This window comes from Mustela erminea, chromosome 13 (assembly GCF_009829155.1).
Source record: "Mustela erminea isolate mMusErm1 chromosome 13, mMusErm1.Pri, whole genome shotgun sequence".
Lineage (NCBI taxonomy): Eukaryota > Metazoa > Chordata > Mammalia > Carnivora > Mustelidae > Mustela > Mustela erminea.
Window position 1 is genome coordinate 87,653,493 of NC_045626.1, and position 136,946 is coordinate 87,790,438.

The following is a 136,946-nucleotide window of genomic DNA, read 5'->3' on the forward strand; positions in this document are numbered from 1 at the left end:
GGGCTCTGTAGCTACCTGGGGCCACTGGCTGTTGTTTCGGGCCATGGCATGCTGAAAGCAGGAGACGGGTGATTAGAATTCGTGGAAATGAGATCATTTCGTGCAAATGGAATCGTGCGGGAGGGCTCGTTCATCTGACTTCTTTTGTGGAGTGTAATTATTCCGAGAGCCATCCATGTTGCTGTTTGTGTGTGTATACATGTAATTTTTACCAGATGGAGGGAAGTGCCAAAAAGGAAATCAAGCAGAAGGCAAGACTGACGAGGGGTCTGAGCCATGTTTACATCTGAGGGAACAGTGTCCTGGACAGAAGGAGCAGCCGTGCAGAAGCCTGCGGTGGGAGCCTTCTGGGTTCGGGGAGCAGGGCAGAGGCCTGCAGAGCGGTGGGGGGGGGGGGGGGGGGCAGGAGTGGAGGGGGAGAGGGAGAAAATGCAATTGCGGGGGATGTCTCAGGACCTTGCGGCGTGTTATAAGGACACAGGCTCCACTCTGCAGGGATGACCGCCTCACTGGGCTCCAGCGCCCACCGCCCCTGCCGGGTCCATCCTCAGCCCCCGGGCTGCTGGTTTTCCTAAGCCCGTGGAGTCATCAGCATTGTTGCGTGCAACAGTTTGCTCATGATTCTTGCTGTATTCCACTGTGGGGATAAAGCAGCATTTGTTTTTTCCATGCACCTGTTGACGGACCATTGGTCTGTTTCCAGTTGGGGGCCGTTACCAAGAAAGCCACTGTGGATGTTGACAGACACCAACAGATACGCTTTCATTTCTCTTGGGTAAATACGCAGGAGTGGGATCACTGGGTCACATGGTGGGTGGGTGACTCACATCTCCAGAAACTCCCAAACTGTTTTCCAAAGTGATTGCACCATTTTGCATTCTTTCCAGCTGAATATGAAAGGCCCGGGACCTCATAACCTCGCCAACACTTGATAATACCCGTCTTTTCCAATGTAGTCATTCTAGTTGGTGGGCCATGGTATCTGGTCGTGATCTTGGACCATGAGAGCTTTAAGGTCCAGAGTATTCACTCGTGCCTTTAACAAATATTTGCTGAGCTCCTGCAAAGCACCAGCCTCGATTCCAGGCACAGCTCTGAGCAGGAACACGCAGTCTCACAGAGAGTGACGTGTTTAGTTTCCTGTACGAGCCTGACGTTTATCAACAGTGAACTCCAGAGGCTTTGAAGGCACGGCTGCTAGAAGGGCGGTGAAGGAGGGAAGCATCATCTGTCCTTGGAAGGAGGAAATCAGGGCAGGCTCCTCTGAGGAAGTGGCATTTGAGCTGGGCCCTGCCGATGAGTAAGTACTACCTACTCGAGGGGAGAGGAGGTAGGGAAAAGAAGTCCACATAAAATGCAAAAGAGTTGGGATGTTTTTGGCTGCAGGTAACATCTACAAGAAAATTTAACGATCTCCTATGGTAAGAAGTCTGGAGAGTGTCAATTTCCAGATGATTTTAGCTCCACAAACTTAGAAGCTTACTGAATTTCTGCTCCACTGTGTTTTGCCTCACAGTCACAAAACGGTTGCTGTGGCTCCAGCCAACACTCCCTCACACACCATGAACCATGCAGAAAGGAAGATGAGGCAGTGAGGAACTTTATTCTCATGTGCTTCCCTCTTGTTAAAGGTGGGAAATCGGCTCCCAGCAGATTCCCCCTAACATCTCACTGGCTAGAGCTGTATCTCTTGTGCACCTTGGGTAAACCAGAAATAGGATTTCCTTAGACCTACCTGATGAATGCCCCTGGACAAGGCAGCTCACCACCCAAACAAAAAATTCAGGCTCTTCTGGAAAGGAAAGGGAGGAAATGGTTGCTGGCAAGGTGACCCCCCTGGGGCCTGCCTGGCTCACAGATGCCTGTTCAATAGAATTGGCTGTCATCTTAGGAATGTCTAGGTGGCTGACCTGACAGGTGACAGGGGCAAAAGCTGAGGAGCAGTCTAGGAGGCCTCATCTCGAACACCAAAACTTAGTTCTCCAGTGTCTCTCTCCCCACAAGAGGGCCCAGTGGAGGCCACGGCTGGGAGCAAGGGGCATGTTATGGGAGCCCCACCCCTGAGGTTTTCTGAGTGGGGGATCCTGGGCCCCCTGTCCCCACACCCCTGAGACCGCTAGACCAGAGCTGGGGAGCACTGGCCCCAGCCCAGTCACCCCTCTACCTTTCAAAACCCTTTGTTTTCCACTTCCCTATGGGAAACATCTCAGCAATCCCAGAGGCAGCTCAGAAGAGGGAGGTCAGCCTAGAACAGGAGCCATCCGATGCTGGCTTCCCCCTCACCAAGGCAGGGGCTGGGACTCGGGTGAGTGGACGAAGCATGTATGAGTGGGTCCGGGTCTGGCGGCAGGGACGTGTGTGCCGAGCGCTTGCCCCCCCCTCACCGGGCTGGGATCTGCAGAGGAGTCCAGTGCCCCGAGTTCCCCAGAGGACAGATGACACGAGCTCGCCCACCTCGGGGTCTCCGTCCTCCAGGGGTGATAGACAAGAAACAAAGAAACACAGACAGCAAATTTCGAATTTCGAGAACGCCCCGGGCGGGGATGAAAGCAAAGCTGATGGTGCCTGAGAGGTGGGCGGGTTGGTGCGGCTGGGGAGCTGACTGCACAGCCTCTCTCTGAGCTGGAATCCCGGTAGGGAGGAGGCAACGGGGCAAAGAGCCTGGGGAAGTAGTTCCAGGTAGAACGTGTTTGAGTGCAAAAACCCTGAAGTGGGAGCCTACCACAGGAAGAACAAAAGGATGGTCTGCATCCGCGGCTGCCTGTGGGTCTGTTGGGAGGGCCTGCTGTACTCTGCTCTGTCTGAGTCTGGATGTTAAGTCTAGTCCAGGAGGGCACCGTGAGCTTTGTTAAAGAAATTTTACTTTTTCCTGGAAGTCCTGGAGGCAGATGGAACAGCCGAGAGGCTATCTAAATGTCTAAATAACAAAATGAATTTGAGATTTACCTATACTGTCGTAGGTGGCAGTAGCTCATTCTTACTTAATGCTGAATAGTATTTCATTGTATGGATATATTTCCGTGTATTTATCCAGTCACCTATTGAATTTGCCCTGGCATCTTTCCTCACCATCCTGCCTACAGGCGGATGCAATGACTGCAGCTACAGCAGCCATACTGTAACCAAGAGACAAAGTTAGAAGCCACAGTAAGAAAGGTGGTGCAAAATCAGAGGGGTAGTCTGGGTCCCTGAAGACAGCAACCCTCAACTGTCTACCTGCTTCCAGACTTCTTAAGACTCCTTCATTTAATGAACTCTTAAATGGGTTTTCTGCTAATAGCAGCCAAATCCAATCCAAACTGATAGACCAAGTGAAGTCTGAACTTCTTTCCTCTCTCTCCTGCTACAGATTTCTCCAGGAGGAGAAAGGAGTGGTTTTGGAGGGCTGCACACTTTAGACAGGGAGACAAGATCATCACAATACACAGATAGATGGGGCTGAGTCTTTCTCCCATCTCCTACCGCAAACTTTTACATACTGTCACATAGGAGTGACCATACCTTCACATTTTTTTACATACAACGTAACCTATCAAGGGAGTGCCTGTCCCATTATATTCACACTCGGGGCAAATGGGGGTGAGGATTACACAAGGCTGACACACCAGAAGAGGGATGTTTGTTGATTGAATAACAATTTGCTTATTGAACAATTGAATAAACACCCTTGCACTCACTCTCCCTTCTTGGGGCCATTTTGGGATTCTGCTCCCACATGGGACAATGCTTTCATGGGGGGGCCTGGTACAGAAGCAAAACCCCAGGAAGACCAGTCTCAGGAGGGTACAGAGATCCCCAGAGTCGTCCACCGTCTGACTGGGAAAGCTCCACTGGCCAATTTCCAGCACAATTTGCTGACTCCTCAACCCTGCAAGAGGCGGCTGCCCTCCACTGGTCCGGCAGGGCTGAAGGGAAGCAGGGGCATGTCAGGGGAAGGCCGGACTCATGTGCAGAGCTTCGGCAGGGGTCTGGGAGGCAGCTGGCAGGCCCCCCACTTCTGGGGCCAGAGGACAAAGGGCCAGAGAAGGGCAAAGCCAGAAGTTAGAATTCCACTGGGCTGCATATAAGAGAAAATCCATTTACTGAGTGGGGTGGGGATCCTCAGGGATTCCTAGCGGCTGCAGTGTTTAAATGGAGTTCAGAGAGGTTCAGTGACTTGCCCAGGGTCGCACAGGAAGAGGCAGCACTGAGATTTGAATCCACTTGATTTGAGTTTTGTCACATGCAGCCAGTAAGTCCTGATGAATAATTAGGTCGTGGGCCCGTTCGCACCCACTCTGAGTCAACCCGGCGACAAATTGGTCCTCAAGAAGCCCCTTCCTTCTCAAAAATGGGCCAGAGTCCCAGCCCTCTCCTGACAGGAACCCTGGCAGAAGAAAACAGCTGGCAACGTGCCAGAGACAGATGCACCCAGACAGGTCAGGAGCCCTGGGACCACAAAAGGAAGGGGCACAGCGCTTTCTCACACACCAGCAACAGACCAGGGAGGTCAATGTCCTCTGAAGTCTGAGTCACCAGACGAAGATTCCACTGAATGCCCCAACAAAGCAAAACCACTGAGAAAAACTCGAGAGCACCCACCCCCACCCCCAAACCCCAGCCCTCCCCGCCGGGTTAGTTTGACAGTAACTGAGGAGTGGCTCAAAGCGGGCCTGCAGCTCAAGGACCATCCCGGCCCCAGGAAGTCACAAGGCCGGGGCCATCGGGCCCATTTTACAGGTGAGGAAACAGAGGACCAGAGAGGCGGCACCTACCTGAGGTCACACAGTTCATGAGACAGCAAACGGAATAAAACCCAATCTCCCCCAATCTCCCCATACCCTCCAGGGCACTGAGACTTCTCCCTCCTCTGCTGTAGCGCACCCTGGCTGTTCTTAGCTGCACTGCTTTCATCCCCCTTTTTGAGAATTTTTTTTAAAAGATTTTATTTATCTATTTGACAGAGAAAGATCACAAGCAGGCATAGAGGCAGGCAGAGAGAGAGGAGGAAGCAGGCTCCCCGCTGAGCAGAGAGCCCGATGCGGGACTCGATCCCAGGACCCTGAGATCATGACCTGAGCCGAAGGCAGCAGCTTAACCCACTGAGCCACCCAGGTGCCCGCATTCATCCCCCTTTTTAACGGAGCTCCTCTCGGGATTTCCTCCACCTGCCAAGGCTCCCAGTTAAGGAGATGCAGGTGGGGCTCCTCCCCCCCAAGGGGCGGAGTCTTTGGTCCAAGCCTGGCCAATCAGAGTCATTACTAGGACTTGCGTAAGAGTTACCAGGGAGAAAACATCCCATCTTTTTTTGCCAGACTCCTACCAAGGGAGATAGGAATTCAAACTGCCCAAATTTATTATCTTCTCCAGTTCCGAAGCTCGGAAGTCTGAAATGGGCCTCGACTGGGCTAAAATCAAAGTGTCAGGAGGGTTGTGTTGTTCTTGGTGGTTCTAGGGAAGAAGCAGTGCCTTGGCCTTCCTCGGCCCCTCTGGAGTCTGTCCACATTCCGTGGCTCATGTCCGCTGTGGCATCCCTCAGCCTTTACCTCTGTGCTCACATCCCTCTCTGACTTGGATTCTTCTGTGTCTCTCACTGATGGGGACCGCTGCGTTAAATTACCCTTATGATGACCCAGGATCCTTGTCCCATCTCACCTTAACTGAATTGCATCTGCAAAGTCCCTTTTGTCACAGATTCACAAGTTTGCTGGGACTGGAACATAGGCATCTTTGGGGCCATGAGTCAGCCTACTGCAGAGCTCAAAACCGTGGAAAGCAGGTATTGAGGTGGAGAGAATGTAAATCGTGGTAGATGTTTTGAGCCCCTGAGTCAAACCATACCTGAAGATGTATACTGAACTTTTCAGCGATATGATGATGATTACGTTCCCTCTTTTGCCTGTGGTACTTTGAGGTTTTGTTTTGTTTTATCACTTGCGAACAGAGGCCCTGATTCAAGTCTCCATATGTAAGAATGTCACAGTGAGTGATTACTGGCTTGCATGTCTCTGTCATGTGAGGCTGAAATCCTTTTTTTTTTTTTTTTAAGATTTATTAATTTATTTGTGGGGGAGAAGGGACAGAGGGAATCTCGAGCAGACTCCATGCTGAGCACAAAGCCCGACACTGGGCTCATTTCATAACCCTAAGATCACATCCTGAGCCAAAACCAAAAGTCAGTTGCTTAACCGACTGCACCCCAACCCCCAGGCATCCTGAGGCTGAACTCCTTTGAGGGCAGAGACAACACCGTATTTAACTTTGTATCATCAGACCCAGCACAGTGCTGGGCCCATTGGAGGTGCTGCACCAATGTTTGTTGATTGAATAACAGTTTGCTGATTGAACAACGGCATAAACACCCTCCCGCTCACCCTCCCTCCGCGGCCATCACTAGAGCAAGAGGGCAGAGAGGAATCTTAGCAGAATTTTCCAGGGGTGAATTGCAGGCCAGTCATTTCCTCTCTGGAGGTGGCAGCTTCCTCAGAGAGAGGCCCTGAGAGTGACCCAGACAGAAGGCCCAGAGAGGCCTGACCTTCGTGGGCAGCCAGCAGGGCCGCCATCCTGAGCCAGCACTTCCAAATTAATCCCAGGATGGCGGCTGCAGGCCTCCGCCAGCAAATCTATCTGAGTCATTTCTGGTCAGGAAGCACCTCGCTCTTCAATGAGAGTCACAGCAGGTCCCCGTGCACACCCGGAAAAGACAGACGCTTCATTTTCCACCTCTGCAAGGCTGGGCAGCCCCCTCGCCAGGAGGGTTTTCAGAGAGTGAGGAGAGGAACTGAAGAAAAATCTCTCGGGAACACCTGCACATCTCGGTCCCCAGAACCGAGCTGCTGTTTTAATCAACAGTGTCCCCGCCCTTGTTGTTCCCATCACACATCTGAAGGATGAGGCCCCACAGAGGGCTCCTTCCCTCTCTCTGCACCCCACCCCGACATATCTACCTGCTCCAGTCCCACCTCTCACATGAAAGGGTCTGGTTTACCCTCTGCGAACCCCAAAGGGCAGGGCTCAGCCTTTGCCACACCTGCACTGAGCCCTGCCCTCAGCCCTTCGTGCACAGAGGGGCAGCAATGATGCGGGTCTTTGCACATGCCATTCCTCCTACTTGGAACACTGTTCCCCACACTGTCTGTACCTCTGATTGGCTACGGTATCCTATTGATGTTCAAGGACAAGTAGAAAGGTCACTGTTTGTTGATGTGGTCCGGAGATTAATAAAAACATTAACAATATGCAGACAGCACTTACTATGTACCAGTCTCTGTTCTGTCCATAAAGACATGTCAGGGACTTACTCTTCCCCCAAAGTCCAAGACGTGAAACAGCTGGCACCTGGCTGCTTGCTTAGCTGTATGAGGCTGGTGCCTTGTGGTCCTCGGGGCGGACTTCCGGGATCCCTGGATTTTAACCAGGAGCCTGCTGTGCCCTGCCCCCAGCCCCTGGCAGCCCCCATGCTCCGTGAGGATGGGGGCCCCCCATTTACCTCTGACTGCAGCATCACTGAATGGACGCATAAACCCATAAACAAGTGACTAGGCAACCAGGCCACGTGACCTTGGACACCTCAACTTTCTGTGCCTCAGTTTCTCCTTTGTGGAATGGAGATAATAATGGCATCTACCTTGACAAGGGTGTGCCTGGGCCCCACCTCTTGAGAGGGGCTCTAATGAGGAATTCATGTAAGAGATGGGGGGGGTCTCTTCTCTCTCAAATAAAAAAAATTTAAAAGAAAGAGTGAGCGATGGGGCGGTCTCAACCTGCAAGCCAGTGACTGAGGTCACACTGCCCCAAAGAGGCCGATAGGGGTGATGATTTAACAAGCCCCACCCTGCGGGAGCCCATCCATCAGAAGGAACCTGATGGCAAAGACCTGGGACAGGCAGGGAAGCAGGTGCATGTGCCCTGGGCCTCCAACCAGCCCTCGGCAGCCCGGTGATGAGCCGGGGGACCGTACAGGTCCCAGGGTGAGTGAGTCCCTGGAACTGTGTGCAGATTTGAGGGGCAGCTGCCAAGCCCGGAAAAAACAGAACGGGGCACCCATGACTCCCCACCCAGGTCGGGCTTCCCACACCTAGGTAGGGGACACTCTGAGGCCTGCCAGGCCCCAATCCCTGCCAGGCTCTGGCTTTTCCAAGTCGGACAGTGGTTGTGGGAGTGGCAAGAGGATGGCTCGGGACTCCACAGGTCCAGCTGCTAGAATCTCCCCCAGCCTGGGCTCCCCAGAGCTCTGGGCTCAGAGAGAGCTCCATACCCACATGTCTCTCTGGTTCGGCTTGACAAGTGTGAGATCCCCAGGCGACTCCTGGCAGCAAGCCGATCCTAAGAAGCCAAATCTGGATCCCAGCAAATCATAGCCAGGACTTCTCAACAGGCCAAGGAGCTGTGGGCGTCCTCTGGCAGAGGAAGGCCTGCCTTTTGGGACAGGAATCCCATCTGCAAGCTGGTCCTGGCAGGCAGCTGGCTGTCACTTGCCTCCAAGGACGGGGAGCTCACTCCTCCAAGTGCAGGATTTGGGACAGTGGATCGAGTTTGCCTTTGCGGCAGCCACCCGCTCGCTCAGCTCTGCTCACACAGGGGAGAGCCGGCATCTCTGTGCTCGTCAGTTTCCCCACACCTCTGCACAGGCCCCGCAGTCACTGAAACCGGTCCCCAGATGCCAGGAACCCAGATCCTGGACCTCCCAGGGCTTTCCCTCTTTGTGGAGCTTATGTTCCAGAGCAAGGAGGCAGGAACCCCCAAATAATGAAAGAAATAAACCCAACAGCTGTAGATTGCACAAAGTGCCTGGGAAGCAGGTGCATGTGCCCTGGCCCTCCAACCAGCCCACGGCAGCCCGGTGATGAGCCGGGGGACCTCAAAATGCACAAAATGCACAAAATGCACAGATGCCTGAGCGCCATCCGTCATAAACCTCTCAAGGCTGAGAGAGGTCTGAAATGCCAGACAAAGGAGACAGGGCCACCTTGCAAATCTGAGGTTTCGCACCGAAATATTAGAATTTCTAAAAAAAAAAAAAAAAAAAAAATTAGCATTTCCAGGATACTTTCTAGGTTTGGGGAAACGAGGATTTGTCAAAAGGAAAGAAAAAAAGAGAGAGAAGGAAGCGGGGAAGGAAAGGCAGAAGGGACCATCCGTCTCCATAATTATGATCTAATCTAGGAGTCCCCGAACCACCAGCCTGAGCCATCTCCAGCCCATGGCCTGTTTCTGTGCAGCCTAAGTAATATTTCTTACATTTTTAAAAAAGATTTTTATTTATTTATTTGAGAGAGAGCATGAACAGGGGGAGGGGCAGAAGGGGAGAAGCAGGGCTCGATCCCAGGACTCCAGGACCGCGACCCGAGCTGAAGGCAGATGCTTAACCGACTGAGTCACCCAGGCACCCCCTTACATATATATATCTTTTTATTTCTTACGTGCGTAAAGGACTATAAAAAGCCAAACAAACAAAAAAGTAAGAAAATGCACAGCCCAAACCTTATGGCCCACGGAGCCCAAGGCATTTGCTATCTGGCCGACGACAGGAAACGTCGGCCTCCTCAGATTCTTCCCAGGTTTTGCTCATCGACAGCTTCCCTGGCCAGCTGGGAAATGCAGAATGAAGGGACAAACCAGACAGCCGAGAATTTTCCATTTCTGCCTCCGAGGCTGAGCACCATCCGTCATAAACCTCTCAAGGCCGAGGCCCAGAAGGTTAAGTGATTCCTGCTCTGGCTCAGTGAGACGAGGCCGGGACCCACGGGAGAATGGATGTCCTCACACACCAAAAAGAAAGGAGTGGTCATGCAGCCTGTCCCACTATCCATTTCTCATCAGCTTTTTAGAAAGCCAGGGAATTAATTTTCCTTGTTCACACATGCCAGAATTAGGAGGACTTCTGTTCTATGAAATAAGGGGCGGGCAAAGGCCTTCTTATGAGTCAGGGCTCTCGGTTTCAAGTAACAAAATCCCAATTCAAGTTGACGACAGCAACAGAGAATTTATTGGCTCATGTTACTGCAAAGTCCAGAATTGTGTGAGCTTCAGGCACAGCTGCATCCAGGGGCTCAAAATAGCCCCATCAGGACTCATTCCCTGTTTCTTCTGGGTTGGTTTTGATCTTGGGATGCCCTCCCCTCATGAGACAAGATGGCACCAGGGGCCCAGATCCCCTCCACTTGCCAAGCCCAGCAGAAAGATGTGCTGCCCTCCATGGTTCCCAAAATGAACCTCACTGAACCCTGCCTGGATCACGGACCTCCTCTCTAACCAATGATGTTGGCCAGGGGGTGAAATGATCTGATTGGCCAGATTCAGTCACGTGCTTCTCAGAGAGCCAAGGTGGGAGGGCTCAGCCCCACCTGAGGTGCAGGTGCTAAGGGGAAAGAAGAGAACCAACAAGGTCAGGGGGCCCCTAGCAGAAGGAGGAGCCAATGCTGAGGCCTCAAAGGCCACCACTGTCCCCACGGAAGCCAACTGATACTTCTTGGGCCCCATTGCTCAGTTTCACTACCGCCTATTTTACAGGCGAGTAAACTGAGATCCTGGAGGTAAAATTGGTCTCTCAAAGTTACAAGCTTAGTTTGTGATTCATCCTCTGACCCACACTGACCTTCCTGCATCTCTGGTCCTGTCCTCCAAGAGCCTAATGACCCTGCGGGTGTCCGGTGTGCCATAAAGGTCCAGCAGATCAAACCATTGTTCAATGTCTGCCCCCCGGTGGACCACAGGCTGCCTGAGCCCCTGTCTGTCTTGTTCATTGCAGCATCTGAAACACCGAGCACATAGTAGGTCCCCCACAGACACGTGGCAGACGAATGCACATAGCCTTAGCATTCGGCACACAGTAGGTGCTCCACGAATAGTTGATAAACACCCATATCCCTGTGGATGCTCCACAGACACCTGGCAAATGAATGAAAGCGTCTCTATGAGCACACACAGTAGGCACTCCACAAATAGTGGGTCGGCGAACATAACCTTAGTGTCCACGCATAGTAGGTGCTTAACAGATGGTTGGTGAAGACATGAATGACTCTCAGTGGAAGCCAGGCTGCCTGATTGATGGAAATATCGAGATCGTTTACAAGATTGGTGGAGACAGAGATGGGGGAGGGAGGGAGGAATGAATGAGCCTGGAGGGCTCGGGGGAGGGTCCTGGGTTCTTCTGGAAGACCCTGGACAGTGAGAGCTTTAGGGCTTACTAGGAGAGCAGCAATCAGCTTTGGAAAAGAGACGCTGAGTCTTTGTGAGCCAGGAGAGGGGGAGATGAGGCGGGCAGGAGGAAGCCAGGTCAGCCAGGGCCCAGCCAACCGGCTGTGCCAGGGACACGGCGCCCCGCCCCGCCCCAGCCCGCCTGCCCCTGACCTTGCCTCATGCCACAATAGAGCATCCATTGTAAGTGGGTAATTGGGTTCCGTGCATCCCCTCCCCCGGCTGCGGTGGAAGCAAAAGGAAGTACAGTCTGCTTTCTCTTTGTTACAGCTGCCCAGAGGAGCCGGCACTCCCTCCACTGCCCCCACCCTGGCCCTGCTGAGCGGCTGTGACAGTCCTTGGCCTGGATTAGAGCTGCCGGCCCTGGCTATCTAACCTGGGAGAAATGCCCGACCCAAACCTAAAAACAGTCTATAGGGCCTCATGGCCTTGGTCCATATCCTCCCTTATGTGAGCCAGAAACATGGCCCTAACCAGAGTGTCTCCACCCACACCAGGCTCCTCTGTAGCTGTGCAACCTTGGTCCAGTCAGTCAACCTCTCTGGGCCAGCTTGCTTACTTGTAAAACAGGGATGACAGTACTAGGGGAAAGGCTATAGGCAGGCTAGGATGTGTTCATCCCGGCGGGGCTCTGGGCCCATATGGGGAGCTGGAGACTCCCGGTCTCAGCGTACTTTGCAGAGTTGGGTGTCTCTGCCCCAGACTACTTTCAGGTAGGGGAGAAGGAGCAAATGCTCAGGGGGGCCTTCTGCATGAGCCCCAGGGCTGTCTCTGCTCTGTCCACTCACACCCAGAGCACCTACTGAAGGTCTGCTGTGTGCCCACCTTGTGCTGAGGGGGGAGGTGCAGGGAGCGGAGGGAGGAGACATGAAGGTTTGGACTTGGCCTGGGAGGGGCTGACAACCAACTGAGCTGTGTTGGAAGGCAAACGGGCTCTGGAAATGTGTCCCGAAGCCCCCACGTTCTGTAGGAGATGTGGGAATGCAGCAAGTGCGGGGGGCTTCCTGGAGGAGGCGAACTAGTATGAATCGTGCTTCTGCCGGGGATCTTGGGGAGATGCCTTCACCTCTCTGGGCCTTGCGACCTCAGCCTCAGCCACCCAGGCCTATAATGGAGAGGATTAGGGCCATTCATAGAGAAACCAAGACAGCGTGAACTTGGCTTTTGTTGGAGGAAATCCCAGTGAGACCTTGGCCGGGATGTTCCAAATGACCCTGCCCAAGCCCCTGAAGGTCCAGCGACGGACAGACCTGCACTGAGGCTTCAATCCCAAACCACTGGAAACTCAGGCAAGTCAAATAATGTCTGAGACTCAGTTTCCCCATCTGTAAAATGGGACACCAAGAACCAGTGTGACTGTGTGTGCTTCAGCTGGCCTAGACTGCTCTATAAACCGTAGCATCTACTCCTAATTTCTAGCGCCAAAGGGTGTGTGAAAAACTCACGGTCACCAACCAGGCACCAGAGGGCGGGGCTGACCTGTGGGGAACCGTTCAAGACCCTTACCCCCTTTCAACAAATAACGTTGGATGTAGCAGTAGGGTCCCCAGAATCAGGTTCGTCCTAATCTCATGACTCACTCCCACCACTGACAGGTGCTTGCTCTAACTTTATAGGTTTGTCCATTTCTTCATTACTTTTTTTTTTTTAAAGATTTTATTTATTTGGGGGAGGGCAAGCAGGAGGAGCGGCAGAGGGAGAGGGAGAAGCAGGTACCCCGCTGGGCTGGGAGCCCAATGTGGGACTCGCTCCCAGGACCCTGGGATCATGACCTGAGCCGAAGGCAGAGGCTTAACCAACCGAGCCACCCAGGTGCCCCAATTTCTTTATTTCTGTCTGTACTTTTAAATTTCTTGCTCCATTACATCACAGACAGTCCTGGTTCTCCTCCCCCTGTGTGGGCACAAAAGCAGGACTCGTGCAGGGACCCACGTGCCCCCCAGCTCTCCCCAGAGGTGAGCACCATCCCCCGATTTCGTGCACATCCGAATTGTCCTCACCCGCGGCCAGGCACACCGTCCGGCATGTGCGATCATCATTCCCTTGCTTTTCCACGTACACGTTATCTGCGTACATGCGTGTGGGCCTCGAGGGCTTCTCACACGCATGTGCTCAGAATCACTTGTGAAAACAGATTCCAGGCCTGCCCCCCGGGGTGTCTGATATGGAGCAAGATCTGGAGTCGGGCCTGAGAATCTGCATTTCTAACAAGTCCCGAGAGGACGCTGTGGCCCTGGGGCCACACTTTGAGACCCATTGCCCTCAACAACGCGGTACTGAGCTGTAGCTGTTCTCCAACTTCACGCCCAGAGGGTGGTGGTGTATGTAGCCCCTGCAGCTAGATGTCCTCATTCTACCCCCATGATTCGACCGGGGTGATCTCGCCTCCGGAAGGGGACACTGGGCAATGTCTGGAGTCACCTCTGATGGTCACAGTGGCTGGGGGTGGGGGTGACTTGCTACTGGCATCCAGTGGGTGGGCATCAGGGACGCAGCAGAGCCCTCTCAGGGTCTGGGACGGCTCCCGGTCACTGAGATGACCCTGCCCCCAATGTCAGCAGTCCCGGGAGAGATGGAAACAGAGGTCCACACAAGCATCTGCACACAGATGTTCACAGCAGCACCATTCACAATAGCCCAGCAATGGGAACAACCAAAATGCCCACCAACTGAGAGGCTTATACACAAAACGTGGCCCCTCCATCCAATGGACTATGATTCATCGGTGAAGAGTGATGCTCTCGCACCTGCTACAAACCCAGATGAACTTGGGAGGCCTCACACTGAGGGAAGGGGGCCAGACACAAAGATCGCATGCCGTGTGATTCCACGACTAGGAAGTGTCCAGAAAGGGCCAATCCACGGAGACGGAAGGTAGACTGGTGGCTGCTGGGGGCTGAACGCTGGGCCACAGGGTGTGGCCACTCAGTGGGTTGCGGTTTCCTTTCCAGGTGAGGAAAATGTTCGGAAATTGATTGTGGTGATGCTTGCACAAGTCTGCGAAGACGCTAAGATCTGCTGACTTGTGTGACCTATGATATGTGAATTATGCCTGCACACAGCTGCCGTTGACTAGGAATAAGGAGAAAACATAAGAGCAGCCAAGTCGGGAAACTCTGCTGCGCACTGCGTCATTAAGATGGCCAGGAGATGGTGTGCGTTGGTTTCCACGGCTGTGTAATATTCCACCCAGTGACCGTGCCACAGTGTTTCCATTTTCTTTCCCAGGAAGACTTTGGTTGGTTCCAGGTTTTGCTACAGTGAACAGCTGCTGGACTTGGGGTACTTGGGCATAGCACCTCAGAGAAAGATTGCTGAGTGGCAGGAGATAGGAAAATTCAACTTTATTAAAAAAAAAAAAAAAAAGCCAGCCTTACGTTGAGCTCTTCCTACTTGTGCCGGGCACGGGGCTAAAATATCCACCTGTTTTCTCATTGGACTGTACCTGCAATGGTGCTATTGGGTCCATTTCAGAGATGAGGACACTGAGGCTCAGAGAGGTGAATTACCCAGCCTGGCCCAGAAGGGGCAGAACAGACCGAGCTCTTCGCCACACATCCTACGGCTATCTCCCCTTCAAGCCTGACAGTTGGTTTCTCTTCTCCAAGCAGGTGCTTGGCGGGGAGGAGCCTGGTCCAGGAGCAGCTTTGAAGAATTCACAGCCTCTTCCAGCCCCGCCTATGGTGGAGGGCCGAGAGTGGGTGACAACTTGTTGAGAAAATAGCTTTTGTTTCTGAGACATATGTATGAAGAGCATAAGGGAGGCTTCCCAGGGGGTGGCATGCGGGATTTCGAGAAGTCCTGGTACACCTAGCTCACACACCACAGCCATCCACTCACGCCCCCAGAATCTGCTGCCACCCCAATTCCTCCTCCCTGCCCCACACTCAACCCCACACGATGCCTGCACCCCAAGCAAAGCACAGGTAAGGTCTGCACACTGTAGCCCGCATTCCAAATCACACTGTTATCAGGGACTTGCTGTGTGACTAGGGCTCGGGGACTTGACGTCTCTGAGCACATCTCCTCACTCAGTAAAATAGGGATATTGATCCCTGTTTGCAAGATACACAAATTTCTACCTCTTTCCAATCAACGTAGAGCAAATCCCAAGCTTTGGTCCTTCCAAGATGATAGGAAATTCAGTCTCCATCCGGACCAGGACTCCTCCGCGCTGGGTTGCATCCGAGACCAAACGTCTGAGAGGGCCGTCTGGTCACTGCACCCCACTGAGGACCCTAGAACGCTCGGATCAGGGCCCATGCAGCCCCACCTGGTGTGAAACTCTCCAGCATCTGCGTTGTGTGGGCTTGTCTACACAAGCAAGGAAGGGGTTTGTCCACACTGGGGCCTCTTTGCTTAGAGCACCCCCTTCCTGGCCCCTAATGCAGCTGCTAGATCCTGTTACCTCGCCGGGGCACCTCCAGGGATTGAGGTCAACAGGACTGCCCCTTCCCTGCGGACCCCAGCCTGTGAAAGCCTCGCTCCTTCTCTTGCTCCCCCTCCAGAGCCAAAGCAGCTTCTCCAAGAGCTCGGGATGCTTTCTGTCCCGCTGTGAACAAACTGCCACTGGACCATGGCTGCTAAACCAAGGACATGCCTCCCAGCCCCCCTTGCTCCGGTCGGAAGGCAAGCAGAAGCCATTCCCATGTGCGCAGTTTCCGTGTTAACTGCTTGCCAGGAAATGCCGGCTGCCCCCTTCCCACCCCCTCTCTGGGGGCTGGATGTGGATCTGGCTTTGTCTCCATCCAACCCACGCCATGAAGGACCATGTCCTAGGGGTGCTGGAATGAGACGGGAGGGCCAGCCCCACCCCCCTCCCGGGACCGCAGAACTGAACTCCCCGCTTCCCTGGGTCCACACCCCCTCAGCGCTCTTCCACTGAAGAGAAACAAGCTTTTCTCTTGTTTCATCCAATGTGTTTTGGGGCGGGGTTCTTTTACAGCAGCTGAGCCTCTACCCTAATACATGGGTTTTTCGTAAAAAGTATGTGATGGTTAATTTTAATGCATCGACCTGACTGGAATGTGGGCTGCCCAGACATTTAGCTAAACATTAACCCGGGGGTGTCCATGAGGGTGTTTTTGGATAAGAATAGCATTTGTTTTGTTTTCAAAGATTTTATTAATTTGCCAGAGAGAGAGCACAAGCAGGCAGAGAGGCAAGCAGAGGGAGAAGCAGGCTCCCGGCTGAGCAAGGAGCAAGATGTGGGACTCGATCCCAGAACTCTAGGATCGTGACCTGGGCCCAAGGCAGTTGCTTCACCAACTGAGCCACCCAGACGTCCCTGAGTGTAACATTTGAATTGGGAGACTGAGTAAAGCAGATTGCTTTCCCTAGGGTGAGTGGGTCTTGGCCAATCAGTTGAAGGTCTGAATAGACCAAAAGGGTGAATAAGGGAAAATCTGCTCTCTCTGCCTGTCTTCAGGTCAGGACCTTAGTCTTCCCCTGGCTTTGGACTCAGATTTGGACTGAGGCTTACACCATTGGCTCTCCTGGGTCCAGCTTGCAGATAGCAGACTGAAACGTCTCAGCTCCCATAACCACATGTGCCCAAAAGTAAGTCCCTTTTGAGAGAGAAAGAGAGAGAGAGAGAGAGAGATCCTGTTGGTCTGTGTCTCTAGAGAGTCCAAATTAACACAAAGCAGATAGGTGGGCTGTCTTCCAGAAGCTTCTACCCACTGCTTGGTGCCTGGGTGGCTCAGTCAGTTAAGCATCTGCCTTCAGCTCAGGTCATGATCTTGGGGTCCTGGGATTGAGCCTGGCATCCGGCTCCCTGCTCAGTGAGAAGTCTGCCTTTCCCTCTCCCTCTGCCTGCTCCCCTCTGCTCATTCTCGTGTTCTGTCTCCCTCAAATAAATACGTAAAATCTTTTCATTTTTTTTAAAGATTTTATGTACTTATTTGACCCAGAGAGAGAGCACATGTCGGGGGAGCAACAGGCAGAGAAAGAGGGAGAAGCAGGCTCCCCACAGAGCAGGGATCCAGACGAGGGGCTCGATCCCAGGACCCTGGGATCATGACTTGAGCCAAAGGCAGACGCTCAACCAAGCCACCCAGGCACCCCAAATAAAATCTTAAAAAATAAAAAAAATAATAAAAAGATGAAGGGCTAGATACCATCTTGAAATCAGAGGAAGGAAAGTTACAGGGGGAATAAACATGAATGAATACCTCAGTAAAGATTCCTGCCTGAAGTTAACAATACCATATCGTATATTTGAAAGTTGCTAAAAGAGTAAATCTTAAAAGTTCTCATCCTAAGGAAAAAACCAGTTGTAGCTTTGTGTGGTGCTGGATGTAGCTAAACTTATTTGTGATCATTTCGTAATATACACACATATCAGATCTTCAAGTTGTACGTTCAACACTACAACAATGTCATATGTCAGTTACATCTTAATAAAACTGGGGGAAATTCAAGAAAAAATTTTAAAAGAATCCTGCCACAGTAGTGCCGACCATGGTGGAGCGGGGGTTGTCTGGAGGGTTAAGGGGTTAATGCACGTGGGGCGGTTGGCCCAGGAGGCCTGGCACATGGTGAGTGCCCAGGAGTAAACAAGACACCTGGGGAAAGCAGCCCTGGGCACTGAGAAGCCTGCCTTTGACATTTTCCAGGGCATGTGATGTCGGTGCATCATTTAGCAATTGCGACAAGTAACTACTGAGCATTCATTGTGTATCAGGCACAGTTCTAGAACCTGGGGATACAGTGAGAGTTAAATATCAGGCCGGATTTGGGGGCCTGGAGAGCAGCCACCCTAGGTGTTCGTTAAATGGGAGCCTGACCTGCTTTAACATTGAGCAACAGAGAGGAAATGCTATTCACTGAGGTTTGCAGCAGAGGGAGTGACTTGAGGGAGGGTGACCAGTCTGGCCTGCAGATAAGGCACGGATTAGCAGCAGAAAATTAGCATCTCCGGGAGGGAGAAGACAAACCCCGGATTCTAGAATGGCCCAGCAAGACGGCCCTCTGATAAATAGGGATGCTTCGGGCTTTCATGCTCACGGTCACGCACCAGGATGGGTCTCTACGCCCAGCCCCAGCCCCAGCAGTCTGGCCCGGCCAGTGGGACATGAGTGGGGGTGATATAAACTGCTTGTGCGAAGGCACCGTAAGAACCCGTGGAAAATCTGCCCCACGCCTGGGGCGCTCCACTCTGCAGTCGGGATGCTCGGTCCGTCTGGCTGGCCGAGTGCGGACGCGCGGAGCAGAGCCCGCAGCCGACCCCCGGGGAAACATGGAACATGAGTGAAGGATGAATGTTGCCTGTTTCCAGCCAGGAGATTGGGGTGGGGGGCTCACAGGGGTTGGGGGGGTTGTTTGTTACTTGCAACGTAAGTAAGCTAGCGCTGACCGACACATGTCCGCTTCACGGGTGTGAAAACCAAGTCTGGAAGAGGCCACAGAGGGTGCCCAAAGCTAGGGTCGGTCCACCGCTGCGACCTTGCCGGAGACGAGGTGTCTCCAACCTGAGCCACCCCCCGCCAAACCCCTCTCTGCTCACCCCTTCAATTAAAGCCAATTTCAAGGTCTCCTGGTTTCTAAATGAACAGCCCTGATCGTGTTCGTTAAAGGCCCTGTCTGCTCAGGCTGCTCATTTTATCAGGAGCCGCCAACAAGATAAATGGCCCTGTAACTTATTGTCCCACCGCAGAGCCCCTCGCAGCAAGTGGCAGCACAGATGCCAGGAATAAATCACATCTGATCTTCCGAGAGGCGGGCAGGGCTCCTGGGAGGATGGCGGAGGTAGGGGGAGGCCTAGAGCAGCTGTGGACCCAGGGGGCTTCCCTGAGGACTGCAGAACTGCAGGGGTGGGGGGAGGTGTGGGCTGATGGGGGTGGGGGGTGAGGAGCAGTTCTCAATTAGGACCCAGATGTCCGGAGTGAGCATTGCTTTTTTTCCCGCTCTTCTTTTTTTTTTTTTTTTTTAAGATTTTATTTATTTATTTGAGAGAGAGAGAGAACATGAGCAAGGGGAGGGGCAGAGGAAGAAGCAGGCTGCCCACTAAGCAGGGAGCCCGAGGCGGGGCTCCATCCCAGGACCCCGGGATCGGGACCTGAGCCAAAGGCAGATGCTGGACCCACTGAACCACCGAGGTGCCCCAACTCTGCTCACTTCTGAAGATTCAATAGCACCCGCTTCTTCAGGTAAGCCCTCTCTCCTCTGCTGTCAGTCCCTACAGTTCACATCAGGACATCCTTCTCCCAGCAACAGGGGGTGGACATGTGATCCAGCCTGGCCAATCGCAGCCCCGTATCTCGTCACCGCTGTGAGTGGTTGGGGGCGCAGGGCACGGGGCGGGGGTGGAGGCGGCATACACACCAGGGGAAGGGACTCAAGTGGAGACTCTGAGAAAAGCCAAGTCCTGGGGCGCCTGGGTGGCTCAGTGAGTTAAAGCCTCTGCCTTCGGCTCAGGTCATGATCCCAGGGTCCTGGGATCCAGCCGCACATTGGGCTCTCTGCTCAGCAGGGAGCCTGCTTCCCCCGCCACCCCGCCTGCCCCTCTGTCAAATAAATAAATAAAATCTTTAAAAAAGGAAAGAAAGAAAAGCCAAGTCCTTTTTAAACAAAGCTTGCTTGCAGAAGGAATGTCTTTTTCATTGTATGATCTCAGGCTTCCAGTACAATCACAAGCTCACAGTAGTTGCTCAATAAAAACCAGCCAGGTTCTTGTCTGGGCTTGGACACCTTCACCCTATAATGTTGAGAAGCTCTGCTCATCTCTTTGGGCCTGTTTCCGTGTCTATGGACCGAGGTTAATAATAGCACTTACCAAGAGCTGGTTTTATCTGTTAGCTATTGCCACCAGTATGCTGCATAACAAATAATCCTTCAACTCAGTGGCTTTAAAACAACAATCATGGGGTGCCTGGGTGGCTCAGTGGGTTAAAACCTCTGCCTTCGGCTCAGGTCATGATCTCAGGGTGCTGGGATCGAGCCCCGCATCAGGCTCTCTGCTCTGCAGGGAGCCTGCCTCTCTCTCTCTCTCTATCTGCCTCTCTGCCTACTTGTGATCTCTGTCTGTCAAATAAATAAATAAAATCTTTTTAAAAACAACAACAATAATCACGTGGGGTGCCTGGCTGGCTTTAGGAGGGAGAGAGAGAGAGAGAGAGAGCGTGAGCACAAGCAGGGGAGCAGCATACAGAGGGAAAGAGAGAAGCAGTCTCCCCACTGAGTGGGGAGCCAGATGTGGGGCTCGATCCCAAGACCCCAGGATCACAACCTGAGCCGAAGGCAGGCACCCAACAAACTGAGCCACCCAGGCATCCCGGAGCAAGCCAGTCTGGATCATGGGTTTGTAAGTTTAAGCCCCACATTGAGTGTAGAGATGACTTTACAACAAAATCTTTTTAAAAAAAAACAAAAAGAAACCCATCACGCATTATCATTTACACCTCTGCCCGTGGGCAGACCCAGGCCGGGCGTGGCTTCTCCACCCATGCCTCCACCTCCTTGGATCCGTGAGTGCCAATCCAGGGTATGTGTGTCTCCCATGATGGCAAAGCTGCAGGACAGGACAAGGTCCCTTGAGGGCTAGGGATGGTACTGGAGCAAATCCACTTCCTCTTCATTCATTCGGACAAAACAAGTCAAAGCAAGTCGCTCAGCTGCACCCAAAGTCAAGGGGCAGGGAAACGCACCCAGCTCTGTGGGTGGGGAGAAGTGCCGAGTCACACGGCAAAGGGCATAGCTGTGCCCTCCGTGCGATGGGATGGTCTTTGCTAGCAAGGTGTGTCCTTGCTCTGCACCTGCCTTTACCCCCAGAAGGTCACCTCCCCTCTCCCTCAGCACAAGGTTCTTCATCAGCTCTGCTCCCTGTGGCTCCTCCAGCACCTAAAACAGGGCCCGGAGTGGGAGGCACCCAGCAAATACTTACCCTACCCGAAGTCAGAGACACTGCCCCCAAGCTCTCTACATTGTCACAAGGCCTAAACCAGGTCAGGGACATGAACAACGCATCAAGAATTACAATAGCCCTTTGAGAGTCATGACTGTGTCCCCTTCTTGGCCTCAAACCCCGCCCCCCGGGTGGCAGGGGTGATTGTCCCATCTCAATCCCCTGACAAACAGCAGAGCCAGGGGTCCAGTTATGGGTGGGGGTGTCACATCTGGAAACTGGCACATCTGGGGACTGACCTACTGATCTTGGCCAGTCTATGCTCAGTTGTCTGTCTGTCTGTCTCTCTCTCTCTCTTGCCCAGCCCTGTGGTCCTGGGGAGGGCTCACCTTGGCGGCTCAAACCCATCCCCCTGGATCAGGACGTTCAGAGTCAACTCTGCGCTGAGGTCACAGATCTCTCTGGGCTGAGAAGGAAGTGTCCTGAAGGGCCCCAAGACAGACGGACAGCCGGCTGCGGCTGCGTGCTTGGCCCAGCATCCCTGAGGCCACAGTGCTGCTCTGTGTGGTTTGCCTTGAACCCTCTCTCCTGTCTCTGAAAATAGCAAAGTCACAGAGCCCCATGCCCCCTCCCTGTCCGCCCTTCCCCCGCGGGGTGGGGGAGCCCCCCTCCCCACCACATCCATCTGGCCCTCAGCACCGGCACCCCCCGCCCCCGGGTGGACTGGGCTCCCCCCCTGCCTGGCAGCAGGAAACCTCTCCAGTCTGCCCCCGCGCTGCACACTTCAGCACAAAAAACCTTCCCCCTCTCCAGGCCCAGCCGAAAGAACCAAATGTTCCTCTATTATGCAAGCTCATTTCTCTCTTCCTGCCGGGCCCAAATTGCATCTGCGCAGGGGAAGAGGAGGCTTGGCCGGGGAGACCTCTGAATCAGGGCGTTGAACATCTGCGGAGGCAGAAAACCTCCCTCCTGCCCTGCCCACGGCGGCACGGCCCCACCGGCAGCAGCCCTGACCCCTCCTGACCCCCAGGCTGGCCCCCGATTTCCAGCCCAGCCCTCCCTGGGGCTTCCCTGGCACCGATCCGCCCTGGGTCTGTTCTGAGAGAGAATAAAGTCATCTCCCTCAGCCGCCTGTCAGCTACAACACATGCTACCCCTGGGAATGGCGTGGGGGAGCCGTGGGGGAGGAGTCCAAGGCATGACCAGCAGATGAGAACTTCGCCTAAAACAGCACGTGGGTGTTCTTGACTCAGTTCGTGTGCCAGGCACTGTCTGTGCTCATTTCGTCCTTCCTCGCTACGAAGCAACACCATTAGTATACCCATTTCACAGAGGACAAAACTGAGCATCCGAGCAAGTGACTCGTCTGGGAAAACCCAACGAGGAGGCAGCAGAGCTGGGCTCTAAGCAGGACCACTGGACCCCGGAGCTCGCCCCATGTACCCGATGCCCTATCAGATGTGCGGACCCCTGTTCTTGTCCCGAAGGCTTCCCGCTGCGAGGCTCCAACACAGCACCTCCGAACGGGGAGTCCCGCCGCCTTCGGGCTTCCTCGCAGAGGGGCTGAATGAGACACGACACAGGCGGAGGCGTCGCGGTCACAGAGACAGGATGGCGGCTGGGCGCGGGGCGGTGGGGGAGGGGCTGGGGTGCTGGTGTTTCGTGGGGACAGGGTGTCGCTTTGATAGATGAAAAGGGTTCTGGAGGTTTGACAACCTTGTGAATGCATCTAACACTGCTGGCCTACGCTACATAGGGGAGAGACGACACGTTTTGTGCCACCACGATAAACACACGCACACCAGCACCCCGCCGTCTGCGCGGCCATCAGAGGAATCAATGCAGGTGTGCGGCACTTTCTAGCCACCTGCTGTGTCTTGTAAGAACTTGACTCAAACCATGACAGATCGCCTTGAGGATCCCAATGCCATGAAATTCCACGTCCCACCCCGTCTCTGCGCCCTTAGCCCCGTGGCTTTTGGTTCCTCGCACTAAGGAGGGAAAGTTTATTTCCCTGGCCCTCGGGTCTGAACCGACCAGGAGACTCACCCCTGCCCATGGAAGTACGGGGCAGGGGTGCTGGTTTCCCGCGAGGCCACACCAGGCCTGCCACTGAGGAGAGACCAGGAAAGCAGTGCAGAGTCCCCCCACCTGTAACCCCAGCTGAGGTCACCCTCTCTCTGTCAGCCACCAGCTGGCCACCCCAGACGTGCACCTGTGCCCGGCTGAGACAGAAGACAGCCAGCCATGCCCCACCTCAATGGCTGGCCTGCAAACTCATGAGTCAAAGAAATGCTTCTCTTGTGAGGTCATGATATTTGGGGCAATTTGTTACGCAGCGTTATTCTGCCGATAAGTGACTCATACAAACTCACATAAAAGGCCTCACTCCGTTTATTCATGATTCACCTGTGGCAACAGACACGTATTATTCAACACCGAGTGTGCCTCCAGGAACAGAGCTGCCCTCATGCCACCCAGAGCCGAAAGGGGTACACGGACCGAGACCCAAGCAGTCATGTTGGTGTGATTCAGAGAAGGGCTAAAGTGTAGGGGCCACGGGGGGAAGCACATATCCAAGGCTTGGGAGTCAGGGAGGGCTTCCTGGAGGAGGAGTGGATGGAATGGAGGCCTCAAGAAATGGGAGGCAGCCAGGCTGAGGGCTGTGTGTAGGCAGGAGCATAGAAGGACGCCCCAGGTGGAAAGAAGGGATAGAGGCCTCTGCTGGGGTGGAAACAGAGCCAGCCCTTAGAGGAACTGCACGGACTTTGGGAAAGCTGTGTTGGAACCCTCGAGAGGGTGGGACTTTGACTGGAGGGCCCAGGGGGATTTCGGGATCAGCTGCAGGATCAGCTGTGCCCTTGAGAAAGATCACTCGGGGCAGCGGTGCTGAGGAGCCGTCAGCGTGGCAGGCGACCAGGCCGGCACAGCCGTGCAGGCCGCCTGCAGAGCTACAGGTCCCCGTGCCAAAGTTCAGGGCAGCGGGTCCCCGATCGCCAGCAGCGGCAGGGGGCCGAGTGTCTCAGCGGCCCCTTCTCGGGCCGGCTCCCGCTTGGGCAGCGATGCAGAAACCGGGGTTGCCCCAGGGTAGGCCTCTCCATCATGGTGCCCACTCCCCAGGGACCAGCGCAGGGGCAGGAAGGAGGACCTCTGCCAAACGTCCACCCTCTCCCCACCCAATCAGCAGGCCGCCTCCAGCTGCAGAAGACGCCCTGCCCAATCGGGAGCCAGGACCGCCCCCCCCCCACAACCCCCGACAGGCCACTGCCGGCACACACCGGAGCAGAGCGAATTTGCGGCTGAAGACAGCCAACCCCACCCAAACGTGGCCACCCGGCCAGGCCGCGGGCACCTCTGCCCCAATGCACCCCCTCCTCCGCCAACCTGGCAAGACCCTACATCCATCAGACGGGCTCATCGCTGGCATCCGTCACTCCGGAAAAGAGAAATAAAGACATTGCCATATCGTTGTCCCGGGATTAATGTCCCCGCTGTGAAAACAAACGTCGCGTCTTCCCGCCAACATTTATTTTTGATAAATGCTGTGACTTTGCCTTGACATTTCGGAAGCAGCGGGAGACCATTACCCGGTGACAATGTTCTATTCCACTGACATTATCTCTTAATTATAATATGCAAGTAATGTTGAAAAAAAATGGCCCATAAACAGCTCATTTGGAGTTGCTGCATTCTGCGCTGTCGGGAAATGCTGAACGATTTCATTCAGTGCTTGCAAATGAGGAGAGGAATGGATATCTTGGGGCCCCATGTGTGTCCTGCCTCTTCAATGACAAAGCTCACAGGGCGTTGGGAGATGGCAGGGAGAGGGTTTCAGGACAGCTGCTGGGCTCCCGGCTCCCTCCCCCAAACCAGGGGGCACCGAGGAGCAGCCCACTGACTCCAGTCCCCTGACACAGTGAGCTAGCAGCATGGAGGAGACAGGCAATGATTTTTTTTTTTTTTTCTTTCAGGAAATTAATTCCCTCCAGGGGCAAGGAGGTCGAGGAAGAGCGTCTGGAGGAAATCCCATTTTGCAACTCCTCTGGGTCCTTGGGAGTGGAAGAAACATTTGCCAAAGTTCAGAAGGAACAGGATTCTGGGAGGGGCTCCTCCGGAGCCGGGCAAACCCAGGCTTTGGGTGGGCGGAGAAAGAGACAGCGGACACCCCCTTTGCAAAGACAGAAAGGGCTTTTGGAGAGTCAAGGGAGCAACCAGAAGTTGGGCTCACACAATGAATATTTCTGGGGACACTTTGGGGCGGGGAGGAGGGCCCGGTGAAGTCCCACTTTGAAAAACCTCTTTGCTCCAAACACAGTGAAATGTCAGAGTCAAAACCGGTGGTTCTCAGGCAGGGGTGGTTCTACCCCAGGGGACATCGGGCGCTGTCTGGAACCGGTTCTTTGGGTTGTCGCCACCAACGGCTGGGCACTGCTGGCATCTAGTGGGCCGAGGCCAGGAATGCCGCGGAGTGTCTGACAACGGCCAGGATGGCCCGGAGGTCTGCCCGGCACTGAGGGAAGCCTTGATGGACAGCTGGAGGACACAAGGAGCCTGGGTGGGCGTGAGAAGATGCGAGAAGACCGTACAGGTGTCGGCTTTGTGAGGACCATCTGGGGCCTAGAGCTTAACCATCCGGGGTCAGCCTCGGAGCAAAGGGGGCCAAGCCGTCATTTCTACACAGGCGGGGGTGTGGGGTGGGTACGAAGACCAGCCCTGTCTACAGAGCAACGCTTCGGGTAGTTATTACGTTTCCCCTTTATTTCACAGAGGAGGAAGCCCAAGGCTGGGGGCAGGGGGCACCCGGTTGGGGGGCAGGGCACAGGCCGGCCCGGGCTCAGATCCCGGCCCTATCACAAGCCAGCTGGTCACCTCAGGGAGTGACTCAATCTCTCTGGGCCTGTGTTGCCTCCTCTGTAAAATGGGCTCATAAAACCACCCCACGACGGGACGGTGGGGACCAGCTGCAATGGCTCCCCCAAAGCAGGAAATGGAATCCAGGGCCTGGGGTTCGTGGTTCGAGAAGTTTTCATCAAGGAAACTATTGACAGAGATGTGGGCAGTGCTGGGCAGGGACACGGAGGCGCCCAGGGACCAGTAGCCGCGGGGAAGTGGGGGAAGTGGCCGGGGGAGAGAACACGATGCCGGGCCAGGGGTGCGGGGCCTGAGGAGGGGGCTGGGCAGGAGCTGGCCGCAGTTCAAGGGCAGGGCAGATGCCAGGCCTGCAGAGGCCGGACCAGCCACAGGCCGCAGGAGCAGGGAGGGCCCTGGGAGCCACATTCCTCCCATGCCCTCCCACTCCCGGCAACACCGTCCGTCGGGGAACCCCGCCAGAAGCCCGAGGAGGGGCAGGCGACAGGCTCACCCTCCGGGACTAGGGGCAAGATAGAGAAGGAGGGGCTGGGAGCCAGGGACAAATGGCCAAGGCCCAGCACAGAGAAAATGAAGCGCTTCTGACCTTGAGTGATAAAAAGCAGCGGGAGCCAGGAAGGCAGGCCTGGAGCCCCACGGCCCAGGTTCAAGTGCGCACGGAACCCCCACGGGCTGTGTGACCCAGGCCAGGTGGCTCACCCTCTCTGTGCCTCACTTTCTTATAGCGTCACTGAGAAGAAATGACTTTGCAGAGTGAGGTGCCTACGCTGGGCGGGGGTGGGACCTCGGGTCTACGCCACCAGCCGCGGGGGCCCCTCCCCGTGTTCATTTCCTAAGGCCGCCAGGACAAGTAACCATGCCTTCAGCGGCCTAAAGCAGCGTGTCTTTATTCGCCTGTGGTTCAGAAGGTCAGAGGTCACAATCCAGGTGTCACCAAGACTGCTCCTTCGGGAGGCTCTCGGGGACCATCGGTCCCTTGTCCTTCCTGGTTTCTCCAGGCTCCCGTGTCCCTCGGGTCCCGGCCCCTCCCCATCCCCACGTCCATCCCTCTGACCTCTGCTTCCATCCTCATGTCCATCCCTGACTCAGGACCCTCTGTGTCGCTGCGGACGCCTTCCCGTGTCCGGGCCAGCCCTCCGCCGACTTCTACAAGTCTGTTCCCAGAGGTCAGGCTCAGAGCAAGGTGTGGGCTCCAAGGCCCACGAGGCAGGATTTAGAAGCAAGCCTGGCCCCAGCAAAGACCCAGAATCCCCATCCTTTCTGAGCTGCGACTACCCAGGAACGGCGGCCAGGCACGCATGAGGGCCCTGTGTGGCTAGATCTTGTCATTTCTGAAAAGCAGATTTTATACAAAATCCCTTGAGTTTTAAGTATTGGCCAGTAATTTAGTTTTTGTTTCCCCCCCCCACTTTAAACACTGTGTGAGCCAAAGTCAACATGTCTATAGGCCACTAGCTTGCACCCTCTGGTATGGTCCAAGGCCATTCCTTTCTCCTGGGACATGACCTGGAGTTACCCCAGAATTCTCACTGCCCAGGGGTCATGGCCAGAGACAACAAGCCAAGGTAGATCCCTGCCAACTGGCCCCCAGGGGACGTGCACCTGAAGCTCGATGACCCTTTATCTCCCTCTGACCCCCCCCCCGCCCCCGCCTCCAGAGCTCTGTACCGCCTCAGCTCCCCAGGCTGCCCTGTACCATCCGGCCACCTGGCTACACAGGGCATATCTGCGAGCCTCAGTGGCCTTCTCTGTGGAGGGGGATAAGGACAGTGACTGCCATGGGTCGCTGTGAGCACGGAATGAGGAGATACAGGTCCAGTGCCCTGCAGGGCCAGACACACAAGAGGTGCTCAGCCAACAAAGATCGCCTTGGCTGGGGATCTCCTTGAGAAGGGAAGGGAGGCCAGGACTACGGTGGCCGCGTTCTCCTCTGTCCCCAAGAGTATCGTGAGAGATTAGCACGGAGGACACACACAGGATCTGGAGGAAGAGTGGCGTTTGAATCCCAGCTGCCCTCCAAGCTACCTTGCTGTGCAGCTTTTGAGAGCTCACTTGACCTCTCTGAGCCTCAACTTCCTCAGCTGTAAAATGTGGGGAATTCCTCCTTGGAGGAGGAATCTGGTGGGACTGAAGGACATAAGGTGAGCCCTAAGCACATACAAAGGCATTTGAAAAATGTTAGTGCCCTTCTAGAAATGCCTGATGTCCCCTTTCAGCACAGTTTCTGGGTTAGGAGCAAAGGTACCCAGCCATTCTGCCTGCTCCCCAGGCAAAGTCGATACTGGCCTCTGCCCAAGGCCGGGCTCTGTTACTGACGTCACTGTGGGCAGCCCGGGGTGACCTGGCTGGAAACGGTCACAATCCACCCGCTCCTCCTTGAAATGGAGGAGCTCCCCAATCCCAGCTTGCGCTGCCGATGGTATCTGCAGACTTGCTTTCACTCCCCCATGGGCCCAGAACAAAGTGAGTGGCCCCCTTTTCCCCGTGCACCCAGCCAAGGGAGGAGACGCCCCCATGCCAGCAGACTGGCAGCTCAGGGGATCAGGAATCTGGGTCGGTTTTGTTCGCTACTCTATCCCCGGTGCCTAGAATAGGGCCAAACATGGCTTGAATGAACCGAGAAGACTCCCCCCATTTATTGTGTCCTCATTACGTGCCAGACACCGCACTAACCCCCTTCGGGGCATTATTTCACTGAACCCTCCCTGCGTTTCTGGAAGCAGGTTGTACCAGTTGGGACGGTCCGGGTTATGCATGTTGTGGGAACAGACAACCCCACGGATCTTCGCGGCTTGAAACAGAGAAGGCTGATTTCTTGCTCATTCTGTAGAAGTCAGCTTGGGGCTATGCCCTGCACAGTCCTCATTCCGGGACCTACACTGATGGAGCAGAGGGAAAAGGAGCTCTGAAGGATCACACACCAGCAGTTAAATGCTGCAACCCACATAGCATGAAAAGTAACGTCCCACTCTTGTAGGAGTCACAGGACCCCATCCAGCCACAAGGGGGTCAGGAAAACATCATCCCCCCATGTGCCTGGAAGACGAAAATTAGAAATACGTGATGTACACACTACCCGTGGCTACTGCATTGGTATTTGTATTAGCCCCCTTTGTATAGATGAAGATGGTGAGGTTCAGAGAGGTTAAGTGACTTCCCTAAGGTCACACAGCTAGTAAATATCAGATCTGGGATTCACACCCAGTTCTGACTCTAGAAACCTGCGTGTTCACTGTTACTGCTGATAAACCCCAAAGTAAGATCTATTTTACCGGTTTTATATAAGATAAACACATCCCATGAATCTGGCTAATGAAAGACCCCCACATACACACCTCCAGGAAGGGGTTTCTGGCCACAAATATACATGCATAGATCATATAACTAACAAGCAAAGGCGCGTACTGCTCAAAAACTGACAAAGTGTTGTCCAGGATGCATTTCATTTGGCCCACATGGTATTTTATTTAATTGGTATTTTTTGCCAATAGTTAAAAATCAAGAAATTTTACATTTTTAAAAACCATCTTCTTTTAAAAATTTAAAAAAAAAATGAAAGACTTGGCAGCAATTGCCTGCATCCTAATAAGGCAGCCGTCAGCGTGACTCAAGGCAAAGCCAGGTTCTCAGATGACATAAAGGCAGCCCTGGGCAGGGGGATGGAAGGGAGTCACTCACCCAGAGCACAACACACAAGCACGGGTCGGACAGTACACTTCCACGATGTTGCGTATTTCCATCAGTCTTAGCCATAATGGTGTCAGTTGTGTACCTTTAAAAATGTCAACAAAGGGTTGCTTTGGGGCAGGCAAAGCATCTGCTAACCCCCCACACCCCTGGCTGTCCAACCAAGCTCTGTGCAGGACATACCTCCACCGTCTGGCTAGCATTCAAGCTACCCTACCAAACACCTGGCCATCCAGGCTTATTAACACAGCTGCTGGGTCTGTGGGCATTTGAACTCACCTGCACTGATCTACGTCCGTCATTGAAAGATGATGGTCTTAGAGCGAAAAGCCACACGAAGGACTCACCTGCTCGTGTTGACAGTGACACCTCCTGGTGACGGCCGGTATTACAGCTCAGCTCCACTAGACCTCGTCATTGCTTCGGGAAACTGCGTCTTCCGTGTTCGGGTTTGTTCCAAGACTACTTCGCAAACGTGTTTCAAAACCTTCTCAAACTCTTTCCAGCCTGAGCTGCATAAAATGTCCTCCTTGACTATCCTCATGAGGGCCTGGGAAATGAACGGGGCAGGAATTCTAATTCCAGTTGGCCGGGACACAGAGGGGTCAAAGTGACTTGCCTGAGGGACACAGTGAATCCAGGCTTGTCAGCAAAGGGCTCTAGCCTCCAGGCACCGCCGCCTTGCCTGATCTCCAGGGCTGATATCATGGGAGAAGCCATGTCCTTCCCTCGAACAGCTGTTGGGGCCACGGCCAGAGACCACAGATCCAGGCACACCATGAAACAGGATCCAGAGACGCTAGTGTCTCCTCAGGGAGGCTCCGTCCCCTAAAATGGAAGAAATCTTGCTGCCCCAGGATGAGCAGATGGGGTGGGTCATGGAAACAGACAGAAGATCCCAGAGACCAGAAGAATGTTCCACGGTTCTGGAAAACTGCCGCGGGCCCGGCCTCCGCTCTCGTGGCCTCCGCAGCTCATCATTCCAACCCATCTGCTGAAATGCTTTCCCTGGGGGAGAGGAAGTCCCATTCTGTCATGGAAGTCGAGGAGGTAAATGAGACCTCGTTTGCAGAAATGTGCCTCATGGCCAGTGTGGCTCACATCTGTGGCTTAATGCGGAATGCAAACGGCTCTGTCTTGAAGGCCCGCCTGTTTCCCCAGCCAAGCACTTCTGAATGTTGTCAACTGGGGTGTGACGAAGGCTTTGTGACAAATGTGCCATGAAATTTGGAGGCACTCATGACTCTGGACTTCAAGATCTTGCCATTTGGCCTTCACCCTTGGGAAGACACAGCCGGCCCGGGCCCCCCGGGGAGCTGGCTTCTGACCCACAGAGAAGGAGGTCAGAGAAGCAGGACGTCCCCCTTCCAAACCGAAGCAGTGGACCCTAGTCAGAAGTCCTGGGCGGCTTCCCACCCCCCGCCTGCCCCCATCTGCTGCCCTCTCTTTCAAGTTTCCTTGTGGGGTTTGGAGAGCCAAGTACTATTTTTAGAAATGTTTATTCTTACGCCTCTTCTTCATTCTCAACCTCTCTGTGATGAGCCTGAATGTTCCCCTGCTGGGAGCCTTTCCACAGTGGTCGGGCCCATCCCTGGCGGGCAGGGCCCCCTGCTAGATGGACTCGGGGTCGTGGCTGGGGGAAACGAGCCTGGCCATCCCCTTTCTCTTCTCCACCTTCACAGACTCTCCAGAACCAGGACCTGCCTGTCCCTTGGGTTGGAAAGGACATTCCTCCAAGCTGGTTTTCCCCGTGGGATTCTAGGAGGAATAAGAGAAAGCAGGAGTTCCTGGTCACCAGCACCAGTGATGAGTCCTGGTGAGCGGAACGGGACAAAAAGGGAGCGTCTAGGGCAGTGGCAGACGCGGCTGTCCACATTCAAATCTCGGCTGGGATTCTGACCCGCCGTAAGACCTTGGACATTTACTCCCCTGCTCTGTGGCCCTACTTTCTTCATCTGTAAAACCAGATGAGGACGACAAAGGCATTCATTTGGGTGGTGAGGGGACTGAAGCAAGCTCACATCGAGGGTTTAAAATACTCACCGCACACAGTAGGCTCTCAGTCAACGTTAGCAACAACCTGTTTTTCCGAGAGGAAGCCGTACACCAGGGCCCAGCTCTGCTCTGATATTTTCTATCTGATGGGCATCGAAAGTGTTCATCAGGACAGGGGCACCAAGGGCAGCCGGTCGGCCGGGGCCCTGCTTTCATGGGAATTCCACGGGCAGACACAGGAGCCCCTCTGGAGGCAAGTCCCACCCCCCAGACTGAAAGAATCACAATCCCTTCCCGTTGGCCAATCCTGGCTTCTGCGGACTTCGCTAGTTCCCATCTTCACGGCCCCCTTAACGTCACACAGATATACTGCAGGGCATCTTTCTGTGTGCAAACTGTCGGCTTGTTCAGCGCAAACGTACAAGGGAGCACAGATTGTGCAGTCCCCGTCCATCACATTTTCGGTTTTTACCTACAATTTAGCCAGTCTTGAAGTACAGTCGTGGCTCGGTCCCGCAGCGCCCCCTGGTGGCCGAGGCCTGCACTCGCGCTCTCCTCACCCCAGGTCACGCCCCTTTCCCCCCAGCTCTGCTACTCCCGGATCATTCCTTCCTTTATTCAACAAAGCCTCATTGGCACACACACCTGACCAGGTGCTGGGGACGCAGCGGGGACCCCACAGACCCAGTGCCCAGCCTCAGGAGCGTGGAGTCCAAGGAAGGAGGACCAGCGGGACCCGATGCTTACACACAGGGATCAAACTGGGAAGGACAGGTCCTCAGGGGGCCTGGATTGCAAGGATGCGCCCTCCCCGAAGGAGGTCACTTAGAAAGCCAGAAGGCAGGAGAGGCATACGACGTGCCTCAGTTTCCTTGCCTGCAAAAGCGGCCTGATTCTCCTGTCCCAGCCGTTGCAGGGGTGCTTTGAGGGTCCTGTGGCAAGGGGCAGGGAGCTGGAGAGGTTTTATAGCCTAGAGTGCCTCCTGCTGGATCCTTCTGCACCACACCTATCCCCACTGCTCTCTCCACACAGCAGAACAGCCCTCACGTCGCTCCCCAACTTAAAGCCCTCCAGTGGCTCCCATTATGCTGACAATCCAAACTACAGGGATCAAGTCCCTGCCTGACGCTCCATCTCATCTCCTTCCAATTCCCCACCCTCGTGGCTTATTACACTCCAGCCATAGCCCACTTGTTTCTGGTCTGCATCTTGCTACCTCAGGGCCTTTGCACATCTGGTCCCAACTCCTAAAGTGTTCTTTTCCTGGTTCCTTCAGATCCCTCAGGGATCAGCATCAATGGCACCCTCAGAGGACACTTCTAGAAACACTCCTAGTAGCCCTCTCTCATCATGTCATCTTGCTTTTATCACTTTCCTGACTTTCATCACTGTCTGGAGGTATCTGACTTTTTCCTTTAGTTGTTTGCTGTCTCCCCAACTAGAATGCAAGCCTGTGAGGGCAGGACCTCTCCTGCTTTACCCACCACCACATTTCCGAGGCAGAGAACATTGGTACCATAACAGATCCAAGTAGATCCCTTCTGACTGCTTTTGGGCACCCCTGGTTTCAATGTACTTCCATGCACAAAACCCTTGGAATTCTGCCTTTGGGCTGTGAGAGCCCCCTCTGTCCTCCTGGGATACCCCTTGACTTAGGACACCCCTTTATCTCAGCCTCTCCGACTGAGGGACCCAACCAAAGACAACTCCCAGTATATATATGAGTACCCGACACATCGTAAGCTCCCAGAAAAAATATGTTGAAGGAAGGAATGCATGCATGCATGGACACAGCCCTCTCAAGCTTGACCCCCCTTAAGATCCAGCAAGTGCCCAACAGGGTAGATACCTAATAAACGCTAGCTGGATGCTTAACAATTTTGTAATAGTCCCCGACCCCACAGAGAATGCTCACACGTCCATTTCGATCCCCAACCCCCATCCCGCCAGGGAGTTCTCGGACAGTCATGGAGCAGCAATCTTCACTCCCGTTTCACAGGTGGGAAGCCCAAGGCTCAGAGAGGTTACAGATTTCTCCAAAGGTGACCAGCACCTGGAGAAGAACAGGGGTCAGCACACAAGGCCAGAGCCCTTTCCGTTGCGTGCAAAGGGAAAGCAAACATCACATGACTTTGGTTTTTATTGCTGGGGTGTCCCTCTTGCCTATAATACCCTAGAAAGGGTCAAGGCCCCTTTGAAAATCTGAAAAGTATTAAGGAAACACTTCTTAGAAAAAAATGCCATTTCTACCAAATCCCTTTTCTTGAGGTTACACGTTTTCTGAAGCCAGGCTGTGACCCCAGGTAACATCCCTCCAATTTAAGGAACGCCCTCGGGGCTGATTCGCAGGACCCCACAGGCCTCCGAACAACCTGTGTGCACAGCTTGCCCTCCAGTGGCCCAGCCTGGAATTGCCCGGAAGTCAAGCCCGCCAGCAGGTGGAGGGGAGGGATATTCCTCGAAGCCCCCAAGAGGGCCTTGATCATCAAGGTGGGGAAAAGCCGCAGGGGCTTCATTAGCGGGGGAGGAACCTTGTGATGGTTCACACTTCAGAAGACCTCTCGGGCCACCCATGGAGAACGGACTGCCTGGGACACGCAGAGAGCCCGGAGAACTGTGGGCCAGGCTGCTGAGGCTCCGAGTGAGGGACCCCACAGCATCACCCAGACATCATCAAAACGGTGGGCTGGAACACAGCGTCCCCAGCCCCAAACCCCTCACGTGGGGCCACCAACTCTTGAGCTCTACACTGCATGGCAGGTAACAAATGATCCTCGTTTTTTTCAGATGACGAAACCTACCTTAGTGATTTTATGCACCATGCGTGGCGAGCTCTCAACCAATGTTGGAAGAGTGGCCGTCTGAGCCAACAAAGGAACAATGGGCTTATGGCAACTACAATTAGGACTTCTGGTATTCCAGAACATTCTGGTATTATTTAGGGTATAGATAGTGTCCTGGGAATTCCAAGATGAGGGAAATCTGGGTGAGCAGAAGTGATCAGGGAGGCTTCCTGGAGGAGAGGGCATGGCTGGAATTGAGCCTTTGATGGTAGCCAGGACTGAGCGAGACGGAGAGGGAAACCCTCCGTACAGGGGTAACACTTATTCCACAAGCAGAGTGGGAAGATGGGGGAGTGCAGGTCTTACGACAAGGAGCAGTGCGGAGCTCTCAGATGGGGCAGGTCTAGTGGTACCTGCATGAATAGCTTTAAACTTTAACAGTTACAGTTTTAATGGCTACTGGAAAACATGTAACTTGCCCCATTGGACCCACAACTTGAGATACAACTGCTTTTTTATTTTAGACAATTCTTTAAGGGGTGCCTGGGTGGCTCAGTGGGTTAAAGCCTCTGCCTTCAGCTCGGGTCATGATCTCAGGGTCCTGGGATCGAGCCCCGTGTCGGGCTGTCTGCTCAGCAGGGAGCCTGCTTCCCCCTCTTTCTCTGCCTACTTGTGATCTCTGTCTGTCAAATAAATAAATAAAAATCTTTAAAAATTAAAAAAAATACAATTCTTAAAAAAATGAGTCAAATTTTTAAAAACTATTAAGTTAACAGAATCATGTGGTAGGTGGGGGTTAGGACGTAAAGTGAGCGGATGGGGAAACGCCTCAGAAAATTCCTTAGACCGATGTCACATTGAAGTCTGACAAAGGTCTTTTGAAGCGTTGGCACGGCTTCCTTCCAGCACTGGGCCACTTTCTTTACTGAGCCGTGAATGAAGTCGTTGGATGCGTTTACAAACCAAGGTTGTACCAGAACACAAATCAACTTAAACCTTACGAAACTATTCAGAACCAAGACGTTCACAGTGCAGTGTTCCTTTGGGACAGACACGTACCCAGCAGAATGCTTTATGGATAATTGCCTTTTTTTTTTTTTTCCTTTTTTAGAAGCGTGTAGAACTCCATGCAAGAATTTTTAGAAGCATCTGTGTTGAGGCTCAGGCACAGGGAAATCTATAGTCCTCAATGGTTATCAACTCAAGTTGGGGCATGCTGGGTTCAGCTTCCGGGAGAGAACAAATGGGGGTTTTAAGGGAACTCGGAGGCGTGGACCCTGGAGCTTCTCACCAGCAGGTCTACCCAAGGGCAGGCCCAGGCAGCAGAGACCATTCTCCCAGCCCCGCTGTCCCGCCCCCACCAGAGGGACCGTCCCAAATACTGGTTTCCAGAACGAATCTCGAGATTGAGCAATCCTTTTGCAATCCTGTTGCGAATGGGTGCTTTTTCCACTTTGTTGCTTTCGATAACTGTGCAGAGAGGTCAAACAGACTTGTCAGCTGACCGGTCAGCAAAAAGACTTTGGTGACAGATGGCCCTCTGATTTTTCCCCATGACTCAAGGGTGTGAGAATTGAGCGACACAGCTATTGGGGTGTTCCTTCCTCTCCCTGTTGCTTATTTTTGTCAACAAGCTTTTTCTATCTTACATCTACAAAAATAAGAATGGAAATGATGGCAAATTTGGTCTCCTTCTAGTAAAAAGTTTCGTCATTCGAGGATACATGAATCAGTTGGGGAAGCCTCATTCACCTCGTTAGGAGATATATTTCCAGGCAAATAAAAACCACAGTGAGAGGCGCCTGGGTGGCTCAGTCCTAAGCATCTGATTTTCGCTCTGGTCATGACCTTGGGGTCCTGGGATCTGACTGGTGTTGGGGCTCTACGCTCAGTGGGGAGTCTGTGGGAGGATTTTTCTCTCTCCCTCTGCCTCTGCACCCCATAACTTGCAAGTGCTCGGTCTCCCTCTCACTAAAAGAAATAAATAAAATATATTTTTTTAAAATGAGATTCCACTACAAAGGACTACATTTTTTTGACTACCAAGGTGCTTATGTTGGTGGTGGTTGTTATGCACCACAGGGGAGGCACTCATACCTTGCTGGTGGGGCTGCCGAAGAGGACAGCTGCTAGCGACAGTGTCAGCCACGACCTCCAAAGGTTAAACCCAGAGTCACCATAGGGCTCACCAATCCCACTCCTGGGTATTGATCGTAATTGTCCCAAACTGGAAACACTTAAATATCTTGCAACTCCCGAATGCCTACAAACCCCAGTATACGCATACAACGGCCTTCTACTCTGCAAGAAAGAGAAAGTGTTTTTGTTTTGCTTTGTTTTCTTGAGAAACAAACTGTTGACACAGTCAAGGACATGTGTGAATCTCAGGACGGATGCCAAGTGAAAGAGGCGGTGTTAAAAGTCCATATCCTGTGTGATTCCGTTCTGAGGACATTGTCAAAAAGGCAGAACTATCCGGTTGCCAGGGGTTGGCCTCAGCAGAAGGTTTTCCTGCAAAGGAGAAGCAGGAGGAAATCTGGAAGGAACATAACATTGTTCCGTAACTTGGTTGCTGGTGGTTACCGGAATGTGTATGTTACAATTCCTAGAACCATACACTCAGCTATTCCACTCTGTGCATTTAAGAAAATTCAAAATATGTGTAAAAAGCGGGACGCATTCCAATAGAGTCTTTATATATATATATATATATATTTAAGATTTTTATTTATTTATTTGACAGAGATTACAAGTAAGCAGAGGAGACAGGCAGAGAGAGAGGAGGAGGCAGGCTCCCGACGAGCAGAGAGCCTGATGTGGGACTCGATCCCAGGACCCTGGGATCATGACCCGAGCCGAAAGCAGAGGCTTTAACCCACTGAGCCACCCAGGTGCCCCCCCAGTAGAGTCTTACTTGTCTGTGGTGTAGCTAGCAAATAGGAAACACTGATGTTGTCCGTCGGTGGTGTACCTATAGAAAATGGCAGTCCAGACCAACAAAACGTTACCCTTTGTGATCAAAGGAAGAAATTAAAACACTCATTCGAACTTCTACAGATGCTTATGCCGCAAAGAAGCACAACAGAGCGATTCATAATACTTAAAGGCATAAATTCTATAACATTTTGCTAAACTTCTAGGGGAGAAGGAAATAGGCATTCAAGACCGGACGTGTACTAACGGAGAGCTGGTTTGTGTGTTTTTTTCAGGGGTTGTATCATATTTAGGACCCAGTGGGCTGTTTAAAGAGTGATGACATGGTCTTATTTTGTTTTTTAGGATTTTATTTATTTGAGAGAGAGACAGGAGGGGCAGGGGAGGAGAGGGAGAAGCAGGGTCCCCGCTGAGCAGGGATTCCCAACGCGGGGCTCCATTCCAGGACCCGGGGGTCATGATCGGAGCTGAAGGCAGATGCTTCAAGGACTGAGCCACCCAGGCGCCCCCTGACGTGGTCCAGGACCACAGTGTGTGGGAAAGTGCATCCTGGGTGGCTACTTAAAGATCAGATGAAAGCTTCTCGATGTCCACGTTGGAGTGAACGGGTGGATGGTTCCACAAAAAGCCTCGGGGAGGTCAGGTGGCTCATGATCGCGGAGGAGGTGAAGGCCTTCGGATCCCAACCCCGGGTCTGCACCTGCCGCGCCAGCCGCCCACAGCGCAGAAGTCAGAAGACAAGGCTTCCAGCCCAAGGCTGGCGTCATCACGCTGCCTCTGACGTCATCACGTCGCCTCTGACTTCTCGCAGGGCGATCCCCACGCCTCCAGCGCCATCACAGGCCTCTCCGTGTTATAGCACGTGCACGTCACCACCGGGCACCGCCTACACCATCACGGCACTTCTGACGTCACCGGCCAGCCTGTGACGGGGACGCACGTCCTCCTGGACCCAGACAGGCGGGCAGCTTTTGCTACGTGAAGGACACTGCGCCCGGCCCGAAGGGGCCACTGTGGCCTGGGGCGGGGCTGCAGGTGACCTCTGCAAGCCCGATCCAGCATTAAAAATGTTTCAAATAGAAAAAAAAATTTTTTTAGTTGCATTTGCAACAGCACTGCTAAAAGATGAATATAGTAATGTGCGGTTCAAAAATGTCTTTTTGACCTAAAATTTTGGGTTTCTGCTGATCTTCCAAGAAATGCTATTGCTTTTGTGGGTCCCCAACAGTACTGTGGGCCAGAGGCTGGCTGTGGGATCTGCCCTGTGGCTACCTGACCCTGGTGGGGGCCACCTTGGAGTGGCAGAAGGCTGAAGGGGCACCCAAGGGACGGTGGGGGTCTGCCTCCACACCTGGGCCAGAGACAGCCTGCCAGGGCCCGTGTAGCGGCAACACATCCCAGCTCCCCAGGCGGTGCCCCACGGAGCGCAGATGCTGCCTAGGCAGGGAAGGACGGACCTTCAGAATGCTGTGTGTTTGCAGGAAGAGAAAACTGGACACAGCTTAGATGTGCATCAAGAGGGACCGTGTGAGCATCTGTACCAGGGAGACTGTGCTGTCATTTACAATAATGAGGAGCAGGGAAGGGTGTCCAAGACAGGAACAGCTGGAGGGTCTGCTTGGGTGGGGAAATAAACCAAGAATGACACATCGTCACGGGAAAGATCATGATGGCCAATTTACATAGCCCTTCCCATGTGCCAGCCGTGTTCTAGAAGCATTCCATGTCCTACGTCCCTGCATCCGCACAGTGCCACTCTCCAACAAAGCCAGCTACTTTCTCCACTCCCGAGACACAGAGCTGTCAAACGACTTGTCTGAAATGACGAGTGGTAAGATGCAGAGCGGAGACTCAAACCCAGGCCGTCTGGCTCCCACACTTTGTGTTACGCACTGCTCTTTTCTGCTTCTTCCGTAACAAGAAAAAGCAAAAGCCCAGAACAATACTGAGCATTTCCTACAGGCACCTCGATTTGTATATAGAGGCACAGAAAAAAAAGCGTAGCCAGGCTCCATGCCAAAGTGGCAGGCTACTTGGGACATGGATCACAGCAGCCTGAGAGCCTACTCTTTCTAAACGAGAACTGCATTCATGCAGTATTTATGTAAAATGTTAAATATAAACAAGATTGAAATTTTAAAACAATAGAAAGGCAAGTCAGCAGCCCAGCTGCTCCTGGCAGTTACCAGAAAGGAGCTACTGACTAAGAGCCCAGAACTTCCCAGGAAGCCCCCCGCTTCCCCACAAACACGCTGTCACAGACTCGAGCTTTAACTTTTAAAAAAGGTTTATTACTTCAATAGTGAATTACTTTTAAAAGATGATAAATTTCACTTCTGTTGCAGTAGAAAAGAGGCTGAGGCTTGCCCCAGAGCAGGAGTTGTGGGTGGATGGGTCTCCCACCCGACCAGACCGGACCCCCGGACTGATGGGGCCAGGCTTCCGCACCTCTGCCCCGGCACCTAAGAGCCGAGGGCCCTCGCGGGGGGCAGCTTGGGGCGGAGCATCCCACCACCCACAGTGGGGAGTGGCCGGCTCAGTATACAGGAAGGCGTCAGTTTAGGCTGGAGGAAGTGGGCCCCAGGCACCCAAGCCTGGTCCCCGTGCGGACTTCAGGAAAATCAACATCTGTTTGGGGAATGGGGAGACAGTGGGAGCAGCCTTGAGACGCATCTCGAGCTCACGTGTTTACTGAGGCCTGTGTGAAAGGGCCTCGCCCCCAGCCCAGACGGACGGATGAGGGCCAAAGCTCCGGGTCTGGGCAGGACTGGGCAGCCCCCTGCCCATACGGCTTTGGCATGAGAAGTCTGTGTTCCCGGACTGGGTTTGGGGACAGTAGCCGGCCCCTCAGAGTAAAAGGCCTGTCCCGTGTGGCTGAGCCACCAAGCGGGGACTGCAGTATTTCGTGACTGGTGGAGAGGGCGCTGGGGGGGAGGAGGCAGCAGGCGACGGGGCCCCCTGGATGAGCAGGTCAGGCTGGGCTCTCTCAAGGGAGGGGACCCAGTGCCCACGGTACTGCGGGTCACTTGGACGGAAGGTTCCAGACTGTCCTCGTTGACCAGCTCTCCGAGTCTCCTCAGCAGCAGCTCCATCCCTGAGTGTGCCTGCACACGTCTGTGCACGCGTGCGTGTACACGTGCTAGGGGGTGTGCAGTGTGTGGACACGCGTGTGGCAACTGGGGGGCTCAGACTTTAGGACTGGTGGGCTGTCCGCTAAGAGAGTCCTGAAGAAGCGGGGTACAGGGGCCGGGGAGCCGGTCTGGCTGAGCGGCCGTGCTGGGCTGGCTCGTGGCGTCTCCAGGACCCTGAGGAAGACAGGAACTGGGTCGCGGAGCCGGATCAGGGAGGCCCACCCGCATCCCCAGCGCCACCCTTGGCCCTGCACCCACATCCTCCGGCAAGGAGACAACCCCTTCCACGTCCCCCATCAGAAACACCCATTCATCAAGCTCGAGATCAGAAAAAGCTGGAGTGACGTACGGACCCCTGAAATGCAGTTACGAGGGCGTCCTCTCTCACTACACACCATCGTGCCCCGCCCTCACCCCATTTCCGAGGTGGGAAAAACCAAGGCCAAAAGGCATTTGACTAAGACAGTGAGCAGAGCAAAGCAAGGGTTCCCGGCCTTCTCTGCGATACTGTGAGCCGCAAAACTGGAAACCAGCTAAAGGTCCACCGACCGGAGAGTGCATTTTTTAAATAGCATCACAAGATGGCATTGAACCTGAACAGCTTTCACAAACCCAGACCTGCTGAGGCGAAAAGCCAGTGGCCGAGGGACCCATGAGAATTGCTTGAATCCTCTATTGTTCCCGGATATATTTATACAGACGTAGAGGGGAAAAGCCTACACACCAAATTCCTGGCAAGGACGGCCTCTGGGGGAAAAGGTGAACCAGAACAGAATGTTCACAATTCATGTTGTTGAGTCTGGGTGACAAGGAACGGCAGATGCTGTAATTTATCTTTTGCTTTTTTTTTTTTTTTTTAAGGTTTCTCAACCAAGTTGTTAAAGACGATGATGATAAGAACTGGGGGCGGGTGGGGAGGCAGAGACGGGTTCTTCATCACTCTGAGCCCTATGCCTTCCTTCCCCTGAAGAAGGGAGAGGCCTCCCAGCACCAGTTGGGGCTAGGATATCCCGAGCACCCTGGCCCCCTTGCAACCCCAAGGGCTTGCGGTCTCCAGGCGGTGAAGAGAATTAAAACCCCCACTCTGTGCGGAACAGAGGGAGGGGAAAGGGTTGGACTCTGGCCCCTCTCCCTCTGAGACATTTCTAAGGCTTCCAGGATTGAGCCCATTCAAGCCAGGGGCAGGAATGGGGGGGTACATCGAGGCCAGGCCAGAGTGAGAGCAGCCTACCCCACGACACACCACCACAGAGAGGCAGCGTGGGACACCTGTGGTGGTCACAAGCTCAGCAGCTTGACCCAAGCAGCCACAGCTTAAGAAAGCCTTGCTCAGAAGTAAAAAGGAAAATTAGTCCCAGACTGAAAAGACGCCCTGGTCTATCCCAAGGAAGACACATGTAACAAATCCCCAAGTTACCAGAACATGAACCAGATTCCTCCCCTTCCTCTTCCCTTCCACCTTAGTTTGCCTGAGGAATGAGGACTTGGAATCCGAGAGAAATTAATGAGAAAGTAGGAACGGTCCAGGAACATTTCCCTGAAGGGCTTCCGTGTACAGTTGCCCAAGAGGTTCACTGCACAAGTGAGCCTAGCCAAGGGGGCTGTGAATAAGCTGTCAGCCTCCATTTGCCAAACCCTCTGCCCTCAAGCAGGCCAGGTCTGCACAAAGTGGATGTCTTTCTTATCAACATAAAAATGCTCTTCTTGGCTAGTGCAGGCCCCATTTCCTGCTTTCCCCAAACAAGGCAGCCCTTCAAGACTGTTCCCAAGCTCAGGTGCAAGGCAAGATGTGGGGGGACCTAGGCTCAGCAGAGGGTAGAGACCACCATGCAGGGATTCTAGGTCACCAGGACCACTGGTCACTTCCCAGGTGCCTGCCTCCCACCCCAAACCAAATCCTATGGGACATGACAGGACACTATGTTCCCCAAGCACACGACTGGTGTGGAGGCTGAGCTGCCTTCCAGAAGGCAGGGCTGTAGAATCTCTAAGTCAAAAACTTCCCAAATAAATAAATAAATAAATAAATAAATAAATAAATAAATAGGACACCCCAGGTTTTGGTTCTGTCTTATGGGAGAAGGGGCTCGGCAGGACATGCTGGCCGTGTCCCTGGCAGCCCAGGGCTCAGACCTCACGGAACCACCAGCCCTATCTGTGCTAAAAGGGAAGAAAGCCCTCTCTACCTCTGAGGACCCCACCCCTGCCCCCCGAGAATGCCCAGCAAGTTTCCACAGAAGGGAATTGTGGCGAGAAGGGGGTAGGGGTCCCCGGAAGGCAAGCTGTACACAATAAGGCATCCTGGGGGATTCTGGGAAGACAAGGAAGGAATGGAAACGAGCATCCAGCTAGGACACCCTGTTCCCGGGCCCAGGGACTGTGTCCTCAAGGAGGGTATCCGGGGCACGTTCAGTCCTGACGTGCTCACGCCCCTCCCTCCTACTCCCCGATTGGCAGGAGGAGCCACCCCACCCCCAGCCTGGCTGGGGACACAGCTGTCCCTCCCTGCTCACGGGGCTGGCAGCTGCTGAGCCCACGACTTTGCATTTTCTCTTTTATTTCCACCTCCAGCCCTGGCAATCAGAGCCAAGTGGAGGCAGCCAACTAGCCCCAAAGAGCAAGGCTGTTGCCTCACCCGCGCTCTGTGGCTGTCAAGAAAGCTACTTAAACCCAAGCAGATTTGGCCCCAGAAGCTCGAGGGGGCAGACCGTTTTTGAGAAACCAAGGTAACAGCCATCTGTCACAGGTACGACTGTAGAGCGACTCACCCCTGCCCGACACCAAAGTCTAGGGCCCAGGGCTCCGCCGGCCACATCCCCGAGCTGCACTAAGACCTCAGACCTAATGGATCCCGGCCGGGAAGGCGGACTCCCGCAGGCACGAGCCTGCTTCTTCCGGAGGTAGATTGCCAGATAGTATCAGGGCATCCAGTTAAATCTGAATGTCAGGAAAACAACTGAGTTTCCAGTATACCCATGTCCCAGTAACTGCACGGAACACACCTACCCTAAAATTCATTCAGTTTACCTGACATGATCCTTCTGTTGTTGTTTTGTGGGGGGGGGGGGGCAGGGAGGATAAGCGGACCCTGCCTCTTTGCTCTATCTGGCAAGCCTACCCTCAGGCTGAAACCCAGTATGCAGCAGGCGCTCAGGTGATGCTCAAATTCTCTTTTTCTTGGTCATCCCAGATTCACTGATGTATTGATTTAATTCCGGTTTGCAGGGGGTTTTTGTTTTGTTTCAGAGACAGAGGGGGTGGGGGGAGAGGGAGAGAGAGAATCGCTCTCTCTCTCTCTCTCCAGGGAGAGCTGGCTCCACGCCCAGCACGGAGTCTGATGCGGGGCTCGATCACAGGGCCCTGAGATCACGACCTGAGCCAAAATTCAGCCTCGGAGGCTCAAGCGACTGAGCCTCCCAAGCGTCCCGATCCGAGATTTATTTAGACTCTTGTTTCTCAAACACGGGATCATCTACACCAGAACCCTCTTGGGGGTGTCCATTAAAATACATATTCGAGGGCTCCACCCATGATGCTACTCCAGAGGGTCCAGAAGGATGTCCGGGGTCTGCATGTGGAGCCAGCTTTCCCGCAGAAGTCCACCGCACCAGAGGTCGGAGAAGCAGCTGGCTTGAACCCCGATCCTAGCTTCCTAAGACAACCTTGCAAATAAGACAGCAGCCCCCAGAGCGCCACGACCCTCCGCCTCCTACCAGGCCTGGGACCAAAGAAACTGCCGATCACTCTGAATGCAAAAATAGGCAAGTACGAATTTTGAGTCTGTAGACACTCGAGGTGCAGTTTAAGCTGAAGACACGCATAAGATCCAAAGAGTTTCGAGCCACCGGAGTTCTACTCGCTACGGGAGGGGGAGGGGAGGGGGCCGCGCGGCGTTACCTGGTACCCACCTACAATCTTGCTTCTTGTAGCACAGTCCCCTTGGGAGCTGATGTCATCAGGGATTCAGAATAGGCCTGAATGGCCTCCTTATCCTTTGAGCCCTTTTTACTACTACTCCAAAATAAATAGCATTTCTCCTAGAAGATAACCAAGCTAATTTATAGTTGACACCATAGCCAAACACGAAAGGTTGACACGCTTCTTCAGTTTCCGGAAAGCAAGGAGCAGGGTGTTAAGTCCAATAAACCATTAACGCCTGAAGACGCAGAGACGTGGAGAGCGGGTACCCTTCACCAGAGCCAGAAATGCCTTCGGGAAACGTGCTCGGTCCGACGGACGAGCCCCGCAGGAAAGGGTCTGGCCACCTGAACGACTAGGGTTTGGACACTGTGAATCAAGGTGGGGAGATGGGCCACCGTGGGCAAGGCGCATTGGCCAAGAACCAGCGGACCGGGCAGGTGGTGTTTTAAATCGGCCGGAAACAGAAATTTCTGTGAAATTTGCTATTTGCAAGGAACGACGTAAGAAGAAAAATTTCTGGGAAATTAAAATATGTTGAGTTCATCAGCATATGATCTCTTCTTTTAAAAAATCAGGACAAATAACATAAAAATATGTGAGGCCTAAGCTCTGCTAAGTTCCCTTGCCTGCCCCCCAAACCCCCAAAATAGTCGCGGAATACATTTCCACTATGTGACCTCCGGTGCCCCCTGTGGGGAGGAAGTCTCAGCTGCTCCTCAGGGAAACAGGCATCCTTACTGCGTCTGGGGGCCGCACACTGACCTGGGGCTGAGGCCTGGAGGGAAGGGGTCCCAGCCAGTGATGTCATGGTTTCCTCACTCTCCTTCCTGATGGACACTCAGGAGAGACAGAGGAGACAGAAGATGGCGAGGCTGCTCTGGCCTCCTCCCCTGGGCCGGTCCCTCACCAGCCAGTCCCTGGGATCCCCCCATCGGTGGCGGTGGAAATGCCCAAGGAGGGATTCTCAGGCTGAGAGCCGTGGCTTCTAGTCCTTTCCGCCCTGCCAGCATAAATCAGGCAAAGAACTATAGGGAGTTCCCTTAGGCTCCCTGGAGAGCCAGTCCCGCTCAGTCCAGTCTCCCTAAGCCCCCAACAGGCTAGCTAAACCTATCGATCACCAGGAGCTCAAACACCAGAGCAGTGGCATGGTGAGAGCTCATAAGCCCTGGCGCCCTTGCCCCAGGGCAAACCTTTCTCCCTACAGGATGGGGAATTTGGAAGGCAAATCTGGTTAAGGGGCTGACACCCAAGTTAAGAGCCCAGGAAGGTTTATGGTTACCCCAGCAAGCAAGTAAGCAGGCATGCAAGCTGCTCCCCAAGAAAGAGGAGAAAGTGGAAGACCCGTTTGCCAACGCTGAAGCAAGAAATCAGGAGCCATGGGGGCCCAAGGGCCCTCCAGACATGCCTCAGCCACCCCTGCCTCAGGGCCTTTGCACTGGCCATTCCTTCTCTCGGAGTACATCTGTGAGTCTGTGCTGAGTACCTCAACAGCATTCCCATCTAAGCCTAAATTCTATCTCTTCAGAGAAGCCTTTCCCGGCACTCTCTCTATAGTCGTCCCGAACCCTCCTGAACGCAATGATGTCCAGTCCAGGAGCCATATATGGCTGTTAAGTCTTCAAAATGGGTGAGTCTGAATCAAGACCTGCTGCAAGTATAAAATACACACCATATTTCAAAGACTTAACATGAAAAAATAATGTAAAATATAGCTACGTTTATATTTTTTATATACTTTTTATTTTTACGTTTATATGTTGATGTCCTACTTTGGACCTATCCAGGTGAAACAAAATATATGATTAAAATTGGTTTCTTTTACTTTAATGTGCTTATTACAAAATGTAAATGGCTCACCCACGGCTCACGTATTTCTACTGGACAGCACTAACCTTGTCTGTCACGTTTTCTAATTATCATCAGCAAAATTGCCTTTTCTGTTCCCTCGGTTTTCATCCGTCTCCATAACTAGAACGCCATGCTCCCCCAGAGCAGGGCACGGGTCTGTCTTGTTCACGGCTAGCTGCCCTGCACCTGGCAGAGACTGGCACCCAGCAGGCGCTGACTTGATGAACAAACCATTCAAGTACCAGGTCTCATTACCCAGAGCCCTACCAGCAGCCCCTCCCAGAGAGGGTCCCCAGGCCTCCCAGGACCCGCGGAGAAGTGGCAATGCGGGAGGCAAGAGAGATAAGCATGCAGTGACAGCCCCCCGGCCCCACGCAGAGACCCAGGACCGCTGCCCAAGGTGGGCTCAGGGTCGAGGGTGTCTGCGGAGACGACTGAAGGGATGCCCAGAGGACCCCACGCCCCACCTTCCCCCAGCAGGCAAGCAATGGGCCGTTCAGCCCAGGCCTCACTCTGGCCATCACCTACTTGGCTCCGGATCTGGTAGATGATAGGGATGAGCAGCAGGACGCAGCCCAGGGCGAGGAGGACGTACTGGGCGTAGTGCAACACACTGGGCATCAACACCAGCTGGTTGTAGAAGGTCTGCAGGGGCTCACCTTCCATTGCCCCGCTCTGGGGATGGGGAAGGACAAACGAATGGGCTGGCACCGCACCCAGCAGGCCTGGGGCGCAGATGCTGCCCCACACCACATCCCTGTCCCCCACCCCTTCTGGATCTCAAGACCACAGTCCAGAGCTTGCAATGAAGCCTGTGGGCGGGGGCTTCCTTTCCTTGGGGGGGGGGGGGGGGGACATGATGGGACTACATTTCCCAGACTCCCATGCAGCTAGGTGAGGTCACGTGATCCCATCTGGCCAATGGGATGTGGACCCAGTAGGTTACAACTTCCTGCCTGGCCCATAGGCACCTGCCACGGGATTCTCTCCACCTGGATCCCAGTTCCTGGAACAGGAAGGGTTCTGAGGATCTGGGGGGTGGAGGGCGGGAGTACGGGACAGCAGGAGCCTGGGTGTCCCTGTGGCAGAGCTCCGCCTCCCACAAGCCGCCCAGACTGTGACGTGAGCAGGCTGTCCCTTCGGATATTATAGCTCTGCCTGAGTGAAAAGCCCTCTGCCAGAAGGAACCCCGGAAAGCCAGGAAAAAAGAAAGTTTTCAAGTGAAAAGCTGACGTGCTGAGAAGCAGCTTCCCTTCTCTCAGGAGAAGTGGTCAAGCACATTCAGAAAATTACACCCTGGGCCAGGGCCCTACTGTGTCAGGCAGCTTCTGCCTTCCTCACCCAAGGGATCCTATCAGCAGGGGGATAATCAATAGGACGTGCTTGGGCCTCGTGGAGCTTCTCACGGATCGTTCTACATCCCACATTCCGGCAACCAGCCCTCCCCCCGCCCCAAGAACCCCCTGCCTCCGAATCCCACCCTGGCTTCTGCCTGGCATCCCAGACTCGGCGCCCAAGGGCACCCACGCAGGCAGCCGGGGGCAGCCTCACCTCTTCGAACCACACCAGCGGCAGGACCACAGGCTCGATCTTCCCCGTTTGTCTGGAAATAAGCGAGACAAAGCCAGTGAGAAGTTTTTGCCAGTGTGTCTTCTGTGAGGCAGCTTTGGACACGTGATCCCAAGCTCCGGGATCAAGAGGGATTTGATGTTGCAACAGCTAGATTGGTGCAGGCTTCTTGAGTAATGGGTATTTCCTGGCGGGGAGCAACCTGACAATCTGATCCTATCTTTTTGAATGAAAAACTCACATTTCCTACAAGGTGGGGGCTGCCAGGGACCTGGCAGATGTCCATCCATTCCCTTTAGAACAGAACCCCAAATTTATTCGGGATGGCAATGCACCCGGCTAACTAACAATAGGTTTTATGCTCGCCTCCTGCATTCCTTGGGAGAGTCTAGAATCTGGGCCCATGCCAGACAGAGGCTGCCTACGTGACCAGGCCCCAATAAACAGGCTGGGCCTGGGCGCTGAGTCTCTAATGGGCTCCCCTGGTAGAAAACACTTCACAGGTATTGTCACAACTCATTACTGCAGGCATTAAGGGCATCCTGTGGGACTCTCCTGGGAGAGGGCTCTGGAAGCCTCTGCCCGGACCACCCCCAGCCCCAGACTTCACCCCATGCACCTTGTCCTTTGCTGATTTTGTTAGAATCCTTCTGCTGTAATGGATCACAGCCACAAGTACGTCTACGTGCTCGGTCCTGTGGATTTTCGCTCCAAATCGTGGAACCTAAGAGTGGTCTTGGGGACCCCTGACACAACACTTACTAGCTAACAGTGTGACCGCCGGCATGTTACCTGCCCTCTCTGGGTCTCGGCTATAAAGTGGGGAGGACACAGGCAGTCTCATAGGGCTCTATTGTTTTACATGCAGTAACATGAGCAAAGTGCTTAGAGGAGCTCCCGCGGTACAGAGAGCGCTTCGGGTCTGGTACCATTGTCATTGTTCAATCCTAGCAAACAAATGGACGAAAACATTCTGCAGCTATTGGTCGGGGCGGGGGGTTGGGGGTGGGGGTTTTCTGCTTAAAGAAGGCACAACTGGACAGAGGGGAAGTGGAGCGCACTAGGCCCCCAGCTAAGCCACGGATTGTGCCGTGAAATGAATTTACACAGCATCACCTGCAGACAAGTCACAGAAATACAACAGAGGGTCCGCGCTGGCCTCTTTTATGTGAGTCTGTAAGAGCGGATGCAAATTAAATGCAAATAGCATGCAACCCTCCTGCCTTTATCTCGCGGGCAAACAGCCCCAAAATTCCCCAGAGGAGCCACAGGCAAACAGCTCAGCTGAGTCTCTGGCCTCTTCCCACACCCGATGCCCACTGGCCCTTGGGGACGGCAGGAGGCGCTGCCGTTAGACCCGCTCCCTCGAGGCCACTGCTCCAGCCAGAAGGGGAGGTCAGACGGCTGCGTAGCCCGTGCCGAACAGACGGGGATAGAGGCCCAGAGAGGTCAGGGGAGAGGCCCGAGGTCACCAGCAGGCAGAATCCAGCGGCCCAAGTGTACCGCTGGCTTGAACAGCATTTTGTCAAGAATTCACATTCACTTCCAACAAGTGAACACTGAGAGAGACCCAGTTAAAACCCAGATTTTGAAAAATGCATTTGAAAACGCATGGGACAGGGCCACGACTGGTAGGAGCTCCCGGGGGCGGGGGTGGGGGTGGGGGTGGGGCTGGTCCTCAGCCCCACCCTCCCCACCCAGCACCCAGCCTCCCTGGGCTTCCCAAGTCACCTGTCACCCACTCCCCGTCAAGGCCGTGATGGGTCCCAGAGCCAGAGGCTGGTGGGTGGCAGGCCGTTTCACGACCCCAGCTCCTCCAGGAGCAAACCCTCTGACAGCCTCACAACGCACAAATAAAAAGCCCGGTGGAAGCGAGGCAGAGAAGCGTGTTCTCTCCAGCTGAAAGGCATTTCACAAAACTGAAGAGACGCTCACATTCCTGAGGCCCAGAACTCTTCCTAGGGGAATTTTTTTCATGAAACTATTTCAAATATGCTTAGAGGGAAAAAAAAAAAAACACCAGAACCCAGAACCCAGACGCCACCATAATGAGTAAATCAGTGCGCCCTCGCGACCAGCTCCAAAACGACCCCGCATCCTGCCCGGAGCGGGCGAGGACGCGGAGGCTGGGACGTTCCCACACGGCTGGCGGGAAGGTCGGCGAGGCAGCTGCGGGACAGAACAGTCCGGCGGCCCCCCCAGTAGCTAAGCGTGGCCTTGCTGAATGAACCAGCAGTTATGGGCCCAGGTGTCCACCCAAGGCAAAGGAAAGCACGCGTCCACACAGAATTCTACACACGCGCGGTCCTGGCAGCATTGCTCAGGATGGCCCAAACCGAGAAAAACCCAAATGTCCATCCAGGGAGCGAGAAAACCTGCCCAACGCACAGGATGGCCTACGATCCGGCCACGAAGGGGAAGAAGCGGTGGCATCAGCGACAGCCTGAAAGAGCCTTGCAGACGTGAGGCCGAGTGCGAGAAGCCAGGCGCAAAAGGTCACCTCGTGCATGCAAGATCCCCTTTATAGGAAGGGTCCGGGACAGGCAAATCCAGAGAGACAGCAAGTAGCTGAGGGACGCCATGGGCTGGGGGAGGGGAGTGACGGCTACCGGGGTGTGTGCGGAGGGAGGGAAATGTAGCAAGGGGTGCATGACTCCCAACACGCTGCTAATCGCCGAATCGCAGCGGTGAGTTTTACGCCATGTGAATTACATCCCCCAAAGGCCATTATTCCAAATAAACAGCAACAAGAAGAAAATCGGGGCTTAAAAAAAATGCCTTCCATAAAGCGAAGAGTCACTCTTTAAAAGACTATTTGGTACATTTCCATGTTCCAATCCTCGCTCTTGCCAGGACTTTTTTTTTTTTTTTTCCAATTTTCTGTTGAGTAGGAAACTGCCTGGATGGGAAAGTCTGGCGAATTTGGGGGACAGATGTTGAGACAAAACCAGGATCCCGGAGCAGACCCCACATCCAGGAGGACTGTCTCCTTCCCCACCTGCTGGTCCCTGGGGAGGGTCACCGCAGTCCCCCCATCCCTGGGACCCAGGCTCCCACTCCCAGAGCCACTCACCCGATGCCTTTGATTGCCTTGATATACAGGCTCAGCTGTAATTTCACGGAGCAGTTCATGGGAATCCCGGTGACCTGTGGGAAGAAGCACAGACAGGGGCCTGGGCTCGCTGGAGCCCCCAGTCCTGCCCCTGAGGGTGGGCACCGGGACCCCCCACTAGCTCCCACCCCCTCCCAGGCAAACACATGCTTCCCAAAGCCCCCTTTCATCCACCACCTATTCCCAGGTATAGTACATTCTGTTCCCTTTTTTTTTTTTTTTTTTGGTTCATTTTCCCCCTTTATTTTTAAAATTTTAATTAATTTATATTTTATTGACATATAACGTATTATTTGTCTCAGGGAAGTACATTCTGTTTTCATCACCCCTGCCCCATCCTCCAAGCTCAACAAAATAGATTTGCATTTGGAAAAAGTCACCCTCCTCACACAACTTTTCCTGTCTCAAACCTAAGGATAGTTTTCCCTCGGGTTTAATTTTCTTTTCCTCGAGAACTTTTTAATCTCCAGATAGGAGGTAGGGACAGGAAACTTCCTTTGTCACAGGAACCTACGTTTGTGGGGTTTTTCTGGATGAGATCATTTTTTTTTTTAATAGTAAGTAAATAGTAGACCAGGACACCCGCATGTAGGACCAAACTCGGGGAGGGAGCTCCAGAAGCGGAAAGGGACAGAGGTTGGAGGTCAGGAGGCCAGAGCTGCCGCCTCTCCGCCAAGGCCTACCTCCTCGTCTGCAAAAGGGACTAATTCTCCCCACTTCCCAGCGTTTCTGTGGCGCCCAATCAGGCACCCAAGATACCCACACTCGGGGCCATCAATTCTCATGTGATTGTCAGGTACATCCGAGGTAAAAGGCCTTATCTTCCGTGATAAGCAGGCCTGGTGGGCCCCAGTGGCCCAGAGGGACAAGGCAAAGGCTGTGCTCCTGAGAAACAGGGGAGACCTTGAACCCCAGAAGCCGGCGGGATGGGAGGGAGTCCACCCGTGTGTGGAGAAGCGATGACACGGCAGGCCCGAGGCTGTCCTCCTCCGAGAGGCCTGCTGGCTGGGCTGGCCGCTGGCTGGGGTCTGGGAACCGGGATTCCGGGAGGGCCCCCCACCAACTCCCTAACTGATAAGCAGGGTTCACTGCGCCTGGATGGTCTGAACAAACAACGTGATTTAGGCCGACCGCCGGCTTTCCTGCGGGGCAGTCTGGGAGTTGGGAAGGCACCAGGCAGAGCGAGCCGGTGGGAGCGGCCCCCAGGGAACACCCAGGGTGCTGAGTCTCTAATGGGCTTCCCTGGGAGATGACACAGCTCACTGCTGGGGGAATTCAGTGGGTCCTGTGTGGCCGCCGTGGGGGAGGGCCCTGTGCCTGACGACCCACCACCCCCAGACCCCGGCTTCACCCCCTGTGCCCTTCTCTTCGCCCACGGAGCTTCATGTCCTGCGTAATCTGCCCCAGCCGGGCTCCCACCTTATGCAGAGCCCTGCGAGTCGCCCCAGCCGGGCTCCCACCTTATGCAGAGCCCTGCGAGTCCCCCCAGCCAATCAGCACACTTGGGGGTGGCCTCAGGGACCCTGACATAACCTGCCACCGCCACCCCCTCTTTCCAGAACAGCCTCTCTAGTCTGGGGTCTCCACCCGGGCCCACTTCCTTCCCCAGGAAATGTGTTTCCGTCCCTCCTTGGCCGGCTCCTCCAGGGCCGTGAGGCCCCTTCGTGGGCAAAACCCCACCCGTCCCCAGCACCCCGCAGAACGAAAACAGGGACCCGTGAGCACAGCCCTCACCACACCCTTCCTGCTCTCAGCGCCGGAAGAGAAGCCTCCAGGACAGCAGCCCCCCCAGGTATCCTGCTCTCGGGGCTAACGCCACCCAGGCAGCAAACGGGTCCCAGGCTCTTCCTCCCCGAAAGTACCCGGATCAGCAGCCAAAACCCAAAAGGCCACTTCCTTTCCCTGCGTGCCTCCAGCTGACCCGAAACAAAAGACGTGGAAGCCAGTTCCTACTGTGGCCGGGACAAGACACCTGCTGGCGTCGTCTGGTCCCCCAATCTTGGCCGCCTGTTCCTCACCACGGGGGGAGGGGACAGAGTGAGAGTCCCCCGTGAGAACAGAGATCGTGTTCCTGCTGGATTCCCCAGAAGCCAGCAGAGAGAGAGAGAGAGAGAGAGAGAACATATTAAGTGAATGAGGGGCGCCCGGGGGGCTCGGTCGGTTGAGTGTCCGACTTGATTTTGGCCCAGGTCATGATCTCAGAGTCATGGGATCGAGCCGCACGCTGGGCGCCCTGCTCACTGGGGAGGCTGCTGGGGAGTCTTTCCCTCTGTCCCTCCTACCTCACTCTCTCTGTCTCAGATAAATAAACAAATCTTAAAAAAAAAAAAAAAAAAAAAAGGGCGCCTGGGTGGCTCAGTCAGTTAAGTGCCTGCCTTCGGCTCAGGTCATGATCTCAGGGTCCTGGGATCGAGCCCCGCATCGGGCTCTCTGCTCAGCAGGGAGCCTGCTTCCCCCAACCCGCCTGCCTGCCTCTCTGCCTACTTGGGATCTCTGTCAAATAAATAAATAAATAAATAGAATGTTTTAAAATTAATGAATTAACTAATTATTAAAATGAACTAAAAGAGAAGAAAATAGACAACCACGATAGTTTTATAACAAGAAACTCTCGGGGTGCCTGAGGGGCTTAGTTGTTAAGCATCTGCCTTCTCCCAGGATCCTGCTCGGCAGGAGGCCTGCGTCTCCCTCTCCCACTCCCCCTGCTTGTGTTCCCTCTCTCACTGTGTCTCTCTCTGTCAAATAAATAAAATTTAAAAAAAAACAAAAAATTTTTAAAAACCCTCTTAAAAACTGGTCAACAGGTGAAGACAACACAGAGAAGCCATACCATTTCTAGCGAGAAAGAACAAACTTAATATGACTTATTAATATTAATTACCATCAATTTAATTAATTAGTAGGAACCTCATTAAAACTCACCAGATATTCGCACAGGACACGGGGATGGGGGCATCAGAAGGCCCAAGTCTGAATTCAGCTTCGTCCCTTACTTACGCTCGGTCATTTATCAGACCCGCACCGACTGAGATGCTAGTGGGTCTGCTAACTGCTAAAATCCAAGCAACACGACAAGACAGGACGGACCTCTCCTCGGTGCACCAACGATCCCATTACGAGCTGTATCACGTGACCTCTCTGGACCGCAGCCTCCCCATCTGTACGACAGGAGGAGCAGGGCTCGCCCCCCAGATCACTGTGAGTGTGTACTGAGTTGGCGCATGTCGAAGCATCTAGCTCGGGGCGGCACCAGAATGAGTGTACAAGCAGCATCTGCCGGACGTGAAGTGTGTGCGGTCACCGCTGGCTTAACCAGCGTGTGTTTTTAGTGAACAGCAGGGGGGGAGTGCCAGGGGCCAGTGGGGTCGAGTCAGGAGCTCAGAAAATCTGAGCACACAGAAAAATGACGTGGAACGTCGAAGAGCTCTGAAAAAGGCCTGCGGGCAAGACCAGGAGTGTCCACTCCGGCCACCGAAACCGCAGGATTGTTTAATCAACAGCAAAAGTCACTAGTCCAAACAGGCACATTTTACAGTAGCAGAGATAGGGAGATAAGACAACCGGGTAAAGACAGGCCCATGGGGGGACCACATGCGTGGGCCTGCCCCCTTCTTGGCTGCCACCTGCAGAAAGCGTGTCTCAGAGGACAAATTCCCCAGGACCCGATTCATCTGCGAGATATCCCAGGCTCTTGTCGGGACCTAGAGAGCTTTATGATACGCTGGCACAGCCAGAGGACTCCTCTGGCTAATTTGCAGACTGATAATTCTAATTAATTTACTATCCTATGATCCTTTGATAAAGACAATTCCCTTGGGAAGAGATAATGAACCCCTTGAACTATGGAGTCTGAGCAAAGTAGGCACCTCTGATGGCTTGATACTCTACAAGTTGTCAATGCCAAGGAAAGCCAGGCCTCCCACCACCCCCACTGTGGAACAGCTCAGTGCCTGGCAGGGGTGGGGAGCAGAGAAGGGGGCCAAGGAGGCACCAGTGGGACATACCCCCCCCCACAGGTTGACAGGCACAGGCTCACCGGGTGGACATCCAGGAATAAGGAATGCTCCTCCTGGTTGGGATGGAGGCCCAGCACTGCCTCGGCCAGCACCGGGTCGGCGTTGTAGAAGTGAGGGTGTGAGAGAAACAAGGGTGCGTCTAGAAGGCAGAGAAGGGAAAAGGGGGTCATCAGACAATGGAGAGCATCGGCACATCCAGAGGCCTGCGTCCTGCCAGGGCCTGGGGAGGCACAGGCGCCGGAACCCAGCCACTGCTGAATTCCCAGATGATGACGAGATGCCAACGACAATAACTAGACAGAGAGAACTCTTTCCTCAGTCCGTAAATGTTTACCAAGTGCCCGAGAGACGCCACGCACTGGGAAGGGACGAGCTCTGTGCCGGCAGGAGTGGTTGTGTGAGAGCTGTCGATTCGGGTGGCGGAGACCACAGGAAGGAAGGGAGGTTGGTTCAACCACGCCAGGCAGGGAAGGCCAGGGAAGGGCATTCCAGGTGGAAGGCTGGGCAGAGGCAAAGGCAGGGAGACAGGGAAATGCACCGTGCACGTGGGACAGACAGTACGTGGAGGCGAATTATGGGAGTCGAGGATTAAAAGGTAAGTCGAGGCCAGCTTTGAACTTGGGCAGGGAAGGGGCATCTCGATCGCGAAGCCAGGCAGCCCAGACCATCTCCTGCAGGCAAGGCGGCAGCTGTCAGAGACGCTGAGGCGTGCGTGCCTGCGGCCGGGTCTCCCTATCATCCCCGGGAAGGGAGAAGACACACCTGCTTTGCTCCTTCTCTCCCAGCAGCCGCTCTGTGGGACGGACGCCAGCGAGTGTGACAGGGGCTGACTCGGGCCCCTCTGTGTGAGAAATTCACACCCAGAAATGTGAGGCCGAACCTCTCCATCAACTGACCGAGTAAGGCAAACGCCAGCTATCCTCACGTGCTCAGGACCACGGACAACAGGCCTGATGGACAACGAGTTAATAAGGAAAAGAATCAGCCTCTCTCAAAAACCCATGAGGACCCAGAACAGGCAAACCCTAGAGACTGCACAGTGTGCTAGCCAGTGGCTAGGGGACAGGCAATGGGGAATGACTGCCGACAGGTGTGGGTCTCCTTCTGGAAGGGTCAGAATGTTCCAGAACCAGGCAGGGACAGTAGGTGCACAATATTGTCCATGCACTAAAGGCCACTGAACTATACATTTTAAAATGCTTAATTTGGGGCGCCTGGGTGGCTCAGTGGGTTGCGCCTCTGCCTTCGGCTCAGGTCATGATCCCGGAGTCCTGGGATCGAGTCCCGCATCAGGCTCTCTGCTCAGCGGGGAGCCTGCTTCCTCCTCTCTCTCTGCCTGCTACTCTGCCTACTTGGGATCTCTCTGTCAAATAAATAAATAAAATCTTTTAAAAAATAAAATAAAATAAAATGTTTAATTCTATGTCATGTGAACTGTACCTCAAAACAACAACAACAGAAAGAAAAATGACAACAAAACTCACGAGGTCTCCTTCCCGAAAACCAACAGTGTGTCCGCCACCTGCCAGGTGACCAGGATCCGTGTTATGTTTCTGGAAGCCTCAAATCTAGGTTCTTTCTACTTTTCTTAGCAAGACCAAGCATTGGTTTAAAATAAAAGCTGGGATTTTGCTGCCGCCTGATTTCATCTTTCCTGGAGGACTTTAACACCCATTGCCTTTTTCATGACATTGATTCATTCAGCCAAGTACCTCTTCAGTTTTGCCACACCTGGGTCCCCCTGCGTGATTCTCCAATGTGCTGCTCAGATCCAAATGCCATCACTTTATTTAAACAGTGATATTTTAGAGTCGAACTTTCTATCCAAGCCATAACTGGCAAACACTTGCCCCAACAAGACAGTGAATATAGAAATAAATACAACAGAAACCACGAAGGTTGAATATTCTAACTAGATACCATTGCCCACACGGGGCTTTGAGCACTCTTTTCAGTTAAAAGGAAAGACAGGGGTGCCGGGCTGGCTCAGTCGGGGGGGCGTGCAAGTCTTGATCTCAGAGCTGTAGGTTCGAGCCCCACGTTGGGTGTACAGATTACTTAAAAATCTTTTGGAATGTCTGGATGGTTCAGTCAGATAAGCTCAGGTCATGATCCCAGGGTCATGATCCCAGGGTCCTGGGATCGAGCCCCATGTCAGGCTCCCTGCTGAGAGGGAAGCCTGCTTCTCCCTCTTACCCTCTCCCTGCTTGTGTTCCCTCTCTCTCTCTGACAAAAAAATAAATAAAATCTTTCAAAAATATAAATAGGGGCGCCTGGGTGGCCCAGTCGTTAAGCGTCTGCCTTCGGCTCAGGTCATGATCTCAGGGTCCTGAGATCAAGTCCTACGTCGGGCTCCCTGCTCAGCGGGGAGCTTGCTTCTCCGTCTGCCTGCTGCTCCGCCTGCTTGTGCACACACACTCTCTCTCTAGTTAACAAATAAATAAATGAAATATTTTAAATACACACACACACACATATCAATTTAAAAAATAAAAATCTTTTAAAAAGATAGATGGGTGCTGAAAAGGCCTCTTAGCGCCAACAAAGACTCTCTCCTGGGGGTGACTGGAAAAAGGGCAACACGAAAGGAAAACAGAAGCCCTCTCTCCCCAGTCAGTCCGTGTCATTTAAAGGCACCTCCTTGCACCTTTGAGGCTACCCTGAACAGCCCAGGGACAAGGCCCTTCAATTTGGAAAAGCTCCTTCCCATCCTCCCACCTCCGATATGAAAAAGGACCACCAGAAGGAACACGAGGCCCCCCATGTTCACGGAGACCCTCAGTAAAGGCGGTGGTCACCACATTGGGCCCTGGAAGGTGGCGCACCTCCAAGGAGCCCCAGCGTGCCTCCAAGGTCAGAGGCAGCCGCAGTGGGTCAGACCAATGTCCATCCCCTTGACCCTTGCTTCAGACAGTGAGCACGCTCGTCGCTTGTTCTTTTAACGGCAAGCACCCGTGCATGCGTTCCTCTCTGTTTTATGTCAAAACCGCATGAGCAATAAGTGGTCATTCATTTATAGCTTTACGGCACGCCCAACCAGACCTAACTGCCCAGGGTCACCACAGATTACAGCGAAGAGGTCTGTCGAGCTACTCTGAGGGCCCTGAGCAGCAGGGAAGTGTGAGGGGCGAGAGTCCTCCGGGCCCAAGAAACCTCCAAGGCCTTACAAGGGAAATGTATGGCATTCCTTATCTTCAGACGGAAGGTCACAGACATGCAGACCCAGGGGCCCTGAAGGACATGGACGGGAACGTTCCAGCAGCACGAGGCTCATGGTCAAAACACAGAAACCCGGCTGCCCTTGAGGGCAGGAGAGGTAAGGAGACTAGGGGAGCGCCCACGCAGGCACGCCACGCGGCAGCGAAAGGGTGCCCAGGACAGCCCCAGCGCCGGCGGACCTCACCAATGACACAACGGGTGCAAGAGGCCAGAGAGAACCCAGGAGCACACGCTACGATTCTTCTCACGTAAAGGCCAAAGGCAGGCAAAGCTGTGCTGCTGGACATGAGGCCAGGGCCTGAGAGGGGTCTTGGGGGTGTCTGTCAAGACCTGCGTCGGGCCCAGCATTCAGTGCAGAGTCTGCTCCTAACTCGCTCCCCCTCCCTCTGCCCCTCCCCTCCCTGCTCCTTTTATTTATTTTTTAAAAGACTTCATTTATTTATTTATTTGACAGACAGAGATCACAAGTAGGCAGAGAGGCAGGCAGAGAGAGGGGGAGGCAGGCTCCCTGGTGAGCAGAGAGCCCGATGCGGGGCTGGATCCCAGGACCTTAGGATCATGACCTGAGCCAAAGGCAGAGGCTTTAACCCACTGAGCACCCCAGGCGCCCCTCCCTGCTCCTTTTAAAATAGATAAATCTTTAGAAAATAAATAAAAATAAAATTCCCTCGCACTTTTGAAGTTATTTTGGCAGATGTGCTACGGTGAGGCGGTGTAAGCCTCCTCCCCGGCCCTCTGAAGTGGATGGACATTGGGCCCGCCTGGCACCCACCCCTCCTTCCCGATCCCACAGGATCCCACACCCTCACCTGCTGGGCAAGAGCTGGTCCCGCCCATGGAATCAGGGGCGGGGCATGATGCGGCCTAGCCAATCAGCATCGCCCTGGGCCACGGTGATTGGCTCACAGGACGCAAGGCAGACCAATCAGAGTGAACGTGGGGCACCTGCTGGAGTGAGGGGGTCCCAGGTGGGCCCTTCCTGGCAGGAGCCTTTGGAGGCAAAGGGGGGAGCCCCAAGCCAGAGGTGAGAGCCTGCCTGGCAGCGGAGCCAGCCCGGAAGAAAACCGAGTTGCCACCAGGCGTGAAAGGGAGCTTCCCCCAAGAGCTGAGCTCCGGAGCTGTGCCGAATGCAAGAATCTTTTCTGGAATTCTGCGGCACACAAACCATGAGATGCCCTTTCTGGCGCAGGCGGCCGCGGCTCTTGTCACCTGCCCCACAACCGCGGCACACAGCCAGGCAGGGTCTCCGCGCTGTCACCCCATCCCGCAAGCAGAAATTCCCAGAGACCCCAGGGACAGGAGAATTAAACAGGGCAAGGCCAGGTGGGTCACACAAGGAGGTGACAGGGAGGGCACCTCCAGGCCCCAGCTCCAGACCCTTCACCTACAGAGCACCCCATTCTGCCTGAACTTAGGGAGGCGTCCAGCCTGACAGTCTGTCCCCCCAACCCTGCTGCAAACTACAGCTGGACATCTCCAGCCAGATATGTAGCCAAAGAGGTCCCCAGAAGGTGAGACCCGGTCGAATGAGCAGTGGCTTCTCGTCCTACCAACTGTGTGACCTTGGGCACGTCCCAGCCTTCAGCCTCAACTTCCTAAGGGCAGGGTACACCCACACGTCCATACATTCAAATACTACATACAGGGCACAATTGTAGCAGCTGAGGACAGCACCCTGCCAACATTTACAGCCTGGGGGAGGACACGGATGATAAATTACCCAAACAGAATACACAGTCAGTGATTTCAGGGAGTGATGGACACCAAGAACATAAGACAGGGGAAATGACAGAGAGCAGCTGGCAGGGGCAAGAAGGGGCTGGAGTGGGGAAAGAGGGACAATGTTAGCATGGGAAATCAGAGTAGGCCTCCTGGAGGAGGTGGCCTCTAAATAGATCAAAAGGAGGGGAGGGAATGACCCACACAGATCCACATGGATAGCTGGGGAAAGAACTCTCAAGGTAGGAGGAATGGTTGATGCAAAGGCCCCGAGGTGGGACCAAACCTGATGTACTCTAGAAATAGGGAGCAGGCCATGGGGCTGAAAACTAGTTAGTGGGAGAAGTATAGAAAGAAATGGTATTGAAGAGGCTGGCTCAGGCCAGATCCTGCAGAGTGCTGAGACCATCGTCATAGCTTCACTGTATGGGCATGGGGTTGCACCGAGCAGACAGCCTGTTCCCAGTGAAGCAAAGACCTTTCTACCCCAATGAAGATGCTCTCCTTCTGCGCAGGCCATCCCACTCAGAAGTCTCTGGGCCCACGCGATGCTGATCATCAGAAATGGGGCCAGTGTGACTAAGGCGCTGCCTTTTAACTGGGTGATATTCAAACCAATTTAAATACGCCAGTGAGGGGTGCCTGGGTGGCTCAGTGGGTTAAGGCCTCTGCCTTCGGCTCGGGTCATGATCCCAGGGTCCAGGGATCAAGCCCCACATCAGGCTCTCTGCTCAGCAGGGAGCCTGCTTCCTCCTCTCTCTCTCTACCTGCCTCTCTGCCTACTTGTGATCTCTCTCTCTTTCTCTGTCAAATAAATAAATAATCTTTTTTAAAAATTAAAAATTACAAAAATAAATAAATAAATAAAATAGGGAACGGGGGCGCCTAGATGGCTCAGTGGGTTTAAAGCCTCTGCCTTTGGCTCAGGTCATGATCCCAGGATCCTGGGATCAAATCTCGCATCAGGCTCCCTGCTCAGTGGAAAGCCTGCCTCGCCCTCTCCCTCTCCCCCTGCTTGTGTTCCCTCTCTCGCCGTGTCTCTCTCTGTCAAATACATGAATAAAAATCTTTAGCAATAAAAGAAAAGTAAATAAGAAAACAGGGAGCACGGCCTGGATTATCCTGGCATGGGGACCTGGTGGGGGGTGCGGGACGGGGGTAGTCTCCGGGGTCTTGAAACTAGAAGAGGGAACAGGAGAGATGAGGCCAGAAGGTGGGATCGGAGAGATGGGGTGTTGCTGATGGTGAGGACAGGAGCCTCGGCATTCTGGCGGCCTCTGAAGGGCAAACACAAGGATCGCCCCTCGAGCCTCCAGAGAGGAGCACAGCCCGCTGACACCCGGCCGGAGGCCTGTGTGGGACTTCAGAACTGTTTAAGAGGATGCGTTCACATCGCTAAGCCACTGAGGATGTGGGCCTTCCTGACGACCGCAACTGACCTACACGGCATTATTTTCTTCATTTCAGATTCTCTCTGCTGCCTCCTCTCCGGCCTAATGGGATTATGAAGAGTAAAGAGGCCAGAGATTCTGCAGACCAGGCAGGGACAGATCCAGACCAGGCAGGGACAGATCCCAGCGCGCCCACCTGACCCCTCCCACCGGAGACGGCACGTACTGAATCTGCAGGTGCTGATGTTCTGAATTCCGGACTCCAGGCACGGGCAGAAGCCCTCGTTGGGCGCGTAGACAGAGCCGTTGGCAAACAGGGTGCTGGGGGCCACGAAGCGATAGGTGGGGATGCCTTCAAACATCCCCGACTCCTTGTAGACCAGGTTCATGGACCTGCGGGAGGCAGACGGGGGAGGGGGAGCATGACACCCGGAACGTGGTGGCCGGACCGGTCCTGCTGAATGTGACCCCAGCTGAGCCGCTTCTCCCCACAGGCACCGCCGCCCTCCCGGCCCCCCAGGGGGAGCTGCAGCTACCGTCTCTCTCCCTGGGAACTACAACAGCCTCCTCATGGCTCTTCCTGCCTCCCGGCCCACGCCCATCTGTTCTCCCCAAGCAGACGGTGCTTCAAAACGAGAACAGAGTATGTCACTTAAAACTGCAACTGCCTCCAGTGTCGTCTGGGACAAGACCCGTCATCCTCGCCACAGCCCCACAGCTTCCGTGAGGACCGGCCTCTGCTTGCCCTTTGTTGCACGCTATGGGCATCCTGGCAACTGCTCAGGCACACTCCCGCCTGCCCCTGGGCCTTTGTATGTGCTGCGCCCTCCACGTTCACACATCAGACTGCCATTCTTCACGATGAGGGGTGACTCCGCGGTCACTTCACCTGAGGCAGTGGCGGCATGCTCCCCCACCCGATTCACCCAGCTGTGTTTCTCAAAGATACATGGAAACTTGAACTTGGACTGTGGATTACAACGGTGCCGCCCTCCCCCCCCCCCCCCACTGTCACACAGGGCTCCAGAGCCCTTGGAAGGGGGCGTGTGCGGGTGGGATGCACTATCAGTGCAGAATAAATTCCAGATTTCTACACTGGATAGGAAAAAAAAAAAATGTGAAACTTCTCAGTAACACAGGACACCGTTTACACACCGAAACGGTAACATTTTGGATACAATGGGTCAGGTAAAACCTGTCATTAAAATTAATGTCACCTACTTCTTGTTCCTTTTTTTTTTAACACAGCCACTCGAAAATTTAAGATTGCAGACGGGGATGGGCACCACGTTGGGAGTGGACAGCACCGGCCCAGACATAGCCCTATGCAGCCAGAGAGGGTAACGTGATTACGCAAGAGAACGTCCTTGTTTCCAGAAAACACCCGCTTAAGTATGGAGACCGCCAGCTATCATCAGGCAGTCTGGGGACAGGGCACCTGGGGCCAAAAAGGAAACAAGTCCCCAAACCAAGGGGAATGGCACACTCTTGCTACCCTTCTCTGGGTCGAAATGTCTAATTCTAAAAAGTGAACATACGCCCCGCACGGGCACTTCAGGTTCCCTGACGCTGGCCTGCACGTGCGCCTGTGTGAGTCTCCCCCTGCCCCAGCCAGCCGCCACGGAGGTCTGCCAGGAAGGCAGAGTGGAGCTCACATTTGTGAATCCCCAAGTAAAAGATTTTTCCAGAGTGGCCCTAATGGAGCCGAGGGCCGGGCAATACCTAGAGGCGGGTTCTAGGGTCCACCATCTAGTCTCCCCTGCCCTGGGGCCCCTGGAATCCGTCAGCCCCAAGCAAGCTTCTGAGGCCACACTCTGGTCCTGCAAGTGTCGCAGGAGAGACATCGAGATCTTTCAGCATCCGGGTGGACATGAGGGCAGCTGGACAGATGCCCCAGAGGGCCCAGGTCTGCCTGATCCCCAGCAACCCCCGCGACCCGGTGGTTTCTTGCCCGCCACCACCGCCGCCACCACGCAAAGCCCCGCGCTGCCAGGGGCCTCTCTGGGTCTTGCCAAAGCAGCACGAGCGGTTTGGCTCTTCATGGCGCAACTGAGGACAATTCAGGACAGTGCCGAGGGCCAACAAATACACAAAGAGCCAAACCGCTTCCCAAGGGCACGCCAAAAGCCGCTTGATTAGGCTCTGAGCGTCCACAGAGCTGATTTCCGCTGCCGGGAGGTCCCAGAAGGCCCCGGAACGTCCCAGCCATTACCGGCAAGCCTCGGGGCTGTAGAATTGCAGCGAGGTTTCCGGAGTCATGAAGGGCGCCCACATCTGTCCCGAGGTCCCGTTGATCATGTTGCACTGGTCAGAACGCCAGAAGCTGACCTGCGGGGAAGCGAGGAGACCCGGCCCCTCAGTTCAGCCACGGCTCTCAGAAGCGCGCTCTCGGGCACTGCACGCCCGACCTGGGGCACAGCTGAACAGCGAGCCAGGGATGTCGCAGGGTCTCCGCTGGGAACGGTTACTGCCGGCTGCAAACGGGGGCCTGGCCCCTCTGAGCACGGATGCGGGTGTCCCTGGACCCCAGAGCCCAGGTCTTGGCAGCGGTCACCGTGGTGAGCGCCAAGGACATGCGAGCGGCCCCGCGCACCTGCTCGCTCCCGGGCACACTTAACGAGAAAAAGCAATAAAGGTGGAAAACGCAGGTGCAGAACGATGTACGTAATATGATTTCATCGTGTTCAAAGAAGCAGCAAACCCACCACTGCACACACATGGGCGTGGAATGGGCCGAAGTGGCCAGGAAGGTCATGCTCGATATCGTGCACTGTGGGTGCCTCTCTGCTCCAGGGAGCAGCAGGGCCGGGCTGGGAGGAGGTGCAAAGGGCACTTGAGATGTGTCCCTATTGTTTTTTTATGTGAATGTCTTCCTGTGATTCTCGGGTGTTTTGTTTTTGTTTTTACTCAGCAGTATCTTTCAACGCCGTGGGTGGTTATATCATCAGTGTCGTATTTTTGAAGTGTTTTCATAAATTAAAGAACAAAAGGAAAGAAATAACTCACTTCCTGGTATACACTAGGCACCAAATAAGTCGAGTTTCCATTCCCCACCCATCCAACGGGAGCCAAGAGCTAGTTGAGCCCTAAGCACAGGCAGAATCCCCGACTCCGAGGGCTTCTCCATCACAGATGTGACCACCTTCCTGAGTTGCAACAGGGACAAGGGGCGCAGTGCAGGTGACCAGCCGGGTGACCCACCCCCGCTGCTCCCGCGTGGCCCCAGAGAGGAGGGCCATCACCCTTGCCCTCACCTTGCTTAGTCCGTTCCACTTGTCCACGAGGTGGATCCTGCTGAAGTCTTTGACCCCCGTGAACACGGTGAAGAGCCCTGAATTGGAGTTGTTGAGCTGTGAACGGCAACACAGACCAGCATGTTTAAGCCTCAGGACAGGGGCAAAGGCCCTGGGGCCTGGCCCTCAAGCCCATCCATTTGGAGGCCATTTTCCGTTTCACCCAGAGCACAGGGGCCTCGATAACATGTTCACTGCTGAATCCCCAGTGCCTGGGGACCAAGAGGAGGAGGGCTTTCTAGAAGGGAGACTCCCTGGGTGGCAGCGTCCCTCCTAGGAAGCATCCCACCTTCCCTTCCTGACTCAAGGAGAGTCGGCTTCTCCTCCCAGATGATAGCAGAATGACTCCCTCCCTGCAACTAAAAATGAAGTATGGCCATGTGACCTCTCCAATCAAGGAAAAAGAAGCAGATGGGAGCATGCCACTTCCGGGTGAAAGTTTAGGACTAGCACATGCACAGGTCACCGTTCTTTCTGCCACTGCGTAGGGGTCGTGGAAGTGTGTACCAAGCCGCTGCCTCCCTCAGCCTGGGTCCCTGAGTGACCAAAAAGAGCAGAGGGCCCCCTGGTCACCCACACGGACGTGGCATACAAACAAGGAATCATCTCCCTGGTTCAAGCCACTGACATTCTGGGGCTGCTTGTTACACAGCATGACCTGGTCTATCCTAACCAATACAGGACCCAAGGCTTACTGAGCATTTTCTGGATCAGAAGCCCTTGAGGTTCTTTCCTAGAGACGGATGCCTAATTCACAGCAAAGACACGCAGAGCATATAAACCACAGGGCAAAATCTAGAAGCACCGTGTTCCCCCTGAGGAGGCCAAGGAACGGAAAACACATTAAGAACTCAGTAGGGTTGTTTACCAGTCAAATGGCGAAACAGATTACCGACTAGTTGGGCAAATAGGCTCTGGGGCAGGGACCAGTTCGAAGCCCTGCTCTCGCCTCCTAATGTCTGTGTCCTGTCACCTGTCTATTCTGAGCTTCATGAGGACACTAACAGGAGCCTGGAGACAATGGAAGTGAAAAAAGTGAGTGTGTCAACACTGTTAAGCAGTGCCTGAAAAACAGCAGGAACTCCAAATGCTACTCTTTACTAATATTATTATTAATAATAATAACAAAGGCTCCCCCAGAAGGACAACAGAATTATAATCAGTATAGTCAAAGTATATCAGAAATTGCCAGTTAGTATCCAAAATATCCTCCCCTTGCTCCTTCATAACAAAACCCAAACCTTACTCAGGGCATCAGCACAGCAACTAAAAGGCTACATTTCTAAGGTGTGGCCACATGACTAAGTTTTGGCCAAAGGAAAGTAGAAATTGGTTTTCTCCCTCCCAAGGAGGGAGACAGCTGGGACATGCGGTTTTGTCCTCAACTCCCTTGCCCACCTCTCCATCCCCAACCATCCCCATCTTCCTTCCTCTTGTGTGTCCTGGAATGTGGGTGTGGTAGCTGGTGCTTTAGCAGCCATACTGGGCCATGTGGTAACCTGGAGCACGAAAACCACACTGTAAAGATGGCAGAGCAGGGTAGACTTTTAGATCCCCAAAGGATATAAAGACACCACGTCAACACTGGACAGTCACTGTTGGAATGTTATTTCAGGGTTTCCATTATACCCAAACATATATTATAAGCACGCTACTCACTTTGTAATAACTTTAATGTGTTTAACAAGTTTACAAGATGCGTTCAAAGGAATCCTGTCGCTCCAAACTTGCCAACTTATCCACAAACTCAGAACCCGTCATCCTGGTTAAAAATGTACTATCTATCACGTGCCAAGTACAGAAACATAATTTCTCCTTCCGCTTCCCCCAAGACAGATCACCAGAGCCCAAAGGGGAGGCTGATTCTGGAGTAACCCAGAGGGCTCACCCAAACCTTTGGTGGAGGGAGCCACGGTCAGGGGTCAGACGCTGCATCAGACTCTGTCAGACTCTGCTCAGGAGCCCAGCTACTACCAGGTGACCAGGGGTCAAGAGCAAGAAAAAAGCAGGCAGGGGCACCTCGGTGGCTCAGTCGGTTAAGCGTCTGCTTTCAGCTCAGGTCATGATCCCAGGGTCTGGTGCTTGAGCCCACTCGTCAGGCTCCCTGGTCAGAGGGGAGTCTGCCTCTCCTTCACCCTCTGCCCCTCCCCCTGCTCATGTGCTCTCTCTCTCACTCTTTCAAATAAATATATAAATAAAATCTTAGAAAGGAAGGAAGGACGGAAGGAAGGAAGGAAGAAACAAGGCAGCTCAGAGCAAGGTCGTAGTTAACTACGACCCTCCCCAGCAGCCTCTCCCCCTTCTCCTGGCAGCAGCCCCCACCAGTCCGTGCTCAGCCCGAGCACATCTTCTGAGCCTGGGTCCGGCTGCCTCTCCATCTCTACCTCGAGTTTCCAGACGTATGAACCAATACATTCTCTATTTCTCTTAGGCCAGTCTGAGTTGGGTTTTCTGCCATTTATAACCCATCGCTCCCACGCCCCTCCCCCAGCCCCCACTGCCAGGCCCCGGATTTGTTGCTGAGCCACACTTACCTCTGCAAATAGCCCAAACTTGCCCTTGAAGGGAAACACGTCTGGGAGGTACTTGTTGATGAGGTGTATGAGGGGGTCATCATAACCCCACATGATCTCGCTTATGGTGCGGTTCATGAAGGCGCGCTCCCCCAGCGTGCTGAACGCCAAGGTCATGATCAGCTTCATGCTCATGGGTTTATTCTCCATCATCATCGCCGCGGCCTGCAGGGCGAGGGGACAGCACATGTTACAGGCTAGACACCGCGGGTCCGTGCATCCTGGACTTTAAGCCAGGCCTGAGGCAGAGCTCACCAGGGGATATGAACAGCAGGCCTAGGAAGGTCCCTAATCCTTCAGTAACGGGACCTCCTGTGTTAGTGGATTCAGGTGAAGTTAACTCCATCCCCAGTTGCAGAGGCGGGCACATGGCAGGCGCCTGGCGAATCAAAAAATGTTCTTCCCTCCAGCTACAGTGACAGTCTTGAGAATGTGTAATGTGGCCCAGTCAGAGCCATAAGACACAGGAAACTTTCCCCGGGGGCCGTCAGGTTGCAGGAGAGCTTCCTGCTGCCCTCCCTGAAGGCTGTATCCACCCTGAGGTCCACCAGAGCAGGGCACAGACCTGGGCAACCTGATTTGCACCCTACATCAAGCCATACCTGAAACCTCACCCTTTCAGTAACATGAGCCTGTAAGTTCCCTTTTTGCTTAGGCCAGTTTGGAGCACATTTCATTGTCACCTTGCAACCAAAACAATCTTTTTTTTTTTTTTTCCCAACCAAAACAATCTTAAGACTCAACTCCACTTCCTGATATCACCCTCCCAAACACCAAGTGTCCCAAAGATCTGTTCTCCCCAATATCTGGGTGCTGAGGATGCAGGTGAATTTATTTTCTAATTCCTCTTTCCTCTGGAGATACCATCTTGGCATTTGGTTTATTCTTTCGAAGGCACCTCATCCAAAAGCGGGAAAGTGAACACAGCCAGCATTTCCTAAAACCTGGGCCAACGAGGTCCGGCTCCTTGGGAACTCACCAGGGGATCTCCTTACCATTGTAATCATTTTTGAAAAGGGAATAAACACACGATTTTTTTTTTAATCACAAAAGGCTATAAAATTAAATGTCCCTCTCCAATCCCTGACACTCCGGTGTGCATTCTTCTCCCTCAAGGCAACCCACTGCTGTGGGCTCTTGGGTGTTCCTCCAGGGACACCCACACCAGAGACCACCCAACTACGGAGCGTGGGCCAACGCCAGCCCACCACCCATTTTGTACAGTCTGAGACCTAAGAATTTTTTTTTAATATATTTTCAAATAGGGGCACTTGGGTGGCTCAGTGGGTTAAAGCCTCTGCCTTCGGCTCAGGTCATGATCTCAGGGTCCTGGGATCGAGCCCCACATCGGGCTCTCTGCTCAGCAGGGAGCCTGCTTCCCCCCTCTCTCTGCCTGCCTCTCTGCCTACTTGTGGTCTCTGTCTGTCAAGCAAATAAATAAAATCTTTAAAAAATTTTTTTATATACTATATCTATATTATATTATATATATATGATATATATATATTTTTCAAATAGTTGGGGAAGTGAAAAAGACTGTTGGAAAAAACAGGAAAATTATATGAAATAAAGTTTTACTGGAACATCGCCACGCATTTTCCTTGGGGTTTGCATCTGATGGCTTTTGCATCGGCAGTTCCAACAGAGATCAGGTGGTCCTCAAAGCCTAACACATTTACTATCTGGCTCTTGACAGAAGTTTGCCCGCTCTGCTCGAAACATTAAAAAATAAGTAAATAGAGGCACCTGGGTGGCTCAGTGGTTTGGGCTGCTGCCTTCGGCTCGGGTCATGATCTCAGGGTCCTGGGATCGAGCCCCGCATCGGGCTCTCTGCTCCGCAGGAAGCCTGCTTCCCTCTCTCTCTCTCTCTCTCTGCCTGCCTCTCTGCCTACTTGTGATCTCTGTCTGTCAAATAAATAAATAAAATCTTTAAAAAAAAAAATAAGTAAATACATAAATGACTTATATGCTGTAGCGCCGTGCGTACATTCTGCACCTTGCTGTCCCTCACTTGGACCTCGCGGCCCCCTCCGGGCCACCCTGTAATAAATCACCACAATGAAAGACGACGGAGCAACCTCCAGGCTGTTTCTAGAAGCTTGCTCTGACAACGTTGCGGCACTGAATATCCTTGAGTGCAAACATCTTTTATCTGTGCGGTTCTACCAAGAGGACACATTCCTATAGACGAAGTTTCTGAGGTCAAAGGCGTGTGCAATTTCTATTCAACGTCACCCCCTTCCCACTGCCCACACCGGTTCCGTGTGTCCCGAGAGCACTCGAGAGTGTCTGTTTCCATGAACGCTCCTGCCGCCCAGGGCGCGCTCACGCAGTCTTTGCCAGCCTCGTCGGTGGGGGCAGGTGACCGCACTGGCAACATTCACGCCTGGGGCTGGGGGGCGGGGTGCAGCTTAAGGCTGCGAGGCGTGTTTACTCTTTGTTCTGTCTGTCCAGTGGACTCGGCAGGATGAGCCCACCTCGGATCCAGAGCATAGGGTCACCGAGGAGTAAACAGGTAATACGTATAAGGGCCCCAAGCCCTAAGTGCTAACACAGTGTTAGCAAGAAATTAACCCAACTGGCCTGAGGCCACTCTTTTTAGAAAGGCCTGCCGGCAAGGCTGGCCCTCAACCAGTGTCCAGGCCCTGGGGTTTCGAGGGAGCTCCCACCACTCTCTGACTGATGGGGCGGGGGTGGCTCATGGGGTCTGCACCGTGTGTACAAACAGCACGCTTTACGCTGACCACCTGCCTCCCTTCTGGGGATCTGGACTTTGGTACGTGCCAGGCGGAAGGTGCCTCCGTGGCCACCCCCAATAAAAACCCTGGGCACGGAGTCTCTCGTGGTTTCCGCGGTGACAACCCTTCCCGGGCGCCGTCAGGACTTGTTGCTGGGGGAATTAGGGGTGTCCTGTGCGGTTCCCCTGGGAGAAGACGCTGGAGGCGGGAACCTGGCCTCCACCCCATGCACTTTCTCCCTCTGCTGTTTTTGGTTCCGCACCCTCTCGCTGTAATAAATCAGAGCCACGGGCGGGACGGTCCGCTGTACCTGAGCCCTTCTGGCGAGTCAGCACGAGCCAAAGGTCGGTAAATCCAGCTACAACTGTGACTCTCACCTACGGAGCACGGAGGCCCTGGCTGCGAAGAGGCCAGATGAGGACGCGGCCTGGGGAAGCCCCGTGTAGCCCCCCACTAGTACCTCCCTGTGGAGAGTCTAGATTTGTAGACTCAGACAGGAAAGACAAGAACTTTGGCCGGTACCCGCAAACCAGAGACAGGAGGATTCACATGGGTTTAGGGCCCTGTAAACCGCAGGCTGCGCCCCGTCCCCCTCCCTGAGGGGTGGCCCGCGCAAGGGGGACAGGCAGGGTGAGAAATGGAAACCCCAGAGAGAAGGATGAGGGCCGGGATAAGGGACACGGCCAAGGGGCAAACTTACCAAGACCAGGATGTTGGGCATAACAATATAGTCACTCTCCAGGCCATGGGACTTGTCAGGTTGGAACTGGAAGCTGCGATACTCAAGGAATGACACCGTGTCATTGCCATTGAAGGTGATGTTGCTCTTGTGCCTGAACTCCCTGCAGGCGGGGAAGCCAGTGATCAGCAGATCCCCAGTCGCACGGGGACGCAGCGCCCGCTGGGAGCCCTGGGGCCCTCAGCTGCCTGCCCTCAGCCCACTGCGGGCCTCTGTGAGGTTCATCAGAGCTACCCCACAGAGCACCCAAATCCCGACCCACCCCTCCCCCGGGCCAGGGGCCACCATCCCTCACAGGGATGCATGCGCCCATGCATGCGCCTGCTTCTCGGAGGGAGACAGCACAGCACAGTGGTTCGGAACGTGCACTCTGGAGACAGAGGGCCCAGGCTCCCAACTTGTCTCCATCACTTACTACCAGGGCCTCCATTTTCCCATCTATAAAATGGGGGTGGGGGTGATAACAAGCCCCATTCTGTAGGGCTGTGGGGAGCCCTGAGTGGGTCAGCCCATGTCAAGCCACCAAGCAGCGGCCCGCGGCACGGAAGGCCCCGCGCAAGTCTCAGCTGCTTTACGCCGCTGCCGTCTTTATTCCTTCTTGTCTGCTATCCATTCTCCACAAAGTAGCCAGAGAATCTTCGAAAAGGAGAAATCAGATCATGTCCTTCTCTCCCCGACAGCCCTCCTCTGCATACAGGATCAAATCGAGCTCCTAAATGTGGCCTCCGAGATCCTCACCACCGACCCGTCCAACGCTCAGGCCTCCTCTCCGCCACCTTCCCCCTCACTCATACGATGCCAGCCACTCAGGGCTCCTCCTTCCCAGACTACCAGACTCGGCCTGCCTCAGGGCCTTTGCACCAGCTGCCAGCCCTACCTGGGGGGCCCCCTACATCTTCACACAGTGGCACCTCCCTCTCACCACCCACGTTTCGGGGAGTGTCCCGCTGGCAGAGGTCCTCCATGACCCTCCAGTTAGACCAGCCCTGCCCACGCCCCTCCCTCCGGCACTCTCCATGCTTCCCCTCCTCACTCTCACCACACTTAGGGCCACCTGATGTGTCCATGAGTTGACTCTCTCCCATCGATGTCAACTCTCTGGGGCGGGGGCTTGGGTCTGCCTTTAATAGGGACTGGCACAGTGCCTAGTCCACAGGAGGTGCCCAGTAAACGCTTCCGGAATGAAGAAGTAAACATGAACTTTGGCAAGCTAGGGCCAGCTCTGACACAGAAGCCTTCCCCGGACGAGCCTGGCAGGGACGGGAGTGCTGTGACAGGGGCCATCCCGAGGGCAAAATGGGCAGGAGCCGGGAATCAGGCCGTATCCCGGAACAGATCTCCCTCATCTCTCGGAAACCTGCTCTGCTCTCCCAAAGACCATGATCCGGCGAAGGGGCCGTGGCAGGTGTGGTAAGAACATGCCAGCAACAGATGTTTACAGGGCACTCACCGCGTGCCAGGCTCTGTGCTCAGGGCTTCCCACTACCTCGTCCAGTCCTCACAACCACCCCATGGTGGAGACTGTCATCCCCAGTTTACAGATGGGGAAACTGAGGCCCGGGGAAGGAACGCCCCTTGCCTGCAACCACAAAGCCACAGTGTTTTGTTTTGCTTTTTAAGATTTTATTTATTTATTTGACAGGGAGAGAGTGTGAGAGAAGGAACACGCGCAGGGGGAGTGGGAGAGGGAGAAGCAGGCTTCCCACTGAGCAGGGCGCCCAATGCGGGGCTCGATCCCAGGACCCTGGGTTCACGACCAGACCCGAAGGTAGCTGCTTAATGACAGCCACCCGGGTGCCCCCAGAAAGCCACAGTTTTAAACCCAAGAGCTCGCTTTGCACAGGGCACGGTCTCAACCACGAGAACACGGGATTGGGGAAAGCGGACTGACCCTGAGCAAACCCCCCGCCACTCCTGGGGGCCTCCGTTTCCTCATCTGTAAAATGGGGTCCAAACCCACTAAGACGGCCCACCTGGGAGGCCCAGTCCAGCCTCCTCCGTCCTCACCTGTACACGTAGGGCCCGCGCTCCCGCACCTGCGGCTTCTCCCCCAGGAGGATGGCGTCGGGGTTGACGATGTCGAAGAAGTAGATGGACAGGTAGAAGGGCACAGGGATTTCCTTCCACATGTTGAAGGACAGGCTACTGGGGTCGATGCGCACATTCTGCGGGGGGAAAACCAAAGACGCCCGTGAAGAGAGTGAGCGGGGCCGCCACCAGGGCCCACCCCCACCGCGCAGCTCGAATGGCTGCCCAGAGCCGGCCTGCATGGCTCAGTCCCACCGGCATGTCAGGGGATGGTCCCGGGGCGGAGAGAAACCTCTCCACACACGCTGCTCCCCCCGAGGGTCAGTCCACAGGGAACATATCCCTGCTGCTACTTTTGTAAACATGTTCCAGTACTAGTAGCCTGATCAGAGACCAGGAGGTAGCTGGGGCTGGACTCTAGGAATATGGGCTTCATGTGGCCAAATGTATCATTCATTCATTCAACAAACGTTTACTGAGCACCCACCATATATATACCAGGCACTCTTCCAAGGACTGGGGATAAAACAGTGAACAAGACAGATCCCGTTTCCCAACTCTGCGGGGTCTCCAATCTAGCCAGGGAAAGGCAGGTATTAAACAGGAAGGTACACTGTGTGCTGTGTGAGAGGCAGGGATGGGGAGGGGGACTTGCAACTTCAAACAGAGTAGTCACACGGAGGAAACACAAGCAAAGACAGAACGAACACACACACACACACACACACACACACACACACAAATAAAAACAAAAGGCAGTGAGTGGAACATAAGGATTTGGTGTGTGGGGGGGGTAATCCCCCATAGAAGCAAGGCCAGTGCAAAGGCCCTGAGGCAGGGTGGTGCTGAGACAGAGCGGAAGAAAACAGGTCTGCAGCCTGTCTATCAGATACACTGACCTCTCATCCCTGCCTGGCTCTTCAGCTCTGCAAGTCCCTGTGTCACAAGGAGGTCCCCCCAGGACCACCCAATCTTCCCCCCACCCAACCCGGCCTGGCCTCATCACGGGCACCACAAGGCTCAAAGCCTGGGTGGGGCAGAGTGCCCCAGCCCATCAGATAGACACCCGATACCACAGAGTGAGGTGTATAGGGTAGCTTACATCACCTCCCATGTTCCTTTGAACATGGCCTTCCAGAACAAAGCCAGCCACCTCTACTGTCCCCAAACAGCCAAAACCAAAGGGCAGAGGCTCCGGGGAGAGGCAGAAGATAGGAGTTGCCTCGTCCAGCTCGGCCCCATGTCCCCAGCCAGCAGACTCTGAGAAGGAGTGGATCTGGAGGCAGCTAGACCCCAAAGCCACAGGGGCAAGACAATCACCTCTTGAACCTCAGTTTCCCCATCTATACAATGGGCGCCAGTAGCCTCAGCCATTCCTCATTTCACCAACATGACATTTAAATGAAGAAAAGCTGAACTCATTGCCAAGAATAAAAAAACAGAAGATGTCCCATAAAATCCGGATTCCAGGGTATCATAATAATAACTCATTGATCAACACATCTTCCTACCGGCCACGGAAGCCGCACGATCACTCTTACAACCTGAGCCTCTAACACATGCAAATAAAAGCGACTGATAAATGTGATGTGAACAAAGCAGGTAAGAATCTGTGGGATCACGGTATTGTTTCAATAGCTGCAATTCGGTTTTCGAAATCAAGCACACCCTGGAGCCAATCTAAGACACACCTCAGCTCACCGGCCACACCTTTGCCACACCTGCTGGCACTTCAACCTGCCTGATCTCCGGGAGGAAGGTGACCTCCTGCGTCTCTAAGGGGGAAACTGAGGCGCAGCGCGGCTGGGTGGCTTGCCCCCGGCCCCACACAGCAAGTCCAACACCAGGACCCTCCAGGCCCCATGGGCATAGGCTTGGCACGTGGAATTCAACCTCAGGCGAGAGGCTGCTGGGCAGGAGTGTGGTAGACCCAGGACGGAAATCCTCAAATCTTCCAACAGGTGCACGGGAAGGAGCGACAGAGGGAGGTGGTCCCACTATCTCCACCACCCCCTCCCCACTGAAGACACACAAAGGGCTAGTAACTAGGGGTCGGCCACCTGTCCTGGCTTCCACCGGCAACTGTGTCAGGAGGAAACGTGACTTCCATCCCAGTTCCTTCGTGTGTGTGTGTGTGTCTGTGTCTGTGTCTCTGAGTGTGTGTGTATGTCTGTGTGTGTGTGTGTGTCTGTGTCTCTGAGTGTGTGTGTGTGTGTCTGTGTCTCTGAGTGTGTGTGTGTGTGTGTGTGTCTCTAAGTGTGTGTGTGTGTGATAAAAACACATAAGGTAAGATCTACCCTCTTAGCAAATATTTAAGCCTCAGATGCAGTCTTGTTAAGTGGCGACACTCTGGGGTTCAGTAGAACTCTGGGCTTACTCGTCTTGCGTAACTAAAACAACCATAGCGATCACTGGGAGAGTTTGGGAGGTGATGGGTATCTTCACACGTAGACTGCAGGGACGGTTCCCAGGGTGCCTCCTTATCCGCAAACTCATCCAGTCGTACACATTAAATATGGAGAGATGATTTTTTTAGGATTTAATTTTTTTAAGATTTTATTTATTATTTATTTGACAGACCAAGATCACAAGTTGACAGAGAGGCAGGCAGAGAGAGAGGAGGAAGCAGACTCCCCGCTGAGCAGAGAGCCCAATGCAGGGCTTGATCCCAGGACCCTGAGATCATGACCTGAGCCAAAGGCAGAGACTTAACCCACTGAGCCACCCAGGCACCCCTGGACAGTTTTTTAAAATGTCAGTCATACCTCAACTAAGTGGTTTTTAAAAAGACGGTTTCTGGGGCGCCTGGGTGGCTCAGTCAGTTGGGCGTCTGCCTTCAGCTCAGATCATGATCCCAGGGTCCTCGGATCGAGTCCCGAATCGGGCTCCCTGCTTAGTGGGGAGCCTGCTTCTCCCTCTGCCTCTGCCTCTCTCTCTGTCTCTCATGAATAAATAAATAAAATCATTTAAAAAAACACACACAAGAGATTCTTTTGAAAATATACACAAGGGCGGGTATACACTGAAATCAGTGTACACCAGTATACACTGGGTGGCTCAGTGGGTTAAGCCTCTGCCTTCAGCTCAGGTCATGATCTCAGGGTCCTGGGATCGAGCCCCACATCAGGCTCTCTGCTCAGCAGGGAGCCTGCTTCCCCTTCTCTCTCTGCCTTCTTGTCTGCCTAATTGTGATTTCTCCGTGTGTCAAATAAATAAATAAAAATCTTTTAAAAAATACACAAATGTTTAAAATATATAAATATAGATAGATTTTTATTTATTTAACAGAAAGGGAGCACAAGCAGGGGGAGTGGGAGAGGAAAAAGTGGGTTCCCCACTGAGCAGGGAGCCCGATGCAGGGCTGGATCCCAGGACCCTGGGATCACGACCTGAGCCGAAGGCAAACGCTGAACGACTGAGCCATCCAGGTGCCCCAAGCGTCCAACTCTTGATTTCAGCTCAGTTGTGATCTTAGGGTCCTGAGAGGGGGCCCTGCATCGGGCTCTGTGCTCAGTGGGGAGCGTACTTAGGATTCTCTCTCCCTCTCCCCATCCCATGTGTCCACTCGCTCTCACTCTCTCAACGTATAAATAAAATAAAATAAAATAAAACAGAACAGAACAGTTTCCAGTTCCTGCCTCGCTCCCCAGCCCTGTTTCTCAGCTGGACCCAGAGACGCCTTCAGAACACTCCGGAACCCCTCCTCCCCTCTCCGGCTCACTCCGCTTTGGGGACAAATCACGGCCAGACAAATGTGTCACCGGATAAAGCCATGTGTCCCTCTCAGTCTCCAACAGAAGGGGCTTCCAGGATCGGGGGGGGGCGGGGGGGTCCACCCCCTTCACTGGGCACGCGCTCACAGGGAGGAAGTACTCCACGACCCAGCTCTGCCCTCTGGCTGGGTGACCGTGGATAAGTCGCCGCTCCTCGGTGAGCCTCAGTCTTCTCATCCACAAAACGAGCACGACAGAGCCGGCGTGAGGCTGCAATGAGTTTGTTCCGGTGAAGCGCTTAGAACAGGGTATGGCAGAGCCCCGGGAGTCTGGACGGTCAGCCAGGGAGTCGCCTGGCTTGAAGTGACCGGCTCGTCTTCCTCCCCGTCCCGGTCAGTGCCCCACCCCCACCCGCAGGTGGGAACAGACTTTGCACTGATTTTGATCTGCGTCTGAGGAGAGGCGACCACTCGGAGCAGCTGATGAGATAGCACCGCCCACCAGGCTCGTGGCCTTTCACCGAATGTGGCTGACTTTTGACCCCCACCCCCTCCCCCAAGGTCAAAGACCGTGGCCCAGAACACAAAGACTGGAAGAGACGGCCAGCGTGCGCCCTCGCAGGACGCCACTGCCTCTCCTCCCACCGGACCCTCTGAGCCTGTTCCTGGACAGTCAGGAGGGCTGCCTGGAGGAGGGCGTGTGGGAGCCGAGCGCCGGAGAAGGGAGCTGGACTTGGCCAGGGAAAGATGACGGGGAAGGAATTCCTGGCAGTGCTGCAGCCTGTGACCGGGCCAGGAAACCGTGGCTCCCTAAATGCCCATCAATAACAAATATGGTCTCAAAACATGTTTTAAAAGAACTTCAGTGTCCCTCGACAGAGAAATAAACCGCCACATAACGAAACAATGGGGGGCAGTGCTCGATCACAAACGGAACCGGCCGCTGGTCAGTCCACCCCCCCTCCCCGCATGAGCCTCCAGGGCACACGCTAAGTAACAAAAGCCCCACGCAAAGCAAACAGCGACACACGGCCTGAGTCCGGCCACAGGACAGCTGGAAAAAGGAAAACCACAGGGACAGAAACCAGATCAGTGGTGGCCACAGGGCTTAGGCGACCGACTGCAAAACGGCATCAAGAGACTATCTGGGGGGTGCCTAGGTGGCCCAGTCGTTAGGCGTCTGCCTTCGGCTCAGGTCACGATCCCAGCGTCCTGGGATTGAGCCCGGCATTGGCTCCCTGCTCAGCGGGAAGCCTGCTTAAAAAGGAGGAACGTTCTCGATGAACCGTGAAAACATGATGTTACAATTTCTTGACGGTTTAATGATGTACGATTCACATACCATACAATTCCCCCACTTCCTAGGGTCTAATTCAAGGGTGTGGATGTGCGTGCAGAACTGTGCAAACACCACCACGGTCAAAGCCTGGAACACACTCATCACCCCAAAACCAGACCCCCTGCCCACTAGCAGTCACGTCGCTCCCCCAGCCCCTGACACACGCCCGCGTCTACTTTCTGCCTCCACGGATTTGCCTTTTTTCCAATACACATCCGATACGATGCTACGGATGTCTCAAAGCATCCGATAGGAGTCGTCCGTTTGCATCTGTATCACCCAATTTCTTAAAATAGACAGAGGTGCAAGAGAGACCCCACGGGGCTTCCCTCCCCGGCCATGATGCTTCCAAACTGCGTCCACAACACGCCCGCTTGTCAACTTTTATCAAATGCCTCCACCTCCCTGGCACAACCAAAAATCAAGAGACAGAACGTTTTCATCACACCTGTTAAAAGGCGTGTGTGTGTGAGCACAGGTGTGCGATCCGAGGATGTGACTCAGTCTTCACGGGGAAGGCAGGTCCGCGCCGCACACGGATAAAGCCAGAGGACAGTCCGCCGAGGGACAGGAGCCAGTCACAGGACAGAAACTGTGAGTCCGCGGACACGAGGTCCGGAGAGACGCGGAATTCCCCTCCCGGCAGCAAGATGCGGGCCCCCGCCCACCCGCACCATGCCGCAGCCCGCTCGGAGCTGGGCTTCTGCACACACCCCGGCAGGCAGAAGAAGAAACGGACCTGACCTGCTGGGGGAAGTCGCAAAGACATGAGTGAAAATAGACAAGCTGCAGAAAGACGCTGTCGGTCAGGCGTCTTTATAGGAATTTGTCAAACATGCAAACTAATGTGCAACCTTTGATGAACACAAAAGCTGCCATCTTAATACTGGCCTGGTCTGGCCCCTGCCTTGCCTCTGGCCCCATCCCTGTCATTCACTCAGCCCAGTCACTTATGCCCTGCTGTCCTGTATATATGCAAACTCCTGCCCCAGGGCCTTTGCACTTTCTGCCTCTAATGTTCTTCCCAAGGCGGCCACATAGGCAAATCTCTCATCTGATCCACCCGAAAACTCCCTTTCACCTGCTGTGTTTCTCATGGTCCTTGTCACCTATAATTACATCTACTGTCCTCTGTCTCCCTGCTGGGACAGAGTCTCACAAGGACGGCACCTTCACCGGCTTTGCTCATTGATTCACTGCTTGGTACCCAGCAGACACTCCGCACATTTTTGCAGAGCCGACAAGCAGTGTGAACTCTGGGACAACTAATACCGACTTGGAAATGGCTGGAGAATGATTATTGGCTTCCTCCTTTGAATATGTTTTAAATAGCTCCTCCTTGAGAGAGTTTGTTTTCTTTTGTTTTGTTTTGTTTTTTAAATACATAGAGAGCATGGCCTATTTGGGGCCCAGCTTGGGCTGGAACAGCAGTTCAGGGACACGGGACTGCAAAAATGACAATGTCACATACATTACATTTTAGCTATCAGTCTATGTTTCAATTAAGTCAATCTTTAAAATTACAAATGTGGTGAAATTCTCTGGCTTCGTGAGCTGCAACCTCGCAGGCCAGGCTTCCCTCCATCCAGGGGTGGGCTCCGCAGGATCCTCCATCTGCCCGCGTCTCCTCCCAGGCTGGGCAAGGGGGAGACCCAGACACTGCCTGGGGGGGGACAGAACAGTAGTCCCAATGTGGAGATGGGGAGCTGTGGGTCAGCCCTGCCCTTCACAGAGAGGCCTCGGGGGGGATCCTGGGTCAGCCCTGCCCTTCACAGAGAGGCCCAGGGAAGGCAGGAAGAGGCCCGGGATTCAGGCGCCTGCTGCTCCGGGGAACTAAGCCCTCCAGGCTGGCCTCCAGCACGTGGCTGGGATAAGCCGTGAGCAGGGAGCAGGCAGAGGCTGAGAGGGGCCTCGTGACTCCCAGAGCCTTCACTGTCCCTTGGTCCCCCCGTGGCGAAAGCATGTGACCTCATTCAGAGACCAGAAAAGCATTTCCCACCAGATCCCAAGAGCCAGGAAGTCCGAGCCCCCGGCGAACACCACACTCGGGAACCCTCACCCAGCATACCTCGCTGGCCAGGAGGACTCCACGTCCCCCCGGGGCTGCTCTAACAAAGGCACACCTGGGGCTGGGGTGAGCAGGGCTCCTTACCTTAATTTCATCAGCAAAAACCCTATTTTCAAATAAGGTTACATTCACGGGCACCAGGAGTTAGAACTCGGGACACATCTTTTTTGCGGGGGGGGAGGGTGGTTTGTGGGCACTTCTGAGTCCAATACAGGGGCTAAGGCCAAGGCAAAGCTAAGCGACCAGAGTGTCACTTGAACCCACACCCAGCCGGCTTGGCATCTTTGCCCAAAGCTCCCAGGGTCGATCCGCACCCCCCTGATGCCAGGGGGAATGGGGAAGGATTGGGCAGGAAGCTCCCGCCCCACCTCCGTGCTCCTCTGCACGCCCACGGACCCCCACGAGGCCCTCCAGCTCGCTGCCAGGCGGGAAGATCGGGATGACCTCCGGACCCCCAGACAATCGTGGAAAGACGCACCACGCACCCCAGCCATTCCCTGGTACCCCCCAAAGACCTACTGGGCATGTGCCGGGGGCCCAGCGGCATCGTGAGCACAGGCGATGGCCCAGAGAAAAAACCAGCAAGGACCCTGATCAGCAGACCCCCGTGGGGCAGAACGTCCGGCCCTGAAGCAGACTGGGAAGAAATAAAGCCAGGTGGAGCAGGACGGGGCCTGTCTGTCCAAAGAGCAATCCAGGAGGGCCTCTCAAAGGAGGCGGCATTCCAACTGGGGCAGAAGGAGAAGTTGCAGTCTCCAGAAGCAACTGCCATGTTAAGGAAAAAAAAAAATTTCAGCTATTCTGGACGGGTGTGCCATTTCCAGGAGTGGGATCTCTTATTTTTCATTTAATTAACACACACGTGGGCGGGCTTTTCTCTGTTCAAGAAGCTCAATACAGAAATCCCCACGGCGCACAGCCCGGGTGACCCAGAAATGCCCCGTCTGCAGAAGGAGCTGGTGGTGTGCCGGGAGCGCCCGACAGGATGTCAGCGTGGATCTTCCTGTCTAGTCCAGCAGCCGCCGGCTGCAGCCCGGACCTGAACACCCGACACGGGGCCAGTCCCGCAGAGCTGGGCCCAGGCGTCAGCGACAAGCCAGCTTTGTCCAAAAAAAAAGCAAAAGAATATACATTTATCTCATCAATGATTGGTTTTATTTTGATCCACAGGCTGAGTGGGTATCTTGGACGTATGGCGTAAATAACACTAACTTCACCTGTTTCTTACTCCTTTTTTTATGTGGCTCTTTTTAAATGAGGCCCCTAGAAAATTTCAGATCACACACCGCGGAAAATGGTCCGCGTTTGCAGTATCTTCTTAGAAGCGGCACCGGGGTGGCCAGACCCGACTGGACCCACCCCCACCTTCCCAGCTGTGAGGCCTCCAGGAACATCTCAGGGCCTCAGCTTTCTCTCTATAAAATGGGCATAGGAACAGACCCCACTTGGCAGAGCCATGGATGGGATTTAGGGTCCGTACATAGCAAGTGCATGCAGTAGATGCTCAATATGAGGCAGCCGCGATGATCACTGGGCTTCTGTCCACCTTCAAGTATGAATTCCTGTGCTTGGCATTCAAGGCGCCACCTCATTCTCTCACCCAAATCCACTCTGGAAAGGCGGCTCAGCTCACGGCCTCCCACAGTCCCTGCCCCCATGCCTAGGATGCCTCCGACACCCAAGTCCAAAACCCCACTCAGCAGGTGCCACCTCCTCCATGAAGTCCTCCAAAACTGCCTGAAACAGGCCTGCCTGGTCTAACTATGACTGTGCACTCATCCCATTCACAATCACCCACCCTGTGCTGGATGCGGTGGTAGGAATTTAAAGACACAGAGAGAAACAACACAGGACTCTGCCCTGAGAAGCTGGGGGACACGCGGGGCGCCGGCGAGTCCTATCAACCGTTTGGATCTATGTTGCTCGGATAACAACACACTTCTGCCGACTTCGCCTCACTGAATTTGCTAAGGCTCATTTCACAGATACAGACGTTGAGGTTTGAAGGCCAAATGCCTCCCCGAGGTCACAGGGAGAGGGAGAGACCAACTTGCCGGTTCTGCACCCACACACGGGCCGCGGCCTCACACTGCTCCCGGGGCTCAGGGAAGCTTCACAGAACAATCATTAACTTGACCTGACCACAGAATTGCAAAACCTAATCCCTCCCCTGGTGATAAGAAGAAACAGGCTCCAGAGGAAACACACCTCCGAGCTGGGAGCCAGGAGGCCAGTTGGCACACCTGGCCCAGTTTGGAGATGGGACCAGCACCCCGCCCGCCCCGGATTACCTCCTGCATCCCTGGGCTTGGAGGCGCGCCCTGCCCCAGGCTGCCCTGGAGCTCAGGGAGGACCGCAGCACGGGCTGAGTCAGTCTGGAACCTGGGAACACCACACCCTTGGCTACTGTTCCAACCTCTTGGATTTTAAAGGGAAGACAAATAAAAGAAAAGCTTTTTATAGGAAACCCGAGTGGTTTGCTAAGACAATGGGGTGAGTTTCTTCAGCGAGGAAGTTGAGCCATCCCTGACTCCTCAACTTCCCTCCCACTTAATACCCTTCCGTCTTGGCTGCTCTCTCTCTGAGACGCACCTGAAGTCCGTCCACTTCTCTCCAACACCACCCGGCACCCAGCACTGCTTGCTTGGACCAATGTGCTAACTTCGTCACTGGCTCTCCAGCTTCTCACCTTGCCCCTGGTCTGCTCTCCCCGTGGGATCAAAGTTATACTTTTAAAAGATAAGTCAGCTCATGTCACTCCCCTGCTCTAACACCTCCCATGGCTCCCTATGTACCTCAGAATAAAATCCAAGTCCTTGACAGGGATTTACAAGGCTCTCTAACCACTGCAATCACTCCTCCCTTTACCAACCACCTCGCTCACTCTGCTCCAGCCACACCACACTCGTCGCTGGGGAGCCCAACAGGCAAGCTTCTGCCACAGGGCCTTTGCACTGACTGCTTGTGCCTCTGGGGCAATCTTCCCTCCCACGACTTCACTGGTGACCCTGTCGCTTCTTAGCTCTAAATCTATCTTCTCAATGAGACCTTCCCTGAATATTCTTCATCCCCTCAACAATATTTACTGAGTTCCCACTACCTGTCAGGCTCTGTTCTAAGTCTGCAGACTACAGCAGTGAATGAAAAAGAAAAGAAGACCACCCTTTCTAAAACAGCCCTTCTGCAGTTACATTCTATCCACCGCCCTGTTTTATCCTCCTGGCATTATTGATGTTCGGAATTCCTATATATTTGTTGACAAGCCCCCCTGCCTGCTGCCTAGACTGCAGTCATGATGGACGGAGCTGGAGCAGCCACATTGGATCATGAGGCAGCCTTGAGAACAGAAACCACAAAAAAAGGACGGTGGAGTGGAAAGATAGAAGACTAGGATCCCCTGATTTCATGGAGACACCGCACCCATCCTGGGCAGCCGTGTCATCAGAGAAGTGTCCATAAAACTCACAGGGAGATCCTCCAGCCTACACGAGAATAGCTAACACGAGAAAGATTGACAACAGCATCGCTGGCCTGGAATGGAGCAACTAGAATGCTTGCACACTGTATTGTGCAAGCGTAAGAGGTAAAGTCACTGGAAGACGTTGGCATTATCTGTGAAAGTGGAACAGACTTCTGCCCCACAAGAGAGAGCAGGCCGCCTCCTAGGGCCTCCCCCAGAGGAATGAAAACACAGGTCCCTCCACGTACAAATGCTATGTCCATCAGGGCCCACAGCAGCCCCAAACTGGAAACACAGATGTCCACAGAAAAGGGAAAGGATGAAAAAGGTGACATGCACGCCACAGGATGGCACCCAGCAGAGAAAAGGAGTGGACCCCGCATGCCCACAATGACACAGGTGAACCAAGCACAGAACCAACAAAGGTGGCACCGAGGAGAACGGGCAGCAGGAGTCTGTTCTTGCGACGATCCGGCCAGCGGGTAAAGCCGATCTCTGGTGACAGAGGTGGGGGACAGCGGTACCCCAGGGTTGGCACCGACAGCGCAGGTGGAGGACAGCCATCTGCAGGTGATCCAGACGAGCTCGGCAAACCTCTGTGAAAATTCACCGACATCTACACCGATACCGTGTACTTCCCCGTACGGATGTTAAATTCTGATTTTTGAGAAGAAAAAATTTAAAACAAAAATGTGGCAAGCCCTTGGAGGAGAGCACTTGGAAGGTCATAAGCAAAGCCTCAGCCCACAGAGGCCCAGTAAGATGCTGGCGTCCCACCAGATCTGAGTTCCGGGGGACCAGCGAGGAGGCTGTCGGGGACACAGGAGGAAGAGGGGCGGTGTGGAGCCATCCCTACAAGCAGAGGGGCCCCGACCCGGCAGCCACACCTGCCTCGCTGCAATCTCCTCACCCTGCCCTTCGCCACCTCCCAGCAGGAGCCCGGCAGAACTTCCCGGGCCCCCGTTTCTCATCTGTGCAAAAAGGGACTAGACACAGGACCTACGCCAACAGTGACACCATGCTGACGTAATATGGTGAGAAGCGTACGTTGCCTCTGTGTCTTCCTCCCCAAAACCCAGAACTCCAGTCTAATCCCAAGAAAAACATCAGATAAATCCCGACGGAGGGACATCCTACAAAATCACTAACTATCCAGGTCACCAAAAACCAGGACAGTCTGAGAAACCATCACAGCCCAGAGGAGCCCAAGGGGACACTGTGACCAGATGTGACGTGGTCTCCTGGGTGGACTTCTGGGGCAGAAAAAGGGTAGGAAGGAAAACCTAAGGAAAGCCGAACAGAGTGTGGACCGTAGTAAGCGCTGTGAGTGGGGGACACAGGGCTTGCAGAACGTGGGAACTCTGTATTCTCTTCCCAGTTTTCCAAGACGTCTGAAACTGTTCTAAAATAGAAAGTTATTTCACAGCAAGTCAGACCCCCTCACAAGCCTGCTGGTCAGCTTGTATCAGAGTTCGAGGCAAAAGTAAAACTGTGGGCCCCCATATGTCTTTCCCAAACGTTAAAGTCGTTGAAAACAATACCGAAATGCTTACAATAATAAATATATTAAAGCCCACAGTATTATTTTAAGTTTAAATATTTTGCTTAACCCCAAACCAGAATTCATTTGTCATTTTATTTCTCCGGCATTAGTGGAAGCAGACTCATTGGTTCCGTTGCCTGGTGCTGCTTTGACAAGTTGTTTTTGACAACTTGCTTTTTGTCAAAAACGTACACGTCTACAACATCACAAATTTAGCCTCTTACAATTTGAAGGTCAGAAATCCAAAGTGGGTCTCACCCCAAAACAGAGCTAAAATCAAGGGGTCGGCAGGGCTGGTTGTTTCTGGAGGCGCTCAGAGAGAATCCACTTCCCTGCCTGTTCCAGCTTCCAGAAGCCACTGTGCTCCTTGGCTCCTGGTCGGTCCCTCCAAACCCTGCCCTCATCATCACATCCTCTCTGACGCCCCTCCTTCTCTCTTCTAAGGACCCTTGTGACAATAAAAGAACAAAGCCCTCCCATTGTATCCTCCCTCTTTCTGGCTTTGAATGATATATGGGACAGTGTAATGTCTGGTGCTATGGCAGCCATCTTGAGACCATGAGGACAATGCTAAGAAAGTCACATGTCCACCCAGAAAACCCAAGATCACCTTCCACCTGGAGACTTGTGAGTTCATTGCATCTGCCAGGTTCCCTTTGCCACATGAGCTAATAGGTTCACAGATTCCAGGATAGGACGTAGACAACTCTGGGGGACAAGTATCCTGCTTCCCACACCCCACTCAGAGATATGTGGCCTCCTCCCACACAGCCCCCTCCACACCTGGCAACACCCTTGTGCCAGGGCAGAATGACATTTGCGGCCCAGGTGCCTCTTCCTTTCTGGAACATTCTTGCCTGCGGCCAGAGGACCAGACCCTGGCTGGACAAGGTGGACCAGATCCCACGGTGACAGAGGCCCACTGTCTTCTTAAAGCATGCCACCTGGCATGCTGGGTCCACATCCCCTCCAGCCCCCTCCCCGTAGGACACCACACCCCCCACCCCACACTTGACTTGCAGCCTGACTCCCTTAAAAGAAACCCAGGGCAGGACACACTCTGGGTGGCTTCTTTTAAGCTGTGCAGTGGGGGGCCTTTGTTCTCACAAAGGAGTCTAGACAACAAGTGCTTTCCGCTGCTGCCCCCTCCTGACTTCAGCGACCACAAGGACAGCCTTGCTTGACCACAAGGACAGCCTTCCTTGACCACAAGGGCAGCCTTGCTTGATGGTGACACAAGGGTGTCAGAACCTCGGTTGAAGCACACCTCCAAAGAGATCTCAGCCAGCCACACCCCTAGCCAGGAATATCAGGGGGCCGAGGAGCCCCGGAAGGCCAGCTTCCCCTGCCCTGGGATGGTGTTAAGAAGCAAGAGCCTTCTTCCAACACCGGGGGGCCAAAGCCCCTCTCAAAAAGCCAGCAGGTAGGGCGCCTGGGTGGCTCAGTGGGTTAAAGCCTCTGCCTTCGGCTCAGGTCATGATCTCGGGGTCCTGGGATCGAGCCCCACATCGGGCTCTCTGCTCAGCGGGGGGCCTGCTTCCTCCTCTCTCTCTGTCTGCCTCTCTGCCTGCTTGTGACCTCTGTCTGTCAAATAAATAAATAAATAAAATCTAAAAAAAAAAAAAAAAAGCCAGCAGGTTCCCTGGTAGGGGGACAGACGGGGGACAGCAGAGGTCAGAGCCACTTGGTGTTCCTGGGGGTCCCAGGAAGCCTCCTGGCTGGGTAGGGACCGACCCACCACTGAGTCCCACTCCCTCACCTCCCAAAATGGACCCAAGCCCAAGGGGTGCATGCCCTAGGGGATTTCTGGGCAGCTGAGCGGACCTCGTCTCTCTACCTAGAATCCAGGCACCCCACAATTTTTTTTTAATAGCATAAAATTTACCATCTTTGGGGCGCCTGGGTGGCTCAGTGGGTTAAAGCCTCTGCCTTTGGCTCGGGTCATGATCCCAAGGTCCTGGGATCGAGCCCCACATCGGGCTCTCTGCTCAGCAGGGAGCCTGCTTCCTCCTCTCTCTCTGTCTGCCTCTCTGCCTACTTGTGATCTCTGTCTGTCAGATAAATAAATAAGTAAATCTTTAAAAAAAAAATCAGTGAAGATGGTAATTTTTTTTTAAAGATTTTATTTATTCATTTGACAGACAGATCACAGGTAGGCAGAGAGGCAGGCAGAGAGAGGAAGGGAAGCAGGCTCCCTGCTGTACAGAGAGCCCGATGTGGGGCTCGATCCCAGGACCCTGGGATCATGACCCGAGCCGAAGGCAGAAGCTTTAACCCACTGAGCCACCCAGGCACCCGCCATCTTCACTGATTTTAAGGGCACACTTCAGTGGCATCAAGCAAATCCACGGTGTTGTGCAACCCGGGTCACCATCCATCTCTGGAACTTTCTCACCTGCCCAAACTGTCCCCAGGAAACACCAGCACCCGGGCCCCTGGTGCCCCCATCCCCCATTCTGTCTCTGTCCCTGGGACCCCTCTGGCTGCCCTGTGCGAGCGGACTCCTGCAGTGTGGGTCCTCTTACAGCCAGATGCTCTCGTCACCAAACACCAGGTCTCCCGAGCTTATCCATGGTCGGGGAGTGGGGGGGGGGGTGGTCAGGGGCAGGACTGCCTTGTTTCGAAGCTCAGTCACATTCCAGCAGCTGGAGGGACCTCGCTTTGACCACACCTCTGTCTGTGGTCACCTGGGTTGCTGGGGTCACGTGGCCACAAACACGGGTGCGCAAATGACCTGCCCGCGTCCTCGCTTTCCATTCTTTGGGGCCACATGCCCAGCAGGAGAATGGCTGCGTCATATGGTAATTCTGTGTTTAACTTTTCCGGGAACCCAAGCCCGGGTTTCCACAGAAGCCTCGCCGTGCCGCAACCTCACCGACAGGGCACAAGGGCACCCATTTCTCCACACCGTCGCCAACGCTGGCGATCTTCCCGGTGTTTTGGTACCAGCCATCCTCGTGGCTGTGCGGTGGAATCGCTGTGGTTTTCGTTGGCATTCGTTCGTGCATCTTTTCCGGAGAAATCTCTCATAAGTCCTTGCCCCGTTTGTTTGTTTTTGCTGCTGAGCTGTCCCACCAGGAATGTAAGGCCACACTGTCCATCTGGTCTTGATCGTTCCCCTAGCCGGTCTCTTTTGTCTTGGAAGGCCGCCCCACGCCCCCCAAACAGAAGCGTGAGAGCCCTCCCTGATCTCCTTCCCTCCCACCCCAAGAACAGTCTGTTGGACAACCCAGAGGCTCTGTGAAGCGGCTCTTCTTTCCGCAGAAGAAATCTGAAATCTGTTCCTGTCTTCCAAGGGCGTCCCAAACGAACTGAAACCAAGTCTAAACCCCTCACCATGTCCTACAAGGCCCCAGCCTGCCTCTCCCCGGCTCCAGCCCCACTGGCCCATTTCCTCTTCCGTCACTACAAAAGCAACTTCCCACCTCTGGGCCTTTGCACGTGCTGTGCCCTCTCCCCAACAAGCTGCTCCCATGCCTGACTCCTCCTCGAAAAGGCCCGCCCAACCACCCCACCAGAGCCTGAGGTCAACTCACCAGCCTTGCCCCTTTCGGACGGCCTTGGTGAGCGTCTCTGTTTGCTTGTGCACGGGCCGTGGCTCCTGCTGCGATGTCGGTAGCTGAGACCGGGGCCCGGTCAGCTCCATCCACAACGGCAGCCCCCGCACTGCCAGGGCCCGGCACACAGTAAGGTACTCAGCGAACATGTGCCAAAGGAACGAGCAACCTTTCCGATCACTCAGGACCCAGCACCCCTCCTTCTCACAGCAGGTGCCCCCACCACTCCCACCCCAACATATCACTCCTTCGGCTGATTCACAAACAGGGCTGCCCAGAGCCCATTCTCCACCGGCCTGTCCCATCCGTCCACGGGGACTGAAATCCCCTGAGCCCTCCGGTGCGGCTAAGGAGGCAGCTGGTGAAGAATGCAAAGCCCCCCTGGCTAGAGGAGGGGGACCCTCTGCTAGTGCGGCTCCCTGTCCACGCGGCAGAGACATGGAGCCCGCCCTGCTTCCCCACGACGGGTCAGCCAGAGGACAGGTGTGAGATCTCCCGAAAAGTGACAGATGCTGCAGAAATGCAAGGCTGCTTGTTATTACGTGCAAAACCACGAAGAGGGCTCGAGAAGCCCCTCCCGACACTGTCCTCCAGGGCTGAAGGCTATCTGGAGCCTCAGCTGGACTCTGTCCCAGCCCTGACCTTCCTTCCCTCCTCGCCAAGGACACAGGTGGCCACGACTGCTGACAGCTCCCCCGCACTTACTCAGCGCCCAGCCACAAGGGAGCCCGGAGGTCAGTGCTCGCGTCTTGTGGAAGAGGATGGTAAGTGCCAGGCTGCCCGCCAAGGACAGCCTGCCCGCCCCCTGCCCCCACCACAGCCCCTCTGCTGCCCCTCCCCGGGCCACGCGCATCTGTTCCAGGTGTTCGGGACACGCCCTGCCTCCCCGTCCCCACCACCACCGACCCCAGGCTCTCCCCGGGAGCAAGCAGCACCCAAAGCATTGTGCTCGTCCAGTCCTCGGCCCTGAGGACGCCCACAGCACCCCACCTGACAGACGGGGACACTAAGGCAGGATGCTTGCCTTGCGCTTAAGGCTTTCAGCATGGTCAGAACCCCCAGGGGCTTCGGATGGCCCCGCTTTCCTCTGGGAACTCTTCCATCCCCAGGACCCTGGACAGCCTCCGTGAACAAACTCTGAATTTACTCCAGAAAGAGACTGGAAATCGATGGCGACACCGGCACAGCTGAACGCGCACGGGGCAGGGTCTGCTCACGCCCCATTCACCCAACCATGCGTCCCTCAGAGCAGCATCTGCGTGGCCCCGGCTAGGACTGTCCCCGCTTTACAAATGAGGAAGCCAAGGCCCAGACAGGCGTCACTTGCCCTCGGTCACACAGCTGGAGGGCACTGTCCCACCAAGATGAGCAGACATCAGCTCACCGAGGAACACACCCAGTGAACTGTCATGAACACCTAGAAATCTAGATTTCTGTGCAAATCCGCCCGCCTTTAAATGCTGGCTGCCAAGTTACTTAAGTAAAATTTTTAATCGCAGTGTGGGCCACACAAAACACCCCTCCAACCAAGTCTGGGCTACCTCCCTGGGAACAAAGCGGGAGAGCGCAGGCGATGGTCCAGGCTCGCCTTCCGCCGCCAGCTGTGTGACCTCTGGCAGTCTCTCGGCCTCTCAGAGCCTCTGTGCCTCCACTTGGACCAGTTAAGGATCTTAAAATGAGATTATCCTAGATCACGCGGGTAGGCCCCAAATCCAAAGACAAGTGTCCTTAGAACAGAAGAGAAGATTCAAAGAAGGGCCGTGTGCAAAGGAAGGCAAACATCGGAGGGATGTGGCCTTCAGCCAAGGGCCACCTGAAGCCACCAGAAGTTCATGACAGGCTCCTCCCCCAGAGCCTCTGCAGGGAGCATGGTCTCCGTCAACCCCTTGATTCCAGATGTGGGGCCTCCAGAGCCGCGAGAGGATGCATTTCTCTTGCTTTAAACCACCAAGTCTGTGATCGTTTGCTACGGCAGCCCAGGCACCCAACATGTTCCCCGAGAAAGTTCTGGAAGACACACAGGCATTTCCAGCAAGAAGCCTTTTCTAAGATGGATCCCAACCTGTGACTTCCTGGGTCACGTCCGCGAGGTTCTGGCAGGAACTAGGAAGCCACAGCTCTGCCTTCACTATGCTGTTTCCCAAGCCCAGGGGCTGGAGGGAGGGCCTGCGGCCGGGCCTTACGAGGTGATGTAACCGCCAAGGCAAGGATCTCCAAGATCCACCCCCAGGTACCAAACCCAAGGTGGAAAAAGGCACGCGGGCATGCGCGGTGTGTGCCTGGGAAGGAAGGATGTACCAGTCCCCGTGGACACACACAGTGTTTCTCAGGAAGGAACTAGTAAACTAGTCAACCAGTAAACCAAGTTACCAAGCAGCCCCCTAGAGTAAGGACCCACCGTCAGGGCAGGGAGCAGTGACTTTTCAGCCTGGGCGATTTTCTGAGCTTGGACTAGTTTTTCACATGCTTTCAATTTTTAAAAACCATGCCCCTGTTTTTCTTTCTTTATCTCATTTCTGATGTCAGCAGGGGCTTTCTGGGCACAAGCCGGCCCTGGGAGCACATTTAGTCCCCCTGTCATGAGAAACAGGACCGGCTGAGGCCGTGGGAGCTGAGAACATCTGTACGGGTCCAGAGGGGCTGCCAGAAGAAAACCGAGTTCCCAGAGAACCGAAGAACTAGGGGCTGAGTCTGAGCCTGGAAATCTGCAGGTCCGAGGCTTGGGCACACACACTGGGGTGGGTTGAAGAGCGTCCCCCGGAATTCACGCCCATCTGGGACCTCGGAATAGGACCCTATTTGGAAATAGCATCTTTGCAGAGGGAACGGAGTTATGGATCTGGAGAGGAGTTCATCCTGAATCCAATGACAGATGCCCTTCTAAGAAGAGGGGAGGACAGAGACACACAGAGGGGATGGCCACGTGAGAACAGAGACCCCGGGAAACACACACACACACACAGATGCACACCATTACAAGCAGGCGGGGACACTGCTCTGGGACAGCTCCCGGTCCCGGACACGCGCCCACCCCCTCTCCTGCTCCACGATTTCTCAGGAGAATCTCAGGTCATCTGCCACTCCACGCTTAGTTCACCTGCACCATCCGGAGCCTGAGATTTCTGATTAAGCCAAGCCCGAGGCCTGGGGTCTACCCCACTTTGTGTGACCCCCCCAGCCGGCCCCTCACACTCTCCGAGGCTGGGACCCTGCACCCCGACTGACATACAAAAAAAAAAGGTGGCGGGACACCTGGGTGGCTCAGTCATTCAGCCTCTGCCTTCAGCTCAGGTCATGATCCCAGGGTCCTGGGATCGAGTCCCATATTGGGCTGCTGCTCCCTCTCCCACTCCCCCTGCTTGTGTTCCCTCTCTCACTGTGTCTCTGTCAAATAGATAAATTAATTTTTTAAAAATCGTAATAAAAAAGAAAGGAAAAAAGGTGGCTCAGACTCAGAAAGGCACATCAAAACAACACCCACCACCACCAGAAAGGTTCAAGAAGGCCTGAAGGTCTAGGCGCTGCCGTGGGTGGTTAATAAGGAGGGCTCCCCGGCACACCGCGACCCAGCACTCCACCACCAGCACAGCCCACGGAGGTCCCCGAGAACCAGAAGGTGGGGGAACACCCCTTCCCAGGGCTATGCAACGCAAGGTGCCCGTGGTGGGGGGGCTGCCTGGCCACACCCGGCTCCAAGCACTGGGCGCCGAAGCCTGCGTGGAGGTGTGGTTCGTCCACAGAGCTGAGAGACGTGGGGCACCTGCCGTAGGTCACACAGCAAGCAGGAGGCAGAGCCAGGAGGGGAGCCCACGCCTCCCACCACGATCCGGAACCGTGCTCCCAACCTCTGCTCCGTGGGCAGATTCCCAGCGCGACACGGGATCGTGCACCGTGCACGTGAGCCCACGCTTTCGAACACGCACGTGTGCTCCCAGGCCCGCAGAGGCACGTGGACACCCACGCTCTCCACAGCTCTAGTCACCGTGGCCCCGAGGTGCGTGCGGCCCACGTGTCCCTCCACGGGTGAGCGAGTCGACAAAGTGTGCTCTCCCCGCGGGATGAAAACAGGGGGCGGCCAGGGGAGGGCCTGAACCGTGGACACCTGCCACAGGGCGGCCGGCCGGCGAGAACATGGAAGCAGCCAGACAGGACAGGACACAGACTGTAAGACCCCGTGGGTAGGAGCCGTCAAGAACAGGCAGGTCCGCAGACTCGGAAAGCAGGCTGGGGTCACGGGGGGCGGGGGGCCCTCTCTGCCCCCAGAGAGGGAGGACTAAGAGGGAACAGGTGTCCCTGCGGAGGGACGGGGCTGTCCTAGGAGCCCACGGAGGCCCCTGTGAAGGCACTGAGTGCCACCAAGATCACTTTAAAATGAGTGACTGTACATGATGTGAATTTCACCTCCACTAATTACGAAGTGAAAAACTTAACGAGGGGCGTGAACGCTGGTGCAACCGCTCTGGGAATGAGCCTGACGCGTCCGGGCAGAGCCGAAGCTGCACTCCCGGGGACTGGAGGCCCTACCCGGGCTGCGGGCCCTCGGGGAATGCGGCCGTGCACGCCCACCGGCCGCTGCCAACAGGACACACCCAGATGGCCTCCCGGAACACTGCACCAACGTGAAAACCGGGCGTGGCTTCTTGCAACCCCCAGGCTGGCTCTCACCAACAGAACGAGAAGCAAAAACAGACCAAAGGGTATGGTACGTGGGTCCCGGTCCGTCTGGGCTGAGCTGTCAGAATGAAATGCCACCGACAGCATGGCTTAGTCCCAGCAGACATTGGTTTCTTACAACGGGGGTGGGGGGACGGGGGCTGGAAGTCTGAGGATGCCATCGTGGTCTGGGGAGAGCCCTCCTTCTGGCGGCAGGCTTCTCAGGGTGTCCTCAATGGGGGAAGGGGCAGGAGACCGCCGGGGGTCTCTTTGATAGGGGGTTGTGAATCCCATCAGTGACACCAAACCGCTAGGCTCTCCTGATCCCAACCACCTTCCAATCCCATCACCCAAGTCACCAGGTGTGCCGTGTAGGAATCAGGCGGGGACACAAACACACCCACTGCAGTGGCCCCACAAACCCCAAAACCCTCCTCACAGGCCCTCAACCCAAAAGTCCCAGTCCAAAGCCTCATCCAGAAATCGACATCAGGTACGAGCAAGGCCCCAGTCTGGCACGGGCTTCTAGAATACCATGGGCGGGGGCGGGGGGAGGGGGAGGGGGCGGCCCAGGTTCAACACTCCCATTCCCGAAAGGAGAAAAAAAAAAGGTGGACGGGTCCAAGGGGAGCCTAAAACCCAACGGGGCAAACCACACTAAACCCTGGAATCATTCCTGGGGTCCCGCCCTGGTCTTGAGGAACAGCACATGGGCAGCTAAACGGCCCGTAAAATCTAAGATTTCCAGGCACCTTCCCTCACTCCTCCGTCCCTCCCCTCGGGCTCCAGCGGGCTGCCTTCCTGAAGGCTGGCTCGCACCCACATAGATCCCCTTATCAAACCGTCATCAGCCACACCTGGTCTTCTCGCCTCCACCGTGGAGAAGGTGAGAGGTTTCCAAGCGGTTCGGTTCTGCCTCCCTCTGATGAACCATCTGTAGGTCGCCTCGCTGTTGGCATTTTACGATGAGCCCAGGCCCAAGCCAAGCCACACCTCCCACCCCGGGCTCAGGTGTCCGATTTCATCTCCTGCCAGCTCGACCGGCCACCGGACACCAGCTCAGGCAGGCTCCGGCTCCTTTCTCTCAAGGATGGCCTCTCCTCCGGTTTCCAAGCAGGTGCCCCCGTCCGCCAGCCACCCCACCTGGCTCCGGACCACCGGGTGTCTCTAAGAAGACGGGGGGCTCTCGCCAGCTCCCCTCTCCTCCTTCTGAGCCCTCACCAGGATTGATCCTAAGGGTCCACTCGGGTCAATGTGGGCTCCTTCTGGCTGGCACCCCATTCTCCCAGCCTCTGCCGGGACCTCTTCCCCAGGTTTGGGTGCGGTGAGAGCAGCACCCCACTCCGGGTACCGATCTCTGCCCTCGTCCATCCCGGCTTCGAGATCAAAATGCCATAGGTAGGGCGGCTGAGAAACAACAGATCTTCACTTCTCACGGTCTGGAAGTCTGAGATCAAGGAGGCGGCAAAGGCACGTGAGAGCTCTCTTCTGGGTCGTAGGCTTTCTGCTGTGTCCTCACAGGGCAGAAGTGGCCGGGGACTGTCCGGGGACTGTCTGAAAAGGGCACTCATGGGGGCACCTGGCTTGAACTCAGGCTAAGCCTCTGACTCTTGATTTCAGCTCAGGTCATAAGCTCAGGGTCATGGGATCGAGCCCCGTGTCGGGCTCTGCACTCAGCACAGAGTCGCTTCTCTCTCTCTCTCTCTCAAATAAATAAATAAAATCTTTAATAGATAAATCAGAGTGCTCTAACGCTTTTATAAGGGCCCCACCCTCCAGACCCAGTCACCTCCCAAAGTCCTGCCTCCTCATACCATCACCCTGGGCTGTAGGTTTTGCCAAGAAATCAGTTTTGGGAGAACGGATGCTCGGACCACAGCCGTGTGACAGGTGTCCGCGTGAGTCAGGCACCTCCCTGGAAGCAAGTCCTCTTTCGCTCCAGGGAGGAATCAAAGACTCGGGAGTTGGGACAAGGAAGCAGGAGGCCGCAGCGGGTGGTATCCAGGAAGCCTGGGAACGGGCGGCTGAGCCGAGCCTGCCTGGGCGGCAGAGTCCGGGCAGCTGCCAAGGGATTCCGGCTGCAGTAGGCTCGGAGCCGAGTAGGACCCGCATGACCTCTACCGCCGGCCCAGAGGCCAGAAGGGGCCAGGCTGACAGGGCCCGAGATTTCTGCAGGACTCAGAAGGATGGGGTGGGGGGGGTTCCCAGAACAGAGGGGAGCCCCTCCGCCACCACCCAGCTCGGCTCTCCAGCCCAGAGGAGGAGGCGGGTATCTGGCCCAGCCCAGCCCAGCCCACAGGCGGTCACACTTCCCGGTGCAGGGGTTAATCCAGAGGCGGGGTGGGGAAGGGGGAATGGGGCAGCAGAGGCCCGCGGAAGGACCCCAGGCCTTGGCTGGTGCCTCGCGTGAGGGCCAGAAGGACTCAGTGGCTCTCCCAGTCCCAGGGTGGGGGGACGGGGTGTTCAAGCCCTCCCTGGGGTCCCGGCCTGCAGCGGGTGAGGCTGCCAAGCTGCGGGCGGGGGGTGGGGGGGAGTCCAGACACCCACCCCAACGGAGCCATGAGAGCTCTGCTCCCATGCGATGCACACAAGGAGGCTTTTGTGTAGGAATCGGTTGGAAGAAAACGTGCACTGATGAAGAGACAACGGGACAGACCCACATCGCGGGGCACCCTGCCAAACACACTGGCCCGGTCCCCTCGCCAGCAATGAGCCCCGCTGGGCAGAGGGCTCCCTCCAGTCCCCCCGCACGGTTCTGGCAATTTCCCCAAGCTAAAATTTTTCCCAACTAGAAACCCGGGAAAAGAACGCAGGAACTGCCGTCCAGTTGTTTTAAGGGGCAGAACGGTCCCTTGTGGGAAAGGCTGGGGCAGCCACACGGTGGAGCCTTCCCAGGCCTCCGGACGGACTAGCGAGAGCCCCCGAAGTGAGCCGGGAAGACTCAGAGAAGAGAGCAACAGTGCAGGGAGAACGGCAAGACGCGGAATCGGGGCCCAGTACAGGCCCGCTCGGGGGAAACGGAGGCAGCCTAACCCTTGTATGGGCTCGTGTCCGTAAGGCTAAGACGACGCCAAGAGCAAACACTTACGTGACACTTGCTAAGCTGTTGTCCTAAGTGGTTTACATATGCCAACTCCTCCACACGTTAAGAGCCCTAGAGAGGAGATTCCATTTTACAGAGCAAAAAGTAAGGCCCAGAGATGTTACGTCACTGGCCCAAAGGCACACAGCTGGCACGTGGCAGAGTCAGGATCTGAACCCGGATGTCTGGCTCCAAAGCCCCCCATGCTCTTGGGTCCACCTAATCTCCTGGACGCCAAAACCTTGGCCAAGGGCTGGAGAAAACTCTGGGGATTTGCGAACTCACGGCTGACCTTGACGGTGACCTGCTGCGCCCCCTCATTCAGTACTACCTTCCAGCTCCCGACAGCCCACTCTGCCCCACGCCTGTCACCCAGATGGAAGGTGACCATGTAGGCACCCACCCAGGGTATGCTGTCAGGGATGTTCCCGGGGCCCCGAGGGCCTGGCTGCCTGGGCAGGCTCCTCCCACACACACCTCCACACTGTCCTAGCTAAAGAAGTAAATGTCCCAAGGTCTGGGGCAAGGGCCAGCAGGCTGGCAGTCATTCCTCCGGGGACTCGTGAGCCACACTGCAGAATGCACCTGCCGGCCTCAAGGACTCCAGTCCACCCTCCCAGCTGTCCCTGGGCGGACCGTGATAAAGGCCACAGGGTCTCCGGCCGTCCCTCCCTCGCCACTCTTCCCTCCAGCACGCAACCTGGGGAGCCTCCCACCGGGAGCAGACGAAGCCTGAACTTCGGCACACTGCGGCTCCAACATCTCTCCCAGTTTACAGAACAACACCTCCTCCCAATCCTGCCGCCAGGATGTGGGGCAGACAGGGACACAGGAACACTGGTGAAGGGCTGAAACCCACAACTGCTCAGCTGCTTCCGAGCCCTGCTCCCCTGGCCCATGCGGCCTCTTCCCAGCATCCCACCCCCTCGGCTCACCTGGGACAATCTGCCCTGCCAGCACTCACTGTTAATTTGCGCTGGGGCCTCATGTAAATCCCTGCTCCCTCTGGGTTTTGTTTTCCCCAAAGGAAAAATTTTTAAAAGGTGTCAAGTAAAATCCAAGTTCCAGATCTAACGATCTGAGAGCTTATGAAACCTTCCCTGATAAAAAGCAAAGAGCTGCAAGCTACCACCTCCATAAGAGGTCTTCAATTAAGCCAAACAAAATAATCTCTAACACTGGAATTGCCAGAGTCACAGAGGCAATGAGATACAGAGGGGAAGCTCTTCTGGGGCAAAGGGCCCTTCAGCCAATTTTTTCTGCCTGTCACCTTTTCCTCTTTCTGCTAACACCCTCACCCCCATCCCACCTCCTTCTTATGTAGGGCTCCACCCCACCCACCTAACTCCCTGTGGTTTGGGAAAAAAGAAACTCCTCCCCCAGCTCCAGGGATGGGCACATGATCCAATCCTGACCAGTCACAGCAGTCCACTTCTCAAGTCCTGGTGACTGGCTCAGGGAGGAGCATGTAACTCGAGCCCAGCCAATCAAAGCCAATGAGCATTCACAGCACAACTTTTCCCAGCTACTAGGAAACTTCTCTAATTACCCTTAAAGGTCCCTCCACAAGGCTCCCTTTGGAGACCTCTTGGGAACGTCAAAGCCTCCAGACTCTCCCCCACACAGTGCGGCTGACCATTTGTTTTCTGAGCCCCAGACTGAGACGCCAGTGAGTGATACGGGAGCATATGTACCAAAATATGAATCTTTAACTCCAGGATTGCATTCAGGACCCACGGGAAGAAGAGCAGGGTCAGGAGAAATCCCCCGATGACTCCCAGGCTGACAGGCGGTTCACTGAGTGTGGGGAAATGATTTTGTATCAGTGAGTCAGCCGCGTGATGCCTTACAGAGTAAAACCATCAGCGGGCTGGCACGAGTGGACCGAGTCTCCCCCTCCAGCCTCACTTAGTCTCTGCTGGTGGAGACAAGAGATGGTCTGTAAGTGACTGCCCTTTCATGCTGAACCTTGGCTTAAGAGCAGCAGGAAGGGAAACACACCCCTCCCCCGTGCCAGTCACCTGCCAGCTCAGGCCACCCTACCTGGTGTGAGGATCCCCACTCCCTCCAGGAGGCAGAAGGAAAGGGCTCTAGACCAGCCTCCATACCTCCCCAAGCCCCCCCAGCCAGGACAGGTGCTGTTTCTTTACCCATCACTCACAGACGGCCCTGATGGCATCTCTGTAAGTCATGTTGGGACTGAGACGGGGTCAAACAGAAGACAGCAGTGCCCAGCCAGGGGACACACCCAGTCGCTGGGAGGGGGTAACATGGGGTAGCTATAACACAGATGGGGCAAACAGTGGCAGTGGGGCTCGTGGGGGAGGGTTGGTGGTCAGGGGGTATCATCTTCAAGAGGTCACATTAGAGTGGAAACATAAAAAAGGAACCAAGCACAAGAACCAGAGGGAAAAAGCATTCTGCGGAGAAGTAACAGCACATGCAAAGGCCCTGGGGCAGGAAAGAACACAGGGGCACTGCAGGAAAACAAAGACCTGTGGGGCTGGAATACGGTGAGCATTCTGAGAATGGAAGCAGGCAGGGGCTGGACTTACAGGCTGTGGAGACAGGCAGGCTTCCTACCCCATGCAAGAAGCTTTTCATCACAGTGCTAAATGATCCCAGTGGCATTTTCTAAAGAGCATTCCGGCTGCAGCAGCGAGAGCGGACAGCACGGCGGCAAGAAGGCACAGGAGCAGACAGCACGGGGAGGACGCTGGCAAGAGGTCTGCAGCAGGGGCCCGTGCAGAGGAGGGAAGGCAGCCCCCGTCCCTGCGCAGGATCACAACCGGCCGCTAGTCACAAACCTCCCTGCGCAGCCACCCTTGTCTTCTAAACATCCATTCCATAAGTATTTGAGAACCCACGATTCTGTGCGAGGCACCATGCTAGGTGCTCGCGACAGGGCAACACGCAAAATCACGGTCCTGCCCTCACAGGGCCCGCATCCTCCCGGAAAGAAAGGGACAGCAGACAACAAACACGACGCACAGGTATAGTATGTAGGCCCTCGCAGGGTGACAGGGCTCCGGAAGGAAGAGCTGGGGAAGGAGAAGGAAGGGTCAGAGCCCGGCGGAATGGCAATGGGCAAATTCAAATGAGGGAGAGGTCAGGGCGGGCCTCCGAGAGCGCCCGAGATCTGAACGGAGCCCTAAAGGAGGTGGGAGCGCGAGTGACACACAGCGGAGGAGAGAGGCAGGCAGAGGGGAGAGTAAGGTGGAGTGCACGTCTCAGGAACGGCCAGGAGGCTGGTGTGCAAGGTCAAGGGAAGGGGAGGGCCGCGCGGGGCGAGGGGCAGATGCGGGAGGCGTCAAGACCCAACATGAGGGTGCAGCTCTGACCCCGAGGAGGGGGTGGGACAGGCCCACGGCGGGGGTTTCGAACAGAGGAGGACCGTGAGCTGACTGCAAAGGTCACAGGTTCCCTTCGGCTCCTGTGCGGAGAAAACCCAGCCCGGGAGCAAAGGCGGACGCAGGGAGGCCGTCGGGAATCCAGGTGAGAGCGGGTGGCCCCTCGGACCGGGGCGGGAGCTGGAGTTGTGGCACTTCCAGTGGGATCCAGGATGTCCTGTGAGGAGGGAGTCAGAAACATCTGACGGGCCAGTGTGGAAAGTGAGAGTGAGAAGGGAGATCCGGGCCTTTCCGCCCGGGCAGTTCGAGGCTGCAAAAGCCGCAGACAGAGATGGGAATGCAGACAGAGCCTGGAAGAGGGAGAGAGATAGGATCGGGGCCTGGGGCGGGGAGAGGGGCCGGGCACAGGCCGGGGTGTGCAAGCAGCCTTCCACCACCGGAACGGAGATACAGAGCGGGCCCCTGGATGCCGGGGGCTGGAATTCAGGAGGAAGATCTCGGCCTGGGATATCAGCCGGGAAACCCGAGACAAAGGTGCCACTCACTGCCCGAGGCTCCCAGAGCTCACCCAGGGAATGCACGACCCAGAAAGGATGTCCAAGGCTGAGCCCTGGGACCCGCCAGGAGGCGAGGGGTCAGGGAGATAAGAAGGCCCGAGCACAGGAGACAAAGAGCAGCCAGCCGGAGAGGGAGGAGGAAAACCAAGAGAACAGACATTTCTTGAGACGTGTCTCAAGAGTCCTTCTAGGACCTTCCAGAAAAGGTGGAAGGAACTTCACCCAAAATGCCAGGAAGCAAACAAGGGTCAGGCCACTCCTGTTCCTTCCCTGTCCCCAGCATGAGGCTGTTGGCAAAGAGGAAGACACAGTGCGGTGGGGGGAAGAGGAAGGAGGCAAGAAACCCACAGCTGGGCCTCGGGCCACCGGGGTCCCACCGGGCCACCGGGGACCTCTGGGTTCAGGGACGATCTAGGCACACAGTAGCTTCAAATCAGGCTCAGAATCACCCCGGACGCCCTGCGATGCCCAGCTGCTGAGCCCTGCGTGGCTCCAAAGCCAAGAATGGTCTGTTTGTGTTGTTTTGCTTCTCTGCATTTCTGCTCCTGCCAGCCACTCCCAGAGCCAGGAGAGGCCAAGGTCACGTTTGACAAGGGGGAGGGAAATGAGGCACATAAAAGAAGGTCTCCTTTTGTTTTGTTTTGTTTTGTTTTGTTTTTTTGGAATGTTTGGCCTAGGCACACAATCGAATTCTCCACACAGTACATGTGTTGACGGGGCCAAAGTTACTAGATCTTTCTTCGCGGAGAAGAGCAGGGGCCCAACACTCCTCCGCCCAGCCCTCTGGCCCTCAGATCACCAACCAGAAAAGTCTGTCTGCATCAGCCTCGTGCCAGAAGCCAGCCCTGGGAATGCCCCATGAGCCAGGTGGCCGTCCGCTGCGACGCGAGGTCACCCTTCTGGGCACCAGCGACCACCAGCACGCCCGGCAGACGACGACGGCGCAGACAGGCCAGTGCCGGGACGTGGGGACACTTTACCGAGCGAGGGTTTGATGACACCAACGCGTGACTCACTCTGTGTCATTCGCTGCTAGAGGAAGGCCAGCACAAGGTGATTCCAGGTAACTGAGCTTAGCCAGTTCTAGCTAATCACGTTGAATCACCGACGGGAGGCACGGCCGGTATTAGTCGTTCCAGGAAGGCACCGGGAACGGTTCACGGAACGGGAAGAGCCGGGCACCCGGAATCCACCGGCGCTGCCAGGCCAGCGGAAGGCCAGACGGTGCTGGTGCCTGTCAGCACACGCATACACGCGCACCCAACACGTACGGACACGCACGGATGTGTGTGCCCGCGTGTGCTCACGTACGTGACCGGGCACACCGACCAGTGTGCCTGTGTGTGACCATGTGCGGCGACATGTGTGCCCACGTCATCACTGGCGCGTGAGCCCACACATACACACACGCGTGCCAACACAGGAGGACCACGCGTCCCACGCCACACGCGGGCGCACGGCAACCCGTGTGCACGCACGCCCGCGTGTCCACGTGTACGCCCACACGGCGACACCGTGCTCCCTGCTTACACACATCCACACGCGTGTGCACGTGCTCCAGCCTGTGGTCGCACGCGTGCATGTGCCCACGTCAACATGCGTTCGCCCATCGCCCGTCGTGTATGCACTATCGGCACCCGCGACAACGCTCGCGTGAGCACACACGCCCCCTCAGGAAACCAGAGAGGAAAACAAAACTAAATCCAACTCAGGGACGCTAAAAATAGCTGTGGTTTCCAGCTGTCACCGCGGAGTGAGATGAAGTGACCTCCCACCGGCCGGGAGGACCAGGAAGTCCCCCTGTGGGAAAGAGGAAGCAAAACAACCCAGAGCGGGCATGCACCTGCGATCCCAGGGTCCCGAGAACGGAGCGCCTTCCACCCGCCAGCGCCCGCCAGTTCCACAGCCTGGTCCCCGGGTGCCAGAGGCAGGAGACCCCTCCCCCGCCAGCTGTCCGGGGCTCAGGAGTGGCCAGGCTGGGACCCCAGGGGCTTCCCAGAGCTTCGAGAGCAGAGCTGGCCAAGCCCACCCTGCAGGAAAGGCCGTCCTTCCCCGCTTCCCTTGGCGTCTGCACTTCCAGAACACACACAGACACACACACACACACCTGACTGCAGGGGAGCCCGCCGCCCGCCGCCCATGCAGGGCAAGCAGAAGAGGAGCTCCCCCCAAACAGAGCACAGGAAGGGCCTGCCCTCCTGCCAAAGATTAGCCCAGGACTCTCAGAAGCAGAGAGCGGGAAGCACGGGGCAGCGGGCTCAGGATTCAAATCCTGGCCCTGCCGCGTCAGCCGCGTGAGCCGGGGCAAGTGACTTCACGGCGCTGTGCTTTCCCCGTTTCCTGGGTAAAAGAGAGGCAACAGGAGCTCCCTGGACGCTACACGAGATGATGTAATACGCCTAAAACACGTAGGATGATCAGGACCCCGGCTGGCCAGTAAGCAGCGCTCCTTAACATTCTCTCATCAACCTCCACCTTCGAACTGATGCGCGGGGGAGATTGGCCAGGGGGCCCGAAGCCACCCAGGGGCATGGGAGGACAGTCCCGAGGCTCGCTGGGTGGCTCTCGCTGAGGGAAGAACTCGTCTGAGTCCAGAGCTCGGGCAGGGAGAGAGGATAAGGAAACAACCTGACCTCAAAACACGGACCGCCTCGCTCTTCCACCATCGGCGCAGGAACGTGCGAGCTGCTCTGGCCCTCGGACACCCTGCAGGGAGAGCGGCAAAGCAGGCCTTGTCCCAGCAGACGCCGAGGCTCAGGAGGGAGAAAGAAGCCGCACAAATAAACATATAACATAAAAGACTACTATTAGGGACATGAGGGGCAAGCTACACAGATACCTGGGGGTGAGCCCTCCAGACAGAGGGGAATGCAAGCCAGAGACTCTGTGGTAGGATCAGGCTAGGCAGCCTCAAGGACGTCAAGGAGATAGCGTGGTAGGTGAGCAGGGAGGCCAAGAGATGGTGAGGTACGAGAGGGAAGGGGAGTCAGACTGTGGGGGCCTTCAGGCCACTGAGACGACCTTGATACTCACTCACAGTAACATAGGGAACCTTGAAGGGTTGTCAGCTGAGGGGACACACGATCTGACGAGTGTTTTATCAGGATCCCTCTGGCTCTCTATGAAGACCAGAGATGAGACTACTGCACCCGTCCAAGCAGCGGATGGAGAAGGCCGCCATGGTGATGCTGAGAAGAGGGGTTGGAATCCAGATACACTTTGAAGATAAAGCCGATAGGATCTGCTGATAGACCATATGCAGGATGACCCAAGATCTTCACCTCTACACTTGGGGGAGCAAATGGAGGTGTCATTTATTGAGATGGAAACACAAGCTGCGGAAGCCTTCAGCAGCTGAAAAAATGAGTGGATAAAGCCCTCGAGACTGATTTCAATCGGAAAATCAACTTAGAGACGGCAGAGGGGACCCAGCTCCCCTCCTGGATGTGGAGGAGGCTTGGAGACCCATCGACTCATAGCGGCCCAGCATACAAGCACCTTCCCCTGCAGCCCAGCTGCAGCAAGGGGCTCCTCCTACCGCTGGGCCTTCCCTGTCGGACCAGAGACCCCTGGTAACTTGGAAACATACTGCCAGGGACCTGGAGCGAGCATTCCTCATCCTTTGAACAGGGAGGGCCACGCATGCCAGGCTCAGTCCTAGGCAGTGAAGACAAGAGTCCCCATTCTCGGGGCTCCTGGGGGGCTCAGTGGGTTAAAGCCTCTGCCTTCGGCTCAGGTCATGATCCCAGGGTCCTGGGATCGAGCCCCGCATCGGGCTCTCTGCTCAGCCAGGAGCCTGCTTCCTCTCTCTCTGCCTGCCTCTCTGCCTACTTGTGATCTCTGTCTGCCAAATAAATAAATAAAATCTATATTTAAAAAAAATAAATAAAAAAAGAGTCCCCATTCTCCTGGCGTTTTCCTCCAGGGTATTTACACACACACACACACACACACACCAGGAAGGTTACCTGGGGCAAATTACTCTCCAAAGCTTCGCTTCCCTATCTGTCGAGGACGATAATGAGAAGTGTCCCAGAACTGTCCCAGGACTAAACAAGACGGCATTCACCAAGATGTCTGGAACACTGCCTGGCCCACGGGAATTCGCGACTGCTCTCCTTAGTGCATTCCGGCTGGACACCTCCTGTCCACTCCCACCTACTGAGGGGACGTAGAAGGGGTGAGTCTCGCGTCTTTCCCTGGACCTCTCTCAGCAACCTCAGCCTACAAGGCTGCTCCGCTGTGTGCCGCCCATGGTGGGAGGCACGTTCGACCACTCTCTGGGGAAATCTTGGATTGGTTACTAATTTTTATTTTTTAAAGATTTTATTTATTTATTTGACAGACAGAGATCACAAGTAGGCAGAGAGGCAGGCAGAGAGAGAGGAAGCAGGCTCCCTGCTGAACAGAGAGCCCGATGCGGAGCTCGATCCCAGGACCCTGAGATCATGACCTGAGCCGAAGGCAGAGGCTTTAACCTACTGAGCCACCCAGGCGCCCTCGTTACTAATTTTTAATTAAACACAACCCACGAATATTCTCTTTGTTTAAAAAAAAAAAAAAAGCAGGGGCGCCTGGGTGGCTCAGTCGGTTAAGCGTCTGCCTTCAGCTCAGGTCACGATCCCTGGGTCCTGGGATCGAAGGTTTGAGTCCCGCGGCGGGCTCCTTGCTCAGCAGGGAGTCTGCTTCTCCCTCTCCCTCTGCCTGCTACTCCCCTTGCTCACTCTCTCTCTCTCTCAAATAAGTAAATTATTATAAATTTAAATAAATTAAATCTAAATAAATAAAATCGAAAAAAGAATTACAGATAAAATATGTTTCCCTCGACCACAGCCCGAGCCTCGCCCTTTGCCCCGAGAGTGAGCACTCTGTCAGTCCACCCCTTTTCTGATTGTGCGTGCACTGTCCCCCACTGGAAATACAGGTTATTGTTTTGTGACCTGAGTTTTATCTCAACGACTTCTCTATTTTGCCAACTCTCTGTGCTAAAGCATACACATCGAGTCCCTTCTTTCTAACTTTTGCCTAGAAATCTATCGGATGAAGGGCTCCGGCTCCCACCCCCACCTTATTTCCTAGGTCCTGGCTGACACGTAGACCCCCACCTCGGGACTGTGGCTCTGGCCCTCCACTGCCACGAGCCGTACAGATGCCAGCAAGCCCCGGACCTCTGCTATGCCTCAGTTTCCTTACCTGTAGGAGGAAACCAAAGCACCACCTCAACCTACCTCTCCAGGCTGTGGTCAGAGTCAAACAAGAAACACGAGACATGTCCAAGGTATTTGCACACATACGTAACTGCCTTTGTAGTGTATAATCTCGCTGGCAGGCAAACTACACCTGACCCGTCTCAGAGCTGAAGAAAGAAACCGTGCCTCGGAGGTGAAGTGAATGGTGTGATGTCCCCAGCTAGCAAAGGGCCCAGCCAACTCGGCAGCCCCGGGCTCCGGAAACTGACTCGGGTTTCAGAATGCATCACCTCCCCACTCAGCCCCATCAGCAGCCTGAGAAACGTAAATCAAACCCATCAGATCCACAACAACAACAAAAGGATCAACGTGAAGTAAAATGATGGCAGACATGCAGGGGGAGTGGGGCTTTCACGCTCTTGGCGGGCGCCTAAATGCTGGAGCTTTCCAGAAAGGCGATTTGGCGGTAACTGTCAAAATTCAAACGAAACAGGCTTCGTGGTCTACAGGTTTCTGTTCTGAAAATCTGCCCTGTGCGGGTATTTGTGACATGTAGGCCGAAAGGTATGGACCAGGACACTCACGGTTCAGATGCTTGAGACAGAGAAAATCACCAGTCAGTAGAGAAACCAGGAACTAATCAAGGGGATAGCGATTTAAAGCAATACCATGCAGAAAGGGCAGGAAAAATGATTGATTTATTTGTTGTGACCTGGAAATATTTTCAAGAGATATCCGCGAAGTGAAAAGCACACTGAAGAATATTTATACGTAGTATAATTCCATGTATGTAAAAAATACATCGTAATGTGTGTAAATACATACTTATGACATAGGCACCAATAAAGGTCTAGAAAAATACGCACCTGCCAACAGCGGTGGTAATTATTATCTGAGAATGGGAATAAAATGGAGGGATCTCTTTTCCCCTCTGTTTGAATTTTTTATTTTTTTCCAAGCAAGAATTCATGTCTTATAGGCGGACTTCTTTAGTTAACCAAAAAGCATAAGAAAATAGCAAAGCACAAGGCCTCCCATTCACGCTGCCCATGGACACGTGCAGCCAAAGAAAACACCGGCAGGCAGTCCCTCCCTCTCGTCACGTCCCGCCCCCTCGGTCCCCCGAACACAGACATCCTTCTTCTACGGGAAGGGACTTGGCTGGGACTCAGCCTGGGCTGCCCAAGAAGTGGCTGTCGTGGGCTGGGTTTGCCTTCCTGCCTTCACGCCACTCGGACCCAAACCAATCATCTTCGGGAGATTCACGGAGGATGCGGGGCGGCTCTGGCTCCACCTTAAGCCTGGAAAATTCTCGGTCCAGGACAGCTGAGGATGATGGCGGTCTCCACTCTGGAAACCCAGAGTTAGAGTGGGGGAATGAGGGGGCACCTGCGTGTGAACCCGTGTGCACAGAACTGACTGACATCCCTAGAAAGAACCACCCCGGGGGACGTCTGGGTGGCTCAGTCGGTTAAGCGTCTGCCTTTGGCTCCGGTCACGGTCACGATCCAAAGGTCCTGGGATCGAGCCCTGCATCGGGCTCCCTGCTCAGCGGGAGAGTCTGCTTCTCCCCTTCCCTCTGTCCCTCACCCCTGATTGTGTGCGCGCTCTCTCTCTCTCTCTCAAATAAATAAAATCTTTTAAAAGAGGAGGGGGAAAGGAGAAGAAGAAATCACCCTGGAGTTCACCCAGGAATGATGGGGCCGACAAGAGGTTTCAACTATAAACCCCACCCACTCTCGCACCCCCAAAGCAAGAGGCTGTTTGCACAGGGTCCTGATGGCTCCCATGTTTACAGCACCTGGATGACACCACCGGGGGCTCTCCCTGAGAGAAAGCTCTCACGGCTCTTCTGAACAGTGTAACCCCTCGGCCACCGTGAGAGAGAACAAAGCAGTTCGAACGCACTGAGGTGACCCCACACACATCTGTCTGGCCACCCCCAGAGGCCAAAAAAACACAAGAGGAACTCAGGGCTCAGGGGCACCAGCGGCCAGGACCTCCTCGAATCAGACTACAGGGCTTACTGGGACAAGATCTGCAAACAAACAAACCAACAAAAAGACACCGTGTGCCCAACATGACTCCCAGAGACCTTGAGAAAAGCCAGTCCTCGCCTCGTGGTTAACGACGGCCGAGTCCCAGAGAGGGGCGGCTCAGGTGTAAGCAGGCTGTAGACCACATTCATCCCGTGATCCATCCATCCCCAGGCATTCCGTACTGGGCAGGGGGCACAGATAGGAAACGTGGACAAGTCCCATTCTCAAAAAACCCACCTAAAGGAGCAGGCTAAGGGGAAAAGAGAAGTCAACCGGCAAGTGACATTACCCACATCTTTATGGACGCTCGCTCAGTGTCTGGGCAAGATGAGCCTCAGTTTCCCCTCCCCACACTGCCGGGCTCTCTCTGGCATCAAGGCTCTGAAATGCTGTGACCCTGGCCTTTCTGAACGCCAGCTCATTTAAACAGGCTGTCCAGACACCCAGGGCAGAGTCTGATGGTCTGAGGCCAGCTAATTTGTATCCACGGTTGAAAGGGCAATCGTGCGGAAAGTTAAGATCAGAGGAAAGCCCTCTGCTAATGCAGCCTTGGGCTCCTGCCTCTGTGGGAATCTAAGGGGAAAGCAGCTTACCATTTCCAGTGGGCACCAGGAAGGCAGTGTTGGGGGAGGACCGAGCCCCGAGCCTCTCAGAAGGGCTTTCTAAGGGGGAGCTTCTGGACAGCAGAGTGCTCTGCACTACTATCGAGGCCCGGGGACCCATGTGAGTCTCACAGAAGCACATGAATGGAAGGTTCCTGTCGTCCTGGGTTCACAGGAAACAGGCAAAGTGCAGCCCTAATTTTAGCAGATAGGGCCTCGGGCTGCTGTAGTCAAGAGGCGAGAAAGTAGCACCATAATGGGCTCACACTCCAGCCTGGCCTGGGCGGCAGACTGCTTAGGGTGAGGTCTCTCATTCAGGCCTCCCCAACCCTGGACCTGCGCCTCCAGGAGAGCCCCCAGATGCCCCTGTGCCCCCCAGCCTCGGCCTGGGTCGGGGAGGGTACTGCGGGGGCAGCCAGCAGCCCCTCGCGATGCGCTCCGGGCTCCCGCTGCTCCGGGGCCCTGACCCAGGGCGCCGATCCCCGCTCTGGCTCGCCCGCCCTCTGACCGCGCGCGCTCCTCCGCGCCCTGTGCCCTCCAGCCCCCACGCCGCGCGGGCCCCGGCCGGCGCCCCTCACCCACCTTGAGGACCTGCTGCTTGATGAGCGTGGGCACCACCACGATCATGACGGCTCCCAGCACGGCGCACAGCAGCCCAGCGAAGCCCAGCACCGCGACCGCCCGGCGCGCTCTGGCGCGGCTGCCCATGTCTGCGCGCCCTGGCTCCCGCCCGGCCCTCGCGTGGCTCCGCGCCTGGGGGGACGGGGACCGAGACACAGGCGACACAGGCGGCGACTCTAGGGCAGGCGGGCCGCAGCGGCACGGCGGGGCCCAGACGGCGGCGCACGGAGGAGCGCCCCGGCAGGTGGCCGGCGGTTTTATGCGCCATCGCCGGCGCAGCCGGACCGCCCCCGGGACGCCCTGGGCACCAGGATTCGGGCGGGAGCCTACGGGCGGGGGCGGGGGGCGGGGGCTGCGCCGGGTCGGGGCGGGGTCGGGGGCGGGGCAGGGGCGGGGCGCGGATCGGACGGTCCGGAGGACACGCCCCGCGGGGGGTAGTCTGCCGCCCCACGCCCTCGCTTCCGTTTCCGCGGGAGACCGCGCGGGGATCCTCGTGTGCGGCGTGCGGTGGCGTCGGGGGGGTTTGGCTCCCCCTCTGCCTCCTCTGCCCCGCTCCTCCCGCCTCTCCCTTTCCCTGCTCCTCCTCCTCCCATCACCCGCTCCCTCTCCTCTGCTGCTCTGCTCCTCCGGGTCCTCCCGCAGCGCCCCCCCCACCCTCCTGCTCCCCCCTCCTTCGCCCCTGCCCCTCCTCCTCTCCCACTTCCTCTGTCGTGACCGGCGTCATGGGCATACTTAGTAGGAGTTTCCCAACTCATCAGAAACACCGGAGCCCCCATCCGCCCTTCTGCGACCTCATTGCCATCCCCCAAGCCCCCCAACCACGCTCACATTCCGTTCTAGCCTCGCTCTCGCTGGGACCAGCCTTGCAGACTCCCGCCTCAGTGCCTGATACACACAACCCACCCCCCCCCCTTGGCATTCTGTTCCCCTAGATATCTGCCCGGCTCCTTCCTTCATGACCACTCTGCCACCTTATCAGAAAGGCCTTCCACCCGCCACCTCGTGTAAAACAAAATAGCGCCAGCGCTCCCCGTCTCCCTTATCGCTGAGAACCACCTGGCTTGTTACACAGTCATTCGTCCTCTGCATTCTGACCAGCCCCCCAGCTGGAATGCTGCGGGCAGACGCTTGGTCTCTCTGAGCCCCTGCCTTGTCCTCCGCAGCTAGCACTCTGCCTGGCAGGTAATGCTGCGCCCCCTGGGCTTAGCACCTTGCCCAGAATGGCTCCATTTTCCAGGTGAGGAAGCAGGCACAGGGAGGTGACATGAACACACCTTAGTGTCTGCTTTCTAATGAAGAGGGAGATAGGATGAGCCAGTGAGCAAATAAAGGATGCTTAATTGCAGATAACAGGTGCTCCGAGAAAACACAGCAGGTGCTCCCCTACGGCTCCCCAGCCTGCATGTGACATTGAGCTTTGATCCCCTCATTCTCTAGAGAGGACAAGGGACTGGTTGAGGGTTACACGGGATGGGACGCAGTGTCCTCAGCGCCTGGCGAAGGCAGGCCGGTCCCTGCTGGCTCGGGAGGAGGCCTTCGGAAACTCTCCTTCAGCTGTGGAAGAAAGCAGCATGATCTGGCCGAAGCAGTATTTGTGTACAGCACCCACTCCATACCGGCCAGAGAGCCTTGCCTGCCACTGTCCCCCACAGCAGACCTGACCTTGCCCCGGGTGCATGCAGGAGGAGCCCAGCCCCTGACCTAGATCGGGGTGCCAGGACAGGGCTGCGGTGTCAGACCGGAACGAGTCCGGAGAAACCATGCTCCGGGGTTTCCTGCAGCAGAGTCCCAGAGCAAGGCACTTGGCCCACTCTTGGCCTCAGTTTTCTCACTTGTCCAGTGGGGACAATAAGAGCCTCTCCCCAAGGGCTGTCGTGAGGTTTAACTGCATTGGAAAACAGTGGCAGGGCTTACTTAGATCAGTTCCCGCAACATGGGAGCACGGCTGAAGCCGGTATTGTCCCAAGACCGGCACGACCTGGCTCTCGCCCACCTTTTCTGCCCCCTCTCCCAGCCTCTCCCCTTGCTAACTGTACTCCCAGCCTCCCGGGCTTTCTTTCTGTTCCTTGAACAGCCCCAGCTTTCTCCTGCCACAGGGCCTTTGCATTTGCTGTATGTTGTGCTCAGAACACTCTTCCCCCAGATCCTTCCAGAGCTCACTTCTGCTCCAGACTCCAGCTCAGCATTCACTCCCCAGAGAGGCCTTCAGTGCCCAGTATCCAAAATGGGAACCCCAACCTACCAGTCACTGCACCCAATCATCCCCATTTTATCTGAAATGGTCTTACTGGTTTCTTTACTTTTGTCTCCCCCAGCTCCCAAGCAACAAGCCGGTCTGGTTTTGCTGATGATATATCCCCAGCACCTCGGGCAGTTCCTGGCACATGTTACGTATGCCCTGAAGTCTTCAGGTGATCAATTAGCTCACTGAGGCATTAATCAATCAAGTCAATTAGTCAATCAATTAACATATTTCATTGAATGCCTCAAGGTTTTCTTTTTTTTTTTTTTAAAGATTTTATTTATTTATTTGACAGAGATCACAAGTAGGCAGAGAGGCAGGCAGAGAGAGAGAGGAGGAAGCAGGCTCCCTGCTGAGCAGAGAGCCTGATGCGGGACTCGATCCCAGGACCCTGAGATCATGACCTGAGCCGAAGGCAGCGTCTTAACCCACTGAGCCACCCAGGCGCCCCCTCAAGGTTTTCAACAGCCATCAGCTACGGGGATTGTCTTATCCCCATGACTTCGCTGTTCTTGGGAACTAACCAACTGAACTAACCAATGCACCTGGGGTCTACCCTGTCCCAATGCCCGCCCCCCCTCCCTGCACCGTCTTCCCCCAAAGAGGCCCATTCGCCTTGACCCTCTCACCCAATGTAACTGTTATTCATTACGAAGTCTTCAAGGTCCAAATGTGCGTGGTGCTTACCCAAGAGAGCTTCAAGGACATGGCAGGAGGGTTCCCGCGTCAGACCAGGGCGATCGCCTGACAAGAGACACAGCGGAGATGAAAGGCTGTCTGAGACACGTGACCAGCCTTGAGCTCACTGAGGGGAGTCATTTCCGGCGGGCTTGGGGGTGGGGGGCAAGGATCTGGTGGGGGGTGCTGAGAAAAGACTTCGTCATGCTTTAGAGAGAGGCCTGGCCGGGGTAGGGAGAGCTGAGAAAAACGCAGAGGGAAAGGAGAGATGAATCAGAGTAAGATATTCTCAACGTGGGTGCCCGACGGATCCCGAAGGAACCAAGTCAGATGACGCTCCTTCTCAGCTCAAACGTCTCCCCTGATCAAAAGACAGATGGTGAGTGTGGGCAAAGACGTGGGGGCCGCCGGAACCCTCGGACACTGCCGGGGCCGGGGGTGGTGGGGGGTTTGTAAAATGAGGCAGCGGCGGGGGAAACTAGAGAGTCCAAGCACGGACTGAGTGGGGAATCCAGCCGTCCTAGTCTGGGGCACAGACGGGAGAAATGGAAACTCTGTCCACGCAAACATGTGTGCGTAGCTAAAAGGTGTTACAGCCCAGATGATGAAGAGGCAAATAGAATACGGACTGTCACACAGCGGAACGTTATTTGGCTTGAGAAGGAGAGAAGTGCTGCTACGTACCACGGCGTGCGTGAACTTTGAAAACTTTACCCCGAGTGAAACTTAGAAAAGACCGCACAGGGACCCCTGGGCGGCTCCGTTGGTTGAGCGTCTGACCGGTGATTTCGGCTTAAGACAGGATCACAGGGTCTTGGGATCAAGCCCCGCACCAGGCTCCGTGTTTCAGGTGGGGGGGGGGGTCTGCCTGAAGATCTCTCTCTGTGCCCCTCCCCTCTCTGTAAAATAAATAAATATTTAAAGAAGAAAAGATCACATGGTGTATGATTCCATTAATAGGAAGTGACCAGAAGGGGCAAATCCACGAGACCGGAAGGTTGCCTGGCTTGGGGAGGGTCAGGGGGGCGACAGGGGAGAATCCGGAGCTAAGGGGTACAAGGTTTCTCTTGATGAAACTGTCCTGGTGGTGGTGACACAACCCTGGGAATAGACTAAAATCCAGTAAATTGTACCCATTAAAAGACTGCACTAGAGGCTCTACAAACTACCTGTCAATAAACCGTCACTGGGAAAATCAGAATGTTCTTCTGGCCCCCACCTCTCTCATACGAAGAGCCGAAGTCCTCACCACGACCCACAAGGGGACCATCATCCCCCTGACCTCTCCCCTGACCCCGTGTTCCTCTCCGCGCCCCCCCCGCCCCACCCCCATCCCACCTGCTTTAGCTCCTGGATGTTTCTCAAACCTGCCACCTTGCTCCTGCCTCAGGGCCTTTGCACCCCTCAGTCCCTTTCACTCTTCTCTCAACCCCCCATGGAGCTCAGCCTCCCTCCCTTCACGTTCCTGCCCTAACACCATCTTGGTGAGAACTTCCTTCCTATCCACACCCCCACACAACTCCCTGTCTCCCTTCCCTAATTTTTTTTTTTTTTTTTTTTGTCAGAGAGAGAGAGAGCAGGAGCACAGGCAGACAGAATGGCAGGCAGAGGCAGAGGGAGAAGCAGGCTCCCCGCCGAGCAAGGAGCCCGATGTGGGACTCGATCCCAGGACGCTGGGATCATGCCCCGAGCCGAAGGCAGCTGCTCAACCAACCGAGCCACCCAGGCGTCCCTCCCTTCCCTACTTTGCTTTCTCCCCCAGCACCCTACGTAATGCCTTGGCTCTCCTTCTCGAATGGAAAAGCTCCATAAGGGCAGGAATCTGTTTTGCCCATGACTGTGTCCCCGACTCCTAGAACAGTGCCTGGCACACAGTGCCAGATCCTTCATGGAACCATAACTGAGGAACCATAACTACCAGAGCCCAGTGATTAAAAATCTGCCTCTGGGAAGCCTGGGGGGCTCAGTCGATTACGCACCTGCCTTTGGCTCAAGCCATGATCCCAGGATCCTGGGATTGAGTCCTGCATTGGGCTCCCTGCTCAATGGGGAGTCTGCTTCTCCCTCTGACCCTCCCCCCACTCATGCTCTCCATCTCTCATATTCTCTCTCTCAAATAAATAAATAAAATCTTTAAAAAAAAAATCTGCCTTTGCAGTGAGGCTGCACTCACCAGGGTGACCTCTGGCAAGAAGCTTACGCTCTCCATGCTCTGGCTTCCTTCCCTGTGCAATAGAGATGATCTCAACTATGCCCGCCTCCGTGGGGGTAGTCATGGGGATTAAACAAGTTAATGCTGATTACACACTTAGCAAAGTGCCAGCATGAGATGGAATCACGGCTCGGGCAGGCAGGCACATGCTGTGGGCCCCACCTGAGCTGGGAGGACCCAGTGCTATCCTCAGGGCCATGGAACCAGATTAGTGCATGTAAAGAAACAATCTGATTAAAAAGAGTCACAGCCGGTTAGTGGCTGGGGAGACAGTCGTGTCTGGCCGCGTCTGCCACCTTGGTTGCTGCTTAGGCCAGGGCAGAGCCAGAGTTCACATTTGCCTGTGGTTTTCTTCCATCCAGTGTTTTGTTTTGTTGTTGTTGTTGTTTAAAGATTTTATTTATTTCTTCAACAGAGAGAAAGAGACAGCGAGAGAGGGAACACAAGCAGGGGGAGTAGGAGAGGGAAAAGCAGGCTTCCTGAGGAGCAGGGAGCCTAATGCGGGTCTCGATCCCAGGACCCAGGGATCGTGATCTGAGCCAAAGGCAGATGCTCACCGACTGAGCCACCCAGGCGGCCCTATCCGTCCAATGTTAACTGAGCATCTGCTACATGCCGGGCACTCCATAAGAGGCCAGCCACCTGGCAGTGAACCGAACAAAGCTCCCTGACCTTGAGAATTTGACCTTCCAGCAGATAAGCGAGATCAATAACTGATAAACATAATTATTGGTAAATTTTACAACATGTCAGAGCTGCGATGTCTAGTATGGTAGCCGCTGGCCACGTGTGGCTCCTCAGGACCGGAAATGGGTTTATCCCAAGGGAGAGGGGCTGCGTCATACACACTTAGTGTGAAAGAAAGAAAAACATATCTCAGTATCTTTATACTGAACACACGCTGAAATGACAACGGTCAGGTACGTTGGGTGAAATAAAATACACGCTTAAAATTAATTTCAGGGCTGTCTGGGGGCTGTCGATGAAGCGGCTGCCTTTGGCTCAGGTTATGATCCAGGGTCCTGGGATCGAGCCCCGCATCGGGCTCCCTGCTCAGCGGGAAGCCCCCCTCTTCCTTTCCCTCTGCCCGCTCCCCCTTCTGGTGCTCTCGCTCACTTGCTCTGTGTCAAATGAATAAATAAAATCTTTTAAAAAATTTAATTTCACCTCTTTCTTTTTACTGCTTTAAAATGCAAGGGGAGGGGTGCCTGGGTAGCGCAGTGGGTTAAAGCCTCTGCCCTTCAGCTCAGGTCATGATCCCAAGGGCCTGGGATTGAGCCCCGCATTGGGCTGTCTGCTCAGCAGGGAGCCTGCTTCCCCCTCTCTCTCTGCCTGCCTCTCTGCCTACTTTTGATCTCTGTCTGTCAAATAAATAAATAAAATTTTAAAATAAAATAAAATAAAATGCAAGGGGGCTTAGCTGGCTCAGTCGGTAGAGCATACAACTCTTGATCTTGGGATTGTGAGTTCAAGCCCAGCCCCAGGTGTAGAGATTGTTTAAAAATAAAATCCTTTTTACAAAATGCAGGAGTGCCTGGGTGACTCGGTTGGTTGAGTGGCCAGCTCTTGATTTCAGCTCAGGTCTTGGTCTCGGGGTCCTGGGATCCAGCCTCGCGTGGGTCTCCCTCTCAGCAAGGAGTCTGCTTGAGATTCTCACTGCCTCTCCCTCTGCCCCACAAGTCTTTAGGGAGGAAAATGCAGCTACTAAAAACTTTTTTGATTGCAGATGTAGTCCTCATTGCATTTCTTTTGAACAGCACTGTATTAAAGAATGATCCAGACCAAGGAGGGGGCCTTGAGGGGGATAAGAAAATGATCCATGCTTTAAGAGAGGAAATAAGAGATCAGGGTAAGTGCCACCAGTGGGGAGGGGGCACGTGATTCAAAGGGGGGGTTGCTGGAAGGGCCTCTGTGAGAAGGTGACAATGGATGAAGACCTAAAGAAAGTGCAGGAAGGAGCCACACAGATCTCTAAGGAGGAGATTCCCAGGCAGCGGGAACAGCCAGTGCAAAGGCCCTGAGGCAGAAGGATCCCTGGATAGTTGTTGTTTTTTTTTTTTAAGTTTTTTTGTTGTTGTTGTTTTGTTTTTAAGTTTTTTTTTTTAATTTATTCATTTGACAGACAGAGATCACAAGTAGGCAGAGAGGCAGGCAGAGAGAGAGGAAGGGAAGCCGACTCCCCGCTGAGCAGAGAGCCTGATGCAGGGCTCGGTCCCAGGACCCCGGGATCATGACCTGAGCCAAAGGCAGAGGCTTTAACCCACTGAGTCACCCAGGTGCCCTCCAGGATAGATTTTAATGAAGATTTGATTTCTGATAACTGGTGTAAATGACGTCTTAAGGGCTGTTTTCCTTCAACGGACAAAAGTGTCCCTACGATACAGTAAATATTAATGGAGGTCTCCAGAGCCCCCAGACATCTCCCAGGAGACTCAGGCTGGCCCAAGAAATCCCAGCTTTCTGCGGAATCACCAGACACTTTGTGAACCTCCTGCCACCTTCCTTTTCTAAGAGCTGGCAACCAAACCTTACCTTTGCCCCTGGCTCTTAGTACTTGAGATAGTACCTCTCTGACAAGGGCTAAGCCTCCAACACAAAATCACTTTCCAGGACAAAGGTGGAGGTGTGGGGAGAACTCCGAGGGCAGCCATGAGCTGAGAGCTCTGCTCCATTGCTTCCGGCTCAAAAGAGGACGGAAGCTTCTATGTGTTTCCCTCGTTTTGTGCCGGCTGGACACAGGAGGATGGCTCTGGACCCGGACAAGGGTTTCAAAGACTGAGGCAGGGGGCACCTGGCTGGCCCAGTCAGTAGGGCGTGCCACTCTTGGTCTTGGGGTTGGGAGTTCAAGCCCCACATTGGGCAGGAAGCAAAGAAAAAAAAAAAGAAAGAAAAAATGGAAGGAAGGAAAGAGGAAGGAATGAGAAGAAAACCTGAAGGCCAATGCCATGAACATTAAGGCACACATACGGCAGGATTCCAATAACACGAGGCTGCCAGAGGAGTTGCTGAGTCCCCATCATAGAGACAGGATCCAGGATGGGGGTGCCAGGGGCCGGGGGAGGGGGCTCGGGCGCTGGTGATTCCTGGGGGCAGAGTCTCGGTTTGGGAGGCTGGACGGTGGTGACGGCTACCTGCACAGATGGCGCACGTTCAAAGGGCTGATAGCCACACAATGATAAAAGTCTGAGCATCACAAGGACAGAAGAGGAACCCCCAGGAAGTGCAGGCAGGAGGCTGGCCAGAAGATGAGCTAGAGAGAACCAGAGAGTCGATCTTTGATCAAGAATTGGGATGGGGGGTTGTGGGGGGGCGCCTGGGTGGCTCAGTGGGTTAAGCCTCTGCCTTCAGCTCAGGCCATGATCTCAGGGTCTTGGAATCGAGCCCCACATCAAGGTCTCTGCTGAGCAGAAAGCCTGCTTCCCCCTCTCTCTGCCTGCTTGTGATCTCTCTGTCAAATAAATAAATAAAATCTTTAAAAAAAAAAAAAAAAGAACTGGAGAGGGAGGCAACACATAAGATATGGGCAGGGAGGGCTTGGGGAGGAAAAGCAGGTCTGGTGGACCTTCTGGAGAGTTCTCTGCAGCCTCCAGAAGAGGGAAGTGAGGGGCTGGGGGCTTCCAGACTGTCCCTAAGCCCATTCTGGAGGGACTTTTTCCTTCCTGGACCCATCCTGGGCCAGAAGGAGAAGTGCCGCCAAGCCTGAGTGGGGCAATCCACTGGTTTCCCTGAACAACACACATCCACACAGGGTCTGTCCCAGAAAGAGGACCCCGCCATGCAGGGGGCAGGAAGGGGACACACGCCAGTGATCCCCTGCTTTCCAGGAATCCCCTCTGAGCCATGGGTGCCCCTTCTGAGACCCACATGCCCTCTTTATAAAACAAAAGTCGGAGGTGTACCAAGGCTGCGACAGAGGGCTCAGCGCCCTCATAATGCATTGCCTCCAGATAATTTAAAAACCATAATAAAACCCACTCAAACTCAGTCTGCTTCTTATTATCACCCTCCAGCAATCACTCTAAAAAAAAAAAGCCAGTTGGGGCGCCTGGGTGGCTCAGTGGGTCAAGCCTCTGCCTTCAGCTCAGGTCATGATCCCAGGGTCCTGGGATCAAGCCCCACGTTGGGCTCTCTGCTTGGCAAGGAGCCTGAATCCCTTCCTCTCTCTGCCTGCCTCTCTGCCTACTTGTGATCTCTGTCTCTGTGTCAAATGAATAAACAAATAAATTTTTTTAAAAAATGACCCACTCAAGGGTCGATGATTATTGTGACAAGGAAATTATACATTGCATTCATGTGTAATAGACACTATGGGCCACCTTCCCAAAACTCATTCTCTCCCACCCCCTTCTCTACTGACGGCAAAGTGCCCACCTTCCTCCAAGAGGCCAGAGATGTTCCAAAAGCAGGAACCCGCCCCCCACCCAGCCCTCCTCAGGAAGGGATGCTGCTGAAGATGCTAAGCCAGTCTTGGTAACACCACACGCCCCATCTGATTGACTTAGGGGGGTGGACACGTGACCAAATACTGGCCAATAAGACAAGGGAGTGGTGCGCTGGGGGGACTTCAGAAAAAGTCGTCTCAAAAGGGCTCCAAGAGGAGATCGTTTCTGCATCCCTTCTGCTGGGTGTTATCCCATCTGGGTGAGATGCCTGGGTGGGAGGCCGCCATCCTGCTCTGTAGAAAATGCTGGAGAAGGGACACTGGAAGGACCTGGGTCCTGAGTGATGGCCATCCTTGACCGCTGAAACTGAGAAGCCCAAATGTCCTCACCAGAGGGCATCGCAGGACTTCCCCCATATGGGAATAATAAATGTCTTCATTGTTAAACTGTTTGGGTTGGCGCTTTCTAGTACTTTCAGCCAAAAGCATCTCAATGAATACAGATATGAAACCCTCTGGCTGGCACCCAGCAGCCACAACCAACAGCTTTATTGATCCATTCATTCACGGAATGTTTACTGAGTGTCTTCTATGTCTCAGGACAGTTCTGGGCACTGGAGATCATGAGAGAGGTCCGTTCTCTCCGAGAGGTGCATTCCAGAGGGTGGGGCCAGACACAAAAGCAAGTTCGTAAATAAGCAAAATAATTTCAGATCACGCTAAATACCGAGAAAGAAACAAAACAGAGCAGTCGAATAGAAAGAGTGAGGGTAGGGCTTCTCTGAGAAGGTGGTATCTGAGCAAAGAACTGAATAAAGAAGAGCCAACCACGTGGAGACCCAGGGAAGGGATTCCAGGCAGAGGGCATAGCAAGTGCAAAGGCCCTGAGGTGAGAGCAAACTTCGTGTGGTCAAGGAAGTGAAAGGTGGAGTGTGAGGGTAGCCTGGTTATGGCAGTAGCTTTTCGGGGGAGCATCTGGAAGTGCACAAAAGGCTCACAGTCCAAGTTTCTCTCCTCCTTTTTTTCCTCCCTCCCTCCTTCCCCACTCTTTCTTTTTCTCTCTCGCTCTCTCTCAGAGCTTTTGTTCCCAGGTCCAAAGTGTATGAGCGCTCGTTTGTTGAAATCTGGGCTGAGCTTTCAGGCTCCTCTTTTTAACTTAAGAGAACCACTTAACCTCTCACCATGTGTGGGCCTGACACCGCACTGGGTTTTCCAATGAAAGCCAAGTTTTTGTGCTTCAGCCGAACTAAACAATTCATCTGCAGCAAGTCCCCGTCTGTTTCACTGTTTGTCTGGCCTGAGTCCCCTTTTCAGTACCCACCTCCACCGCATGGGGCCCAGTGGGGCATGGGAATGTGGTCCACAGCATCAGGGCAAAAGGCTGGCCATAGGTGCAGGGGGGCCGGAGCTTGTCGATGTCAGGACAAAGAATCCTTGAGGCTAGAGAAAGGCCCTGACCTGTTTTTAAAAAATTCACTCATCTGTAGACCAGCAAAGTTGCCTGTTGCTTTCCTGAGTGGGGGAATCATTCCTGGCCACCAGACTGAGGGGTACAGTGGAGGGGGCTGGAACCCAGGTCGAAGCAGATTCCAAAAACATTATCTGACAAGCAATGAATGCCGACCCCACTCTGGACACAGCTGACAGCAGCTGAAATGGCTTTTGGCTGGCGACAGGGTGGTGCTGAGGGAGATCACCAGACACTCACAGGGCCGTTGGTTTAACTATGTTTCCTGTGGGCATGGCGGGGGGTGGGGGTGACAGCCCCAGCCCCATGCAGGTTCCAGACCTGCAGGGACAAACATATTACTCTCACACCACTGAGTCTATACTGCCACTTAAGAGAAATGCTCTCAGGGAAAGGAATCTGCTCTGCTGAGGGTGTATTACAGAGGCCACGGAGGGGCCCATTTTCAAAGCAAACAGGATCGAGTTACTTCCTGTCTAAATCCTGCACTAGCTTCCCATTGCGCGGGCGTGAAGCCCAGACCCCTCCCTGGGGCCCACAAGGCCCCGAGCCAGCTCCCCTCTCCTACTTCTCCTCACCCTTCAGCCCTGAGTTGTAGCCATCCTAGCCTCTTGTGGATCTTCTGATGTGTTCAGCTTGTGCTGCCACAGGACCTTGGCATGTGCTGTGCTCCCTGCTTTCAACTGCTCTCCATGGCAGCTCCCTCGAGGTCCAGCTCCAATGTCACCTCCTCAGAGAGGCCTCCCCTGGCGAGCGTTTCTAGAAAAGCACTCCTTATCACACCATCCTGTTTTATTTCCAAGACTCCCTGATGTTATCCAGACTGATGGTTACTGTCTCCTCCACTGGTATGAAAGCAGCACGAGGACAAAGGCCTTGCCTTTCCTCACAGCAGGGCCCACAGCCTGCAAGGGGCATGGTGGCTGGAGGAATGGACGAATGGATGGGTGAAGAGGGGAACTCACCCCGCTGGGGGAAGTCAGGGAAGGCTTTCTGAGTTGCCATCTGATGGACAAAGAGGAACTGGGCTGTTCACCTCAAGTCTGGCTGACCCCCAGAATCCTGGGGGCTATGCCGCAGGTGAGTTTGGGCCCCAACCTCGGAGAGTCTCTGGTCCGGGGTCCGGCACAGGCCTTGATGTGGTTTCTGCCTGACTGTGCCATCCTCGCGTGCAGCCAGGGCTGGGAGCCCCTCCTCTCCGGCTGCAGCTCCCCAGGCATTTCCAGGAGCCGCGGCACCTTGGAATGTGACGGAAATGCAAATTCTTGGTTCGGATCCCAGACCTGCCGGATCAGGTGAGGTCCAGGGATCTGTTTGTTCACATGCCTTCCAGAGGATTCCAATACTCCCTCAAGATAGGCTGCGGGAGGAGGGAGCCCAGACGGCAAATGCTGTGACCCATGCCTGTAATGGGAGAGAGGGAGCGACTCCCACGCTGACCTCTTCTCTAGCTCCCTCTCCCTGGCCTGAGGCTGGGACCCATTCCACCCTTTCCCTGAGCAGGCCGAGATCAGGGACGGCTTCACCTGACCTCCGGCTTCATGTTGGCTCATCGACAGGCTCCGTGGGAGAAGGGCTCTTCTCTGCGCCCTCCCCTGGCCCCGTCCTGCCCCACCGTCCTGCCCTACCCTACCAGCAAGGGAGAAAGGTTGTCAGGGCAGAAGGTGTTTGTTTCAGCAACGAGTCTGTGGGCCCCAAGACAGGGGAACCCGGTTCCTGCAACGGGAGCCTCCCAAGGAAGTGGACACCTACGCCACGGGCCACATGGGTTGGGGGGAGGTGGGAGGGGCAGGGGAGGGAAGGTGGGGGTGGGGCCTTTCCCTCCTCCGTCCACTTCCACTCCCCCTCCCCCGCCTCCAATCTGTTCTCTTGTCCCGATAGTTCTTGAATTCTTTCACTTCTCTCCATCGGGAGTGGTTTCAGAATCGTGTCCCCCTTTGAAAAGATATGTTCAGGCCCCACTCTCAGGACCCGTGAGGGCGACATTACTTGGGAATCGGGCCTTCGTCAATGCGATCATGCTCAGGTGAGGTCGTACTGCATGAGGGCAGGGGGGCCCTAAATCCACTGACAAGTGTCCTCGTAAGAAGCGAGGACATGGGGGCTCCTGGGGGGGTGAGTTGTTAGGAGTCTGCCTTCGGCTCAGGTCATGATCTCAGGGTCCTGGGATGGAGCCCTGCATGGGGCTCCCCGTTCAGCGGGGAAGCCTGCTTCTCCCCCCTGCCACTCCCCCTGCTTGTGTTCCTCTCTCGCTGTCTCTCTGTCAAATAAATAAAATCTTTCTAAAAAATTCAAGACGTAAACCATAAGAGACTCTCAATCTCACAAAACAAACTGAGGGTTGCTGGGGGGGCGGTTAGGGAGAAGGTGGTGGGTTGCGGACCTTGGGGAAGGTATGTGCCACGGTGAGTGCTGTGAAGTGTGTAGACCTGGCGGCTAGTGTGTACCCCTGGGGCTAATAATACATTATATGTTAACCATATGTTAATAAAATATTTTTAAAATACAATATAATAATAAACAAATAATATAATGATAAATAATTTATAAATAAAAATTATAATAAAAATACAATACAATACAGAAGAGAGGCCGCATGAAGAGGGAGGCAGGAGCTGGGAGCTGGAAAGGCGCGGAGGGCTCCTTCCCTACAGGCTTCCGGAGGAGCACCGTCCTGCCCACACCTTGGTTTTCCACTTTTGGCCTCCAGAGCTGGGGGAGAATAGTGTCTGTTGTGAAACACCCTCTCTAGCTGGGTGGCCAGATGCCCCGTGAAACGCCAGGTCTCCCAAGCTAACAGGGAAAGGCGGGCACGTGGTAATGGGGGGAGCGTGTGACCCGAACTCCTCCCCGGGCTCTCCCCTTACACACCGCCTACCCCATCCCCCCTGACCGCGATCCCACCAGTTTTGTTTTCATCTTGTTTCCACATTTCACGTTCCTTGGAATGTCTGAAAAATAAAGAACTGAAATCAGAGCTTTGCCCCACAGGGAGCTGGTGACAGGAACACAGTTCTTGTTTAAGTAAAACAAAACAGGAACTCATCTTCCTGCAGAAGACCCGAAACTCAGATACTGTTGGGAGCCAACACTTTCTTCTTTAAGAAAACACCTTCCAAGGGCCCCCTGGGTGGCTCAGTCCCTTGAATATCTGACTTTGGCTCAGGTCATCATCTTGCCTGGTTGCAGGGGGGGGTTTGGGGGGTGGGGACCCTCCCTGCTTCAGTTACCCTCTCAGCGGGGTGTCTGCTTCTCCTTCTCCCTCTGCCCCCCCCCACCTCACTCATGCTCTCTCTCTCAAATAAATAAAACCGTTTTTTCAAAAGACTTTATTTATTTAGGAGGCGCCTGGGTGGCTCAGTGGGTTAAGCCTCTGCCTTCAGCTCAGGTCGTGATCCCAGGGTCCTGGGATCAAGGCCCGCAACAGGCTCTCTGCTCAGCGGGGAGCCTGCTTCCCCCTCTCTCTCTGCCTGTTTGTGATCTCTGTCTGTCAAATAAATAAATAAAATCTTTAAAAAAAATACTTTATTTATTTAACAGAGAGAGACAGCGAGAGAGGGGAACACAAGGAAGGGCAGAGGGAGAGGGAGAAGCAGGCTTCCTGCCGAGCAAGGAGCCCGATGTGGGCTCGACCCCAGGACCCTGGATCATGACCTGAGCTGAAGGCAGACACTTAACAACTGAGCGACCCAGGCCTCCCAATAAATAAAATCTTTAAAAAAGAAAAAAAAAAAAAAAAAAAAGAAAGAAAGAAAAGAAAAGAAATCAAGACACAAACTCCATAAACCTTATGAAGAAAGCAGGAGAGGGAGGTTCCCCAGAAAGGGAGAGGGCTGGAAGATCCCTCCAAATCACCCGCTCAGATCACAACTGAGGTTCCCAGGGCCCTGTCACAGCCAAGATTTGCTTTGTGGTTCATTTTGTATAAAGACAAACTCTGCACATTTCTATGGAAACTGTGCATCTCAAAGCCTCAGAGAAAATCTGGAAAGCCACATCAGACCCTGGTGACAGAAGTTGTCTCTGAGAGGTGGGGTTTGGGGGAGGGATGGTGCAGAACAAGACATACTTTCTGCCAAACCCTTACACTTGTGTGGCTTAAAGCCTTATCTGTGAATTCTTGGACAATTCTCCATAAAAAGTGAAGCAAGCCCTAGTATGTATCAAAGGACACAGTCAACAGAGTGAAAAGGCAACCAACCTACAGCATGGAAGGAAATATTTGTTAAGTCAGATATCTGATAAGGGATTAATACCTAGAATATATTTTAAAAACTCCTACACCTCAACAACAACAAAATCAAATAACCCAATTACAAAAAGGAACTACGGGGACTTCATCAAGATAAAAGGCTTTTGCACAACAAAGGAAATGGTCCACAAAACCAAAAGACAACTGACAGAATGGGAGAAGATATTTGCAAATGACATATCAGATAAAGGGCTAGTATCTAAAATCTGCAAAGAACTTATCAAACTCAACACCCAAAGAACAAATAATCCAATCAAGAAATGGGCAGAGGACATGAACAGACATTTCTGCAAAGAAGACATCCAGATGGCCAACGGACACATGAAAAAGTGCTCCACATCACTTGGCATCAGGGAAATACAAATCAAAACCGCAGTGAGAGACCACCTCACACCAGTCAGAATGGCTAAAATTAACAAGTCAGGATGCGGAGAAAGGGGATCCTCTTACACTGTTGGTGGAATGCAAGCTGGTGCAGCCACTCTGGAAAACAGTATGGAGGTTCCTCAAAAAGTTGATAATATAACAATTATACCCTACGACCCAGCAATCACACTACTGGGTATTTACCCTAAAAATACAAATGTAGTGATCCCAAGGGGCACATGCACCCAAATGTTTATAGCAGCAACATCCACAATAGCCGAACTACGGAAAAACTTAGATGTTCATTGACAGATGAGTGGATAAAGAAGATGTATACAATAGAATATTATGCAGCCATAAAAAATGAAATCTTGACACTTGCAATGTTGTGGATGGAAGTAGAGGGTATTATGCTAAATGAAATAAGTCAATCAGACAGAGAAAGACAATTTTCATATGATCTCATATATGGAATTTCAGGAACAAAACAGGATCATAGGGGAAAAGAGGAAAAAAATAAAAGAAGATAAAATCAGAAAGAGAGACAAAGATTAGGAGGCTCTTAATCATAGGAAACAAACTGAGGGGGGAAAAAAGGAAACAAACTCAGGGTTGCTGGAGGGAAGGAAGGTGAGAGTATGAGGTAACTGACTAATGGGCATTAAAGAGGCCACATGATGTAACGAGCGCTGGGTGTTATAGAAGACTGATGAATCACGGACCTTTACCTCTGAAACCAGTAATACTTTATATGTTAATTGAATTTACATAAAGAATAAAAATAAATAAATAACCCAATTAAAACATGAACCAAGGGCTTGGATAGAAATCGCTCCGAAAATGATATGCAAATGGCCTACAAACATCTGAAAAGAGTCTCAACATCAGCGAAATGCAAATCGGTGACATATCCCCTCACACCCATTAGGATGGCTACTACCCAAAAAACAGACAATAACAGGTATGGGCAAGGATGTGGGGACATTGGAACCTTTGTGCCCCGTTGGTGGGAATGTAAAATGGCACCGCCAGGATGGAAAACAATATGGCGGCTCCTCAAAAACTTAGAAATGGAAATACCATACGATCCAGCAACCCCACTTCCGAGTATACACCCGGAAGAATTCAAAGCAGGATCTCAAAGAGATATTCGCACCCATATTCATGGCAGCATTATTCACAATGGCCAAGCGGTGGAAGCAACCGAAATGTCCACTGATGGATGAACACACAACAAAACGTGGTCTATCCCTACAACGGGATATTATTCAGTCTTAAAAATTAGGAACAAAGTTCGTCACATGCTACGACATGGATGAGACTTGTGAACACGCTAAAGTGAAATAAGCTTATCAGATACAAAAGTCGAACACAGATTCCAGTTACGAGAGGGACCTAGAGTGGTCAGATTCATAGACAGTCAGATGGTGGTTGCCAGGGTCCGGGGGGCGGGGAGTGGCTCAGGGAACGGAGAGTTAGTGTTTGATGAGGTTTAGTTTTGCAAGATGAAAAAGTTCTAGAGATCTGAGCACAGCAATGTGTAGATATTTCACACCACTGAACTACACTTTTTTTTTTAAGGTTTTATTCATTTATTTGACAGGCAGAGATCACAAGTAGGCAGAAAGGCAGGCAGAGAGAGAAGAGGAAGCAGGCTCCCCACTGAGCAGAGAGTTTGATCTGGGACTGGATCCCAGGACCCTGAGATCATGACCTGACCCAAAGGCAGAGGCTTTAACCTACTGAGCCACCCAAGTGCCCCCTGAACTATACTCTTAAAAATGGTTAAGATGGGGGGCGCCTGGGTGGTTCAGGGGGTTAAGCCTCTGCCTTTGGCTCAGGACAGGATCTGAGGATCCTGGGATCGAGCCTGGGATCGAACCCCGCATCGAGCCCTACATGGGGCTCTCTGCTCTGCGGGGAGCCTGCTTCCCCGTCTCTCTCTGCCTGCCTCTCTGCTGCTTATGATCTCTGCCTGTCAAATAAATGAATAAAATCTTTAAAAAACAAATGGTCAAGATGGGGAGGGGTACCTGGGTGGTTCAGTTGTTTAAACATCTGCCTTCCTCTTGGATCATGTTCCAGGGGTCCTGGGATTAAGCCTCACATCAGGCTTTCTGCTCAGCAGGGAGCCTGCTTCCCCCTCTCTCTCTGCCTGCCTCTCTGCCTGCTTGTGATCTCTGTCTGTCAAACAAATAAATAAAATCTTTGGGAAAAAAAGGTCTTTAGAAATATAATTTAAAAGATAATTAAATATTAATTAGAAATAAAATTTAAACCATAATTAAAGCCTGACTGTGGCTTTTAAATTCTAAAAGTATGCACAAAAGCTAAAAAAAAAAAAATTCTTGATCAGTTTTTCGTCCATGTATCCCAAGGAAGTCTTCTCAGATTTTTTTTTTCCTGATTGTGGAATATCCTAAAAGTCCAGAGAATAATATCATGAACGCCATATGCCCAGCATCCAGCTAGAGCAAATCTTAATAGCATGACGTGTTTCTTTTTGCCTCGTTTTTGAAGAGACTTAAAGAAATTTTTTAATAGGGGTTCAAAAAACAAAACAAAAAAAACCAACATAAAATTTACCATCTTGCCTCAGAACTTCTGCATCTTGCAAAAGCAAAACTCTGTCCCGGTAAACAACATACCCCCAGCTCCCTCCCTCCACAGCCCCTGGCAACCAGGATCCTACTTTCTGTTTCAGTGAATTTGACTGCAATCATACAGTATCTGGCTTTTGGGGGACTGGCTTCTTTTTTTTTTTTTTTTGACTGAGATGAAAGAACACTGACCTTCTCCTGGAAAACACTGCTGTGGTATTTGGTCCAACCACGATGCCAGGCGGCTAGGCTGGCCTAGATCTCAGTCGGGTTCCAAAGCATTTTCATCACCCCAAAATGAAACCCCGGCCCCCTTAACATTACTGCCCATTCCACCTCCTCCCCCGGCCCCTGTCAACCAGCTCTCCGTTTCCTGTTTCTCTAGACTGACCGATTCTGGACATTTCATATACTTGGGACCGTGCACCACGTCATGGCCTTTATGTCTCTGCTGGTTTTTAAGAAATGCAGTATTGGGGCACCTGGCTGGCTCAGTCGTTGGAGTATGTGACTCTTGATCTTGTAAGTTCAAGCCCCACTGAGGGTGTAGAGAGTACGTAAAAATAAGATCTTCGGGGCATCTGGGTGGCTCAGTCAGTGAAGCGTCTGCCTTTGGCTCTGGTCATGATCCTGGGGTCTTGGGATCAAGCCCTGCATCATGCTCTCTGCTCAGGCGGGAGTCTGCTTCTCCCTCTCCCCGGGACCCCAACGCTCATGCACATGCAATCTCTCTCTCAAATAAATAAATAAAATCTTTTTTTAAAATTCCCCGCTTTAAACCTTTGGAGAAACATCTCCAGTGTCCGTCAACAGAGGCATGGATACACAGAATGGGGTCCATCCCCACGATGGAGCAGCATGGGGGCACAGAGGAAGGAGGGGAGCACACACACCGCTATGCTGTGCACGGACCTTGAAGACAGGGTGCGGGGGAGGGGCATCCAGGCACAGAAGGCCACAGCGCGTGTGACTCCGCGTTCGAGAAACGTCTGCAACAGGTACGTCTGCAGCGACAGAAAGCACAGAGACGCGCTGCCCGGAGCTGGGGGAGAGGCCGTAGGGGCGACCGCTGAGCTGGTCCGAAGTTTCCTTTTGGACTGATGACATGTTCTGGAGCGAGGGAGAGGGGACAGTTGCGCAACGTGGCACCTGCACGGGACGCCGCGGCATGGTGCGCTCGGAAACGCTGCAAACGGGGCATTGTATGTTACGTGAATGCCACCGCAGTTTGAAGAAGGGAAAGACGCCACTCTGGTGAGGGGCACTAACAACGGGGGGCGGGGGGTCCGTGCACGTGGGGAGGGCGGGAAGGGGAGAGGGAAGGGAGACAGACAGAGCCGGCCCTCGCCCACACCCTTTCGGGGTGTCCGGCCGCTCGTCGCGCCCCCTTGTGGCTGCTGGAGCTGTTGGGAGTGTCTCGGGGACAGTCCTTGGTCATGGACGCCCCGCTGGGCAGGGTACACCTGGCCTTTTTCAAACACCTGATGCCCCGGCTCGCCCTTGCACGCTGTGCACCGAAGGCAGGAGGTTCCTCTTTTATTTATTTATTTATTTATTTTAGATTTTATTTATTTATTTGACAGAGCAATCACAAGTAGGCAGAGAGGCAGGCAGAGAGAGAGGAGGAAGCAGGCTCCCTGCTGACCCTAACCCTAACCCCAACCCTAACCCAGGACCCTGAGATCACCACCTGAGCTGAAAGCAGAGCCTTTAACCCACGAGCCACCCAGGCGCCCCAGGTGGTTCCTCTTTCAGACAACATTTAAAAATCTTCCCAGGGGCGCCTGGGTGGCTCAGTGGGTTAAAGCCTCTGCCTTCAGCTTGGGTTATGATCTCAGGGTCCTGGGATCGAGCCCCGCATCGGGCTCTCTGCTCAGCAGGGAGCCTGCTTCCTCCTCTCTCTCTGCCTGCCTCTCTGCCTCCTTGTGATCTCTGTCTGTCAAATAAATAAATAAATAATCTTAAAAAAAAAAAAAAATCTTCCCAGATGAAAGTCTCTATGACTGTTTCCTGGCCTCTGGTCCACGTCTTGCCTTTGTGGACATACACGTTTCTTTTCTCTTCTTTTTCTTTTCTTTTCTTTTTTTTTGTTGTTGTTAATCACTTGAGCCATTTGGAAGGGTACAGTTCACGGCAGGAAGAGTGACCACCACCACCATCCGTCTCCAGAACTTGTCTCATCTTCCCGAACTGAGACTCTGTCCCCCGAAACACTGAACCCCCGTTCCTCCTCCCCAGTTCCCAGTATCCCCCCCCCCTTCTACTTTCTGTCTCTATGGACTTGACTCCTCTGGGGACCTCATTTCAGTGAAATCATGCAGTCACTGTCCTTTGGACCCGGCGTATTTCACCGGGCGTCCCGTCCCCCACGGTCACGCAAGCTGTAGCAGGAGTCACGGTCTCTTTTCCCTTCGTGGCTGTAACCATGCCACTGTAGGGACAGATGGAGCTTTGTTTATCCGCTCGTCCCCTGACAGACATGTGGGTTGTTTCCACCTTTTGGCTGCTGGAATAGTGCTAGTATAAACACGAGTGTACATAATTATTTTTAAAATGTCACACCGTGAGAGGTGCCTGGGTGGCTCAGTTGTTAAGCGTCTGCCTTCTGCTCAGGTCATGATTCCAGGGTCCTGGGATCGAGCCCCACTTTGGGATCCCTGCTCAGCAGGAAGCCTGCTTCTCCCTCTCTAACTCCCCCCGCTTGTGTTCCCTCTCTTACTGTGTCTATCTCTGTCAAATAAACAAATAAACAAATAAAATCTTTAAAAAGGGGCGCCTGGGTGGCTCAGTGGGTTGGGCCTCTGCCTTCAGCTCAGGTCGTGATCCCAGGGTCCTGGGATCGAATCCCGCATCGGGCTCTCTGCTCAGCGGGGAGCCTGCTTCCTCCTCTCTCTGCCTCTCTGCCTACTTCTGATCTCTGTCTGTCAAATAAATTAAAAAAAAAAATCTTTAAAAAATAAAATAAAATAAAATGTCACACAGTTTAGCTAAGTCAAAGGTCCTGTGTAACTGCGGTTGTGTATCTTGGGTTCCAAGAACCAGTCTCTCAGCCAGTCTCTAAGGACAAGGACCAGGTGACAGACCTTGACGGGCTCAGGTGCCTGATAACTAAGCCTTGAATGAGAAACATCACATTTCTTAAAAAGTGACAGCCATACACCCTCACAGTCTGTCACAGCTTTGGACATCCCGGATCTCACTTTGCCTCTCCCTGCCCCCGATGCACTAGAGCTGATAACTAGCCCACAGTTCAACACCTAACGACACCGTGAGGCAATCAGTATAAACACCCCACGCCCTCCTGAAGGGCAAAGTCCCCAGCTGATACCCAAAGGGCTTCAAGTACTGTTTTTCGCACTGAAAGTGGATTTGTTCCCGTGGAACACTGAGCGAGGTCCTTCTGATGTGGGGGGAAACTTCAAGTCATGCTTACGTGAAAACAGCTCTAAGATCCATTGATTCAACCAGCCAAGACCAAAGTTGGAGAAGCCCAGGGCTGGTTTGGATGTGGGGAACCAGGCATGGTTGGCTACCGTTGGCGGAAGTGTAAATTTGTATAAGCTCTTGGTTTTTTTAATAAGATTTTATTTATTTATTTGACAGAGAGAGACACAGCGAGAGAGGGAACCCGAGCAGGGGGAGTGGGAGAGGGAGAAGCAGGCTTCCCACTGAGCAGGGAGCCCCACGCGGGGCTAGACCCCAGACCCAAGCCAAAGGTAGACGCCTAAGGACTGAGCCACTCAGGCGCCCCCGGATAGCTCTTTGGAGGGGGATCTGGCAAAGCCTGTCTAAATTCAGAACACATGCGCCCTTTGACCCAGCAATTTCCCTTGAGAAGTTTGTCTTTCAGATACACCCGCCCGTGTGGGCAAAGGTCTCCATGTGAGAATAGCCTTTGTCACACTGATTACATAGAAGTTAAATATTGGAAAAAAAATATATTGGGAGCCACGTGAATGCCCAACGGTAGGGGATTGCCTAACGAAATGATGGGCCATCCCGCACAACTTTCTGTGATGCTGGGCCCTGTCTCTGTCTATGTTGCCCAGAATGTTAGTACCGACAGATCTTTCTATGGAGCTCTCAAAATGTGGCTAGTGCCTTTGAGGAACTAATTCTGTTAAATTTACACTAATTTAGATGTAAATAGCCATGTGTGACTAGTGGCTGTGATATTAGGGCAAACCTACACAAAGGAATATTTTGCAGCTGGAAACAGGAAAGGGGTATCTGTATATACTGATCCCAAAAAAGTACTTCTGAGGTGCCTGGCTGGCTCAGTCGGTGGTGCGACTCTTAATCTCGGGGTTGTAGGTTCAAGCCCCACGCTGGGGGGGTAGGGATTATTTTTAAAAATAAAATGTTTGGCTTTTTTTTTTTTTAAGTATTTTCAGGGCACCTGGGTGGCTTAGTCATTAAATGTCTATCTTTGGCTCAGTTCCTGATTCCAGGGTCCTGGGGTCGAGACCCACATCAGGATCCCTGCTCAGCGGGGAGCCTGCTTCTCCTTCTCCCACTCCCCCTGCTTGTGTTCCCTCTCTCGCTGTGTCTCTCTCTGTCAAATAAATAAAATCTTCAAAAAATCCAGAATCTTCACGGGTTTGACTAAAAGTGCAGGTTCCCAGCCCCACTGATTCAGAGCCTCTAGGCTAGGGCCGAGGGAGTGCACTTTCAACCAGTCTGATGGTGTCCTCTTGCACACATTTTAAGAACCACCGGTCTCCACCTGTGTAACACTGACCTTTATCAAGATGATATAAAGAATTGGGACGGCTGGGTGGCTCAGCGGGTTAAGCCTCTGCCTTCGGCTCAGGTCATGATCTCAGGCCTGGGAGGCTCAGTGGGTTAAGCCTCTGCCTTTGGCTCAGGTCATGATCTCAGGGTCCTGGAATTGAGTCCCACATCAGGCTCTCTGCTAGAGCCTGCTTCTTCCTCTCTCTCTGCTTACTTGTGAACTCTGTCAAATAAATAAAATCTTAAAAAAAAAAAAAAGATGATATAAAGAATAAGAGTCAGGTTTCATCATCACTGTGTTTATCTCCTACCCCTATGTCTACAACCATCATCCTTTGCTCATTGTGATTTTTGTTTTTTTTAAGGTGGCAACAGAGCTGGCCTAAGGTCTCATGATTTGGTCAAATCCAGTGGTTCTCAAGAGTGGAGGAGGGTGGTGCACTTTGGAAATTCCTGGTGACATTCTTGGCTGCTGGCATCTGGTAAGTAGAAGCCAGGGAGGCTGCTGAACCCCCTAGAGGGGTCCAGGCAGCCGCCACACCAGAGAACGACCGAGGCCTAAGGTCTGTAGTACTGAGTTCGAGAACCTGTGCTCTACGACCAGCCTGGCCTGTTCGGATCACTGAGACCTGAGGATGGGTCCGTGAAAACATTTATTTTCTTCGTAAAGGATGCGGATACGGGGGACGCCTGGGTGGCTCAGTGGGTAAAGCCTGTGACTTAGGCTCAGATCATGATCCCAGGGTTCTGGGATCCAGTCCCACATCGGTCTCCCTGCCCAGCAGGGAGCCTGCTTCTCCCTCTGCCCGTCCCTCCTGCTCATTCTCTCTCTCTCTCTCTCCCCCCCTCAAATAAATAAATAAATAAATCTTTAAAAAAAAGAAAAAAAATGTGGCTGTGGCTGAGCCCACTCCTCCCTCTTCCTGCTCTGAGTACAGATGTGGTGTCCGGAGCTGTGGCCCGGGGAGCTCCCAGAACCCCCGGTCAGGCCCTCGCTACGCACATCCAGACTTCTGGCTGGGTGACAAAATCAGCACCGCTTTATTTAATCCTCCTCAATTTGTTCTTTCTGTTTCCTGTGGCCCAAAACACTTCTCGCGCTGTTGCTGAGTCTGGGTCTCGCGGGCAGACCAACGTGGTTTCGGCGATCTTGGCTCTGGTTAGGGCCCCCCAAGCTTCTCTTCCGCACAGTAAAGAGTTACGTGCTTCTGCGGGAGCCCGTGGAGGGGAGGGATGGCTTACAGAGGGAAGCGAAGGCTCCCCAAGTTCTGACCTGTCGCACGAAGACAGAAACCTCCTCCTCCCTGTCTTGGAGCTGGGCTGGACGCTAGCAGCTCACTGCTGTCCGGTATTACTATTTATATTGTATTCTTTATTATTTTCATTTTTAAAATTTTCTTTACTTTGTGTGTGGTTTTTTTTTTTTTTTAAGATTTTATTTATTTGTCAGAGAGAGAGAGAGAGAGTGCACAAGCAGGGGGAGCATGAGGCTTGGTCCCAGGACCCTGGAACCGTGACCTGAGCTGAAGGCCGCGGCTTAACCGGCTGAGCCACCCAGGCGCCCCCAGCACCTGGTTCTTGATTCAGTTTTCTTTTCAGGCAAATTAGGAGGCCCAGTAGGGGTCATTCAAGCACTTCTAGAGCTGTCTTATTTCGGGGAAGTACTAATGAAGAGCCCATGAAAGACTGCATTTCATCCCTGTAACTCTGTCAGTGTCCTAGGGAGACAGCAGGCCCCGCAGTGATCTGTTCATCCAGTAATTACTTCTCTTCCCTTCAGCCTAGACTTCCCATGTAGATGTCGTAAATGATTTATCCCGAAACTTCCAGGATTCTCTTGTGGCAGGGAAGGCTTGGTGGAAAAAAGTCTAATCTGTTTTCAAAATTTTTTTATTTTTTTAAATTAAGATTATTTATTTACTTATTTGAGTGTGGGGTGGGGAGAGAGAGCAGAGCAGTGGGGAGGAGCAGAGGGAGAGGGAGAAGCAGGCTCCCCGCTGAGCAGGGAGCCCGATGTGAACTGGATCCCAGAACCTTGGGATCATGACCCGAGCAGAAGGTAGACGCTTAACCGACTGAGCCACCCAGGCACCTCTCAAATATTTTTTTAATAAAAGAAAAACAAGAACAGGGCCTCTTAAGCTCTTTGAAGGCTCTAGACATTTTTACTTTGGACACCACAACCAAGTATTAAACAGGCTCAGGCTCCCTGCTCAGCGGGAAGTCTGCTTCTCTCTCTCCCTCTGCTGCTTCCCCTGCTTGTGACCCCTCTCTCTCTCTCTCTCTCTGACAAATAAATAAAATCTTAAAAAAAAAAAAAAAAAAAGAGGGAGCCTGGATAGTTCAGTTAGTTAAGCGTCTGCCTTCGGCTCGGGTCATGATCCTAGGGTCTTGGAATCAAGCCCTGCATCGACTCCCCGCTGAGTAGGAGTCTGCTTCTCCCTCTCCCTGTCTCTCTGTCTACTTGTGATCTCTCTCTCTTTCTCAAAAATAAATAAATCAAATCTTAATTTTTAAAAAAAGTTTTATTTATTTACTTATTTGACAGACAGAGATCACAAGTAGGCAGAGAGGCAGGCAGAGAGAGGAGGAAGCAGGCTCCCTGCTGAGCAGAGAGCCCGATGCAAGGCTTGATCCCAGGACCCTGGGATCATGACCAGAGCCGAAGGCAGAGGCTTTAACCCACTGAGCCACCCAGGCACCCCAATAAATCAAATATTTAAAAAAAAAAAAAAGACACCTATATTCTAAGGGTAAGAGGAAGAAAAGCAGTAAGAACAACCAAAAAATTAAAAAATAGATTCAGCAGTTTCAGCAGCAATAAAATAAATGAGCATGTAGCCCTGTTCTGGACAATGAAGGCAGGTCGGCTGTGGAGACTTCCAGGAGAGGTGTGTGTGTGTGTGTGTGTGTGTGTGTGTGTTTCTTTGCTCCTAACGAGAGTCACAGGAATGAGATGCCACTCTTTCTTCCTCTGGACATTGTCAGATATGAATGTGATGTGTGGAACTGCTCAGCCATCTTGCTGATGACGCCCCCCAAAAAGACCACACGGAAGAGGCCAGAGCCCTAGCTCTGAGTATCTTGTTATAAAGAAAACGTATATTCAAACTATGAAAAGAGCCCAAACGTCCATTGACTGATGAATGGATAAAGATGTGGTATTGGGCCACCTGGGTGGCTCAGTGAGTGAGGCATCCAACTCTTGGTTTCAGCTCAGATCATGGACTCAAGGGCATGAGATGGAGCCCTGGGTCGAGCTCTGTGCTCAGCAACAGAATTTGCTTGTCCCTCTCCCTCTGCTCCTCCCCTCATTCACACACTCTCAAATAAATAAAATCTTTTACAAAAAGATGATATGGGGGCGCCTGGGTGGCTCGGTGGGTTAAGCCGCTGCCTTCGGCTCAGGTCATGATCTCAGGGTCCTGGGATCGAGTCCCGCATCGGGCTCTCTGCTCAGCAGGGAGCCTGCTTCCTCCTCTCTCTCTCTCTGCCTGCCTCTCCGTCTACTTGTGATTTCTCTCTGTCAAATAAATAAATAAAATCTTTAAAAAAAAAAAAAAAAGATGATATGTACGTACAATGGAATATGACTCAGCCATCAAAAAGAATGAAATCTTGCCATTTGCAACAGCATGGATGGAACTAGAGTGTATTATGTTAAGTGAAATAAGTTAGTCAGAGAATGACAATATCATATGATCTGACTCATGGGTGGAACTTAAGAAACAAACAGATGGGGCGGCTGGGTGGCTCAGTTGGTTGAGCGACTGCCTTCAGCTCAGGTCATGATCCCGAAGTCCTGCATCTGCTCCGCGGGGAGTCGGCTTCTCCCTTTGACCTTCTCCCCTCTCATGCTCTCTCTCACTCTCTCTCAAATAAATAAATGAAATCTTTAAAAAAATAAAAAATTTAAAAATTTAAAAAAAGAGACAAAACAGATGAACATATGGGAAGGAAACAAAGAGAGGGAGAGAGGGAGGCAAACCACAAGAGACTCTTAACAACGGGAACAGGGTTGATGGGGGGGCTAGGTGGGGATGGGCATTAAGGAGACCACTTGTTGTGATGAGCACCCAGTGTTGTAAGTGACGAATCACTGAATTCTACTCCTGAAATCAATATTGCCCTATATGTTAACTAACTCGAGTTTAAATAAAAATGTGAAACTAGGGCGCCTGGGTGGCTCAGTGGGTTAAGCTGCTGCCTTCAACTCAGGTCATGATCTCAGGGTCCTGGGATCGAGTCCTGCATCGGGCTCTCTGCTCAGCGGGGAGCCTGCTTCCTCCTCTCTCTCTCTGCCTGCCTCTCTGCCTACTTGTGATCTCTGCCTGTCAAATAAATAAATAAAATCTTTAAAAAAAATGAAACTAACTAACTAAATAATATTTAGTATTTCCCTATGATTTAGGCCAGTGGTTTTCTATTACTAGAAACATTCTGATACAGTAGAAGGGTCAATAAATTTTAATTAAGTGGATACCTATATTTGCTAAATATAGGATCCCCGATAGTAACTGGTAGTCACATATTGTTTTTAAAACTGTAGAGGTGCCTGGGTGGCTCAGTCAGTTAAGTGTACACCTTTGACCCAGGTCATGATCCCAGGGTCTTGGGATGGAGTCCCACATTGGACTCCTTGCTCAGCGGGGAGCCTGCTTCTCCCCTGCCTGCTTCCCTCCTGCCTGCTGCTCCCCCTGCTTGTGCTTGCTTGCTTGCTCTCTCTGGCAAATAAATAAAATTTTTTAAAAAATTAGGATGATGGCTGGGCGGCTCAGTCATTAAATATCTGCCTTCAGCTCAGGTCATGATCCCAGAGTCCTGGGATCGAGTCCGACATCAGGCTCCTTGCTCAACAGGTAGCCTGTTTCTCCCTCTCCCAGTCCCCCTGCTTGTTTTCCCTCTCTCCCTGTCTCTCTGTCAAATAAATAAATAATTTTTTTTTAAATTAGGAAGACCTAGGAGATTTCGGGAATGCAGATAGTATTCAGTCAGGACAGTCAAGGAACTTTAGTTAGTGTGACCTTTGAACTGGGTCTTGATGTTGGGTAGAATTTGATTTAAGGTGGGAGTGGCGGTATTTTAGAAAGAGGGAGCAGCTTGAGTGGAGAAAGGTGGAAAACGGAAGGGACCATATGGAGAAAAGTAAGTAGCCAGCCGGTAAGGGAAGCAGGGAAGGCGGCATTTTGAGGGGACTAACGATCTGTATCTGTATACTGTATCTGCTGAGATACAGTAATAGAGGGTCTACATTGAATAATAGCTACATTAGACATTGTGGAGTAATTCCAACAGGAAGCAGCTGCAGGATTGGAAAGAAAAGGAGAAAGTAAAAGGCATTGGGGCCAGAGCGAGTGGCACCCTAAAAAGCCTATAGGCGGGGAAGGTGAAAGCCTAAGTTGGTCAACCATAACCGCTTGGGGGCGCTGCAGGCCTCATGTCTAAACCAAAACCTGTCCTAGGCGCTCCCTCTTCCGGCAGAAATGAGCACTACACACCGACGTGGCTAATCCTTTATTAAAAGGCACTTTTGTGAAGCTGTTAGAATATACCTCCGTGAGGGCCATATTTGTAACTTGGCAAGAGTGTTGTCCTTTCAGACAAAACATAAGTAGGAACGCTATTTTAAATAAACGCAAGCTACATGCTTTTCT

General features: G+C 53.9%; 1 protein-coding gene across 4 annotated transcripts; it reads right to left on the reverse strand.

Annotated features, from left to right (window-relative positions):
- Window positions 1–39,559: 39,559 nt before the first annotated feature.
- On the reverse strand, window positions 39,560–111,324 carry SCARB1 (scavenger receptor class B member 1). 4 transcript variants are annotated; one of them, XM_032309410.1, is made up of 13 exons: window positions 111,289–111,324; window positions 72,567–72,724; window positions 70,521–70,662; window positions 67,044–67,247; window positions 64,471–64,566; window positions 63,429–63,544; window positions 61,443–61,609; window positions 54,908–55,026; window positions 50,833–50,906; window positions 47,742–47,793; window positions 46,719–46,865; window positions 44,330–44,458; window positions 40,483–40,595 (listed from the first exon to the last, which is right to left on the reverse strand). In XM_032309410.1, the coding sequence occupies exons 1-12, from the start codon at window positions 111,307–111,309 to the stop codon at window positions 44,330–44,332; spliced, it is 1,425 nt and encodes a 474-aa protein (XP_032165301.1). In that variant the 5' UTR covers window positions 111,310–111,324; the 3' UTR covers window positions 40,483–40,595. The 4 variants fall into 4 exon arrangements, with proteins under 4 accessions (XP_032165300.1, XP_032165302.1, XP_032165301.1 ...); XM_032309408.1 differs by lacking the exon at window positions 111,289–111,324 and adding an exon at window positions 108,321–108,690; XM_032309409.1 differs by lacking the exons at window positions 44,330–44,458; window positions 111,289–111,324 and adding an exon at window positions 108,321–108,690 and having other exon boundaries at window positions 39,560–40,595.
- Between the last annotated feature and the right edge of the window lie 25,622 nt (window positions 111,325–136,946).

What these genes read in the sequence shown, in the direction of transcription:
- SCARB1 (XM_032309408.1), bottom strand. Translation starts at nt 108,446, where the DNA reads ATGGGCAGCCGCGCCAGAGCGCGCCGGGCGGTCGCGGTGCTGGGCTTC. An exon ending in TCAAGCAGCAGGTCCTCAAG is followed by an intron (nt 72,725 to 108,320) that starts GTGGGTGAGGGG and finishes TTCCCCCCGCAG; the next exon opens with AATGTGCGCATCGACCCCAG. An exon ending in TATTCCTGGATGTCCACCCG is followed by an intron (nt 50,907 to 54,907) that starts GTGAGCCTGTGC and finishes TTCTTCCCACAG; the next exon opens with GTCACCGGGATTCCCATGAA.